General features: G+C 38.0%; 4 protein-coding genes across 4 annotated transcripts in view; 3 read left to right on the top strand and 1 right to left on the bottom strand.

Moving 5' to 3' along the window:
• LOC139687590 (glutamate-gated chloride channel-like) overlaps positions 1–7,173 on the top strand; it is a 22,726-nt gene extending 15,553 nt beyond the window's left edge. Inside the window, exons 8-9 of the mRNA XM_071584809.1 lie at positions 1–8; positions 5,673–7,173. The exon at positions 1–8 is cut by the window's left edge and continues 393 nt beyond it. Coding sequence (XP_071440910.1) covers positions 1–8; positions 5,673–5,894 — 230 coding nt within the window. The 3' untranslated portion in view covers positions 5,895–7,173. The remainder of the gene's footprint in view (positions 9–5,672) is intronic.
• Positions 7,174–12,148: 4,975 nt separating this feature from the next.
• Positions 12,149–25,326, bottom strand: LOC139688238 (beta-secretase 1-like). The gene is made up of 11 exons (XM_071585694.1): positions 25,164–25,326; positions 24,845–25,062; positions 24,527–24,615; positions 24,069–24,252; positions 23,550–23,745; positions 20,335–20,525; positions 19,158–19,439; positions 16,631–16,739; positions 16,360–16,479; positions 15,823–15,897; positions 12,149–12,861 (listed from the first exon to the last, which is right to left on the bottom strand). The coding sequence occupies exons 2-11, from the start codon at positions 25,007–25,009 to the stop codon at positions 12,704–12,706; spliced, it is 1,569 nt and encodes a 522-aa protein (XP_071441795.1). The 5' UTR covers positions 25,010–25,062; positions 25,164–25,326; the 3' UTR covers positions 12,149–12,703.
• Positions 25,327–32,020: 6,694 nt separating this feature from the next.
• LOC139688159 (cytochrome P450 6j1-like) lies at positions 32,021–53,808 on the top strand. Its single transcript, XM_071585586.1, has 7 exons — positions 32,021–32,237; positions 33,879–34,187; positions 34,519–34,715; positions 38,695–38,935; positions 46,351–46,572; positions 51,132–51,383; positions 53,624–53,808. The coding sequence occupies exons 1-7, from the start codon at positions 32,021–32,023 to the stop codon at positions 53,806–53,808; spliced, it is 1,623 nt and encodes a 540-aa protein (XP_071441687.1).
• A 9,035-nt stretch (positions 53,809–62,843) lies between these two features.
• On the top strand, positions 62,844–85,888 carry LOC139688239 (cytochrome P450 6k1-like). The gene is made up of 8 exons (XM_071585695.1): positions 62,844–63,000; positions 69,405–69,645; positions 71,483–71,791; positions 76,090–76,286; positions 76,777–76,990; positions 82,129–82,350; positions 83,565–83,816; positions 85,513–85,888. The coding sequence occupies exons 2-8, from the start codon at positions 69,426–69,428 to the stop codon at positions 85,698–85,700; spliced, it is 1,602 nt and encodes a 533-aa protein (XP_071441796.1). The 5' UTR covers positions 62,844–63,000; positions 69,405–69,425; the 3' UTR covers positions 85,701–85,888.
• Positions 85,889–103,105: the final 17,217 nt, after the last annotated feature.

The following is a 103,105-nucleotide window of genomic DNA, read 5'->3' on the forward strand; positions in this document are numbered from 1 at the left end:
CCAGTAAGGTAAGTCAATCATCATCAGATGTAAATGGATATAGAGTTGCAAGAAGAAAAAGTAGGAGTTGAATATCATCAACATATTTGCGAAGGAAGCCATTTTAACGAAGTTAGCTTGACATTTAAGAAATTCTAATTGCAAAATTTAATAAACAAATTGCTCCAATAAAGAATTTGAAATTAAAGCTTTCCATGCCACAGAGTTGTGCCCAAAGGATTAAAGATGTAAGGGATCACTTACAGATGAGCATTCAGAACATCTGCATTGAAATCAAGACTCTGAGGACACAGAAATTTCATAATACTCAGTTTCAATTCTCAATTTCATAATACATAGTAATAAGTATTGACATTGTTCCAGGGAACCTATTGCAAAATATTATCTCTGCAGACAATCTGATTCATACCAAAGGACTGCAATTATTACAACTCTGACTTCAGCGTGTCAAGCAATAGCAATGTCATAGCAATAGACTACTTCCGAATTAGTCCTTTTGCACCTATTTTAAGTCACGTCATAGCTAATTGTACCAGTATTTTTGAAGGAGCAATCAGTATAGCTTCTTGAGCTTTTCTAATTTAACTCATAATATCACAGTAATTATCAGTATGCCTGATGTGTTGTGCTTTGGAGAATGGTGAATGAAGCCCCACCAAGTTCAAATACTCAGAATTATGCAGGTCCAAAGTTCAAAAAGTCAGCTCCTAACATAGATATAGGCAATAGAATATTGATCACCAAAAGCATGTTTACTATTTGTTTACCTTAATCAGAAATCCCTCAGGGTTACTCTCCTTCCATCCATCAAACATACTTGAAGGATGGTCTTCTAAAATGGCACATCCAGTAACTACACTCTCATCTTGACAGTTTTCCATCATATGCTTACTTCCTTTGCATAGTCAAATGGCTTAAATGGTTAAAGCACTTAGCTGGAAATTAAAGGACATGGGTTGAAGTCCTGGTCAAAGCAAATGATTTTTGCACTGCAAAATTTCTGTACTTCGGTGTGACTAAGTTGATACCCCCATCAAAGTAACTGCCTTGGCATCTCCCACAGTTCTTAAATTCCTTGAGGTCTTTCAACTGCTTACCTTTTGGGACATAGTGTAATGAGGGGAATTGAGATGCTGCGGCTAAGATACTTGCATCCGACCCAGAGGGCCCCGGTTCAAATCCCAGGTGCAGCAGTTATTTTTTGGTGGTATTCCAATCCATACTTGGTGCTTTGTGGAGGGCACTTTGAGTGAGTAGGCCGTCTGTCAAATGGGATGTCAAACTGCTGACCCCTTGGCACCTTTCGTTTAGAGTAGGCTAATGCCAATGCAGGGTTTCTCTCCACCCTTCATCCTTTCTTGTCCATCCTAATGGCGCAAATGACTTCAGCAGTTGGACACCTCCCTTAAAACTACTACATATTGTAATGAGAGCTTGACTTTCTCAAAACAATAGCCCCATTTTCTAATTTTTTCCCCAAATTTTTGAAGAAATTGAGTGAGTGATTCTCAACAGAGTGGCCACCCTGTACTTTAACGCGAGGGTGTAGCATGTGAATTACATTTGTGAAACACTAATGGATTAATTAATTGATGGCATTTGATTGATTCAGGTTTGAAACCTCTCTAACCTGAATGAGGGGACATCGTAAATCAAACTTGACTTCTTGCAAGCTCTGTAATCAACAAGTCCAAGGAATGGCTCGATCAATGGATGAAAAGTGAGCAATGAAGGAAGAAGTCTTAACAGGAGTTCAAAAAGTCTGAAATAGGAATTTTATTCAATGAATTCCGTTTCCCAAATAAGATGAAAGATGGAGTCAGTAGTCACTCATCACAAATGCATTTCTGGATGTCCGATAACCTCCCAGATTCAACTTCAGTGACACCATGGTCCTGTCTCCTGACATTCTGCCAATGAACAAACTCTTCAAAGTAATGCGACCAACTTGGTAAGAAGGTGGAACTGCTCTTAATCCTTGGAATCTTTGGTGCCATCAGCCATTATGGCAAAGAAGTTACCCCTTCCAATTTGAAATGCAAGATCACAAAGCAAAAGGAGTGCAATATTAAACATCTCTTTAGGCAACCACTTGTCTCACTTTCCTTTAAACTCCATTGCAAAGCTGGCGCATCCATCTAATGTTCATCAAGAAGTTGCATTACATTTCCTCCACTATGTTCCTTCAGCCAGATTGGGCAAGATACCTGACAGCGCTCATCACAGTGCACTGCACTTTAAGCATCTTGATCTTATCGGAGTGCACATATCAGAAGAATAGGCAAGTCAGCCAAAAAGAAGCTAACTTTCATTACAGTTTCAAGAAAATGGAATGAAAAGGTAAAAGATAGATGTTACTCAGTTTAAGTTAGGCTCCATTAAGAATATGCAGCTAGTATGGCGAAAGGTACAGAACCCCAGAATTTCCATGTTACATCAAGGAAATTCTTGTGGTTCCAATTTACTCAGGTAGATTCAAACACTGGGATAAAATAAATAGCGATGACTGTGACAGCCATTGACAAATTAAAGTACTTGTCCATCCCTCGCACAATATACAATAATATAATAATCAAGTCCAAGTACCCAAATATTTTTATTTTTGCAAAAGTTAGCATTTTACTCAGACGCATAATTGTATGACATACATGGGGGGTTTCATTTTTAAGAAACTTTAACTATGAAAAAACAGAGATATCCGAGTAAAATTTAATCTGCATACTAATTGATCCTTATTCACATAATGTTGTAAATTAGAGCTATTAATATTGATTTGATTTGTTTCAGGTAGCTGTAGGTTGAATTAATTTGCAGTATGGAGAATATAGAGGCTCTCAGTGCGATAAAGTGCCTTCATTTGAAAGGTTACACAGCCCGGTAAATCTGTGATGAAATGATGGCTGTTCATGGAAATTATAGCCTATCATATGACAGAGATATGAGGTGGGAAAAGAATTTTCAAACTGGCTACATGTCCCTCACAGACAATCCAAGAAGTGGAAAACCATCACTCACAGACGATGCTGCCATGGTGAAGAAAGTGGAGATCTTCATCCTATTACATCGAAGAGCAATCATCCAAATGATTATGAATGAGACTGATCTTAGTCACAGCAGTGTGTGGTAAATTGTTCAGGAAGAACTGCATATGTCCAAGGTGTCAGCATGCTGGATCCTACAACTACCGACTCATTTTCAGCAAACACTGTATAACCTGCGATCAAAGCAATGTGGCCTCGAAGTTTTTCCACATCTGCTCTATTCTCCCAAACTCGCTCCAAGCAACTTTTTCTTAATCTGACAGCTCCAAAAACCCTTGCAGGGTCAAAGATTTGACAACACAAATTATGTCATTCAAGAGGTGGAACAATGGTTTTCGAAGCAATCTGCTGAGTTCTACAGTAATGGCTTTCAAAAGGTCAAGAACGGGGACAGACCTTGTACATACAATTTGAACAATTGAATCAAACACCCCTTCCATTTTTATTATTTGAGAAAGTATCATTCCCCTTCTTCTTGGCAGGTATTGATCAGTAACGTCCAAGTGAGACCTAATTCTGAAATGATCTTACCCTTAATAACATTAAACCCCATTTCTTTACGTGACTTGTTTTCCAGGGGTTCCTGTTGGGTGCATTATTTCCTCTCAAGAATGTCACTATAGATAATTCATTTATTCACTGCCATTGCTGTCAGATGCAGGGTCCTCCAAAGGCCTTATACCTTGAAGCTAGGACAGATAAATATCAAGCCAAGATCCATTCAAGGCTTTCCACCATTCTGCAGACGCTTCATGAGGGTGATCCCAGAAGTCCCCGGCCTGACCTAAAGATGGCAGTAGTTGTTTGAAAAATAACACTATTAGAAAGTACGCAATCTATAAAGCATATGTTTCAAGTTTGAAGATGCCACGCTGTTTAATATTTGTTTGGCGGCCATCAATAGACAACGCTTTCTGTGAATTTGTGAAATGGGAGAACATTGGTCATCGCTATATGATACTATACTTTTATTTGAAAGGTCTCAGCCCAACCAATATAAAAGCTGAACTTGATTCTACTCTGGGTGAGTCTTCTCCTTCGTTTAAAACAGTAAAATATTGGGTAGCAGAGTTTAAAATAGGCCGTATGAGCTGTCAAGACGAGCATCGCATTGGTCGACCAAATGAGGTGACAACTCCAGAAATGGCGAATAAAATCCACAAATTGATACTGGACAATCGTTGCCTTAAAGTGCACGAGCTAGCAGACATAGCAGGCATTTCAAAAAGTGCCATACATCACATATCAACTGAAAATTTGGACATGAGAAAGCTGTGGGCAAGATGGGTGCCGCTTTTGCTCACACTTGAGCAATACCAGTGTCGTGAAGATGTTTTGATTGAGTGTTTAGCAAAGCTTCACAATAGCATACACAATTTTTGCACCTTTCCATAACCATAGGTCCATTACTTCACACCTGAGGTAAAAGAACAATCAAAACAATGGATTCAAAAAGGAGAACCGGCTCCAACGAAGGCGAAGACCGTTTTATTTGCAGGCATCGGTTTTTTGAAAAGCGCGTGGAATAATTTTTATTAGCTATCTTGAAAAAGGAAAAACTATCAACAGCAAGTATTATGCGAACTTATTGCAATGTGTGAGCGAAGAAATCAAGCAAAAGCGGCTACATTTGGCTAAGGAGAAAGTGTTGTTTCATCAAGACAATGCACCAGCTCACAAACCCGTTATTGAAAGGGCCAAAATTCATTAATTTAAGTTTGAATTGGTACCTGATGCACCCAATTTGCCAGATTTAGCCCCCTCAGATCATTGCCTGTTCGCAAAATTGAAAAAATGGCTCGGTGGTCAAAGATTTTCAAACCGTGAAGAAGTGATGTCGGCAGTTAATGGCTATTTTGAGGAGCAAGACAGTTCTTATTATAAAAAGGGTATCAAACTTATTGAACATCGCTGGGAAAAGCGTATAGAGCTGAAAGGAGATTATGTTGAGAAATACATAATTTTTTTTCCAAAAGTTTTGTTTTCTTTGTTAGGTCGGGTACCTCTGGGATTACCCTCATATGTATCTTTTCTCATTGATCAACCTTAAGCTGCAGCATTACGAAGTTTCCAATTAATTGCCGAAAGCACCACATGCTCATTCATAGAAAATGAATGTGTGCCTGAATCTCTCAATCCCCTAATTCCCTGCACCAGGACATGAATATTTTTTTATTTAAAATAGATTCTTATGTCTCAGTCCATGCAAATAAAACATCATTCTAAGAAACTGATATTTCTCATCAACCTCAGACCAAAGAGTATCACAAATCACACTCAATTACCTTCAACTTCCACTCAAAAGAGCTCTTCACTAATGTCCAATTGAGGGAAATTCAATAAAAGCATTATGATGTATTTTTAAGCTTGGTGGTTATACTTGAAAAATACACTTCCCTATGATCCAGTGAATAGGTCAGGAAAAGAAGCACATGTTTTCAACATCTAATAAATACAGTTTACCATAAAATGTAAATAAAGTTAGCATGACACTATAACAATGAGAGAGTAACGAGCAATAGTACTTCTTTAACTTCTTGACAAAATAAAAATATGTAAATGTTTAAGTGGAACGCTGAAGTAAATATTTAGTTCAAATTGTGAAATTCATGCTGCATTCTCTGTTTTCAGAGCCATGATGGGGTGGAAGCAGGCAACTCCAAGTTTGAACCCAAAATGAATACTTTGAAGAAGTGGTTAATGGAATGGCCAACAGCAGGACAGCGAATTGATGTTTTCTGCCGCATCCTCTTTCCAGTGGTTTTCATAATATTCAATGTAGCTTACTGGTCAGCACATGCCAATAATTTGGATGCAGCCTCCCTTTTGTCAATGAAGAAAATTCCCATCTGAACACGTAGGTTTAAATTTTAAAAATGAGGGGATATGAAATGTATTTTTCTCAATTATGAGAACCAATAGAATTTGGAATTTTTGTGTAATTTTCCACTCGGTCAGTTACTGTCATTATTTCCAAAACAAATGAACAAAAATGATAAAGAAATATTTAAACCAAGTAAATACAAAGGTAATATATTCAAGACAGAGTATACCCATGCATTGAGTGTACATGCAATAAAATAAATCATAGGCTGTTGAACTTAGTGGAATGTTGTCATTGTGTAGTAAAAACTTAATGTACCTAATATTCTACAGTTTTTGTGCATATAAGTGTGGAAAATTACTGTTTTTTATTTGAACAAAATTAAGTGTACAATTTCCTTAAGTAACATTTACGATGGGTCTAAGCCACCAAAATGATCTCATTTCATAACCTTTTTTAGCATGTCCCAAGTGACACATTATTACATACATGTGTAAACGAAAAAAAGCATAATATTAAAATATCTATATTAAGTTCAATTTCCTTGTTAATGGAGATTTATGGAATAGCCTTCAGCAATACCAGATATATATGTCATTTCCTTAGCATTTTTTCCTTATTATTACTTTAAAAAAGATTTCTGGCACATTCCATAGTTCATCTCTCAAAACTATGAACGCCTTTCAAGTGATTCAAATTACTTCCATAGGCTAGAGCACCCCTGATTTACACATCAAAGGTCATCATAAATAAGGTTATAAGCCCAATTCACCCAAGGTCTTCAGGTACCATAAAACAGGATGGCTTCAGTTGTCTTTAGTAATTTTTTTCATTACCTCAAGGAAATCGTTTCTGCATACCGAGAAAAATTACATCAATTGGAGGTAAACCTTAGTTGTGTAAATAATACCCCAAATGTTTTCTTAAAGCAACAAGAGTAACTTAGACACAATAAATTACAGCAGCCAAGGTCACCATATACAGACATCTAGAGTCTTATCGTCTCCATTTTTTATCTCTCTTGCCCTCGATGTACAAGGTGACGTGAAATTTACTCCCACCATTGCATGCTGTATTCAACCCTACAACTTTACTCTCCTCATAAGCCTAGTATCTTGCAGAATTTGGATTGAACACAATCGCCCAAGATTTATCAGATTGTTGGTCCTCAGTACACTCTGCAGATTTTTGGAAATATGTCAGAGACTTTTTTTTTGATTGAATGGCACTATTTCTGCACCTCTAAACCCAGTGCAAATGTTACTCTTAAAGAAAGGCCCAATGACCTCTAGATTTCAGGATTCTTGAGAATACAAATTATATTAAAATGGCACCATTGTGTTTTTTTCCAGTTGTCTAGGGATTTCCTCCACACTGCCTTAAGGGATCCGAAAAATGCAATATCTAAAGGCAAAGATAAATATTGAAATCCTCACACAAATTTCAAACTTGCACAGACCAATGGCTCGCAATATTGTCTCAAAGAAACACTCTAGGGTCTGAAAGACATACATTAGAGGCAAACATTGACAAACCAATCTCCAAAATTGCCATGTTAAACTACCCAGATGCAAGCACCAGATATTTCTCTTACAATCCAAGTAGGGTGGAAAGAAACCGTCTTGTGAAGAGTAAATGGGGGCAAAAATGCTCTACTCGCAGAAACCTCAACTTCACATGGCTTCGGCCAGCTGCACACCCTATTTACAGAAAGCAGTGAAGCTAATAAAGCACATTTGCAGCCATGAAATATCAATTAACTCTGAAAAACAAAAGTAAGAGCACAAAAAAAACCATTGAGTACTTAGTTGTAAATCCAGTGCATGGTAAAAAATGTTAAATATTTTTACCCCTTTTCCTGTAAAATTAACCAATGTAGATATCCTGGGATGAGTTTGACTGATTGCTATTTCTACCAATAACAATTAATAGGTAATAACATAAAAAACAGGGATAAAACCCTGCTATTCTAGAGTTCCAGAGGGGGTTGTTAGAACTTAAAGCCTTTTAACTGAAAAAATATCAATCATTACTATGTTACTAAAGATATTAAGCCAGAATACTGAGAAATATAAAGAGAATATGAAGTAGATGGGAAGAGCTTAGGTTTAAGCTACTTGATTTCAAGATAGAAAGGGGATGGATAGAATTAAAATCATTATACGATAATGGGAAAGGATAACATTCCCAAAGAACTACTTTAAGAGTTTAGGAAAATCAAGGAACTTTTTATCGGCTATTTCATAACATATAAAAGTGAGGACTTTGGCCATAAGATTTTGTTAAATCAGAGATAGTTCCCATATCAAAAAGGGAAAGGAAGCCTTACTATATGAGGACTAGAGAACAATTAGTTTGATTTCGCACACAGCTAAGTGGTCCTCAGGGACTTCAATATGAAGATGGAGAGGAGAGTAAAAAATTACTTACGGACTGATCAGTTTGGGTTCAGAAAGGGGAAAGGCATGCGATATGCCGTAGCAGTAATGAGGTCACTAATAGTGGGGGTCAATAGAATAAAATTACAATGTTTTTTTGTTTTGTAGATTTTGTGAAGGTATTTGATAGAGTAAATTCAGTAGTATAATGAGCATATTGCATATTGCGGAGTTCATTGGAGAGGTGGACAACTTATCTGCAACATGCACCTCTCTCATTCAGCTCAGGTGCGAGCAGTGGATGTCAGGATATCAGTATGAGCAGTATTAGGGAGAGGGATAGGAGAGGATATCCATTATCACACATGTTTACCATTTCCTCCACAGATATATGTGAAGAGATTAGCTACGAGGCATGGGAAGTATGGGAGATAGGAATGAAAGTTGGTGGTAAATTCAAAACATTGGTTATGCTTATGAATTTCAAGCTTCAGTTAGCCAGTCATGGGTTAGAAGCACTACATTACTGCAAGATGGTCAAAGTGAAAGGCATAAATAAAGAACTGTATTAGGCAAAGAAGCTTTCACTAGGAGAGGGAGAGAGGGAGGGGATTGATTATAAGGATGTCAAGCAGAGATGGTAAGAAAAGACTCAATAAAACTTTGACATGTGGTTTTGTGCAGCACAGTCAAATATTCTAAGCAAGATGATGGGTGCAGATAAGAAGCTTTTGAAATTAGTGTAGAAGATGAAAAAGGTGAAATGGACAGAAAGTAAACCAACTGATTTAGTACTAGGCATAGTGGGGGAGGTAAGGGGATTGTTGTGAGAAATCCAAAGGAGGAATGAAAGATGGATAGAGTATTTTTATTGGCATTGGTATGTTGAAACCTATGATAAGGGGAGAACATTAGGCAAATGAGGAAGGGGTACAAATGGAATAAGCATGTTAGATGGAATGAAGAGAGGAAGGGAGTACAAGGAATCAAAGAGGGGCTTATTGTTAGTTCTTGTTAGGAGATGCAGGTAAAAATATCATTGTTCAGTCTTTGTCCATCTAAAATCTACCTTAAATGGTAGAACATCAACAATAATAATATCACCAGGTCAACTCACCCCCTGGTTGCTCCATTAACACCAGTATTAAGATTCTGTGAAATTTCTTTAGCATGGACTAAATGCAATTTGAAGTCAACTTCATTCCTATCACAGAAGAAAGTGAAGAAATGTGGGAGATGCCGCAACAGTAACTTTTAACGGAGTCATCCGCTAATGTGCATTTCAATGCAACAATTTCAGAACGTAAAAATCATTCACATGGACCAGGATTCAAACCCAGATCCCTCAATGGCCGGGCGAGTGATTTAGCCTGTTGAGGTATCAAGGCGTCCTCTTAACCCTCTTAGTGCGCTGGGGATTCCAGGGGTACTAGTGAGAAGTGCGAAGGGTAATTTAAGAAAATGTATCACCTTAGGAAAAAAAACATTTTGAAGTTATTTGTTTAGATATCCATACGCAGTTTTTTTATTTTAAAATAAAATATTGTAGTTAATAATGATGTTATACATTTACATCATCTGAAAAATAAATGTAATTATTACAGTGTTAAAAATTTGAAGAATATTTTTTTAACAATAATATTTCGATTTTTAGACAAAATACTAATATTTTTTTCAAAAATTTTTATAATGAACTATCATATTTATTTTTAAGAAAGAATCAAAAAGACATGTAGAAAAAATTATAAATAAATAAAGGAAAACCAGTTAATTGCAAATTTTTTTGTCAGCCTCTGCATAGTTCGATTTTGTTGAAAAGGCTGATCTCACTGAGTCAAATTGGCACTTTTCCCCTTTCCTAGAGACTGGGGCAATGTGCTTACAATCTAAAGGCAGAAAAAATTGAAGTCCTAACTCACAGAGGACTGCTGACAATGTAATCCAATACACAGGGCGCAAATGATTAGAAAGGATGGACAGCAAGAGAAACCAAAATGATTACAAAGCAGTGCTCTCATTTTCATCGTATCAACAAAGTCTGAATAAGCAGTTATATATCAACACCACCACACCATTACACATTTAAGAGATTACAGATGAAAACAGATTATTAGCCTTTCAGTGGCTTTTCATAGCCGAAAGACCACTCAGAAAAAAAAACGAGCACACAATTAGGCTGAGCTTCCCGACATGTACAAAACTGAACGTAAAATTATAGTAAGAATTATACTTTTTGAAAAGAATTCGAAATTGCTAATAAAAAATTTAAAAATGTGTTATATAATTGTATGGAATTCATCCTATCGATAGCACAAAAACCATAAATTATTAAAGAAAAAACCATAAGTTACAGCGATTTAAACAATAGCCTACGCAAAAGCCGATATATCGGCCCGCCGCACTTTTCGCCAGGGATACAAAAGCCGATATATTGGCCAGCCGCACTAAGTGGGTTAAACTCTGAACATTTGGGGGCTTTAAAGGAACAAGATGTTGTGATGAAATACTGTACATACCACGTCACAGGCATTCGTAGTCGTGGGCAACGTGCCACAGTCCACGAGGTTAAAACCAACTTTTAAAAACTTAGGCTGTTTATACCTTGACAAATTCCAAAGAGGCCCTGGTAAAGTTGTTCATCATTTTTGGAAGACACAAAAGCACCCCCTTTATTTATAGTTAATGGATTTTTGATGGAAGGGATTTCCCTCTCCCAATTAAAACAATCAAAAGTAGTACCCATATATAAAAAACCATGGCTGTTTTAATGGATTAAATAAGTACAGACCAATAGCCATCCAAAAAAACATTTGCTAAAATATAAGAAAAGCCATGGATATGCTTATAGTCTTACCTTGAAAATAACTTCCTGATTTCCAATTCTCAGCATGGATTTAGATCTGAAAGGCCTATCACAAATGCCAAATGTCAGGCAATCGACAGTATACTTAATTCATTAGATGCTAAACACAAAACTCAAGGAATGTTTTTTCACTTGTCAAAGGCTTTTGATAATGTACACCACAATGGACTACTAATTAAACTCAATAGAATATGAATTAGAGGAATTCCTCTAAATTGGATGGAGTCCTATATTCTCAATCATACTCAAAAAGTAATGTTGTCAGTAGATGGGTTAAAATATTCATCTGAAGTGCACCAGGTTGACAAAGGCATTCCACAAGGCTCAACCTTTGGGCCGCTCCTTTTTCTGATATATATCAATGACCGACTTAAATGATTAAAGAATTATGAAGGAATAATACCAGTGTTGTATGCAGATGACATTAATGTAGTAATTTCAACACAAACATACCCCAGCCTAGTGGAAATATCAAAGTCTGTCACACTTGCAATAAACAAGTAGTGGGTAGATAATCTTCTAGACTTAAATGTGAATAAAAGTAAAATAGTATACTTCACATGCAATAAGAATGAGACAAATAATCTGCAGATAAAAATTAATGACCTATCAATAGAGCATGTGACGGAATGTAAATTTCTAGGTATTTCTCTGTGCGTAAATATTTCTTGGGATATGCATGTAAAAGCCCTTCAACATAAGCTTAGTTCAACTCATTATTTATTAAGAAACCTAAGTGAGACTACAAACAAAACTGTACTGTACTGTACTACTCCATTTATACTAAGGGGAAATGCATGCAATGCATCTATGCTATGCCAAATTCATGAACAAAATTGAGATACTTGCCCAGTATGCACAACTCCATCATGAAGATATTATTTGGCATACATGAGAGGCATGACAACGCTGTCTAAACATATATAATTCCTTGGTATCTACCACCGACTAAAAAACAACACTACATCCATCATTTTATATTGGTTATGCAAAAAGAAACTGTTAACACAAAAATACTGCACTGCAATGAGAGACATAGATATTGGGGCAAGAGGACCCATCATTTTGTGATATGATTTATTGAGCTTGAATGAAATCAGTGTTACAAGTCTCAACAAAATTAGACTAATCACTACACATTGTTACACAAAGTTTAGTACCACAGGTCAAAAGTTTTAAACACCTACACAGTAGTTAATGTAAATGAGATCATAAAGAGCACAAACTCACCTGTTTTCAATTTGGAAAAATCTTATGGAATGGATTCATTTTACACTCCCAGCTAGTGAAAACAGTGAGCCATCAAAAGAGTATAAAATATCATTGGTTTTTCACCTTTGAAAGGTGAATAACTCAAAAAATTCTCCTTCATGAAAAACTATACATCAATCATTGTGATGAGTCATTAACCTAAGAATAGTGACAGATTTAAAAATAATACAACTCTTCACAGGTAGACAAGAATCACTATGGTTACAATATCAAATTGACATTCTCAGTCTCGGCCACACATAGAAATACTTAACATTTCCACAGAATGTTACCAAATGTCTCAGACGTGATCCAGTTTCCCAGCAGGCAAGCTCTTAAAGGATAGTCATATCTCCGGTGTGACTAAATTGACAACACTAGAACTCTTTTTCTTAGAGGGAAGCAGTAAGTACAAGTACCGCAGGCGAAATGTAATCCACATCCTTTGGCATGCAAGGTACAGCATTCTCAATCCAACAGTTGTCAGAAGTGCTGCTATCATTCCTGTAAAATTAAAAACACCACCACTTTAACATTCCATCCCATGTATGCTTTTAAAAAACATACCATAAAACCACAGTCTACGAATCTAAAGGTCGGTTTGAAAGGTGAGGGTATAGCTCACCCAGAACAGTGCCCAAAAGCTTGTGGCATTCACAAAGTCAGGGTAAAAATGGACCAATAGAGCTCCTTTCCCTGAACTTGAACCTGGGAACTTCCAGGCAGTGGCCCAACACGACCCGCTGAGCTATCCCACCACAGACTAAATATTGTGCGTCTGAATACAATGCTATACGAGGGGGGGACCCAAAAGTAATGGAAATTGGGCGAAGGTGGGGGAAGTGTTTGTTCGGCCGGTCATGCATCAGGCTCATGCCACTTGCATCAGTATGCGCACCATCGTTGCTGTGACCGGATCGACCCATCTGTGAGAGTTGTTTCAGTGAAACAACTTTTTTCATTTCGGTAAAAAACATGATGGCGGATTATCAAGAGCAACGCGCTGCAGTGAAATTTTGTTTCCTGTTGGGGAAATCGGCCGCGGAAACTATTGTAATGCTCAAGACTGTTTATGGGGAAGCTAACCTAAGCAAAACCAGAGTCTACAAGTGGTTTACACGTTTTAAAAATGGTGAAATGTCCATTGAAGACCAACCCCGTTCAGCATCAAGAACTGACGAAAACATCGACAAAATCTATTCCCTCATTCGTGAAGACTGTCGCAGAACCATTGACCAACTCCGTGAGATGTCTTGAGTGTCAAGGAGTTCAATTCAGAGGATTCTAGAGCAGATCTTTGGCACACAGGCGACTGGTTCTTCCATCATGACAATACGCCGGCTCATACCGCCCTCTCCGTGATGCGGTTTTTGACAAAAAACTCATGGCGGTGCGCTGTTCACTTAAATCCACCATAACATTTGGAAGTATTGCGACTGACATTGACCTTCTCAGATGATAACAATGCCTTATTCATAATGTGTTGTGCTATGCTCACTTAGTAGAAGAAATGAGAACTGCATAAGCTCTCCTAACCACAGCACTATTCTGGTTATTTTTGGGTACCGACTTGTACACTGGAAAAGAATCTTGAAACAATACTTCAAAACAGAACACTGCAGCAACATCACCTATGCATTATCTCACCAGAATTGCCTTTTAAATGTGTGTTGTTTTGGGGTCTTGGTAGCTCTTTCATCAGCCTTTTAGCGATTATAATTTGTGGACTATTACCAATTCTTAATTTAATGATTTATATAGGTTAGTATTAAACATGATGAGAATCAGTCTTATTCCAAATCCCAAGTTAACAAAGGATTCTGACAAAATTATGACATGAGTTTTAAAATACTACTAACTCAAGAGCAAAAAAAAAGAAAAAAAAACAATATTTAAGCTTGGCAGATGTATGGAGCTCCAGTGACTATATATTTACAGTGTTAGCCTTTGGATTCATTCATTTGAGGTAACTCAACCAGGAAAGCATTTGAAGGACCTTCAAAAGAAAGATTCAAAGACCTCATAAATCATTCCTATGCTTTAATGAAGGAAAAACTGACTGAAGGCTGTTAAGAAAATATAATGACTAAATCTTTGAAATTTTCGATGGAATTTATGATTCCCCACAGTGGATTTTATTCCAAGCATCAATTGAATTTGAAGGATGACACAAAGAAAAGGCCTTCCTATTTCCCTAGCCTAGCCCCTTCCCCATTATTATGGTAAGAAGTTAACCGCACAAGGGAGGCATGGTATAAACTCATGTTACAAGTACATAAGAAAGTGCAGGAAATGCCATGACAGTCATTTTCAACGAGTCATCCGCTGATGTGCATTAAAATGCAAAAATTTTGGAAATTTTAAAATTTCAGAATGCATTAGGTTGTTTTGGCAGTTTAATTGGCTAAAGCGCTTGATTGGATATGGAGGGATCCAGGTTCAAATCCAAGCCAATGCAAGTAATTTTTACCCTTGGAAAATATGCCTTCAAGTGTCAATTTAAACACTAAATATGCTAAATCAGATGTGATTAGCAAAGAACAGTGTTCATTGACTAAAAAAAAAATTAGGAGAAAAACACCTACTGGATATGTTCTTATATTCAGGCTTATAAATTTTGTCTTTAATTAAAGTGAAATTATACCAATAACTTCAACCATTATAATTGACTAGGTCAATTGCAAACACTCAAGCCCTAGGTGAAGCATGAAAACCCATCAAAGGGGAATTAGACACACTGTCTCGGAGTCAGAAAGCAAGGAAGTTACCCAGTGGCCAGAAATATGGGAAATAATCTTGTCTTACAAAAAATGCAGCTTATTGTAGGATTCAAACAATTTGAAATTATCCACATAGTTAAATAAGCAGTACATACTAGAGTTTCAGTCCAATACCCAATCTTTTGATTATCTCATATTAGCATAAAATCCCAGACCAATAAAATAAACTGTGGAGCATGTCAAAGTGTTTCAGTACTACCGTGAATCCAATATGTCACACCTAATACATTTTATGGTAACAGGATAGCAACTAATTTTAATTAATCATATTATGCAATAAAAAATTGCATATGTACCATTTGTTATATCAGGGCACAGATGAGAGAAATTGATAATGTCCATACACTTGAATAACATTTCAATGCATGACTACACCTATTCAACACTTTTCCTTCATTCACAATTATTCTACTAATTTCTATAAAAGTTTGGAATTAATTTGATTATTCACTTCATTTTGTGTTTACTCATTAATCATTCTTGGTTAGCAGATAAGAGGCCAACTAAACCTGACCTATCTCAACACAAAAAGTGTCAGCACCAGAAGGTAGAAAATGGACAAACAATCAAGGGGATGCAAATACATGTTATCCTAATTGTTAGTAATTTTAGAAATACCTGTGAGTTATCTAAACAAGTCTAATCATTAATTTTGTAAATAACTAAATCGACTTTAAAGCATTACCTCCAAATAAATAAACACCCATGGCCACAGGATTCACTGGCTCTGATTTCACAATAGGTGCGCATGGAGTAGAATCTGTGGGGATAAAAGACATTTACTAAAAGAACTTTCATTCACCAATACTTACTTGGGTACTAGTACATTTTGAATTGAACATAGGATGGAATTGAACATCCAAGTTGCATGCAGAAAACAAGAGATTTGCCTACTTTTTTCACGGTTCATCATGATGAATCGTGCAAAAAGTGGGAAACAATCCTATGACACTAATGTAAAACTGATTTATTTTTTACTTTCAAGAGAAAATTGCATCAACTTTCATCCTTTTTCTTCTACCTTAATTAGCTTCTAATGTTTGGTTAGTTTTTTAAATCCGGTAATTCCTTTCATATGAGATGTTTTCACAATATTCTGATTTCCATTCTTAATTCTTTCATTTATAAAATTAAAAAAAAACTGGGATCATTGACCCTAACTGTCTGCAAACATCAACAACAAATGTTAGAGATAAAATAATACATAAAGGAAAAATCTCACCAAATTCCAATGGAAACGGGCCGTAAATGCGCACTTCTGGGCCACATGGTGATTCAGCAAACCCAACAACTCTTCCAGTTTGGTTGAACATTACATTGAGACCCTCCATAACAACTATGCCTGTAATTTAAGTCAGACAACATATTACTCAACAGTAGGGACATACCTTGATCAAATTGTAATAGTGAGATTTTAACAGGAAAATTAAATATCTAGTAAGATGCTCTCATATTATAACATCACAGTAAGAAAAATACAAAATATTGCGTACCCAAAACAGTTCCTGTTTCTGATGCTTCAATGGCAAACTGATAACAATTTTCATTTTGCCTAGGCAAAGGAGATGGATAGATATTTTGATTGATTTTCCGGATGTATGACTGAAAGGGAGGAGAGGTAAAAAATTAGTAATCTCAAAAGAGAGTGGCAGTACTGAAATTCAGATTAATGAAAACTTTTCCTCGCACATCTAAGAAAAGAGGAGTTGCTCCATATATTCATGGATGATGCGAATGCAACTTGATTGACAGTGCTACAGAGAAATTTTTATAGCTAACTTTTGAATTAGTAAAAATAAACTGAATCTATTGGTAAATGAATCATGAAAACTGCTCAAGAGATGACTGAATTTTCCAATGGACATAATTTCCTTAAAAAATTCCTTACTTTTAAGCAACCGGAATTTTAGGGGCTAATCAAAAACTGCAGATGAATATTATGGTTGACATACCAAGCATTACATACTATGAAAGTATAACTGTAAAAAAAAGTATAAAATGAGATAAGTCAGGAAAATCCATTCTTAAAAGGACCTGCTTTAACTTGCCTAAAAATGTAAATCATTAGCACATTAATCAAATGAATTATTTCTCAGGGAGTAAAATACCATCTGCAGAGCAACCCATAGAACTAACTCTAAAACTCACACATTTTAAGGTATTTACTACATGACCCCATTATTTATTCCTTAATACATGAGAAAACAAGAAATATTTTACTTTCAAAAGACATGTTTTTAAGAATCACATTACTTTATCAACTGACCAACTTTACTGACCTTATTTAAGTCCTACAAAAGACTTAAGCCCCTCTAGATGCTTCACCCCTTAGAGTTGAGGAAATTGTTAGCAAATCATAGACATCATACAAATTGCAACAGGGTGGATAAAAAATTGAATGTGTACCATGGCCTATGTTAAGGAGTCCATAGCATTAAAGAAATGATGAATTGGAATCTTTAAAAGTCAATTGTCTTTTGTCTAACATTGAATGAAACCTTTTTTCAATTATTTTCTTCATCTTATAGTCTCACTTCTTTCAAAGAAGGCCAAGAGGACCGTTCTGCCTATTGGGTTGAAATTCTTTTTTGTTATGATTCATGGAAAGGGAGCCTTTGATGAGCGAGGATTCAGCAAGCACCATCATAATTCCTTAGACAGTAAAATACATGTGCTAACATTTTCAGCCATGCAGTTTCCATGAAAGCAAATACATTTTAGTGAACTATGTCACAATATTACTGGTGTTGAAACACAATAAGACTCTGGATGAAAAAAATGTAATTTATAATAATGCAAACAAAAAACAATGACTCTTGGTCAGTATGAAAATTTTAACATATAATAAGTTCATGCACAGCAAATTTCTCCATCAGTACCATATTAAATATTTAGTCACCACTTCCAGATTTACATGTATTCACTGAAAATTGTGGATCATGTGGAATCCTATCTTGGATATGGACTTCGGTTCAAATGATACAGATGTTTCAGGAATAAGGTTAGAATGTGATGATTTGCTTTAGTCTTCATGGCATCATAAAACTCCAAACACCATTACTACAAGTTAAGGGGCTTATTACCACGTAACTTTTTGATCCCACTATCAATACTTTTTGCAACAGACAATGTAGCTATTTTCCCTATGGATCTTCTGGGGAGGGATCTTTGTCAGACACTATGGAAAGACAGACTTTTGAGTTTTGGACAAAATTCATTATAGTGTTCTTCTCTCCCTCACCTCTGAACCTTTACGAGAGAGAAACAATGGAATCTTCACAAAAAATGTAACAATTAGGGTCTCTAAGTAAATACTTTGATGCACTTCAGTAATGGCCTTGTAAGGTTTTAAGATGTACATGGGAACTTAATATCGTGAACACCTTTAGTTTTTCACTCTCCTGCTCTGAGTGAACAAGGTCTAACGTCTACCACTCTCACCACTTGAGGCCACCAAATTTGCTTTTGGCATCCACACTTTCTCTGAAAGAACATGCATGATGGCAAAGTAGCATTGTCTTACTATGTGTCTCTCTAACCCACTCACTCACTGAGTGAAAAGCCATGGAAAGAATGAAATACTTGTACGCATTGTAAATTGTTCCCTGATCATATGGAAAATTATGTGACTGGCATAGGTCTGGTCTACAAGCTCTCTTTCTGCCCTGCATTCAGTTGGGCAGCTTGAGTCATGATACATTGAAATGGGTTAAACACATGGAATGCCTTAAGGAAATATTTTGAAATCAATGATATCTCCGGAAGTCAAAGGTCCAGATAATTTTGACTTTCACTGTAGACATACTTTGATTAAAATACACTGAGCGGATCTAAAAAGTCACAGATGTTCCAACATCAAATACTTTTGGTCGAGAACCATTCCTAATATTAAATGATATTTTTGATTAAGTACGATCAAATTAATGAATTTTTTGCTGCAGTCGCAATTATTTTAAGTTTTTTAAGATCTGGAGAAATCCTGTGACATAAATCACAAGTACTTAGGGTTTGGGCACGTACCTTGGATGTCAGTTCTAAGTTGAAGTATGACTTAATTGGGAATGGATACTCCATCTCACTCAGGTAAAACTGGTTGGTTTTAGGATTGAATCCATTACTGAAATATGGCGTGTGGGCCAAAGAAAGGGTGAGGTTGGGGAAGCTTTCCAGCCACTGTCTCTCCTCCCACTCAGATCCTTGCTTCCAACAGATTGTCTTCTGTTGCTCCCAGAACTCCACGGTCTCACCTCTGCCTTTCTCGGACAAAATTCTTTGGAACAAATCCATTAGTTCTTGAAACACCTGTAACATGCATACCAAAGGATTTATGCACTGCATACTTCCATGATAAATGAATTACTCAACCATGATTCTTAAACCTCGAGTGAGTCACAACTCACTTTCTTAGATCTAATCTTTAAGCTCATGAAACAGGAGGCATGATAAATCAATGCTCCCGCTACAGAGCATTCGAAAATCCCATGTTAGTGCTGGTGATTATTTAAAATGTTTTCCATGTGTCAGCAGGGTGATCTATTAGCCTTTGGGCATGAGCAAAAAATGCCTAGGGCTGATTTTCCAGCCACGTTTCTTTACCCTCTGGACCTCTCGTTTCTGTTTTTCTTAAATTTATTCAGAATGAAAACATCAGAAAGGAATTATATTATATATCCTATAAGTTTAATAAGCATATTTTTTTTAAATTGGCTTCATAATATTAATAATGGGGTTTATATAGATTTCTATCCACAAATGTACATATTCATAGAATAAGCCCTCGCATATTTAAAATTCACCTGGCAATCAAGACTGGCCCTAAAAGGTTTCACAGGAAAAGTCCGTTATTTAAGCATTTTTTTAAATTTTTTTTTAAATGTGAGACTTCTTTAGCAATGAAATTTTCACTTTTTTACCAGGTATTCATGCACTTGCCATTGATTTAAACTGAGACATCATCAATAAAATTAATCACAGAAATAATTATTCTAATAATGTTCAATAATTTAAGCAGAATACTAAGTTTAAACAAAGGATATGTTCCTGTAACTCGAATGTTAGGTCTTCACTAATAAAACTACAGTCAAATAATACCAAGAAAGTTGCTTTACTTAAGGTAAGGAACAAACATCTTATGAACAGTTCATGACTATATCTATCTACTCAAAAGTGCCATGCTATTCATCAAGACATGACAAACCTTGTTTGGTAGTTTTAACTTTGTTGTCCCACTATCCACAATTGTTTTTTCATTATTGAATTCCTCGCATGGCAAATTGATTGCATTTCCCCCTAACTCCATTCCAGTGAGCAAGAGCTCATAGAAGTCATCTTTCACAATTGGGGATAGGACCCACTGTGGTACATCCGGGCCAGGCATACTGAGGGCATCTGAGAAAAAAGGAACAATTTTAACATGCACATATTGGTAAGACTTTATTTGCAAATAAAAGAGGAATCATTTCTTGCTGCATAATTCTTTGCAATTATTTTGGGTTGATTATACCAAAGAGAGCAGATTCCATGAGATTAAGTATGATGGTTTTGCACCTATTTTATAGTTTAAAAATCAATGCCACTTTATTAATTACACTGTAGCCTATCCCATATAAAACAAACCATAAACATAGTAGTCAAACCGAAGGTCGGTTTGGTAGGTGATGGTAGAGTTCACCCAGTACTAAGCCCGATGGCATGTGAAATTCATACATCAGGTTAGGGGGGCCAATTCCTTTCCCTGTGACGGTTATGGTTTCCCAGGAATACCTGGTACCCAAAAAATCATGTAGGTTGGCTGAAGCTGCTGGTGCCCCGAGAGGTTTGCCTGAGAATCGAACCCGGGCCCTCCAGTCAGTAGTCCAATGCTCTACCCCTGGACTACCAAGACCCACCAAAATTAAATATCCTTTAGCCTCACAAGTTTCATAAAATACAGGTATTGTGTAATTCTGTAAATACATTGTTGATTTATTTTGCAGGTGTCCATGACATGATGTACTGTTGCATGGCATGATGAATTATGTTAATGAAGGATTTCCTATATTTTAACCTGATGGAACCAACCACCTGGAAAGTAGGCAAGCCAGCTCAAACCAACTGCCAGTCCCAAGCCCAGGTAAATAAATAGTGTGAAATGGCACCGGGAAGGGCATTTGCCTGTAAAAAAAATCCCATGCCAAAACCAAATGGAATAATAGAAAATGGAGAAATCAAAATGGTCATAAATAAGGCCATTTCGCTTAAAAACAGCAGTAAATAGACTATGGGTCCTGGAACAAAGACAGGTTTGGCTAAAGAAATTAGTCGATCAAAATATAAAGGAGATGCGCAATATTAGATTAAGATGGTTAGCATTAAAACAATAAATGAGTGTGTGCGCTGCTGTGGGTGTAATTTTCCGTGTTGTTTTTTTGCATGTGGTATTTTTCTTTTTTACGGTTGGTGACCTAACACCCCCCGCCACACGCCCTTGCGGCGGCTTGCGGGGTATTATGTAGATGTAGATGTAGAAATGAAAGATACAGAGAGATATTGGAGATTTGATGCACAGTGAGTCAAGGATGAAAAGGAAACAAGATAAAGACCTGGTGTGAGTGGTGTAAGATACTCAATACTGGAGCAGATATTAAAGGAAGAAATAGGAGTTGGCATTATATTGGATAAGGATCTAATAAAGGAATTATGCATGGCAAAAAGAAGAAATGGCAATAATAATGACTTAATGATTACACTTTCCTATTTGATATTAATTTATTACATGAATGGTTCTGATGCACTATATCACCTTCAGGTACTAATGTAGTCAAGTGCCGTCTTATATTCATTTTCACTGGGGAAGAAGGGCAAGAAAAGATGCAGTAGAAAGGAGGCAGGGTGGACTTGTCATGAGCAGAGGAAGGTGAAAAAAGGAAAGGATTGGCATAGGGCACTGAAATACAAAATTCATAACAACTCCGGTGATTGATTTTCTGTGCACCATATCAGCAGCAGGAAGAGCATCAGGGAGTGAGGGTAGTTGTTGGTCACCATGGCCATGGGGATTAAGGTACCATGGAGGAGTGAGAAGACGAAATAGTATGGGAGAGGAACAGATGAGTGTTGCATAATCAGCTTTCATGCACTAAAGGAACTTGTGTTATCTTTGGTCATTATTAGGTTCAAATGGCACCATATAAAACCTGAAACTACGCAGGAAATGAAAATATAATGATCTATAAGCTGGAGATTGGAGGAAGCTTGGTCAAAATAGTTTGTGTGTATGATCTTCAGAATGGGAATGAGGAAGATAAGGATAGTTTTTGGGGAGGCCTTGATCAGATTTTAAGGGATACATCAAACTGCAAAAGATTGATACTAGGATGTGATATAAATAGAGATGTTGCAAGAGAAATCCAGGTAAATGAAATAAGTGGGCACAGAAGGTGGAGTTTTAGCAAAAGAAACAAAAGAGGGTGAAAAAATTATTAAGCATGCAGTTACTCTCAACCTGGAAATTATTAAACTAAGCATCTAAAAGATATAGAGACGTGTAAGTTTATTAATAGTGTAGCAGTACAACATAGACCAGTACCAGCAAATTCAATTATGAGAGTTAGAAAAAAGAAGCACCTATGCCAAATGAAGCAAAGGATAAATTGGTAGAGGCTGAAATGAGGAGGCCCAAGAAAAGAAAGAGTTCAAAGAAAATGTTCTAAGGGAAATTAATTTAGAAGTGTGTGCAAGGTTGGATGTAGAGAGCTATACCACAATGAAAATTGGAGAGGGGAGCACCAAAAGATGAGATAATATGGTGGAATAAAGAGTTCCACAGGGAAATAAAAAATAACGACAGAGCTAAAGAAAAGATTGGATTTGATACAGTTGATGCATGACCCATGGTTACAGATGGGAGCCACAGTCAAAGAATTACAAGGCATTCAACTAAATATATAAAGGATGAATTGGGAGTGATAGTACCGGATCAAAACAGGTGAGGGAATGGTTGAAAGATTATTTTATGAGGATATTAAATGAAAAAAATCACAAAAAGACATGTGAAGATGGAGAGGCATATGACGGAATGGTTCGAGGTATAAGCAAGGAAGAAGTGGAATTGGAATTGGCACAAATGCTATGACAGTAGGATCAGACTAAATCCTGGTAAGTTTGGGTAGGGATGGGATTGATGCATGTACTATGGGGTTTAATTGAAAAATTAAGGGAGTAGAAAAGTACATCAGATGGAAGGAGAAAGACCATACTTGTAATGCATAAAAGAGTTATTATTATTAATTAGTTTGATTTTTTCAACACAGCATTGTAACTACCCATTTTGGCTTTCTGCATAGAGCAAATAAAAGTTAGCCTGAGCAAAAGGGTTAAGCCAAGAAACAGGCAAACTGAAAAGCTACAATAATCATACATTATTTCACTTACCTCCAACAAAGAAGTTGCCATAATGATCAAGGTCTTCATTGTATGGTCCACAGAGCTCAAGCGAAAAGGGAAGAGGCAAGGAGCGGAAGTGATATTGACTGACATTGTGACCAGACACGTACGATACAGCTTCAAGCCAAGACAGAATGTGAGATGAAGGTCTTGATATTGATGGATAAGCCAAGCCTAAAATACCCTGCATGTCCAAAACCATTGGAAATATTTTAATTAACTCAAAGGGGAAGAAAATGCACTGATGAGGGAGCCTTAGTCATGACATTTTCACAAAATATTATTATTATTATTAGACAGCACATAGGATACCACTGTAACACAAAACATTTGATAATGAAGAACTAATTAAAATTCGTCCACTGCTAATAGGAGAAACAGTTTTTCAGGGAATCCCGGAAAAATGGCATGAATTTTCTAACAATAATATTGCCATTCATTTATTTAATATCTAAATCATCAGTCTTCAAATCAACAATGAAATTGATTCTTTAGCTAGATCCATACCTGCCACTGAGATCCATTCACATAAAAATTCCTTGAGGTGAGAATACTAGCAATGTCACATCTGACTGGGACAAGATTACGTAAAGATGGTATAGAAACCATATCACTTCCAAGTTTTCCATCCCAACACCCTTGGGTATAGGGTACACCCACATTCTCATTTTTAGTAACATATGTCCTGGATCTGTTCAGACAAAACCAACAATCTAGTTATAGAAAACAATCGAATCATGATATGCTAATATGAAATTTGCTGACAAAGTCGAAATATTCAACCAATTAGCAGTTAATTAACATAGCACAATAGGTTCATTGAAATTTTACAAACTATTGTTGCATTATTAAATATAATTACACAATATTTCAGTGGCTTCTATTTTTTACCCAAATTGAAACAGAGAAGATAAATCTTACTGATACAAAAACAACTAACATAATAAATTACAACTTTCGCGTACCTTTCACTCCTGAAATATGCATCAACAAGTGGATGTGCGGTACCTGCAACGGCAAGATTTGAGCTTCCAGTGTCGACTAGGATATTCAGCTGCAAAGAAAAGATTCACATGTTAACCTCCCAGGTAAACGTGCGCCGGAAAGAAATATATAAAAATGTTTCCGCAAATTCTGATATTCATCTGTAGGAATGCCATTGAAATAATCCGCGCGTACTACTCTATTACATATCAGCGAATATTATCTAGCGGGGACTATAAAAATTCTACATAAAATTTGAAAAAGCAATGATTACTCAAGAGACAATTGCTTATGCGTACTTTCTGCGGGGGTGTTCCAACTTCTGCTTCCACATAATATCCTTCTCCACGACGGCCTTTCAGATTGTTCACATGAATAAAACATGTTGCTACATTCAAAGAAAGTGAAATAAATCCAAATACACAAATAAAATTAAAGCGTAATCCAGTATACGTTCTTGACATTCTCTCCGAAAGGGTTCAGCCGTTTACATATTCAAAACTAAATGCAAGCCAACCTAAAACGATAAAACGTAGTAGGAATTATATTGTCGCAAATAATATAGAGGTATTATTCTGCAATAGATAGCACAACTCAACTCTAGAGACTGAAACTTACAGGTTTGCACAATTCACCGTCGCTACAGCATTTTGACTATGGGAGATAAGTCCTGAGATAATTCTAGAACCAAATTTAAACTTATAAAAAATTAAATTTTTAACTCCCAAAATGTATACACCCACGACTGCTCCCACGCACTTTTTGTTCTTCCTTAGGTAAATAATCGAAACTGTGATCGAATCGCAAGAACATCATTATCGAAAAAACTGACTCTCAGTTATTTGCAGATTATATGAGAATTTCGACAATACAATTTTACTCATGATTCACAATAACGAGCATATGCAGTTTCATTCCGAGGTAGTACTGTAAACACATAAAAGTATTACTCCACTTTAAAATTGAATAACACACATTAGTAATTTATCAGATTAGGAACGTGTACACGAGCCAAAATATTATTACTTCGGCGATGCACCACAACCGGGAGATACAAAGTTATAACTTTCGTTTTTTTTATCGTCATTCAGTTTCAAATACCTTTCAGAGTGACTCAGAACATCAGCGTCATTTATTAAATATTCACTTTAGCGACACACACATTTTACTCTCCTTCTTAGCCGTCTTTTATCTGGTATATTGATATATACCAGATAAAAGAACAACACTATTTTCGATGGAAGTCAGAAGACTACAATGCTCTATAATCTTAAGGTCTACGACAAAAATTTGAAAATATCTGCCCTTGCATTTTGATAAAAATATTCTAAAATATAAATTATTGAGAAACAATCGAATTGTTAACGCTGTGTTTTAGCCTATTCCAATTCCAAGCGCTTTAAACCGACCTTTGATTAGGTATAAAGAAGTAAAATTTTATCTTGAACGGCATTCACCGGGAAAAAAGGCCTCAGCCATAAAAAGAAAGCCCAAACTGACTTCTGGCAAGACAAAGTATTTCCCTTTCCTTGCTAAGGTATGCCGAATATGTTTAGACGTCCCTAAAGCTTTTTACCTAATTGTTAATGTTCAAATGAAGTTAGTTTTTCTGCTCGTTGGAACGCCCTCATTTTAGTCATAAATACTGTCGGAAAAGCTCACTTAAGGGACCACAGTGAATAATCCCACTTGTTCTCCCAAATTTGTACGTTATAAAATATACACAGAATGTAGAAACTAGGACTATAAATTTATGTCACACTATTTATTACAATTCAAGTATATCATACTCAAGTATATCATTCATTATAATCAAGTATTTAAATATTTCCAACTTTCTGGCCAACCAAAAATACACGAAAAGTACTCTTCGTTGACATAAAGTGCCCCTCGTTAATGTGAAATAAATTTTTCGCAAACGAAAGATAGTAACTCCAGTGCATAATACCGTAAGGCGAATGATTGCCATTAAATATTTCTTATTATATGACTCAATTTCCCTTATAAAAGCAAGAGAAAGGGCAGATTCATTTTTCAGGCATATATCGTTAATAATAGCTTTGAACTTTGTAAAATGTGATAGGCTGTCATTGGCACCGAGCGGTGACCGTGGGTAAAGATATATATCTTTGGCCGGAAGTCTACTGAAGGAGGGACTGGCCTTCACCAATGCACGTACATTGGTTTCTATCGCCAGTACGCCTTGAGGAGTAAGCACTCCGCTGCAGTCCGCAGCATGCTCTCTTAGGCCGATCACCGACCAGGGTGTTCCTCCAGGTGATCATGAATACATGAGGAAAACATCCATGTTAGTTGTTGTTAAAGGTTGATTATTTAAGCCCGCATTCCACGGTTTATAAGTCGAGGTTTACTCTCTAAATTTTTGTGGCGAACAGTTTTGTGGTCCCTTAGTGAATGGTGAGCCTGTGAAAAATTACCATCGGGGATCGTCGAATTCATCACTCCACCTCGACCCATCCATCACTTCTGTGAGGTTCAACCACTTCGCGCGTAAGGACATTTCTACTTTGTGGAAAATTAACTTTAAACTATTCCACTCGCGATTTTTAATATTCTTGGCGATGCTATTGAAGATTACTTCAATTACACAAAACTTGAAATAAAATAGTTTGCAGAGTAACAACAATTAGGGATCAACGCGATGGGAAAATTCTTTTGTGTCCACACAACCTTCTCGAAGCTTAATACAAAAAATTGTGGCAACTAAATTATGCATAAAAAGTACAATTTCAAAAAGACCCCTCTCTGTCGTTAGTTTGAAATAACGTCAAAGAATCGTTGACGTGGTATTCCGGTAGTGAAACATTTCGGATTTTTTGCCTCCTACGATGTACATTTCCGAGTGATCACGATCCCATCCTTTGATTACAACCTTCTCACATTAAAAACTTGTAGGTGCATAAGGGTATAATGCTTTGAAATGATTATTAACACTTTTTACGTTTATTCACGCTTACGAATGGTAAAGAGGCATGCCAATACCAATGAGGAGGATGTAACAAAATTAAAACATATTTGCCGCGCCAAACAACTCACTACTATATAGTATATAACATTCCGTAATTCCGTACAATTCTCTTTTCAGAATTGTAATTTTGTCTGTTCACATTTGGTTATCATCCTGCCATATTATAGAGATATTTCTTATAAAACTTACCCTAATCACTTTGGATCATTATTTTAAGAGTGAAATATCTTCACGTTGCCAATATTCCGATAACTCGTGAGTGGAAATCATAAAATTGTGTTATGAAGGAATTCAGTGGGCTTACGGCGAAGCGTTTCACTTTTTGATCGGGAGTTGTTTATACTATTGTATACTTTATTTACTTAATTCAATGGATGTTAAATCTTGAGAAATTAAATTGTCCACTCTTTGTTAACGCGGGCATCTTCATTTGGCATGTTGAGAAATTAATCTCAGGATAGAATTAATGACTTTATCCCAGTATCTTCATTCATTCTTTGCTCAAAACTGGTCAGCATCCTTGGCGATTGTCGGTGGACGAAAATATTTGAGGTCCCTATACATCGTTATCTTGTTGCTCCCGATGTGATATGTCAACCTCTAGTCACATTCTCGATAGGTCGACCTATGGCTGCGTCGTATTGAGTAGCCTAAACGACACTGAAGGCAAAACATAATATAAAACAATTGAAATAAATTTTATTTAATCATGACTATTCTTAAAATTGAATTGATTCAATACTGCTTTCGATCCTATCTCGAGTGAAATACGCTTCACTTCAGTAATATCAATTAATTTCTAGGGACTGTTTTAATGGGTTAATACCTTTAAAAAGTAACAATCGGCGAATGTGATTTTGTAACGAAACATGACATAATGACGGGGGATTAGCGTTATTCAATACAAATTTTATGACACCCGCTGACATACACATGCAAACGTGTATTTTTGACATATGTATATCGATACTGAAAGATAGGTTGTTTTAGATATTTTAATACCCTACAAGCCACCGCTAGGGTGTGTGGCATGGGGTGAATATACACCAGACTAATTTTGACCCGAATATGAGCCCTACCGCAGTCAGACAATGTTATTCTGATCCCTAACCGCGAGTGCATGTCGTGACTGCATGCTGTGGTGCTTAATATTGTCAGGTCAGGGGTCAACGGATTAGGAAAGAAAACTTTGAAATGGAAATATAAAAAGTCTAGACGAGAAAGAGACTGGAGAACCCATCGCATTAAAATTCTCTTCCCTTCTGTAAATGTGAACATGTCTTGTTTTCAGCGAAAATTTCCTTAAGCACATGTGTGTGTAAAACAAATAGGAAAAATAGTAACTTGAGAATCATCCGCGACTTCTATATATATCTCTTTCGAAACGCTGGATAAGTGCTTCCTGAATGACCCAGTGACATGCCTCGATAGCCGCGAGACAAATACTCTTAACTTTTGATGAGATTCCACGAGGATTGTATATGAATGATATTATTTCTCTTCAGTTCCGATGTTTAAGTAACTATGTTCCTATAGGTAACTAAAAAGGGAGGATAGTCAGGGAGTTTCGAAACATATCATAAACTTAGCGTTAAAACCTGATAACACAAGTCATATCATGGCTTACGTGTGTTGAACATGAATTATATTCTAAAATTTTTCTCATAAATTGAACAAATCTTTGAAAATTATTAATCAGGAGGTTTTTTAGACAATAAATGCGTGATTAAGGAATCTCGCCACCCCCCCCATAACAGCAAGTAATCCACAAGGAAAATAGGTGATCAAACATCATCTTCATTCAATGGTAAGTTTCATAACCTAGGTTTCAGCCCTCTGGATAGAGTGTCTTATAAAAAATTACGCAATCATAAGTGCAAAAAACGGAAGCTAGTTTGTGTTGGTTAAAAAGGGGTTGTCCCCTATCAAGAATTTCAATGGCATAAGAGTATGGTCATTAATAGCATAAAAAGTATTCTAATGAGAAGGTAAATATCATTTGATAGTAATAATTTCTTCAGGCAGTCCTGAGACATTGTGACAATGCAGACATCTCAAATATAATTACTCGTCATGATTGTGGCGATACTAAGACATAAACCCAGCATAATTAGCCACTATTGTATTTATTCACTTGGTATTTTTGGGAACGATGAAAAAAGTTTCTCTGCTGGTTCATGATCTTAAATTTACCAACTTATGGCCATAAAGCTATGAAACTGTAGGCGTCGGAGGAAGGCGGAGGTAGAGAGGGGAAAAAAGAATGAAGGAGGGAAACTTGTTCGAAGAGTCGGAGGCTCACATCACACCCAAACTAGGCACTTCAACTCTTTGGGGGTACAGCATACTTCCCTGAAGGCGAGCGTAGAACTGTGGAGTAAGACTGATCTTTTCGGTAAAAATATTCACTTTCGGTGGCATGGTGCGGTGGTAACAACAGACTCGTTTTTAATTCAAACCAAAATACCCCGCTTATATTGGGTAACGTCTCTAACACATTTTTGTTTTCATTTGGTTAGCGGTGTCGTCATATTCTCATATTTCTGGCATCAGGAGCCTCCTGCGAAAAAATTAAAAGGTTTGTCAGAGGAAGTTATAGCTCTCCTATCAACTCTTGAAACCAGTGCTAAATTGGGAAAACATCCTAAATTTGATGGATTCATTCAAACTGAAATTTATCCTGACACCTCGGATTTGAGTGACTATTGAGGAAGGTTTTCGGCTTACACCAAATGATTAAGTTTTTAGGCTAATAGGCTTTTAAAAAAATTTCTCTAACACCCTCTTTACCTTCCTTATCTCTCATCTTACACTCACAGTGACGAGAATTGACTAATGACCGCGTACACTGAGGAACAAAATTGCTTGAGGAAATTAAAAATTATAATTCTCTGCACCCATCTCTCCTGCCTGATTTGGATTTCTCCCAACAATCCTCATTCCTCCCTCAACCATTCCAAGAACTACATCATTTGTTTTCCGTTCCATCCATTTTATTTTCTTTATTCTTCTCCTCATTCACTTCTCATTAGCCTCCGATTTACGCTTACCTCCTTTCCTCAACGACCAAGTTTCCGAGCCATACAATACTACTCACTGCATTACAGTTTTCCCTATTCTTTTCTTTACCTTTTTATTCAGTCGCCGGTCATCAATTCACACATTATGTAAGAGCTTCTTTAGCAAACGTAATTCTTCTTCTTACACCCCTACTACTTGGACCATTTTGGTCTAAAGCAAATCCGAGAGAGGTAAGCTGTTCCACGTACTCCAGTTCATGCACTGCTATTTTAATATTTAAATTAAGTTTTCTCTTTCTTGAAAACCTTTGATTTGTTTCCCTACGCTAAACTCAACTACTTTCTATCCGCGGTCATTCCTTGTTCTAGAATCGCAATCCCTACCTCATTTCTTCACCTACTGTCGCATTCCAATCCCCCATCACTATCAAATGTTTCCCTGGAGGAGCACACCCAATCACATCCCCCAACTGATCACATACCCTGTCGACGTCTTCCTCGCAATGCTTACTTGGTGGCATATATACATGAACAATGACCAAGTTGGTCAGTTCTGTTTCTACTTACTGGTAATATTCTATTCGTCGCGTGTTCTACTTTTCGTCTGGCTCCTACTCATAACGCACATTTTACACATCCATAACACCATCACCGCATGCCTCACTCAACTGACGACGCCATTTAAGTTTTGACCTGGCATGGATGCCCCTATCTAGAGAAAATACTACCATCGCTTCCGCCAGCATGGGGAGAGATCGTTAATGTATAAATTTAAAATTATGATTGACTGTAGCTTTCTTTAACTACGAAACGCACATTTTACACATCCATAACACCATCACCGCATGCCTCACTCACCTGACGACGCCATTTAAGTTTTGAAAACTTTGCTTCAGTTATACGAACCCTATTAACTGTACGGTGCAGCTCTCTACGTCTTGTATTAACAAATAGTGCTCACGTATTTTAAGTTCAACTAAATCTTTCTATCTAATCCCCGACCTGAGAAAAAAAAATGAATGACCTTAGAACTTAGAAGCACCTCGTGCATGGAGGAAACTCCTTTTCTACTGTTTTCAGTTTGCTTTAATCAACGAGGGAGGCCTGAAAATTTTCCGACCTAACAAAGACACAAGACATTTTTTCTGAAATTTCTGAGGCCGGAAACTTTTCAGACCACCCATGTTTAATGAAGTATACATTTAATTAAAATATACTTTTCATACATTACTCGTACTACCATACTATCTTAAGTATTATAAGTGTATGTGGTTATACAATAAACAGACAAATTTGTTAAGGGATATGGGACAAAATTTCATGAAAATTCCTCACTGTGCGCCGCTATTTGAGTACAATTATTGCAACCAATGAGATGGAATTATTACTCCGGGACTATTTTCTCATCGAAATCTTTTACTATTCTATCTACAGGCATCATCGTCATCCGAGCAGCGAAAGAGAACATGTCGCTGGTGTGGTATATGATGTCCTACGGAGCTATCGTCCTGTTAATTATATCCACCATCGCCGCCGCCTTCGTCAGGTGGAGATTTTGTCACTGGCGAAGGCTGGGCATACCTTACGCCGAGCCAACCTTTCCTTTTGGGAACTTCAGTGATGTTTTCATGGGACGAAAATCCTTCGCTCACTGCACGGAGGACCTATACAGGATGTTTGAAGGTGGAAAATGGTCCTTAACCTAAAAACAGTCTCGTCGTGAGCTCTGCCAAATCAATTTACATGAATATATTTCATTTCATTCCTCTTTTATATCCCTAGTAATAATAATTACACTTATCAAATAAATAGTTACAAATGTAAATGTAATACAGTTTGGAACATAGGTTTGGGAGGATCTAAGAGAAAAGACATCAGAGAACGTTTTACGACGACAGTTAATTCTTGATGAAGGAATAGTGACCGCTGATGACGTACTACATTGACGAGGAAGGATTCAATCACATAGCATAGATATTTTTTAGCTATAAAACGAGAGCTAATTATGTAAATAGAAAATTCCAATTATTATATCAGTAGTAATCTACTGGGCTTTATCTTGTAAAGCATTATCTTGTAGGGGTGTAAGTGAAGGTCAGAGTGTAAAATTCGCCTTACCGTTCTGGGCGATATTCCAAGAGCAGCAGCATGTTTCCGCGCAGAGCGCGATGGAGACTGTTCAATGGACGCTCTAACTGCCACGATGTTTTCAAGTGTCCGCACACTTTTAGGTCACCCAGCTAGTTTTCTAGGAAGTGCATATCCTGTCGCCCGTGCATTAGTAATCCATTTACTAATAATGGCGAATCAAACCAAACCGCCAACGAAAAGTCCTTTGCGTTGCCACCACATTATCATTGTTTGTAAATAACGTTTCTATGACAAAGCCTCGATGCACTGCATGGTAACTACTAAAAATAATATTGTTTACCCCAGCTAACGCCTCTACTCCCACTCCAAAAATTCACCTGCGCGCTCTTTATTGATTTTTGAAGCTAGGGAGTCCATTCTGTCTCAAGAGGGATAGAACTGAGTCCTATCCCTCTCTTCCTTGATGAAGGTGGCTACGGCCACCGAAAATTCGAAAAATAGTGAGTCTCTTTTTTATGTGTTTCTGTGTTTTTGTCTGTGTCCACTAGTGCTAAGTGTTATACATTATTATTCACGTCCGTGAGCATTCAAAAAGTGCTATATATATATATATATATATATATATATATATATATATATATATATATATATATATATATATATATATATATATATATATATATATGATTGACCGCGCGGTACGCTTTAACAGGCGGAAGTTTTGTTTTCAGCATTTCATTGAAGACAGTATTCTTCGATATTTAATTTATACAAAGGATCATATATCCTTATGAAAAATATTTCTCATAAATATGTCTGTTAAACTTCGTATTTCAAATTTAAAATGGCTATTTTTCTTCAATTTGTTCAGATTAAAAAGTCTGATTTTAATCAAATAAATTATCTTAAGAATAAATCGAATACATTTGAGTTGTACTTGACCCGAAAGTCATCTCCTTGTACGTAGATACAAATGAGTTGTTATGAAATCCTTAACCCGAAACCCATCATTTTCATCACGGATCCCACATTATCAAATTTAATTCGTCGTAAATATTATTCCACGCCAATAAACTACATCATCCTTCTTCCCGAAAAGTTGATAATTTAGTTTTAATAAATGAAGTGAGTGAAGAAAAAGGATGATCAACTCAGGATCTCAGGATAGATAAATCTGTCTTATGCTCTAAATCATACTTATTAATGTATTTTTCTCATTTTCTTATGATGAAGGGAAACCATATTTTGGAGTATTCCTGGCGCTCCAACCTACACTTATCATCACGGATGAAGAGTTGATCAAAGATGTGACCATCAGATTTGCCAATTCCCACTTCGTGGACCACATATCTCACGCCGACATACACAGGGATCCTTTTTTGGCTAAGAACCTGTTCATGCTCAAAGGGCAACATTGGAGACACGTGCGAGAGTTACTAAATCCGGCCTTCTCCTACGGCAAGATGAAAATTTTACACCCCCACGTTTTGGCAAAGGCCGAGCTGCTCTCAGACATCATTTACCAGTCAACGGGGACAGAAGGTGAGTCTGAATCTGCATTTTACTATGTAAGGTATCATATGGCTACGGGAAGGGGTATTTTGATAATTTAGTACAAGTTGAATATGCGGTTTTATTGTTCAGTAAAACTTGAAGAGCTATTAAGGGTTACAGTGGCTTAGGGATTTGAGGGGGGGTCATTTGCTCTCCCCGCAACCTCGAAGGTCCAAACTCGCCCAAACTGTTGAGAACGGCCGACTTTCCGCATTAACTTGAGAGAAGAAGGCTGTTTAATTATGATCGTACTTGTGGACAGTCCGAAAAATCCTGTTATAAGACTCTGAACTCAGCAACAGTTTTTCCTTTCCCGCAGGAAAAACGCTGGACGCAAAATCACTCCTGGCCCGATTCACCACGGACGCGATAGCGAGCTGCGGCTTCGGTCTCGAGGTGGACTCTCTCCGGAATCCAAAAAACGACTTCTTCAGGATGGGGCTCCGGTTATTCGATCAGAGCCTTCGTCACCAGATGAACATCGCCGTCATTTTCATGTTTCCAAAGCTCGTTAAGGTAAGAACATCCAGTTGAGGTAAAATAAGAGAGGTGTGATGTTACCGATGCCATTTGGATAGTATCCGTGTCTGGTATCTTATTGGAAACTGGAACCGCATTTGTCAAATCTGGCCTTGAAACTCTTTTTTTAATTGACTGATTAAGTCTCGAACCTACACTTGCGAGTAGGTAATACATACATCAAATATTTATACTTTCTACAGCAATGCATACTTATTAAATCCTCACTGTGAGTAGGGAGATGGAGATACCCCTACAATCAGCGGAGATGGTGGCCCTATCAGCCAACAATCGAGTATATTAGTGCCAATGGGAGACTTCAATGCTTATAAAACTCTCTGGTGGTGGGGTAAAGGATATATAAAAGGTCGAATAGGGAGAAAAATATGATGTTACTAAACAGTTCATAATACGTATTATTATTTTAAGGGAGACTATTTCCGCATTGATTTGGCCATACGCCCAAGAGGTATAAAGCACCTATTTCAGATGTTCGTTTATATTGATTCATGAATTTTGAGTGGCGTGGGTGTTTTAATCTGATGCTTAAGAAGTGAGGCCACTAAAATCTATTTGCCGAAGGTGAATTTCCAAACCTTCGGGAGAAAGCACCGATTACCATAAAAAATTCTGGTATTAGTTTTTCATCCAGTATCTGTAGAATCTTCCCAATACCAAGCACATACTGGGGCACTGAATAAACACCTATCGATATAGAGGATTTTAGTGAGCAATTACCGACAAAAAAATGTCACCCTAAAAGGAACACCCAGGCTATAGTCTTGTATTTGGACGCCTAGTTAGAGATTTGTTTAATAGGAGGTCTAGGGGAACGAAACCATTAGACAGTCGTTCCGAAAATGATTTAAAAAAAACAGGATATGAGTAAACTCCTCAAAATTACACCTCTGTTAAACGTGGTTATGGTAAACGTAATATTGTATCTAGGTTATTAAAAGAACTAGGTGGGAATTATTCATGGGAGAAAGCTTAACTCACAGACTAAATTTGTTCTAGGAATTGGAAGCAGGTCTCTTAAGAAATGATTTTGTCAATGTACAATTAGCCTCATTGCATACAGTAGAAGAGAAAATTAAATTATTATTTCAGCGGTCATATGTAGAACCAGCAGATTTAAGATATCATTTTTCCAACCAAGGAAAATGGATCATAATAATTACAACGACCGAAACAGGGAAAATACCATTATTATTCTCGTAAGCAACCTAGAATCCTGTAATTATTTTCTCTGGCCCTTATTTTATCGTTTTTCTTCTTATTAGCAGTTTGTCTCTTATGCGTAGACAAGTATTTTGCACTTATAAGTCTTAGTTAATGTGGCTGTATCTGACATTACCTCCATTTAAAAAAAATATTTTGCAAAATCATTGGTAACTAGCATATGAGCAAACTTTAATATTGACGTTGGATGCCTGGTGTGGAATTACCCCCTGCACATCATCCTAATGCGGGCTTGAAAGGTACCATGTTGCTATAGGAATATATAACTGGCTCAAGGCTAAATGGAGGTTATTCATTTACGTTAATATATACAATTGTTTTTTATGGCTGAGTCTGTAGTCTCTGCTGGAAGACAATCACACATGTACTCAGGGGTTGCAAGGGCGTATCAACTCATTCATTTTTGACCCGTCAATCGTCCTTAAATAATTTGAAAAAGGAGAAACAGGAGTATAAAAAAATAAGTGTCACCCTAACTATCCAACTCGGATTTATGGAACACAGTGGCCCTCGTGATTCGCATCCATACACCCAATCAGAGTTTACGAGGAAGAGCTCATAAGGCAGTGACCCGATAATCGTGCATAAATAAATGAAATGACGGAATTTATTTTATTTATTTAATCACGATTATCGGGTCACTGCCTCGGCGGTCCCTTCTCATAAACCCTGAGCGAGTGTGCGGGACAGTAATAACGACTGTCTCTGTGATTGTTTGTTCCACCCCCCAAAGAATACGGCCTGCAATATGTGCACCAATCGTTGTTTCGCAGGCCATAGTACCATATTATCAGCTAATATCTACGTAAATTTATTCTGAATACTTCTTCGCCGTCTAGTTAATGAAGTTTTGATCCTGCTTCCGTGAAATTCTGTCACATGGGGTACTTTGGTGACAATGCCTACATATCCAGGGCTGGGAGTCAATTTGTCATCACCAAAGCAATTTACGACACCGAAATTCCCGAAAGAAAACTATAAACTCGTCTTCTTATATTTATGGTCGTAGTTGGCATAGTATGTATGCACTAGTATGGCATGTACCCTGATTACATATACGGCTTTTAAGCCGGTGCTTACGCTGCGGCAACTTGAAAACTCGTCAAACCCACGGTTCTTTACGTGCATCTACATGAATACCCAGGAATACACCAAAAAGGTGCGAGGCAAAGGGTAAAAGCACTAGGTGGGAAGGGTAAGAGATAATGGAGAAGAAGAATTATGTTTAAAGGGTTATGAAAAGGATTGAGTTGTCTCCACGAGTTAGTTTCAAATTCGTAGAGATATTGATAATCAAAACAGAAATAGACTTCATAAAATCAAATGACATTTTTCAGTGACTACATGAGTGCGCAATATAACATTAATACTCTTGATTCCCGTCAACGCCTTACACAAAGAATTCTCTCCAGTCTTGCTCAATAGGTTGGAGGAGACAGCCACGCATCTTCTGCTCATCGCGTTTGAATAAAAGATAATTGAATGAGACATGTCGCAGGAGAAACCCTTAGGAAAGCGGAAATAGATTGCCCCTGTGTACTTAAACATAGCGATGAAAATATGGTCGGTGCAACTGCTATAAAGCGGAATCACGGCTGAAAATCCAAAACAATAAGTTGCGCGAGATAAAATCTATCCCAGCCCCATCTTTTAACGGAAACGGTTAAGATTGTGGATTATTTCCTCTGTGGTAGAATACATATGTAAGATTGCTTGGAAAGATCGCATTTTAGAGTTCCAAAACAGATAAATTGCCATTAAATACATTAAGTCAAAATAAAACCAATTCCTGTTGCCTGCGTTCGGAGTTATTTTGAGAAAAGATGCCGCATGATATGAAAGTTCAAATCAGGAAATTCCAAATATTGCAATATGCATGAGATTTATTCGAAGGAACAAATCCTGCTTAACCGTATTTTTATCTGATTCAGGGTAATATTTATTATTATGTCATCCATCTTTTAATATAGGCTTTGGATGGACACAAACTCTACGTTCCTATATTTCTTAGCTTCGAATAAGAAGGCACAGCCTGACACCCCACACTACAATAAACTGTTCCACAATTCTCCATATTTGCAACCTCTCTTCATTCCGTCTAACTTGTCCATCCTTTTTCTCGCCCTACCTCGCCGGCTTAACGTCCTCCTTTCTTTCACAGCCTTTTATACATTCCATCCCCAATCAAAATTCTCCACAACCACCTTACTTACCGCCTTTGGATTTCGCCCAACAACTCTCTCTCCTCCCCTACCATACCTAACACTTGATCGTTTGTTTTCCTTTATGTCTATTTCATCTGTTCCATCCCTTTTCACACACACATTTCAAAAGCATCCGATCTATGCCTATAGTCTTGCATCAATGACCACGAGGACCTAAAATGTGTAAGAAAATAAAAATCCTTGAATGCATGATTTACCTTGACATGTTAATTTAATGCTTGACATGTTTGAGGTGTAACAGTAATTGATTTTGCTAAAATGGTGTTGGTACTATATGCTTTCCTCTTGAGTCCAATAAATAGTTGCAAGTTCATTTGAATGCTGGAATTGTTTTTGTAGTTTTCTCTCATGCATGGTGCGTGACTGGGCTCGTGTGCTATGCATACCCGGCGTGGATACACCCGCTGCCACACGTCTTTCAGGGTTGGCTTGTATTGTGCTAGGGTAGATATAACACGCACACATAGTAGAGAGATGAGAGAGTATTGACATCTTTTTCGTCGCAACAGGTGCTGAGGGCGGCGATCGTCGTCCCGGAGGTGGCATCCTTCTTTCGACACCTGGTCTGGGCCGTGGTGGGCGAGCGAGTGGCGGCGGGGGGCCGGGCGAGGGGGGACTATATCGATTACCTCATTAGCGTAAGGCGGAAGTGTAAGGGGGAAGCGGCGTCTGAAGGCGAGCGAGGGGAGGGCAGTGATGTTCCCGTGCACGGGAGTGGACATAGTCACAACGACGCCAAATCAATAACGGGTGAGCACTGAGAAATTCTGAGGACACAAACTTAGTAGAACGCTCTGGAGGACGTTCTCCAGCGCGGCAATTTATTTCACAAAATGTCTCTGACACACTTTTCTGAGTTGCACAGAATTACGCATTTCCTTAGGCTTTGCTCTGCAAAAGGTAATGGGTTGTTATATTTATGGACACTACTAAATCGCTAAGGGAAGGAAGAGTTTCTGCCGTCCCATCAGTAGCTTCTTCGTGGGAGTAAATTGACCAGAAGGCTATTTAGATTAGTAGTCATGGGGTAGTTTCCTTCGCTAAAAAGGGTGACGTAGTAGTCTTTGAGTACTATAGGACAATGTTTTTGATTTTGCCCGTGTCATTGATAGGCGTAGGATAATAAACAAAAGAATGGAGTCATTCTCAGGCGTTATTTGGTGGAAGTCTTTCAGACTATGTGTAAATGAGGGAAGACTAACATTGCAGATTCCACTTGAATTTTCACTTTGCCCGACCATGGTTTCATCGCAAGGCAATATCATCACCTGATGACGATGCCTTGCAACGAAACCATGGGCAACATCATCACCTGATGACGATGCCTTGCCACGAAACCATGGTCGGGCAAAATTAAAATTCTGGTGGAATCGACAAAGTTAGTCTTCCCTAATTTCCGCCTCCAATCCAAAATTCACAGCCCATGGGCTCGGTAACAACTGCCTCCAGCCGATGGCTATTTACAGTTTTTGTCGGTTACTGGAGGTTTCTGTTAGGTATATTGTGGTTTTAAGGGCTCGAGTTAGGGAAATTTATATTGGGTTGGTATGTGGGAATTGTTGAAGATAGTCTTCGGTCTTCGATGAGTGGTAGTTGCAGTTGTGTCGTATCTCCAGGGGGGGCGGCAACATAAATTTCCTTTTTTATAAAGCAAAATCCCTTTAGAAAGGGAGCTATGTTGCCACACCCTGTAGAAGAGGATTGCGTGTCGCCAAGAATGATACTTCCGTTGCGGTAACTTGTTCTTTGGTGAATTTTAGCAGTGGAGTAATTTTTAGGTCTCTCTATATGTCGATGTTCCTGATGAACCACGGAGAACCCACAGATTGCCTCAGAAGCTTGTTTTCCGCCGATTGGGGTCTTTTCATGATTGAGGTAGCTATCTGCGTCCAGAATGGTGCGGCGTATGAGAGAAGCGGTCGTAGCATGGTGAGGTAGATCAGGCGTCTTGTACGGAGGGATAGAGGCGCCGAGGACCGCAAGATTGGCCAGAGTCTACTTGGACAAGGGGCTTTGTCTAATTTACACATTAAGGAATGGACGAAAGGAAGAATGAGTATTTTGGGGAATCGGAGGCAATTAGTGAACGTTTTGCAGAAGATAGTAGTCGAAGGAAGGCATAGACGACTTATCCGAAACCTCTACGTCTCAGGCTGCATAAGCGAGATTAGATGATGAATAATAAGGATTGGACTGCAAGGGGTTGAATGAGACTCTCCATTATCACCCGTGTTTTTCAACGCATACGCGGAGGAAATACTAAGAGAGGTATGGGAAAGACTGGAAATAGGAATAAATGTAAGTGAAGAACTCATCACAGTAGTTACATTTGCGGATAATCAAGCTTTAATTATACAGGCATCCAAGAGATATAATTTACAGCTGAGCGCATCACAGAACGTGAAATAGGTACGGTATAAGAATCAATACTCATAGAATAAAGGCTATTAGGATCTTAAGTAATATGAAGGTTATCTCAAACATTAAAGTTAGATGGCATAAACTAAAGCACCTATATTATGTGCTGCATACGAATATGAGCCAAGTAGTCAAGGAATTGAAGGAAGAATCGCATTAGGCGTAGAAGCTTCTCCAAAGAGAATGGAATTTATGCCAGGGGCTTTAAGTAAAGATGTAAAGAAAAGATTAGTGAACATTTTGTTTTAGAGTGTACTTTTGCAAATGGCTCTGAAACTTGTTTGCTTGCATTTTCGATGGAATGGGTTTACGGATTTAGGAAGTATGTAAAGTTTAAACAATAATTTATTTCAATAAAGGGTATTTAGTATTGTGCTAAGTGGAGCTTAGAGTAGAGGAAATGCTTGGATTCAAGGTTCATTGAAAACTACTCAACCGGCAGAACACTACCAATAACAATGATAAAGAGAGCCCCTTCATGGTTCTAAAGAATAAGATACAAGTGCAGATGGATCAGTTTTTGTGGTCCTTTGCCCGGTTCGTTATTAAAGTTACGTTCGAATTAAATCTCAGATATCCACCCGCACATTTTGACTAATCGTTTAAAGTTATCAAGTGAACTGCATGCACGAATCTAAATTACTTTAGCCGAGTAAAAAATATTCATTTTAATCAATATATGATAAATTGGTTGTTTTAGGCGTGACTTCATGGAATCGATTCATTTTAGAAAGAAAAACGATGATGAATAACTGATCGTATCACTATTTCACTTGATAAAATTTTATTTTACGACCGGGTTTCGATGTATTACATCATCATCAGATGATGATGTAATACAACGAAACCCGGTCGAAAAATGAAATTTTATCAAGTGGAAAAGTGATACCATCAGTTATTCATTATGGTCGACTTCCACCACATCACGCCTGAAGCTACTCAATTTGAAAAACGATGACTTTGTAATTACAGATTATTTTATTTAGACATGACGTTCGGCGTCATCTTCAGGTATTGGCATTTACAGATATCCATCGTTATATGTGTTACACTCAGGTAGAGGAGGGGAGGACCAGTTAGAGGGGCGGGAGAGGGTAGGTAGAGGCATTGTTCGGAGGTGGGTCAGTGAGGGATTGCATAGCGAAGGGAAAGATTGAAAAAGGGAGGAACATCCCCCATAAGGAGCACTCTGGTCAAATGGTGAAGAAAGGTTGGGTGGGGGTGGTAAGCTGTGAAATTACAATAATAACAAAATCCTATACACACATCCGATTATTTCTGGCTCAACTTTGTGGAAGTTCATGTTCATTAAATGAAGAACACAATGTATTTTTCCACTGCTCTTTATTTTGGTACTACCAGTTTTAACGCTTAGGCGCCATCATTAGGTACCTTTTTGGTACCATAGGTACCTAATGATGGCGCCTAAGCGTTAAAACTGGTAGTACCAAAATAAAGAAGTGGAATACAGGTATACATTGTGTTCTTCATTTAATGACTCCTATATATAATTCGGTGGGTCACGGTAGCCCAGTGGGTAGAGCGTTGGACTGCTGACCGGGTTCGATTCCCGGGCAAGGCACTCTGGGCACCTGCAGCTCCACCCAAGCCAAAGTGAATTTTCGGGTATCAGATCTTTCTGAGAAACCATAACCGGCACAGGGAAAGGAACTGGCCCCCCTACGCTGATGTGTGAATTTTCACACGCCATATAGGGCTTAGTACTGGGTGATCTTTACCATCACCTGCTAAACCGACCTTCGGGTTGATTACTGTGTTTATGGTTTTTTTATATATATTTCGTGGGCCAAGGGAGGGGATGAGGGAAGAGGTGTTTGTGTCACCAGGCGTACAGGTGTCGGGGAGTGGGAGGAATACTAAAATTCGTTAACAGTATTCTCCTTAGGGGTTAGGTGTTAGAAGAGACTCCTTAGTCTCAATCTCGCCCCAAAATAAAGGCGACTATCTTGCTTACATCTACATAAACACCCTTAGATCCACCAAAGAGGTGTGTGGAAGGGGGCGCAAGCACCAGTTGGAACGGGCAAGGGATTAGTGTACTCTGTTTGAAATTTATGGAGGAGGTCTGAAAAGTTTTTGACCTCGAAAATTTCAGAACAAATGTCTTGTATCTTTGTTAGGTCGGAAACTTTTCAGACCATCCATGTACAATTGCTCTAAAGCACCCAATATTCGCCCTTTATTTTCCACATGTAATATTTCAAATTTAAAGTCACTTTTATTGTCAATTAATAGCAAAGTTTTCACGAAATGTGACGCTGACTTTTGGTCTATCAAAGTCCATGTGCCCCCTCACAGGTTCTCAAGATGTTTCCGATTGTTTGGTCAGTTTACACCGCGTTATGCTCAAACCAAAATTTATACACTCCACATTTTTCTCCATTTGGAAATTTGCCTTTTGTGTTAAAAGTATGTTCCCGAGGCTCAAAATATTACAATAAGGTATTTTAAGAGAGAATAATATAACTGGATGACGTAACGCGTTATATTTCCAAGAAACTTACAAAAGATAGGATTAAGTTTACTAGAGGGGGTGCTCATCCCTCTTTCTACCCTTCACTTCGATAATACAGGTTTATAAGCATGACTGTCTGTATGAATCGGTACTTGATGAGGGCGTTCAGCGACAGAAATTGGGTCTTTGTCTGAAGAAAATACAAGAGAAGAAATTTTTATCATCGTGACGAAAAGTAAACATTTAGCAGAATCTAAAAAAATCCTTGTAGCTAGTCACGCCTCCGTTACTTAAAAAGGTCGCACCTCCTGTTTGATGATGGAGGGTGTGGCCGTCCGCAAAGGCGTTGTGTATTCGTAAATAATGAACTTTTCCTTGCCAATCTCTAAAAGGAGAACGAAGAAAAATGATCTCAAGGCAACTGCAACTTTCGCAGGACATTAAATGATTACTACTCAAGTTGCCCTGTGAGACGATTTATGGGCATGTGCTTTGCCAAGGATTCGATGACATCCTTGATGAAATAAATTTTTCTACAAAAATCGATTAGTTGACGATTGCGGTCACATATACTATCGGCTTTACGATCGGATTGTTTTTATTGGCGAGCATGAGCGCTACCGGTCAACCGGATGTCTCCGATGGAATACGACTATAATCTGGGATCGAGTAAATTTTTCTAATGATAATTATACTATTGAAGTTAGCGGTCAGAGGCACTATCAGTACTACGATTGTATTAGCATAAAGCACTCATAATTCCATATTCCCAAGAGATTCTTCCATTCCGCTCAATGGCCATATAATTTTTTGTCATTCTATATTACACCTTAATTTTCACATTTCTCATACGAGTTTTTGCGATTATGTCAAAGGCTTATTATCCCAACGTTTTATTAATTCCGTTGGTATTCAGTTAATCAGAGGCACTTTTTTCACCTTACGTTATTTCTTCCGTATCAGATACAACTCCGCGTTTGCAGTCTCCAACATTGGCTAAGCGAGTTAGACGGAGGGGAAAAACTAAGCATTATTGACGTCAAAAGAATGTGAAAATACATGTAAATGAAAAATAATTTACTGCGAAGAAAATTATTAGAAATTTAATGTAATGTTAACCAATACTTAGTAGTATCACACTCATAAGGAAAACCACGACATAACATAGTAATTTTGGTACGTTACTTTGCTATTATTTAGCAGACGAGTAGCAATCATATTCCCTTTTCATTATGAAGTTGTTTCAAATACTCTATCCGTTAAGTCCATCCTTTATCTTCATCCGCAGCCAGAATCTACCCTGTAATCTTCATCTGATATTTACCCTGTGATTACGCTGAAGTGGTGTCTCTCAGTTCGGTTTGGGAAGTTGGGAAGCAAGAAATCCGAGCACAAGGTTATTCCATTCCATTTTGGTGAGCTGCTACTCTTCAGGAATATGACATGAAAGTTTCCCAAATACACTCGAATTCTAAATTAATTTTAACCGAACTAAAACGACTGTTAAATTAACAAGATCCTGGAGCCCTCATTTCCCTAGACCCTTCCTCATTCCTCCTTGTGCTTTCACCCCCTCCCACACAGCTTTTTGGCGGATGGCGGGATATTTATGTAGTCGTACTATGTAAAGATTTAATCTTCTGCGTGCAAAATATGCGCAGATACCCATAAGGAGAAAGAGGAGTTGAAGGGATGGAGGGGTTTCCTCAAATTTGGACGACGCACAAGGAAAGTGGAAGGGGTGAGGTCGTCCAAGTATGAAGGTTGAAATTGAGTTGTTTATTATGAACGCATGGCGATAACAACACTTTCGCAATTCTCACGGGAAAGCGCGAGTGCTCGTGATAATCACAATATTACGGTTGAAGATTTCAACTTTTATAACTAATCTTGTTCTCTCAATCAATAATCATCGCAACTAAAAAATTCTCCGCCCATATTATCCTCAGACTCACCAATTCCCGCTGTCAAACATAAAGCAATTCCGTTTCTCTCATTCTATTTTCCGGTGGTCGAAATAATCCGGTATCTCAAAGTCTAGCTCGCAAGTGTTAGGATATCTCATATTATTTCTCATCCCTGACGAGGTACGTTCAAGTTCCGAAAACATCATAGTTTTTCTGACAAAATTATCACGCCAGAAAGTTGAAGCATTTAATATTTCTCAACACAATATCCCTCGAAATGAACACATTTTTTTATAGCGTCGACGCCATGATACCATTACCGCCAAAAACATTTCTGCAGGGGTTTCTTTTGCCCAATAGTAAAACCGATTGGTCAGTGGTCGAGGCTTCTTGAGCTAGTTTTCAAACGACGTTCTAGATTCTTTGAGCCGTCATAGTCACGAACGCACATCCCCGAATGTCTCACACAATCGGAGATGAATTAAGATGGCCGTGAAACCACGCAAAGGAAGAAAACTGATGAATACACCCTCTTCTTGCACACGAAACGATGCCATTTTAATCAGTGAAAACACTTATCCCTCTAGTGGCGACGGTACGAATGAATATGCGTTGCACGGTGCAGCCATCTATGTCTTATATTACGAAAGAGCGTCTGCATATTAAAGCTCAACCATATTTGATTCTACTCAGTTCTGCGAAAAATAATTTATAAACTTTAGAACCTGAACTTACCTCGTAAAGTTGAAAATCCGTAAAATCAACATTTCAATTTTCTCACTAAAATATTAAAGAATTGAGTTAGTAGTGCAGGACGCAGATCATTACACGGATAAAGAATTAAATTTTGTATTCCCTTCACTATAAACCGTACCTTGCAAACAACGTTTGAAAACTGTCTCGTGCGGATAATTGATTTTTCGACCCGTTTGATTGCGGTCACCATGGAAACCATATTTTCGCCGAATCCATGCCTCCCTGGATGAAAAGAACTTTATAATCAAACATTATATTTAAGAATAAACTGAGGGAGTAGATGATTTTTAGACCATTCCTTCATTTCGCCTTGCGGAGACACAAAGAAAAACTTTCAATAGGCAATAGTAAGCAAATGTTGACGTCAATCATTAAATGTGTTCCTAATGTTTTGTCATTAAAATACAAACCGTGTAGAGAAAGTAATATGCTTGCCAATCTGATTTTCTGTTTGAACTATAAAGATCAAGCTACAAGCGTTTTCTTGTCGAACGTCCACCTTTCTTTCACAAACTCTTCTTTCAGCCTGTGGTCGAAACAACATATACGCAATTTCGACCGCCGTATTACTCACAGATTCTCATTCGATTGCGTTTTATCGATTTCAGATTTTGACGGTGATGACTTCGTCGCTCAGGCGTTCAGCTTCTACTTGGCCGGATACGAAACCACGTCCACGGTCGCGGCCCTCGCGCTCTTTGAGCTGGCGAAGAACCCGATAGTCCAGGAAAAGCTCCTGGCTGATATCGACGCCGTCCTCGAGGAAAGCGGACGCGAAGTCACCTTCGAGGCGATCCAGAAGATGAAGTACCTCGACATGGTCGTCAGTGGTGAGCCCATCCCGTACACAGTTATATAGGTTTATAGCGAGATCCCAGCCACATCTTCCCTCAAGACACAGCCTCGAAATGGCACACAAGGTTTCGCTGTCTTGAAAGTCTGCTGCCGAAATGTTGAGTCCGCCTCGAGTAGTACGAGTATCTGTTTAATACGAGAGGCGACTGACAGCTGAGGTCATTTGCGCCATTAGGGATAGGTGGGTAATTTCGTGGTGGTGGGATTTTCTCGCAAAATGTTCATGCCGAACGCCTACTCGTTCAACGAAATACGGCGAGGAGTCACAAAGTTTAACGTCCCATCCGACGGACTTCACTCCACTTGAAGCGCTCTCCACAAGGACACCCAAGTAGGGATGGGTTCATCACTGAAACATTCTTCCACTACAACAGGTCACAACACTCGCTATGATTTCAGAGATAATTCAGAGGTTTTCAAACACAAAACGGAATTTTGACAGTAGGTTTGTGAACATACTAGTATGTTTTGAATATACGAATGCTCGGAAAGAATGCTTTCATGAACTTCAGAAATAAGAAAGAAATAAGAGCTTACTTTGATATTTTACGTATGGCCTTCTCCACTATAAATATGAATGCAGGAACGAATTATATATATATATATATATATATATATATATATATATATATATATATATATATATATATATTCCCATTCCCATATATACATCCCATATATGCATATGTATATATATATATATATATATATGTATATATTTATATATATTTGTACAGAAAACACCTTTCAGTCGTTCACTTATGTTTGATTCACACGCATTTCATTATAGTGAAAAGAAAAATTTTAAAAATAATTCAAAACAAAAAGCCGCTCACTTCTATATTTCGGTGGTCCCAGCCACCTTCATTAGGGTGTGAGGATTCCCATCCCATTCCCATTAGTTACTTCTCTCATACTGATGAAGGCGACTGGGGCCGACGAAATATCTCGAAGGTGAATCATTTTTTGTGGGTGCTCCATTTTTATGTCAATTTGATCCTCTTTTTAGGTCAAAGCAAACTTCAATCATGGATATATTTGTAAAAGGATCGAAACAAATGCCAATGAAATGTACTGCCTATATTACTCCTTGCTATAGCTTATATGGATAAAAATGCAAATGATAGGAGTGTGGAAGGGTGTTACAAAAGCAATCTGCTCTCACAATCTCGGCGACGCAGCTCCCTTAGTTTCATGAATTTAGTATAAACACAAAGGAAAAGCTTTGCATAAGGTTTTCCTTACGAAAATCAGTCCAAATGAACAACTTTTATACTTCACGACTTCGTACAAATATTTTATTGATTTTAAACTCAATGAAATAAACATAATACTACGTATGCGATAATTCTCAAATGTCCCTTAAGTACAACGATCCTAAAGCGACACGCAGGTAGAAGCTGCGAAACTCAAGTTCAAAATATTTATAACTTCCTTTAGCGCAACCTTAACTAGATCTTACTTCGGATACAATCCAAATTACGACCATTGGAAATTTCAGCTAAGAATAGGTTATATTTATCTCATACCTTTTTAAAACAATATGATCTGTAGGAGTAATTTAAGATGAGAACTAGGTCAATGGCCTAGATTCTGCCCAATGTCGTCGACTTTGAGAGCACTTGCATATGCGGGAATATATTGAAGGCGGTAGCTGGGTAAAGGGACGGTGGGAGAGGGGGTGAGCGTGATGTAGTGGTGGGGGGATGGAAAAAAGCTTTCACGGACTCAAGCGCACAGCTTCCGCAGGTCGTGACCCAGTTTGCAATCCCAGTGGGTCGCACCTGAGTTCACGATCGATCGCCCTCGGTGCTCTCAATCGTCCGTCTAGGCCTGACGACACTTGACGCCTGCCGAGCAACATGGGAAAATCACGGCCGGCTTCGGGTCTTCGATATCGTCCGGTGGAAAGAAGTCATCGTTTGAATGGTCGCCACCTGCATTCACACTTCACTCAAAGTAACAGAGAAGAGATTACAGGTTTCCAACATCGTGCCAACAGGATGGAACGAAATCGTCGTCCGCATTGCAAATAGTCATTGATCAGGCATAACATCGAAATGATTATTCATTCGAACAATTGGATAACAGCTGATACTTGTGCATCATCACCTATTACAACTGATGAACGTCATTAGTAGTCCTGCTAAGCCTATCGGCTTTTCAGCAGGACCAGCCATTTACTTCAGAGCTTAAACATTGTATTCTTTATAAAATAAACTGCCATCCGTTTAGAACCAAAATGCATGTTTATGATAAAAGTTGTTCGCCTGCCCAATGATGCACCTGCCTCATATCTACAACTATTTAAAACACAATATTTTCCTCCGATTAAACTGCTCAAAGGAAACTGCGTGAAAATCATTTCTTGGAGAAACTTGGGTAGTTTTAGGTGAATTTCCAAGAGCATTTATTTATGCTAACATGTTTCTGTCTTTGAGCCATAACAATTGTGTAATTTTCTAAAATTTTTGAAAAAAAAATCCATGAAACTAAGTTTATTACTTGGAATTGTTAATAGCTGAGCTTTCCCGTAATTCTCAGTGTTTATCACGGGCCCGCAAGGGCGATCTTTTGTAAAAAATATTTCAAATATGAAGGACTACCCATTTTTAAAGAAACTAATATTGTATGGATAAATATATTATTATCGTTTCTGTTAAAAAAAATTATGCCTTATTATATTATCACGGAAGATATCAGTGTTTTGCGTCCACAAATCTTTTTAAACTAGACTTTGCGAATGAGAAAAAGAGGGCGACAGCTGTTTACCTCTTCATCTGTTCCTTACGACGCATAGGGCATCGAAGGAAATGCGAGGGAGGCGAATGGAAAGGGGCTCCTTGGAAAATAAAAAAGTGAGTAAAGCGAGGGGGAAATCTTTCGCAGAAAGGTAACGAAAATATTGGTGAGGGAGTTCAAAATGAAGGGTTTTATGGTTCAATGACTTCGCCTTCGAGGCATTAAGGGGATTGAATGGATAGGATTTTTTGAAAGTTGCAAAAAAGGATAGAAAGGGAGGCGATTGAAGTTGTGACGGATAGGATGATGGAATGGAGGAATTTGGCAAAGGAATTCCGTGGAATTGAAAAAATGAATTAAGGAGGCACTGATATCAGGGGGGGAATTACTGATGAAGATGATCACATAAAATATAAGGTAAGAGTACAAAAGAAATGAAGACATTTACCATAGACTATTGTATTTGTATTGGTACGAAATTTCTTCAGGAAGTTGATTAATAGTTTTTGGTAACCACCCAACACATCCTTCAACATGAATGACACCCATGATGAAATAAAATTAGGAATGAAAATTGGTGCGAGCTACACTTTTGTGTGGGATATACATGAAGCAAATTTTAATCGGAAAATATTCCGACAGTTGTTTTTTTCATCTTAGCTATACATTCATACGAAAAAACGTTTTTACCGTGGATTAAATCGATATTAGAACTACAAAGTCAACTTCACGCACCCAAAAAGTGATCGGCGTGAAGAGGCGTATCTAAGTTGTAGAAGTAACTACTCAGAAGTAGTGAATAAAGTGCTACTATTCAATTTCAATAGAAATAATGAAAGATGAAATGCAGACTACCAATTTCGATTGTGTCCATACTGCCCTACCCATTTACACGTTTACTTTCGCAACTGTCACTAATGTGAATGCGCTAAGTTTCCTGAAACGTTTAATATTCCTTTCTAAGGCATTTGTGGCACCAAACCAACCTTCTGGTTGATTAATGTCGTACTCATTCCTCAACTTATCTCTCCCTTCCTGACAACGAACATTCCTAAAGGTATTCGAGCACCACCGAATACACGTAAGTCGACATGAATGTTTACCCTGGTACACCCAAGTTTCTTTCGTAATTCTGTTTCGCAGACAGTACTTTAGGAATGAGTAGGTACGATTAATTACGAGTAAGTACCTAAAAATTCTATTTCAATTTAGCGATTCATATTCTATCGACACTACAAAGATGATAAAACTCTTCGCCAGTTGGCGTACTGCTATCAAATTTAAGTGATAAAATCAAATCTAGACAAATGTTATTGTAGAAATTATGCTGCTTGTTGCGTAAAATAATTTATTTTGCCTTAGTATCAAATTTGGACATTTACCACAGAAGTGTCACATGCTACACAACAAGTTCCATGTGGTCCAAGTTAGCCTGATTCATGTTGGATCAAAGTCACTTTGAAATTACGCAATTCCCCACACTTGGCGTTGCGAACTTTTTACCTCGGGGCAATTTATTTCGTTTAATTCAAGGAGTACTAAAAATTACAAATATTTTCAACACATTAGTAATAATCATCTGGTTTGGTGCGCCAGAAGCAAAACAGTATTTCGTGATTCAGCTGATTCGCTTGATCTAATTCACTCTTTCCAGGAAGGGACTATTAAGTATCAATCTCGCCCCAATAAAGTTGTTAAATAAATACATAAATACCATATTTTTTCACGAGCCTCATTCTCGGAGGTAATGGAACCCAGGGGAGATCTATAAATTGACAACTTCTTTTCGCAGAGACTCTCCGAAAGTACCCATCGTTCCCGGCGATCAATCGACTGTGCGAGCGGGATTACCTCCGATCCGAGTTGGGCCTCAGCATCCCGAAGGGCACCCACGTTATGATTCCCGTTTACGGGCTCCAGAATGACCCAAGGTTCTTCACGGACCCGGAGGCATTCGACCCGGAGAGGTTCTCGCCGGAAGGGAAGAGGGATCGATCGAGCCACTGCTTCCTACCCTTCGGCAACGGCCCGCGGATCTGCATCGGTAAGGCCGGTCGCTTTTCCCTCAGATTTGGAGTGGATATAGAGAAGTTGAACATGAGAGCGACTGCAAAATCCTCCTACGTGATGTAAATAAAATGGCTGCTTTGGTAAAAAATAATGGGATGGATGTTGATGTCAGTAAATGTAAATCCATCACTCTTATTAGCAAGGCAAATGCAATCAATAGGGAGTCAAAATTTTCCGTAAATGTACTATCTAAATGTGGTAGCTGTAAATACTAAGGTGTTTATTTAACCGTGGATTTAGGGTGGGGGTCGATCGTGGAATTTATTGCTAAGAATGCTCTCAAAGCGTTGAATCGGGTGATAAGAAACCTCAAAGGGAGAAGTAGAGCAACTAAGGAAAAGGCGTGATAAGACTGGCGAAACCAATTTCAGAGTACCCAGTACTCATCACAATGATGGTGTCCACATCAATGACAGCTAATAGAAAAACAGGAGAAGGAACAAAGAAAGTATTTTTTTGGGAAGAACAAGAGGACAGTAAGTGTGAGAGAAATGTTAAAAATATTGGACTGGAAATCTTTTCAAATTGTGAGAAAAAGAATCACACTCTGTGAAATTTTCCACGTAATTAGAAGATAAAGCTTGGAGAGAATTAAGGTGATACGTGGGAAATCCAGACTTTATAGGGAGAAACGACCTTATGTATGCGTAAGGTGTAGTGCCGGCCGAAAGAACTAATATTTGTATTAAAAAAGTTTTATCTCTCAACAAAATAATCTTGGACTGGAGGTGTCTACCTGTAGAACAATTCGAGCCCTTTCCAAGCAATGTTGATATATCTAAGAAAAGTTGCAAAACATTTACACAATTATTTGAATGCATACAAGATATATGACACTTGTAAAAATACAACATTATTCTGATCTCTTATCGTTCGGGGGTCAAATGACATCTATATCTATCTGTTCTATTCCTAATATCTCTAATTTCATAGGCACGATCTGGCCTACCGTAGTACGACGTTGTTTATACTACATGTAAATTTTCAATATCATCCCTTAAGAGACATTCTTCCAATTTGTGCAAGAGATTTAATCTGTAATTTAACCTTCACTCCGTGAGTGATTCCCAGCCTAGCTCCTCTAATATTTTGGATACGCTGCTAAGTTTATCATAACAAAGTTTTACTAATCTGGCTCCTCTATACTCTACGTGATCCAATTCAGTAATTTAATCCAAATTCATTAGGATCCCATATACTAGCAGCATATTCTAAATGAGGCCTAACCAAGGTGGGGGCACACGGGTGGAATCTTACCTAAGGTTTATTATTGCATTATTTCAGCTACTATCTATAAAGAAAGACTTTTCATTATCCTTACTCGCCAAAGAACACTGCAAATGCTCACTGATGAAACTTTTACTTCAGCATTAGTCGAGCTCAGTCAATTTTGGAACTGTTTAAGTCATTTCACTGTGTGAACTGTGATATTCCTAAAATAAACAAGATGCGGTGATGCACTTTTCTTCCACTTACATCTGTAATTATTAGAGGATACGGCCGATAGCCGAGGTAATTTGCACCGCTAGAGATAAGTGGGTAATTGTTTAGAGATAGGATATTCATGGAATGTGGGGGAGGGAGGAGAAAACCCCTGTGCCTAAATTAGTCTATTCTTAACGATAGGTGTCAAGGGGTCACAAATTTTAACATCCCATCCGATGGACGGTACACTTCACTTTGAAGTGCTCTCTAAGTGGAGAGCTAGTAGGGGTTGGGTTACATCTAAAAATTATGCTACTGCTGGTATTCGAACTCGGACCCTCGGGGTAGGAAGCTTGAACACTAGTGCCAGCGTAATAACCCGATCTCCCTTTTTTAATGCAGATACGCACTGGAAATGATCAGCATCTAACCGTAGCCAAAAACGCTCTCGTCAAACTTAAATTCACTTTTTCTTTTTTAAAAAAAAGATTTAACACAGTCATGATAGGGTTGATAATGGCGGGGGATGAGGTGGGGGGGTCATATCTTGAGGATCCTCAAAATGGGGTAAAAAAGAAGAAAACGGCCGAAAATATTTTAAGGACGCCCCTCTACAAATTTTTTTATGTCTTATGCTACTTCTGCAAGGTTCTAAAAGGCATTGGGACGAAGGAATATTCACCACGTTCACCCGCAGAGACACTCCACCCAAAGGAGACGACGCGATCGGCCTTCGTCGCCGCAAATCCCTCCCCTCGCGGTACAACGATGTCATTTCCCCGTCCACAGGGAGGCGCTTCGGCCAGCTGCAGATCAACTTGGTACTCGTTTGTCTGCTCTGGAGGATGCGGGTTTCGCTCATTGACGGACTCCGAGGGCTCCGGAGCTTCCCGATCAGCAAGAGAGGATTCCTTATCCACGCGGAGGGTGGCCTGCCGCTGGTCTTCGAGAGGAGAAATGGTGCGCAGGAGTGATGGCCACGGTCCACTGAATCGGTGGTGGGGACCGAGAGGACTCGAGCTCAAGGAACGGACTCGGAAAATATCAACTCCGGGAAACTTATCTCAACTTCGCTCTTACTTACTGCTCTTTCGTTCTGACTTGAGGGTAACCTAAGCATGCCCCGCCAAAATGGTTCAAAGCGGCGAGAATTGATGCACGCGAGTTAAAATTTTACCTACCAAAAAAATAAATAAAATGTACTCGTATTAAGGTAAACTATCATTTAAGGTAGAGTTTTGAAAAACAGATTGAAAAACCGTTACGTTTCTCAGTCACTAGGCATAGTTGAAACACCCCACACTACGATAAACTCTTCTTCAATTCCGCATGCTTTCTACCTCCCTTCATTCCATCCATTGTGAATATTATTTTCTCCCCCCTACCTCCCCTGCTTAACATTTTCTCCTCAATCACAGTCTTTAACACTCCATTGTCAATCAAGATGTATCCTCCCCCCGCACCTGCATCAACCTTTCCGGCCTCCTTTGGATTACTCCCAAAAACCCTCTCTCCTCCCCCACCATGCCTACCACCTCTTCGTTTGTTTTGCTTTCTTTCTATTTCACCTTTTTCATCCTTCTTCACACACACCTTTCAAAAGTGTCCAATCTTTCTGAATTCTTCTTGCCTAAACGATGAGGTTTCCAGTACAAAACTACGCTCTACGACAAAGTTTTCAATTACATCTGTTAAGCGTGTTTACTCAACGTTCCCGCCATCAACTCCCTATGCCTTGCAAAAGCTTCTTTGCCGAACGAAATTTTTCTTCTTGATCAAAGTAATAGTGAAAAGATAATACTTGAATGAATTCTATCTTTAAAGGCGCAATTATGTTTATTAAAAAAAAGAACTTCGTTAAAAATAACGGTAATAAACGCGAAGGCTGGCTATGGTCAGTGAAGAACCCCGGCCGAACTCAGCCCAACGCGTTACTTAATGCACGGACCAGTGCGTCAATGAACTCAATAAAAGTGTTCTTCATATTATTTCAAGCGATAGCTGAGAATAAATACAGTAATTTAATTAAATCATGGGGGCATAAATCCAACTTAATGTATTTACGATGATTTTAAGTGTCAATCATTTAAGATATCTATTAAGGGACGTATTTTCCACGAGTCTCGGGTTATATTTTTCAAATTGTGTATAGGTATTGCAATACAACATAAGTATTGTAATATACGACTGCAACGAAAGTGAGTCCTTAGAAATAAATGCTATAAATGGGCGCGACAATGAGCACAAAATAAATATATTATTTTCAGATTGACCGAAGAGAATACATAGGATTTAATTCATGAGAATGGCAATGTACTGATTTATAATGACGACTTGAAGATACATTCTGGCAGTGCCAGAGTATGGCCCTTCCTGCCATGTTGCTTTCGATGTCTCTCTCCGATGGAGAGTTAGGTCTTCTGGCGATTTTATGCCTCGGCATGCCCACAAAAAATGATTAGGAGTGCTAAACATCAAAGCTAAAGCTGCTAAATTTGATTGGCGGAGTAAGAGATCTTATTGTATTTGATTTCTAAATTCATCGATTCTTCCTTATGGAATTGATTCCTTGAAGGGATCTTTTATTTGCTTCTACAAGGTTTTAGAGTGGAAGTGTATGATCCCCATTAAATATTCCACTAGTCATATCTTAATTATTTTATTGTAAACTGATAAATAGTTTAGTATTCTTAGTACCCTGCAAGCCACCGCCAGGGTGTGTAGCAGGGGATGATTTCACACAATACTACTTTTGAGGCAAAATACCTTTCCTCCCTAGCCCGATCGGACAACGTTATTCTGATCCCTGATCGTTCGTGGGAAAAATGACATCAGTCATACACTTAATCTCTCTAATTTTATTTATATGATCTCACCTATTGTAATACGATGGAGGTAATAGTACATTTTCAACACCATTGCTAAAGAGACATCCTCCCAATACATGCAGGATATTTATTAATCTGTAATTTAACCTTCGCTCCGTGAGTGATTCCCAGCCTAGTTCCTCTAATAGGCCCCATTTCTCATAGCATTGCATCTAATATTTAATTTATCGCGGTATAAAAGCGATACAATTGCAATTTATTGACATATTATTAGCATTTACAAACTGTACCTGTTAGTTCGTCAATATTCCTGTAATAATCTCAGATTAAAATGTTTTACCATTCGCAACATGAGAAGGGAAAACAATTTTTGTGACCTACATGCATGCGAATACTTAATTATAACCCATATACGAAATTATTTCATAAAATAAACTGAAATGCCAAGAAATGTGTTTGGCGTGTTACTCATCCATTTCCCTCCCTACTGAACTCAACCTTGGAATTGTGGAAGAGCTTGAACGTTCTGGTGACTCCTAGAGCTGTGCTGGTGGGAGAAACATTAATTGCTCCTGGAAGGGTGACCCATGCCAGATAGATCGAAGGTAGGAGGCCAACGAAAGGTAGTACGTCTTTTTCTTAATGATGCGACTGCAAAGACATTTCAATCCCAGATCGTTACCCATTTTAAGCGACACTGTCAAGTTAAAAATACCACTGAGGAAGGCAACGGGAGATCATATCAATTATTTATCCCAATAAATAATGACGGACGCAGATAAGAAAGTGAGTTCTGTCAATTGCGAGATTCGTTCGCAAAGGGGAAGGCAAGGCCTCAGAGGGAGTTATCAGATGAAAAACTTTTACATAAGCAAAAAACGAGACGCACAAGAGGGCTGCGACTGTTAGGTTAGAAACTTTGGAATAGAAGGACAATGTTGAGGACGGGAAATTTAGGTAACAAAAATCATGAGTGGGAGAAATGATAAATAGACTATGAAGGACTGTGCGGGTTAAGATGGGAAGAAATCATAGGAGTTATTGGTACATATTAATTTATAATGGAGAGAATTAGGGACAAGGAGGGTTAGTAGTATTATTAAACAAAATGGCAGGGAAACCACTGAGTTATATAATATTATTAATAGATATAAAAGGCGATACAGCATGAACATTCACGGAACATTCCCTATTTAGAGTTCGATATAGAGACTCCAGTGAGCCTTGACTTGTGCAGTGAACATATAAACTATCCAGTGATTATAAACCTAGTAATAGGCTTACATGTTTTTAAACTTATATATACACATATTTTATATATTGGACAGAAAGAAAAACAAACGAGAAAGTGCCGGGCATTGTGGGGAAGAGGGGAGATTGTTGGGAAAAATTCTAAGGAGTCAGGAAAGATGGATGCACAAAGCATATTGATTGGCAATGGGATGTTAAAGATTGTGATAGAGAGGAGAATTTTGGGGAAAAGAGGAAGGAGCAGGAATAGGAGAGGCATGTTGGACGGGATGAAGGGAGGAAGGAAGTACACAGAATTGAAGAGGGACTTGCTTACTGTAGTGCTAAATGTTGGGTTGGTTGGTAGACAAGGGGGTTGTCGCCGTATAGAGGAGAAATTAGATAGATTAGACAGATATGATATGGAAATTAGGAAGTACTTGCGAGTAATGTGGGATTAGAATTCGATGGTGGGCGAAGGACGAGATGAGAGTGAGTCAGAAGAATACGATTTAAAATCAAAGAAAGATCGAGTGATGAAAAAATGAAATGTTGCCTGGGGAATAGAATAATCATAACCAAATACGGATTTTAACTCAACAACAGACGTAGTTAGGAGTTGAGTACTTACACCCAAAATCAGGAAGAAGGTACAAAGAGCTGAATAATTTATTATCTCGTATATAATATATTATATACGAGAATCTAATAGTTCGAAGGAAACGTGGTCGTAAGTGCAATATAAGAGAGCATTGATTGAAACATTTAGGCGAAATAGAAAGGATACGTAGAAGAACTATATAGGTGTGTGTAAAAGATATTAAGCCAGTAAGTTAAGGCAGATAATACGAAATCGATGAGATCAGCTTACGAGTGTATCCTGCGGGGCTAAATAGCGAAATTGAAGAGTCAACGAAGGAAACGAAAATGAAAAAGCTGTGAGAACACGGGTATATGACATCCCTGCAGAAATGCTTCAAGGTAAATGCAAGCATGAAAGTTTTTAGCGGTCTCTTTTGTAGCATTCAGGGAAAAAATTGGCCAGGAGACTTCGTTGGGTCAGCATTCATTCCCATCCCAAAAAAGGGTAAGGCAGCAGCTTGTGAGGACTGTACAAGCCGCCTGAGTTCATTTCACACACAGCGGTAGTACTTGGAACTTAGAGTAATAAAGGGGAGAAAATAGAAAATGACTACTTGAGAGAAGATAAGATTGGGTTTAGAAGGGGATGGGTACTCGTGATACTATAGCAGTAACGAGGTAACTCATAGAAAGGCAAGAATATTACCTACATGTATTTATTTACTGTGTGAATTTCGAGAAGGCGTCTAATATGGATAGAGAAATGGATGTGACCACTTCGGCTTTAAGTCAGTAATGGTACACATCTATTATTACAAAATGTTTATCGACAAATCTCAATCAAATATTGACTTGGAATTGAAGTAAAAACGAATGCATGCTCGGATTGTCTTTTTTTAGAAGATTAAACATATGTTTTATGTATTACCAAATTTTCCACTATGCATATAAACTCTGGATTGGGAAAGTAGCTACTATTGCCACTTGTCGAATGTTTACCATTGTTTAAGTAGCCTATGTTAATGCCAAAGATTTGTTTTATTACATAATAGAGTAGTATTTTACGATTTAATGAATGTTTTCCTTTTCGTGTGGCACTATACGCGACAGTTTTAAGTTTAATCTATTTTGAATAAGTTTTAATCCCGAGTAAAAGAGAAGTGTTACCCCACACGGGTACCGAGCACGACCATTAGCGTTCTGTACGTCTAGTTTGACTAGGTGTACATCGCGAAGCAACACGATTTCATTTCACCATCGCCACAATTTGAATGATTGTGCCATCATCCCAATTGAAACTTCCTATCCTCTATGGTATTTGCTCCCTAGTCTCAACAACTTCGTGATTTATATGCAATTCATCTTCTCTGCTGAAAATGATAAAGTGCGCAGTTTGGGTATTTGGAGTCGTCCTTCGCTGTACCTATTTATTCATCTTATCCTATTTGCGCAACAAACTCTTCTCATAGACATTCCTCTAGCTTTCTTTATCTGCGGGTAAGAACCCTCATCTGAAGAGAGATCCTAGCCCACTGGAGTAATAAGTAAACCACAAAGAGATGTCGCCGCAGTGGAACGTTGAATTGGGAGGATCTGCGGGATGGAAAAACGATGTGTTACGACTGCGAATGCCCACACTTCATACCTTCACACGTTCTAAGAAAAGGGCATCTAAAAAATTACTGTCACAGCCTACACTACTGGTCCTAGCATGTAGGCACTGAAAGCTCGAATTATGCTGGGTCTCCTTAGGACCTTGAACCTTGGGTGACCATGAGAATGTTCAAATACAAGCCACAATATTGTACAGGAATTATCTCGGGTCAAAGCGGGAATATACTCAAACAAGTGTCCTCAACCTTGAGACTTTAACAGCAAATATAACGAACATATATAGTTGCTAGTTCGATATCTAACCTCGATAATCAAGAGTTGATTGATGAAAAATCAGCACGGTTTCCGAAATGGTAAATCCTGCGAGACAAAATATGCGTTTTTTTCATGATATTCTTAGTTCGGGAGTAATGTTCCAGTGGACCCGATTTTTCTGTATTTTAGAAAGGGTTTCGACAAAGTACCTCATAGTAAACTACTCTCACAAAGCTAGAAGCCTATGTCATAGATACAAAAAGTATTCCGACCTAGATTAAAGACTTTTTGAATGGTCGAGTACAAAGAGTAATCATAGATGGTGTTAGCTCTAATGCAGTAGAAGTCACTTCGGGTGTTCCCCAGTGAAGTGTTTTCGGACCCCTTTCATTCCTTTTTTACGCTAACGACCACAACTCCGTAATCACTAGTATACGTATGGGATTCTCATAAACTTAGATTGATTGCCAAATTGGACCGCTTACAGCGTAGAGGAGCTAAAGTCGTAAAACAGTGTTATGTCAAGCTGAGTAGCGTTTCAAAATTATTAGAGGATCTAGGTTGGCGATCGCTCACGGATCTAAGGTTATATTATAGATTTAATCTCTTGCATAAATTGGAAGGATGTCTTTTTAGTAATTATGTTGAAAATGTACTATTACCCCCATCGTACTACGGTAGGCGAAATCATGCCCATAAAATTGGCTAAATAAAGTGTAGAACGGATAGATGTCTTTATTGCCACGAGCGATAAACGATTGTTAAATTATTGTTATTGTATTGTTTAATCGACATCGATCTGGAAGTCTCCATTGAACCATTCAAGGCATTGAAGTTCTTTTATGCGATAAGGAATTGGCCGTTAATTTTCGGCGATTTATATAGCTCTAAGATGAGAAATGTTGCGCCATACAAACCGGAGCGTAATAAACTGCATATAGTATATCAGGGTTGTGACGCACTGTTCAGGAGCCACAACTGAATGTCGAGTGCCGCCCAATTAGACTTTTGATATCAGCCTGCAGCAAGCGTCTTAAAACGTTGCCATATTCCACAAGAAATGCGTTTCAAAGCTGTAAGAATGTAAATATACGCTCCTTTTGGTCAAGAGAGGTACGAGTACATCAATTTTACCGTGATCAGTAGGTCTCATAAAGCTCCCTTCATCGCGAGCATGATTATCTTCGCCATTGCCAGAAATTTCTTGGCCAACAAGGTCATCGGATTTATAACTGGCATAAAATTTATGATGGCTAATTACGTGTATAATTGATGGGAAAGAGATAAGTATACAAAGTGTGCTTTGTCAAATATGTTGAGGGAACTTTGAGAGTCATTTAAGCGCTAACGGTTACGGGTAAACCTTATTTCATAGAATATAATATGAAGATATTAAGAGAGGCAATCGATGGAGATAAATTATTGCAAATTTAAAAAAATAAATTAAATAAAAACCTATGAACTTTATCAAAATCAATTTTATTCACCCTATCATGGGTTTCGCATTTATTTTAACATAGTTCAAGATTTTAAAGTGCAAATGACCATTAGTGATGCAAGCTAGAAATTAATAAGATTTTCATGCGCAAAAAAACTATCGCGAGACTCATGGTGCGAACCTTTCTATGATAATGATATCTTATTATAAGGATAAATATAAAAACTAATCTTCAAAAGTGCTTGGATAGTTTTTGCATGGGTTCATTTGAAATTAGTGGTAAACGAATTTCAAGTTGGTAGGGATGAGTAACAGTGTCAAGTTTTCAGAACCTACAGCTTCTTTTAACTCAAATGAATTCAGCAGATAATGTCTATAATCCAATCAAATAAAGTCTAGATTTTTCAAACTTCTGGATCTTCCTCCTACCTATAATCCAGAGAAAAGCATACCTATCACTGCATTCGAATTGGGCATAATGACGATAACGTAAAATATATTTACTTCGTTGCATGCATCAAGACTTCACTTTCTAAGGAGAAGGCAATTCTTTCATTTGTTAATCTTCATAATGAAAAACCTTGTAAGACTAAGAGATAAATCTTCATTTTTATCATTTGTTCTAGTCACACTTACTGATCCAAAATTGGCAATGGTATCAAGTTGAAAAATTGCGAGTCTCTCCTCAGAGCCTTTGCTAAGGATTATAAGTAAGCGGCCTTAAAATACGTCCCCTTGGCTCCTTATAAAGCTTAATTATGCCTTTTTTGTATATCATTTCAATTTTCAAGCTGAAACGAGTCAAAGGCACTGTTTGAGCGTACTTTGATCTAAAGCTCTTCTCAATTAATATCGAAATTCGTCGATGAAAATTTCAATTATCGCCTGAGAAAGTTGATTACAATCAGCATAATTCGAGCTACCACCGGTGACCTCTACGAAAAGTCTTAGAGTAAACGGTCACCATTATATTTTTGTGATCAAATGACCTATTTAAAGCTTATTTTGGGATGAAGAAGCAGACGGAAATACGTGATTTAAAGCAAATGGAGTGCATATAGTAGGGGAGAAAGAGAGGAAGACATTAATGTGTTGTATAGGGCGGAGGAAGGGAGGATTTGGTTTAGAGTGAATAAAAATGAAAGAGAGAGTTTCGCATTGGCTCGATTGGACACATTAAAATCAGTTATGAAAAGGAGAATGGTGAGAAAGCGGGTGAGAGGAAGTTCAGAAGAATTAGTAATTGGTTTGGATAGCCAAAATTAGGGCAGAAACTGTAATTTTTCCAAAGAGGCAGTGCCCTTTGCCAAAATATTTTCAAAATTAGTTCAAAGTTTGCAAGGGTTTTTAATCCTCAGATTTCATTAAATAGATCGTTCATCTACCAATTTGGATCTCTTGCGGGACTGAATGAAACTAACTGACGACATTTGATTGTACGGCCTCGGTTGATCTCATTAACATATTTTCAATTTTCAAGGTGGAGATGACAATTCGAAAAGTAAAATTTTCGAGACATTGTCATTTTTTCTATCAATCAGAGACATGAGTGTTATGTAGGGAACGCTTAAACTAGAGTAGGCCGTCCGTCGTATGGGACATTAAACTGTGTCACACCTTGGCGCCTTTCGTTACGAGCAGGCTAAATGCCGACGCCGGGTTTCTTTCTACCCTTTTTCCCCCATTCGAACATACTACCTCAATCAAATCACCCACGTAACCCCAAAGGCTCCCAGCCCCCAGCTGCTGCCAGTCGCCTGCCATAATAATTACCAACTAGACTTTCCACGTATCCGAGCGGAGCGCTAAGGTCCCCATGCCCTGAAAATTCGTAATTGTCTGCTCTCCACTCACCTTAATTCAAATCGATCAACGTCTTTGACTGACATTAGCGATGGGAACGAAGTCTATTCCCCCACACTCTCTCTCCCCCGGAGTGACTATTCTATCTTTTTCCGCATCGTCATGCGCGTCACGTGTTTATGTTCGTGAATGTATCCCCATACCATTATTTATCTAGTCGTATTTACGCCCTTGGTCGGGGACGGATCTCGGTAGGCTCGCAGTAAACTGCACAGTCTAATAAGCCGGAGAGATCTTTGCGTAGTCGTGAGATCGAGGAGTCATAACCAATGCTCCCGTCGAGCACGGAAGAGGAGACAATAAGTCCCTGGACTTGAGACGGAGGAGACAACTCGAAGAGCTAGTGGTGCACCCGCGTAAGTTGAATTTCCCCCAGGATCTCTCTCTCTCTCACACACAGACATTGGACATATCCATCACAGTCATCCAATTGCGTGAAAATACATTTATTATTATTTCTCTAGTGTGAAGAGGATTTGAAACTTTGTACATTTCCGGGAAATTTTAAGTCGGTACGCAATCGCCGGTTTCATCTCTTACGGGAGACTTAAGATCTCACCGGTTGTCCCGAATGTTTTCGTTAAATTCAAAAAGCTTCGCACTCAATTCTCGATGGCGAAAGAATGAATTCTTCCACCGGTCCATTCTAAAAACCCCTTTTCGCGCGCTTTCTTGACAGCTGATCGCGGGTTTGCAATTAGGCGAACAAAGAAAATTAAAGTTGAAATGGTTAAATTATTTTTCATTTTAAATTAATTTAAATACGTATATAAATTTAATTTCCAACTAATTCAAGAAATCAAAGTACAGGAATCTAGTGAAATTCAATTTTTTTTGCCGTTTTTTTGTTTTTCATGCATAATTTACTAAGTTTAACCTCCCGAATCCATGGTGATTATTCTCTGGTTGTGCACAGTACTGATTTCATCGTTGCATGCAGTTTAAGTACAGGATTGTTAGCTTCATTTACCTTATGCATAAACGGTGATATTTCAGTAGGTGCGCGAAGAACTCGAAACCAATTGTGTTCATCCCTTCATCTCTTCCGCGCATGGCCGTTCGTTGACACTGGCCATAGATAGCATTTGCTGCCCGTTTTTCAAATCTGCATGTCAGTTTAGTACATCATATTCACATTTTTTTATATTTCAAGCCTAGCCTATGCAAATTTCAAACGGTTTTTCAATTCAATTGCATAATATCTCGAAATTTCGTGCTCTTACTTGTTTAAGCACCCTTTTTATTGCAACGCTTTTTCCAGACAAAAGGAAAACAAAGCTCTAAAAGAAATACTCTTATGAAATGCACGTAGATTTTAGGATGTATGATAAATGAATCGAATCGAAGTTAATCGAAGTTTCCATTACTTATATATCTTGAATTTTTTATCACTGTACTGTATTTTTGGGACACACATGCTTTTTACCAAAAATGATACCTAGCTCAATGAATTTACCATGTCCAACAAACTAAGGATACGAAGTTTTATACAAATATATTGATCCATTCCTGTTAAAATATTTACATACATAACAGCCTAAAGTTCATTTTGAGAATCACATACATATAATTTGCAGTTATAAGCTACAGGTCATTTCCCAAGCCTTTTTGTTAGAATAACTGGTTTTGAGTAGGCAATTACACCCTTTGGAAATAATTGAAATTTCATTTTAATATGGACTCCAAATTTAGCAATCAGCCCCCGTTCAACGAGCAAAGCTGGGTCTTTAAGCAACCAACCATTAAATTACTATCATCATTTTTTTACTACCACTTAGAGTTAGTTTTGGAATTTCCCTCATCATACATCGCCGTGAGCTTCTACGCAGTTTCTCTCACACTCTTGTTATATTTACATATTTTCTTTCCTCGTCTATCATACCTTGTTTCGACCTTCATACCTCTCAAAGATCCCATTCTCTCCCATCCTCACCCACTCACCATTCTCCCTCCTATGAAGACCTTCAACACCCCTCTATCTCCAAACTTCTCCATCCACTTCTCTTCGAATTTTCACCTATCACTTCCTCTCTTCCCCACAATATGCAATACTTTGTCTTTCTCCTAGCCTTACTAGTTTTATCAGCATTTAACTAATCCACCCTCCTACCTCAGGCCTCTGTTTTGGGAACAGCCAGAGCTAAGCCTAACAATACTGGTTGGTATTTATTTCCTTACGTCTTTACTCAACATACCTGTCATCCATTCCCTCCTAGAAAATGCCTCTATTTCTATCGCAATTCTCCTCATAATGTCACCACTATTTAACCCATTTTTCTGTTAAGTACTTCCCATGTAGTAATATATGAACTGATCTACTTGCTCTAGTTTATTCCCTCCTGCTTCAAAGTTTAACTTAGCCCTTCTGCTCATAATTATCTCATTAGTTTGCTCTTCATGAGATTATTTTCATATTATCAATCAAGATCAATGCGTGTGATACTAATCACACGCATTGATCCCTCAAGGCATCCAACAGTAGCTGTAATCCCTCGACTTACTGAATTATTATAGGGTGACTATCTGAAAACCCATACCAATCCTATTCTATGAAGGTAATTTTTTTCGTCTCCACACCCCTTATTTTTTCCCCGCAGTTCCCGCTATTCCATTTAAAATAGCCCCCATCGAGATGTCATGCAAACGTCATTTTAATAAAATGTAATCCATTTGTAGCCTTAAGTGCACACAATCAAATGAGGATGATAAAGCAGGGTCTTTTCGTGTTAGCTTTCGTAAGTTAATATCAAAAATCTAATATTTTATGCACGCTCTTTTGGCTGTGGAGGACTATCTCCACAAGAGTTATGGATTGGTGGTGCAGAAATACATGTCGTTCTCACAAAAACCTGTTTTCGGGTTTGTGATTGTTTGAGGTTTGTAATAGGGCTAACATAACAGCACCTACCCGCCTATGTTCAATTGATATAAAATATTTTTTTGTGAAGGAACAACCAAAATTGAATAGTTTCAAAAATTGGTGCCTCTGACCTAGCCCAAAATAAGTTGTAGAGCACTTTTCCAAAATTAATAGGATACATTGACTCGTGCAGTCACAATCCTACGTCAAGATTCTCATTTTTTTTAAAGAGTTCCCCGCCCTCCGATACATTCTCCTACCCATCCTAATCATCTCTCCTGCAATTCATTGCTTTCTTATTTCTTCCATGTTTACAGCTCTCCTTGCTTTCCATCGAGTTCCTTCTATATCCCTTCTAAGTTCCCTATTTCCTTTACCTTAATGGAGACATATGTTTCCTTCCCCTGTCTAAACTCAAATTTGTATTTGCCTGCGTAGATTTTCACACTATTACAGGTATAAAGGTAGGTAGACACATTTTTGATAATATTGACTTGGCTCAAGCGTGTCATTTTCGTCTATATTATTAATTCTACACTCAATGCAATTAGATTTGCTTTGAATTCTGCGTCTGAATTAAGTTTAGGAAAGTGAGGGCCAACCGACGATCACAGTGAGAATTTACACGCTGAGGAAAACAAGAAGAGCTACAAGCTTCAGTTGTGAAAAATGATATGAACAACGAGAGACTTGCATTCATGTGAAACCAAATGACAAAATCCACTAGGCCATTGCCATACCTACTTGGTAAACTGTTCTTAATTAATTACTCACAAAGATTTATCATATTAGCGTCTCATTACTACATTAATGTTAGAGCTAACTAAGCTATTGAAAGTATTGAGTCCTGACCAAGTTATTGTAACTACGTATTAAATTAGATGATAAACTGCATTTACAATTCACTTACAACCAAGTTTTTCTTCTTCTGTGATATATCTTTTTAAAATTTCTTCATGCGATATTTCCTGTTTCCACTCATTTTCATCACTTCCTTTATTTGTACACTTTTATTTTCTCCATTAACTTTCTACTTATTTGCAAACAAATAAAAATTAGGGTTGAGTGGATGAACCACATGTAGTGGCAAGGGACTCGACCGTGGATGAAACGACCTCTGTAGCGATAGTCAATTCAACGAATCATCTTAGTCAATGCAAACTACTGCTAAAACAGTATAGCAATAGATGTAGCGGATGAGAGAAACGTCCCAAGTTTGTCGTCTCCTAACCATAAAATGTAAATTTTGATTTTTAGAAATTCCTGAAGTTACGGTATCGGAAAAAAATGTTTATTGGACGGAAAGCGTATTTATGCGTTGACTAGAACTTGCTAAATATTTAACGTTTTGACTTCAACTCTTTCTACGCCAGCTCCCAAATCTGTTTGAAACCCAAGCGATTACGTAGTTACTTTCACAGGCACTTGGCTCACGGGGACAATTATGGAATCACAGTGGAGGTACTTGAAGTATTATGGAGCTAAGAAAAACGCAATCGCGGGGGCTATTATTGCATAGGTAATAAATTGTATCAGAATGATAGGAACGGAATAAATTACTAAAAGTCGCTTTGACTAAAACAGTCCCATATACTGCAAGCATAGTAAAGATGATAACAATAAAATCACTTTAACACTACTGATATTTAATTAAAAGTTTAGCGCAAAAAACTGCGATAAATCCACACCAAGTTTTCAAGGACATCATATGAATTGAAAAGTGTACAGCTTTCTAAGTTCACCATCCCATTAAATCGCGGGAAAATATGTCCTCGGTAACCATTACGTAGCTATATTTAGATACGCTCCATTTCTGCTACGCAATGCCCGTTCACGTGTTATAATGTGGGGTACCGTGTTTAGGAAACCGACCATCTTCTTTTGTCTAGTTAAATCTTTCACGCGGCTAAGCGCAATAGGTTTTTCAGATTTTTACTTGCTTACAGCTTAAACTAAAATGTACTCAAGTATCTCGGCACTATTGTATTATTTTTTAGCCATTTAATACAAATAATGGGTGAAATTTTAAACCAATTGTCTCAAACTTTTGTAAATTACGGAATTTGGTCTTTAAAACTAGGTTTTGCAATAAATATTCAATTTTACTTGCATTCAAGAGTTATTTCCATTTGATAAAGTTTGCATAAGCAAAATCGATAGGCTGCAATATTAATGTGAATTTGGCTTCCTACACCAGCGTTTCCGTCGATGGCAACAGTAATATGCCCACCTGACACTTTGATTCTGAAGCTCTAATAACATTCTATCCAGTCTAACATCATAAATGATAACAATAAATATTTGTTTTTGTTTCTTATTTGTTATGTTTTGTTCCTTCGCCGGTATTTGCCCCCACTGTTCGCCGGTTCAATTCCCGACTGACCTCCTAGAGACGACAACTGGATGACATGTTTATAATTTCATTAACGTAGGAAAGTGACGGTAACTTTAAAGAGACACCTATCACTCAACCATTATGGCTATTAATTTTTCGTAAATGGATAAGCATGAAAATTGAACAGAATCAATGGCAGCATAAAATCAACCAATAAAAAATTTATATTCCACATTCTGCAATTCATTCCGGTGTCAGCTTATACACGTAGAAAGTGACGGAAAACTTTTCAGCTAAAATCTCTGTTCTCTGTACAGGAAAAGCCTTGGAATAGTGCTACATCATTATTTACATGAATAATCATCACCAAGTCATTCTCCTCATTGCCGTTCCGTTGGCGTCAGGAGGAGATAAGAAAATTGCAAGTTACTATAGTTTCATGAGGATGGGACAGCAAGGACAAAACGAGGTCTAATACTACATCTAGAAATTCAGTCAGCAATGAGCATGATTCTCGCTGTGTTATTGACACTTCATTTTATGGTGATAATGAGACAAGTGTGTTGGAATTGAAGCTAGTTAAGACCGATGCATCGTAAGATTAAGCCACGACGGTTAACAGACGATCATTAGGTATGCTGGGCCGTAACAAGAATCCTTAAATAGAATACTTGATTGGACCAGATTGAATCGTTTCTGCAGTTCATTTGGAACCATATCGACGTTTTTCACTCTATTTTTTCACATAGGTTTTGCATTAGTTCTTAACAGTTTTTATGTTGCTTTTCTGTAAAAAAAATCTCCGTCCAAACTTTCTCGCACCATTTTTAATTTTAAAAATAATTAAATATATAAAATGATTAATAGATTTATAATCTCTGTTGACATTAATCTTCCTTCAGTTCATCGGGGTAATATTGAGGGGCAGGACAGTCAGACACCATGATTCCCTTGTTGCGTACCTTGAACATTTACCACGCCGCCGATAGAACGAGTAGTTCGACAAAGTGGCGTGCTTCATAGATTTTGCAACCATGCGTGAGAAATAATCACAAACATTGGACCAAGAGAGAGCATCGGTGACTCCGGACCAAGTGAGTCCGTCGGATGGGGCGTTAAGCTGCGCACCCCTTGGCGCCTTTCGTAAAGAGTAGGCTAATGCCGACGCCGGGTTTCTCTCCACCCTTCATCCTTTCCTGTCCATCCCCTATGGCGCAAATGACCTCAGCTGTCGGTCCCCTCCCCAACTACCACTAGTTATCACTATAATGCTCTATTTTACACTTACGGTCAACGCGAAGCTAATGCCGGTCTACAGATACTTGTCAAAAATTAGTGGTTTTCACTGACTTCACTCAGACTCATTAGTCCCACATCTTATTTTAAGCGATTGAAGTCAGTTTATTACCTTCCAGTTGAGAAAATGTTGAAAGTACAAAAACGATGACTTTTTTACTATGGCGTCGGACGCAATGATGACCGTTCTTTGTAACGTAGAACTTTTAGATCGTAAATACTACTGAACCCATTCTCTGTGTTTTCCGTTCTCCCCCCAAATACTCCAGGGACTCAAGGAAGCAACGACCATGCCGGGGACTTCTTGGAGCGTGCTGCAGATCGTCGTGGCCGTCGTGACGGTACTGACGACGAGTTTCCTCGCCTTCGCGTGGTGGCGCCTGACGTACTGGCGTCGCAAAGGAATCCACCACATCCCGCCCAAGTTACCGTTCGGCAATGCCAACGATTTGCTCCTGGGAAGGAAATCGTTCACGGATGTGATGCGCGACGTTTACCGCCAAGTGTCTGGTAAGGAGGGTAAATTGGAGAGATTCTCTCGCGCTCTGAGCGGCGTCCCCGTCCAATGGCATATCTCGAAAATCAGGTGAGGTAGGAGGGGAGGGGGGCAATGGTTTTTGTCTCGAACCCATCTTTTTCAAATGCGATGTAAATGGGTTGTTCAATAAGTCCTTAGGAAAAATATAGAAAAACAAATAATTTTGGGTAGATTTTTTTAATTGTCAACATCACGCGAATACCTCATCGTTTGACGTGAATCGTTTGCCGCCGAGACGTTTTTTTTTCAAGTTTGGAAATAAAAACAGCCACGGGGACAAATCTGCTGAATCTTTAATAATTGTTATTTCAATTCCATACTTTTCACCATCGAAGCAGCGTAGGTGTGCACCCGTGTATATTGTCTTGACTGAAGAGAACTTTTTTTCTTTGCCAAATAAGGACGGTTTTTCTTGATTTCTTCGCTCGGTCGGTGCAATAACGACGCATGGTACTTTCCATTTATCGCTTCTCCTTTTTGTAAGTAATCGATGTAGATGATTCTACGTGCATCCCAAAAACCCGTGGTCATCACTTTGTTGGCCGATTCCACCTTCTTCGTAGCCGGATCGCCTTTAGAAACCCGCTGTTTCGACTTTCCTTTGTCTCTGAATTTTAGTAGTGTATTTATGTTTCATCCACAGATATATACCGACGCAGAAACTCGTCAGGATTGCGACGGGAACGGGCGCCAAACCAGCCTCCGAATGGACTACACGATTGCGTTCATTCTCCACCGAGTGGAAACGCAGCACCCATCTTGTCGAGATTTTTTTCACATCCGATCTTTCGCATGAAGTTGAAAGCTTTGTACCATGTGATATGCCTGTGGCCTCAACTATTTCGCAAACTTTGATCCGTCGATCACTCAAAATCATTTCGTGGATTTTGTCATTATTTCGGATGAAGTCACTTCCGCTGGACGTCCAGAACGATGGTCATCATTTGTGGACGAGCAGCCACGTTTTAACTCATATACCCAATTGTAGGCAGTCGTCAGATGCGCCATGAGCTTCGACCAACTCGGCTTTGATCTCTTTCAGTGTTGATCGTTTTAAATAGAAGTGTTTAATCGCCGAACGAAACTTATTTTCCCATATTTCTAAATAAACAAAAGTTTGTTGCCTCAATGGACAATGTAAATATACCCACGTGATGGATACAATACCTAAACCGTAACAGCAGTCTAGTGAGAGCGAGGCTTACTGAAAGAAAGCTTTTACTGTCACTACGAGCGCCATCTCTTGAATTTTTTTAAGGAATTATTGAACCGCCCACATACTAGGAGATGTTATTCCTTTAGTCCAAAAGTTCACATTAATGACACAAAATGCGTCACGACACAGAATATACTATGATTCCGTAAGGTCTCTGTTTTGTGTCAATAATTTATGCTGGCCTATTTTTTGTAGATATAGCCATATTCCTCTTTTTTCTCATCCATATCTCCTCCATCTGAGACGATATGAATTGCAACTTGAATATTAGACTCAAAAATCCATAAAAAACGGTCGAGGGGAAACTTCAAAATAACATGATTAAATGTGTAAAATAAAAATGTTTGTTGTTTTTACAAAAACAACTGAATTTCCCTCTAAAAATGACATTACCAATAGTATTCAGCCATGCCAACTATTTTGTGGGAGTAATAATTTGATGGAGGCATGGCTTAATCAGGATCGCTCTCTCCCCATCCTGGCTACGCCTTTGTCCGTGTCTGCTAGATTGCAGAAAATTCACTCGACTCAGGCGAGAGGAACATTGGTAGTCTACCAACACTCTAATCTTCATAACCTTCCTCTTTGCGCAGATAAACCTTACTCCGGCATCTATATGGCCCTGCAGCCGTCCCTTGTTGTCATGGATCCCATTCTCATCAAGGACGTTCTGATCCGCAGTGCCCTCTCAAACTTCCAGCACCACATAGCAAACGCCGACCCGGACATCGACCCCGTCGTCGCGAATAACGTCTTCATGGCGAGGGGTGCCCGGTGGAAGACCCTGCGGGCGGGTCTGAGTCCATCCTTCTCCTCCGGCAAGATGAAGATGATATACCCGCTAATGGTGGCCAAAGCAAAGCAGTTGGTGGCCACGCTGGAGGAGACGGCCGAGGGACCAGGTGAGCGCGTCGTGAGAAGCGCGCCAAAATTCGAGACTCTTCTTCAAAATTTTTTTAAATTGATATTCGCATTATAATTTATGAGGAAGATAGCTCACGCAAGCCGGTCACTGTTTATCAGGCTCTTCGGGTTAGTAGTTCCAATTCTTTGTTTTAAAATTACAAGAATTATTTACAAAGATATTGGAATAGTTCTTGAGTGAGAGTATTGAAAAATGTGTATAAGTCACTAAGAGAGGATATCCAGGTCTGACTGGTTTGTATTCTATCCCTATCCGTATCAGAGAAGTTGGTACACCCACGGAACAACATCTGAATATAGTAGAATCAGTGGGTCTAATTCAGAAAGCGGATATTTGTTTTGTTGCAATTCTCCGTACTCGTATGTTAGCACTGAAAGACTTTAAACTACAGTGCAGAGGATTTGAACTACGTAACGCTGAGATTATTTGCTCAAAAAAGTCCTTCCCAGTGCATCGTTGGCGCCACACAAATTAACACAGATATTATTCTAGAAGGGCCCATTCACGTCTCAAATTCTACATTGTTTCTTCGCTTTTCAAGGACCCACAGAAATTCGACAGTAAGAGGTTAAGGCAACAAGTTCTCGGTCTGACAATGAATAACAGCGATTTTCAGTAACGAAAATATTTTATTTTTATACATAATCTTCCTTGACTAAAACACGCTTGGTCCAGCGTTTCTCTAACATCAGTATTCCTTCCTGGAAGTGAGAGTCTGGAAGGCTGTGAAAATATCCATTTACGCCCCTCTCAACTTCTTCGTTGGACGCGACGCGCTTCCCAGAAACAAAATTCCTTCAAGTTTGGGGACAGATGGAAGTCTGAGGGTGCTAAATCAGGAGAAGAGGGGGGATGGCCGAGCAATCTGTACCCCAAATCTCGTAGTTTTCCCATCGCCAATACACCTTTGTGAGCAGGTGCGTTGTCCTGGTGAAAGATCGTATTACCTGCTCCCCAGTAGCTGGTTCTTGAAAATTCCCTCTCTGTGGTTTCCAGACAAATGGATGAAATTGTAGCCTTGTAGATGAGATATGCCACTAAAACTTGTTTAACATTCGTATATCAAACACGTCCCTGGACGGATATATTATTTAATTACCTTCAACAACTTTGATGCTGTTCTTTTAGGCGCTGCGTGTATAAAACACTCTCCGGTTTATCAGCATAAACCGAAAGCCAGTTTTCCTGGATAAATTCTGCCTATATTTGATTTATTCAGTCGTAAAAGGACCCTTCCCTCATATTCTACTAGTAAACCATATTAGCCTATAAGTTTTAGATTCCACGGAATAGAGGTAAGGAATATGCATAAACTTCGCATACAAAATTTTTTTCCAGTCAGATTCTGCCACCCTGCTCATTCCGAACTCTCCGTTACAGAACTTAAATGTATTTTATTGCCTACTCCAACCAATAGGAAATGCAAGTACAAAAGAGTCTCCAAATTAATTTTGTTTAACTTCAACCATGCATCCTTTCTTATCGTAGGTATATGGAAGTGTGGCAGGGTCTTTCATGGCATCACCATCACTCCTCCTCACCATTAATTGTCAAATTCTGTTCGTGTCCTTGATTAAAAAGTCTTGAAGTGCGTCAAATACCTTTGCAGGAACCATGTTGTTTGGTTGGAGATTTTATGATCAATAGAATCAAACCCATGACACGCAATGTATATCCCGTCAAACATTGAGATGCGATGTAATCAAAGTAAAGTAAACAAATTTTCAATAAAAAACTTTCATAGAAACGATATGAGATTAAAAAAGAAAAGAGTAAATGTAAAACAGTACTCAAGGATACAAATGGCGTTCGCTTGCCGAACAAGACACAAGTCTCTTTCACCTCATCGAAAGTCTCTGGGATAAATTGGAAGGGTGTCTCTCAAGCAATGATGTCGAAAATGCTTTATAAGCCCCATCGTACTACAGTTAGAGGGATTATGTCATTAAAATTCGAAATATTGATTGCAGAACAGATAGATTTAATATGTCATTTTTCCAACGAACGATAAGAGATCAGAATAAAATAACGTATAGTATGTCCGACCGCGCTAGGAGGGAAAGGTGTTTTGGGTGAAGGGTAGTCTGGTATGTAATCACCCTCTGCCACACACCCTATTGGTGGCTAGCAGGGTACAAAATAATATGAAGATGAAAGAGATTCTAACTTATATTTGAGCGTATATTGACACCGTATCTCATAATCATACTTCTTAAGCCGGTGACCGGCAGCTACTTTCTAAGAAATTGTTACTTTTTAAACGGTTCGTTCCTTCACTGTTCCTTCAGCTAACGTCTTCCATCACTTGCTTCTGATAATTCACTTTTGACCGTCTTCGGTCATTCCTTTCTTCGCGATCCCTTCAGTCATGGTCTTCGGTAAACGTACGTGCCTCAGACCATGATCAATCAATTTCCTCTTTCTTCTTTTAAGTGACCTCCATTGTCTTTTGGCCACCATTCTCACAGTACTAACGTAAATGTTGGCCCCAATACAGGTCACAAATTGTTTCCTCCCAAAGTAAGCCTTCTTTGTCAACCCTATTCTTCTTATACGAGGGTGATCCCAAAAGTACCCGACCCAACAAAGAAAACACAAATATTTTGGAAAAAAATGATTCTATTTTTCAATGTAATCTCCTTTCAGCTGCATACATTTTCCCAGGGATGTTCAATACTCTTTTTATAATAAGAACTGTCTTGCTCCTCAAAATAACCATTAACTACCGACATCACTTCTTCACGGTTGGAAAATATTTGACCACCGGGCCATTTTTTCAAGTTAGTGCACAGAAAATAATCCGAGAGGGCTAAATCTGGCGAATAGAGTGCATGAGGTATCAATTCAAACTTTAATTCATGAATTTTGGCCCTTGTAATAACGGGTTTGTGAGCTGGTGCATTGTCTTGATGAAACAACACTTTCTCCTTAGCCAAATGTGGCCGCTTTTGCTTGATTTCTTCGCTCACACGTTGCAATAAGTTCGCATAATAGTTGCCGTTGATAGTTTTTCCTTTTTCAAGATAGCTAATTAAAATTATTCCACGCGCTTTCCAAAAAACCGACGCTTGCAAATAAAACGGTCTTCGCCTTCGTTGGAGCCGGCTTTCCTTTTTGAATCCATTGTTTTGATTGTTCTTTTGCCTCAGGTGTGAAGTAATGGACCTATGGTTATGGAAAGGTGCAAAAATTCTGCTTTGCTGTCGAGAAGCGTTACTAAACACTCAATGAAAACATCTTCACGACACTGGTATTGCTCAAGTGTGAGCACAAGTGGCACCCATCTTGCACACAGCTTTCTCATGTCCAAATTTTCGGTTGATATGTGATGTACGGCACTTTTTGAAATGCCTGCTATGTCTGCTAGCTCGTGCACTTTAAGTCAACGATTGTCCAGTATCAATTTGTGGATTTTATTCGCCATTTCTGGAGTTGTCACCTCATTTGGTCAACCAATGCGATGCTCGTCTTGACAGCTCATACGGCCTATTTTAAACTCTGCTACCCAATATTTTACTGTTTTAAACGAAGGAGCAGACTCACCCAGAGGGGAATCCAGTTCAGCTTTTATATTGGTTGGGCTGAGGCCTTTCAATAAAAGTATTGTATCACATAGTGATGACCAATGTTCTCCATTTTCATAAATTCACTGAAAACGTTGACTATTAATGGCTGCCTAACAAATACTAAACAACGTGGCGTCTTCAAACTTTAAACATATGCTTTACAGATTACGTACTTTCTAATACAATGATATTTTTCAAACAACTACCGCCATCTCTAGGTCAGACCGGGTACTTATGGGACCACTTGCTTGCTTCTATCATCGCTCTTGATGACGCAGCCTAAGCATCAAAATGCTTCCACTTGTTCCAGCGTGTCTTTCTCGTCATAACTGGAGATTAACTTTCCTACGTCGACTGCATTACCTTGGCTTAATTCTGATTAATCTTCAGCTCATTCCTGCGTCATATCCTAATCCATTCTGGCTTGTATACTTGTCAGATCCTCCGTATACCACAACCTTCCCTCTCCTACTCCCATACCATTCCTAGCACTATTTTTGCCTTCTTTTCCGCACAATTTATTCTCTCCGTTCTTCTCCACCTTTATTCTCAATATTCCACACTATTTGCTTTTGGTATTTCCTGAACGACTTATTTTTGGAGCCATATGCACTAAGTGGCATTTTAAATTAATGCTCAATAACTGCAGTAATGTTTTTAAGATATTTTCGGGATATTTTAACGCTCCTCTTATGTTCTCGGCCGCCAGATCCAAAAATTGACGCGCGGTTGTACGCTGCGCGGTACACAACGGACGTAATTGCCTCCTGTGCCTTCGGTATCGAAACCAATTCATTAAAAAATCCTGAAAACCAATTCTTCAAGATGGGCCTGAGAATATTTGAGAGGACCTTGAGCCACAGCTTAGCCACGACGATAATTTTTCAATTTTCGTCCCTAGTGAAGGTAAGTATGTACGTACTTAAAAATTATTTCCAACATGTAGATGTACTTCGAACTAGCAAGACTTGAAACGACAAAAAAATTGTTTCGTGGACTGCTTCAACTGTACTGTTCAACCATTAATTTAAAAGTCATCGAAATATTTAAGTAAAATGCACTTGAAGTGCTGTGTGTGCTAATATATCATCTTAATCATTTTCATTCAATTTCGAGGCAAAAACTTGGAGCACATTTGAAAAAATAAATCGAGACAAATCAATAATAGATATTGAAAATGTATATCAAAGATGATTAGCAATATTAATTTCCATATTCATTAATGAATTGAACACCGCTCAGATAATTAAAAATATCAGCTGTAGGGTTGTTGGTGTTATGCAGATTATATACAAAAGTGATTTGACCTACCTGTGTGTATATTGACACAGCTTTTAATTACAGCATAATAGTTTCGCACTTTGGATATTAACCGCAATCCGATCTTCTCCTCCAGATCACCCGTTCCGTGTTTGTGGTAAAGGAAGTGGCGGATTTCTTCCGCCAAGTAGTTTGGGGCGTGGTGAAGGAGAGGGAGGAAAAGGGCACTCAGAGGGGCGACTACTTGGATATGCTGATCCAGCTGAAGAACAACGGGAAAGTGTACGAGGAAGGGGATGACCAGACCATGAAACTGGATCAACACAAGGACAAAGACAAAATATCAAAGCGTAAGTAACAAGCGGGACCGCGAATTTTTCTGTTCTTCTAGCGTTTAAATCGCCATAGTAATTGCATTGGAGATCAAGGATTGTGCATCAACAAGAACAAAAACCTGTTTGAGAGAACTTTTCAAAGACTACTGATCGCCTGATTTCAAAAGTGAAAACACTTATTGATTATTAACTCTACATATATCATACACTCGTATGTACCAGCTTAACCGCTTTTACTACCTTAAGACTAGGTTTTATGAGGTCCCGTTAGATTGAAGGTTACCTTTAATCTCCGATTAAATCCAAAACTCAGTTTTATCTCCGCTGGTTATGCTCAATTCCAACCGATAAACAACTCAATAACTCTGAGACGATGGTTACTGTGTTTACAATATTTACATTTACAAATGAGCAATCTTACATGTTTTTATGATCGAATTTGTCGGTAATTTCCACGTTAAAACGTTTTCTATTTTCAGGAGGAAATTCGCGTAAATATAAAAATATCTGCGACTGCATTTCTTCATAAAATTTTCCAAATACCCAACTTATTAATTCTTGAACGTTATTGTATCGTACCCATTTGGCAGATTTGGGTATTAACGCTATTTAAATTAAATGTATTATCAAAACACTGATTTCGTTTTCTTTCATTTTAGCTCGGATTCAGCTTAATTATGCTAAAAGTCAATTTCGTTGAAGATTGGTAAATTTTCGAAATTTTCCCACAAATTTTCGATGAAAGTAAGCAGTTTTGAAGTTTTTTCTATCAACAAAAAGCTTATCACTGAACGGACAACATTTGGTGGGAATTTCCATTTTATTGTTCGTTTTGACTCACTATTGTAAAAAAACGACAAGCGGCGCGACCTTCCAACCACTGCAGCTCGAGGCGTACTGGCCCACTCTATGCATCAATACAGCGACTATTCGGCTGTCTTCACTAATTCTCACGCTACACGAAAACGGAGGTTACTTCCTGGCCAGGCCTCGTATTTTATGCACTCTCCACTTGAAATTAAAAATAGTTATCCTGAAAATGTAATTGAATTTACGGATGAATGCAAAAATAATCACTAGCAATAGTTAATTCTGAAGCTTCGTGATGCATTAGAGAATAATTCCCAGAGTGAATTTGGAAACTTCGCAGATGAGCGTAAATAATTTCAAAAACGACTGTATCTTCCGGAATACGTCAATGCAAATTACAGGTATTTTTTGAAACTACTTCCAATATTCCCTGAGTTTCTCCTAGAAATATGTTCAGCATTTCTTGGAATGAATTCAAAATAAACTTAGATTTTTATTTTGTGCCAACGTTCAAAAATAAATTTATAAGAAAGCAGCACAGATATTTACTCCATCCTGTTAATAAAACATAAATCGTTTACGATGAGCTACATTTCATTCTGAATTTTCCTAAGTCAGCTGTTACCTGAATTCAAGTGCAATGGCCAGTTACAATGTATTTTTGATCGCCTCGATATCTGGAGTTTCACTGCTATCAAAACATTCACAAAGCATAGGGAATTCATTTTTCAATGTGCAATAGCTTTTGCGATTTTTGCTATCAAAACGTCGGTATTTTCCTTGTTCGATCTCAATGCCTCCTATTAGCTCCACTTATTTGTCCTTCCTTTTATACCTATTCATACTCCTCGCTGTGAATGCATTCTCCAAGCAGTACGTTGCAAGCCATTTGTTGTCAGCTGAAAGCCAGTGACTGCACTCTCCAAGCAGAGCAGGGTGCATTTCCAACACTAATTATAATTGCAATATAGTATCGCGTCAGCAGAAAACTACGAGAAGGCGTGCACTGGGTTTTCTAATTCGATCGTGCTCTTTTACGTTTTTTTCTTAGAAGACCTTTCCTCGGGTATGGCACCAGGTGAATTTTTGGGGAATACAATTCTCCGCCGGGATACTCTTATTTCCAGTTGGCACAACGCCGGCCCCGGTGGTGGCGGGGTAACGTCCTTACCTACCAACCCAGAGGTCGCGGGTTCGATTCCCGCCTAGGTGAATTTTCCTCCATCTAGGGCTTGGTGGTATGTGATTGCCTTCAATGCAGTGTCTGTAATGCAAGGGTTAGGTGGAAGAAGGGACTATAAGTCTCGCCAAATTAAATCGATAAATAAATAAACGCCATAACCCCAATGCCCTTCCGTTCCAAAAAGCACGTTGAAAAAAACATGTAGAAATAAGTATAAATATCCCTTTAAAATTTAGTAAAACATTTGGCATTCAGGAAGCAATGTGCTGTTATTGCAACTAGACTTAACATAATGTTAAAAATGGCCTCGATTTACACATGCAGTGCATTAGTTGCGCACCCAATTTGAATGTTAAGACCCAGAAACTTCATTCACCCTGAAGAGGATGGCAGACTCACCCTCCGAAATGTCGATGCTGACCAATATTGCGACCCTGTGGGAGACCTGAGAACTCTCCCTCGTGTCCATTCGCTGGGAAAACTTGAGATCCTTCGCCGTTCAAATTCTTTGCACTTACAAATTATCAAAATTCCTGGCCAAGTAAGGCTGACTACTGGTAACCAAGCATTATTTTGATATCACTGATTTGAGAACGCATTAAATGACCATTGAATTAATCTGCTGATAGGCGAACGGTCAGCAACTTTTACAGTGAAACTAGGAACGCTTTAACTGTTTCTTCGAGCCGTCTTATCGCTGCTACGCACTAATAGATAGTGAATATTACCATACACAGAACGACATATTGAAACATGGGCTTAACACATGGCAAGCATAATAGACAGTCATGAAAGGTAAACAGTTCCAGAGTTGATGTAGCGGAAAGAATCCATAATAAAGCAAAGATATATCACTTTTCCACAAAATAATTTTGTGGAAATTATTGGGAGGAAAAGTTCTATATTGTTGCTTTATTTTTAGACAGTGATGTCTCCAAAAGGTACCTGATACTTCCGCGGTCTACAACTAAATATGCTAACGCAAATGTTGACTGGAATTTCAAGAATATTATGGGATTATTATTACCAGGATTATTTCTCATTATAAAGAGGATTGCTTCATGGTGTATTCAAATTTAAATCGTAACAAGGCTTCATTTTTTTCTTTGAAATTGTTATTACGCCTCTGTTGTATATAAATTCCTCACAAAATGCCAGTGATTGTTTTAACCTTTTGAGATTCTTCTCTGGAGAAGGGAGCTATTACGTAGATGTTGGACATAATATCATTGGTATTCTACCGGCTAAGATAGGTTTTTAGTGGATACAGCCTATACAACTGTTCAAAGGTAAGTTAACTAGCCCCTCCTAGCAAAACACAACCCGGCATCCGACACTACAGTAAGTCCCTCTTGAACTCCAAACACTTCCTTCCTCCTTTTATACGATGTCTGTCCAATAAATACGCGAACTGAAGCCATAAAAACTTTATTTTACAAAATTTAGTCTACATCGATTTTGTCCCCTTCAAAGTACTCTCCATTTGTTGCTATGCACTTATTCTATCTTATTTGGCACTGTTTAAAGCACCCTTGGAAGTCCTCGGCAGTTAGGCTTTTTAGTTTTCTGTTCGTTTCTTGCTTTAATGTGTCCACATCTTCCCAGTGATGTCCCCTCATCACATTTTTGCAATTTGGGAATAGGAAAACGTCGCAGGGGGCGAGGTCTGGCGAATAAGGAGGATGATCACGGATGGTGATTGATTTTTTTGCCGGAAACTGGCGAACAATTAATGCTGAATGTGAAGGTGTATTGTCATGGTGAAGGATCCATCCATCGCCTAGAGTCAAATTTGGTCGCACACGATCTCTCCAACGCTCGAGAACTGTAAGGTAGAACTCAGGATTTACTGTTTATCTTTCAGGAAGAAATTTATGATGAACAACACCTTCGACGTTAAAGAATATTAGGAGCATTACTTTGATTTTCGATCGACTTTTTCTTGATTTTTTGGTTCGAGGTTCATCTTTTGCTTTCCAGCCTTTGCTTTGCGATTTTAGTTCAATGTTATACTCGTAAAACCGCGATTAGTCACCAGTGATTACCCTAGTCAGAAATCCAGTATCGTTTTCAAGTGAATTTTTCCAGTCAGTAACACATTCAACTCTTTTCAACTTTTGAATTGGCGTCTGCAGCTTGGATACGTTTTTTGCGCACATTTTTTTAAACCCAAATGCTCGGTTAAAATAGGGTGAACTGTTGATTTTCCTGAATTCTGTTCATCAGCCATCATTCGGACAGTTTTTCGATGATCGATAAGGTTAAGGGACCGCACACGAACAATGTTATCGTCAGAACAGATGGTTAAAGATCGTCCCGGCCTTGCATCATCCGTGGCGTCTTGTCGGCCATCTATAAAACGCTTAATTCACTTGAAAACGGATGTTTTCTTCATAGCATTATCGCTGTAAACAGTTGTCAACATTTCAGTAATTTCTTGAAAACTTTTACCGCACGTCTCAAAAAAACGTGATGTTGATTCGTTGCTCCGTGATTTCGTCACTTTCCATTTTCGAAAAACAGTAAAAACAAGGACAAGAGAAAGTAACATAACTGGCACCATACGCACAGCTCGACGATCCGCCACGCAGTGACGGCTCATTGGATCTCGGGCAACTAGCACCGCTAGTGGGTGGGGCTATAGTCCGCGTCATGGCCGGCAGATTGCACCAGGTCACGCATTTATTGCACAGACCACGTACTTGTGCACATAGTTGGAAATACATGCTTCCAGCACAAAGATGTCGAAGTTTGTACCTCGTGAATTTAGAGGAGTAGACAGTTTTTTTTCGAAGTTTGAGAACATTAAACGCCATTTCACTCAATACCTTTAGCACAAAAAACTTTGTAATCGAGTTTCTCACTTGGCTCCCCGATATTCCGACGAAGAACGAATTCCAAAAGCCTCAAGTCCCTATTTTGGAAGGTAAATTGTGAACCTCCTAATCTTTGCGTTTCCAGTATTCATTCCAAAGGTATATTCGTCTAACTTCAAACAGTATTTTCTCTAATTTCACAGTAAAGCAAAACCTACTGTGTCCTCTTCCAACTTACTGTCTCCGTAGAAAGACATTACAATTTATATAATGATTGATTGATTGATTTATTTATATCTGTTTCTGAAAGATGACAAACCACTTACTAGCCAAACTGATTCCAGATTTCGACGGAGACTCCCTTGTGGCACACGCCGTGGTATTCTACGCCGCCGGTTACGAGACGTCGTCCACTGCGTTGAACTTTGCCCTGCTCGAGCTGGCGAGGAATCCTCATTGCCAGGAGAAGCTAATAAAGGAAATAGATGGCACTTTAGAAGAGCATAAGGGTGAAATCAGCTACGACACGCTCCGCAGCATGCCGTATTTGGACAAAGTGATCAACGGTAAGAAGGCACTATTGTCTGAGACGACTTAATAAACCAGTATCATGCGTCATAAGTTGTTAGGGGTGAGTGAAGTCAATTGAAAAGCGTCGTAAGGAGCACCATACGATTGTCCCAGACTAGTCGATGAAGGTATTTCTAATATAATTTTCAAATTTCTCTAGTGAATCAACGGAACCTCAAAATTGGGAAAATGTTAATACTTATTTTACGGTGGCGTTCAGTCGCTCAAATGTCCCCCAGTTTGTCAAAGCCACGTAAAATTATCGCAGCCCAAGTCCCGGCCAACCACTGAATGTCAGAAATAGGCGTTTTCACCTTTCCCTAATTCTCGGCACGCCATTGACTGCCTTCAGACTTTGGAATGTGATAGCAAATATTCCTCAAGACTTCTTCCAACGCAATTTTCGGACTGAAAACATGTATTCAGCAGCTATGTACCCCGTTGGTAGAACCAGCACCCAAGGTGGGACAGCGCTCGGACCGTGACGGGAAGGCACGGGACCAAATACGGGTGACACCTCTGGACACTTCCATTCTCACACAACCTGCCAGGTTACTCGTTGCTAGATCAAAAAAGCTTCCTGCGACATAGAGAAAGAAACTGCCCATCCTACCCCCATATGTCAATTCCGCACGTAGTAGGTCTATGTTCGGTGAACTCTACTCTCAACTATCAAACTCAGCTTTCGAGTCGATTAAGGTGGTTAGGCTAGTATTTGCTTGGCAACGTAATCGGTGAGTCTGGAGAACGATAGTTAGGAACACCCTTGTACAAAATCTGCAACTACCAGCCTTCAATCCAAAGGTTGGTTCGATATATGAGGATAAAGCTCAGATAAGGAGTATTTTTCTGGATGTTCATATGTTAACTCCATATTTGAGGTTTTATGGGAAACAGCGGGCTGCACGGTGAAAGGAATGAATTACACACACTGTTGGGCTAAGTGCCATACGAAATTTGCCCACATTTGACAAACTGGCCATTAAGTTGAAGACAGTGATTGCACATATCTGGGCACTGGACGGTCCCAGACACCCTTTTGGATTTAGGGCCGATATTATTCATCTTTCGCAATTTCATCACGATTTCCAGTCGAACACAATCTAAAAGCATGAAAAAGGTAATCTAATTTAGCTCATAGTATAATTTATGGTAGTTTATTCTGTAAGCGGAGAAACATTTTTCTTTTCAATGTTTTTCATGTTCACAGAGACGTTGAGAAAGTATCCGGCCCTTGCTGCCTTGGACAGGTACTGTACGCAGGAGTACCGCAATCCGGATTTCAACCTTGTCATTCCCAAGGGAATGAGCGTGCTGGTGCCTATCATAGGAATACACTACGATCCCAGATATTACCCTGACCCGGAGAAATTCGACCCCGAGCGCTTCAGCGAGGAAGCCAAAAACAGTCGCCCAAGTTACGCTTTCATGCCGTTCGGAGAAGGGCCACGGATTTGTATCGGTGAGTACCCTCAACGGATGGGTAACAATCTTTTTCATCGGTTCTTCTGAAGACCGAGTTAAGAGAAAGAATTTGGTTTTTTGTTATCACAGATATAATTTCGGATTCCGGCAGGACACCGCTAGTTTCAGAATTTTATAGGTTCATTTCAATGAATGGGGGTACTGTCCGGCATTAACAAGTCCACTAGTAAACAGCGTAAATAACTTTGTATTCCTTTTTTATTCGATAAATTAATAACTATTGACTAATTCAATTATCAGTAAATGTTTTAATGCCCGACGATTTTTTGAGATTGTTTCTGCGTTGCTACCATATTATCTCTGTATCTGATAGGTTTGAGCAACGAAAAGGCATACAGAGGGGAGGGGTACGGATTACACAGAATAATACCCCCCAAATGAAATGAAGGGCGAGAAATATTATTCAAAAATTATGACAAAAAATTTCTCCTGAACATTCCAGGACAAATTTATAAAAAGTATAACCTTTTTTACTCTTCTTTAATTTATTAGTAGTTTTTCATAATTGGGGGCAGTTCGCGAAACTCTCTTGAATGTTGCTACAATACACGAACACAAGTATCAAATGATGTGAATAAACGAAAGCTTTCAAATTGCAATAAAATAATACATTTTTTAACTGCAGAGTTTTAATGGTGTATTCACAACCATTATTGGTTTCTTCCTTACTTTAAGCATGCATTTTTGACATAGAATAATAATAAATGAAATCAACAAAATAAAATTGAGCTATAATATATGATGAAAACATTTTCTAAAAACATGTGGTACGCCGCAGGGTCGAGCCCTCCTTGCAAGAATACTTCATATATCACATGAGTCGGATTGTTCCTTCCAAGTTGGATATATTCGATTCGATTAAAGTCAATCATGAGTAGACTGTACTGGGCATTTCGGGCTTGATTTAAATATTGCATAACTGTTCATGCCTTGATAGTATAGTGAATTTATCACGTAATCGATGTAAAGAATATAAATTGTCAAACTTAAGCGTTAATATATGTACATATGTACATGCTACTTGTCGTTCCAACTGTATTCCAACCCCATTCAATCTTCTAATTTCAGCTACAAAATTCCACTCCATTTCAAATGAATTTAATAGTCATCAATTGCCTAACCTTAAATTATCTACTCTCTCTTTTGCCTTTCCCAGTATTTATTCCTTCCCATTTACCGGTAGGAATAGATGAAACGGCATATAACGGAAACTTGCATCTTTAACTCAAGGGTGATAGATGAAGGTTTTTGTTATATTCCGTTTCATCTATTCCTACAGGTCGACGTCCGATCCCAAGCAACTCTCCACGTTAACAAACCGGCATATGCTTCTGTATCTCCATCCCAAGGATCCTAATTTTCAATTTCTCACTTTTACTCCCACCTCCGTGGACAAGGTTTGTCATTTTAGCATTGTTCCGTAAATGTTCACATTTAATGTCGCACCCGCAAAGAAAAAAATCATAGTGATGGCTGTTCTTACACTGAAATCATCCTCTAATTTCTTTAGGATCTCAATCGCTTCTTCTCGTGTATAATTTCTTAATGTTGGTGCCTCACCATTTGATTCATTGAGTGCGCCGACGACTGGTGTAATTATGAATTTAATCCGTTCGATAACTAAATCAATTCCATGGGCTTCATGCGCTCAAAACAATTGCTTTACTTTTCAGGAATGAGATTTGCACAGATGCAAATCAAAACGGGTTTGATTCATATATTTGCCAAAGTACAATTCTCACTCCCGAAAGAGCTGCAAGGTATGAAGAGGATACCTCTGGATAAGAAATCTTTCCTGATTGCAGCGGAGGATGGCCTGATGTTGACTGTTAGCAAGAGGAAGAAGTCCTCTGCTTCTTAAGAGACGAAAAGAAGACTCAAAATAAATTCTACATAATTTCAACGTGCTAAACATTATTGTCACGCGTTCAAGTTCGGCGATACTCAACTAAGGGTAACAAATGACTTTATTGATAGGTTTCAAAGGTTGTGCAAGGAGATGATGCAGATCCTAAGATAATAAAAATATCCAATACGTGAGACCAACAAGTGCTTTTTTCGTACATAGTTGCATTGTTACTCTAGGGAGATCTGAATGAAAACCATAAAATTATAATATTTTTACCTCGTAATTTTTTTCAATACAAAATGTTCTCATGTATATCATTGTCATATGCAGTTACAGTGGTGTGCAATGCAAGTATTCCCATGCTTACAGTACATAAGTACATCTGGAAAACCATGGCTTCAAGTTTTGCACTGAGTTCTAGTGATATTACTCTATTTTCCTGACCTGGTCGAGGGGAGACTGTTAAATAAGTATGGCTTTTTAGGAACTTCTCAGTCCACAAATCACTACAGGAGTAATAAATGCGAATCGCCTTGCTGAACTTTTATTCAATTTATTTCTATAGGTTTCATCCCTTAACTACTCAAAAAACTAACGACACAACGCTGTTCCTCTGCGGTGCAAGTTCCAAGTGGAGACACGGCGTTTACATTATTTCAACGCCGTATTGTTGCATCCTAGCATCGCACTGACCACTGTGGACCATTCTCCAAACCATGAGTATCAGTATTTCGAGCTGGCAGAACAATGGCGTAGGGTATAAACTTTTTAGTGCACTTTTTAGTTTTTCACATGAATATCCCTCACATATTTTTCTGCTCTGTTGTAGCTCGGAGGGACGTGTTCGCCACTGCTATATTCTTCTTTTTGTAGAACTTATGCAGACTTTCTCTCATGGAACTTCGTTTCTCCAGCTCCAATGCTCTATTCAGCCTCCCTCTATAATCATTGCCTCCCAGCTTCTACGGCTACACTAATTTTACCCCGCTGAAGACATCTTCCAGTTGATCATATTCACGTACATTTATTTTATCTTCCTTGAGGGTGGACGTGGGTTTATAGACTCGCACTGAAACTGCAAGCATGGATTCTCCTTTTAACTTGATTATAGTGATCCTCTTGTTATACTGCCCTTGGAACTTCAACTCTTCTTCCCATTCTTCCTTAGGTTCGATGTTTAACTCCTGCTACGTACTTCGACACCCGAGTACGTTTATCAATAACCGTACAGCCGTCTCTCCAAGGGTCGTCCACTTCAGCCCATTTTATTTCCTTGCCTCCTAACAGTGTGTTTAACCCAAGCCTGGCCCATTCTCCCTTCTGACTGTCATGCTTTCTAGTTGTTTCTAATGATCTCATATTCTACGTCCCTAACTTAACATTTAGCCCCTTTGCTCATACACTTGGAATTGGCAATGTATACATTTGTCGATATCCTGCAAGTTATTCTTTTTATTTAATAGACCCATATTTGTAACAGCTCTTCAGCATGATTTGAATGGACTTACCCTTTTATTGAATGGTACTGCACGTAAGTGCTTTCTTTAGAGTTTTTCGAGTCCATGATCAGACTGGTATGTGTGTGGAGGTAGCATTATTGGGATTGTGCATGTTTGGCTGGTGACCTAGCACCCCTCGCCACAGACCCTTGCTATAGATGTAGACTTCCTTCTGAGAATTCCAAATATTGGTATCGTTTGGTGGAATTATTTTATATTTAACTTTTGAATATTTCAAGACATAAAGTTGATTGTCGAAGTCTAAACTTTGTGAAAGTCCATCTTTATGTAGACAAATAAACTTAATGAGTGGAATTTTACAATGTATTTTTGAAAGCTGTGTTTTAACATCATCTAAAAGAAACCATAAACACAGTAATCAACCCGAGGGTCGGTTTAGTAGGTGATGGTAGAGATCACCCAGTACTAAGCCCTATACGGCGTGTGAAAATTCACACATCAGGGTTGGGGGGCCAGTTTCTTTCCCTGTGCCGCTTATGGTTTCCCAGGAAGACCAGGTACCCGAAAAATCACTTTTAGCTTGGGTGGAGCTGCAGGTGCCCAGAGTGCCTTGCCCGGGTATCGAACCCGAGACCCTCCGGTCAGCAGTCCAGCGCTCTACCCACTGGACTACCGCGACCCACCCTCATCATCTATTGTTAAAAAATTAATTGTGAAATTTCCATCAGTAATTTTATTTCTGTCTGCATACATTTCCCTGAGAGGAATCCATCACGCTATATGTATTTGTGCATACATGGTTACATCATCTAGCGAGACTAATCCGATAGTTCTCTGTTGCCTTCTACTTTGCGCTACTCCGGTCGATTCCATATGCGCAGTTTGAGTTTTTATTATTTCTACCGTTTCCGAAAAAATTATGAAATAATTATTTTTTAGAATGTGGAAAACTTTTGGCATCATCGAGATTTAAAACTGGTTTGGTCGACAAGCAATCCAAATCTGAACCATCTCCGGTCTACCTAAGCACCCGTTATCCAATGCAGCCTCATAAAAGTTTTCGTCAATTATGTACATTGATCCCACCCAATCTTTTGCCTTCCATGTTTTTGTGAATATTCGTGAAAGAGTAAAGAACTTAACGACTTAACTGCTTTCGCTAAATAAATAAACGCATTAATTCCTGTTGTCTTTTCATTTTAGACTCCAATTCTTGGTGATACCTTTGGAAAAAACCATTTAGGTATGATTTTATTGCATGCCAAATTTCAAACTTCTGTCAGGGAAATGGGCTAGCACACAAGCCAATACTGAATGAGAAAATTTCAAACGCGCTGACTTACCAAAACCAAACAGCGGGTTGATTACTGTGGCGTATACATACCTGTACGTCAAACCAATCCTAAAGGACTGATGAAAACTTAAAACGTGCAAGTAATAAATTCGAAAGACAAGAGCAACCGAATGTATGAAAGGCAACCACCCGTTACCTGAAAACGAATCCCCAACTTTTTCCCAATTATCATGGCAATTCTCTCCCACAAATCCGTCGGTAATGGGAACAATGAATACAAAATTCGAGAGTTCGCAATGCGCTTTACTGCTGACGCGCAACAGTGTATAAATAACGCAGAATTTGACAAGTCAAACGCAGATTTCAGTCGGTGGAAACCACAAACCCCAACCGGAAACTACAGTATTGGAGGTAGGACACCAACAAACGATTTTCTTATTCGGGTATCCATCAGTTCCAGACATCTGCGATTATTTTGGTTGATTTAATTTGTTGAAAGCTGTTCGCGAGAGTTAGGTGGATGTAATTGAGGGTTGAGACCTTAAATCATTTGGCCATGAGGTTCTCCTCTTTCCGACACTTCTCTACCCACCCTGGTCCTCTACCTACCTTGGTCCATATGAAGAATCCCCACTCATATTATCCTTCTGAATGCTATACCCTCATCTTCAGTATCCAGTGACGTAGTCAGAGAGGGGCAGCAGCCCCCTCAACCTCAAACTCCAATAGTAGCACTGTATTTCACGAATTGTTTTCATTCTGAAAATATTCCGTAAAAACGATTTTTAAGGCTAATTGTAAATCATTTGAACTACGATTCTCTTCCTTTAACTACATTACAGTATACAGTAATCAACCCTAAGGTCAGTTAGGTAGGTGATGGTAGAGTTCACCCGGTACTAATCCGGACAGCACAAATTCAGACATCAGGGTCAGGGGGCCAGGTCCTTTCCTTGTGCTGGTAATAGTTTGCCTGTAAGATCTGGAACCCAAAAAATCACAAAGCTTGAGTGGAGCTGATAGTGCCCAGAGAGACTTGCTTGGAATCAAACCTGGACCTTCCGGTCAGTAACCCAATGCCACAACCCTTGACTACCGCGACCCCTTAACTACGTGTATAACTTGTCTATGCACTACAAATTATAAAGTGTCTTTTAATATATCAGTTTAACGAATGACGGTAAGATATCAGCAAAGCATTTTCAACAGGGTGCTGTGCACACTGTGTTAGAGCTTTTAACAGCTCTGGCACACTGTGCATGACAGAGTTCACTTGTTCTGTGGGTTAAACAGTATGTTTGCTCACTCCCCTTACAAATTTATCATCCTTACAGTGCTCCTACAGTCTTCACAAAGGAATATGGTTCTAGTTTAAAAAGATAGTATGCACGTAAACAGAAAAAGACTGCAAAGATTGAAATTCATTCATTAATGCATCACTTTCTAATGTGGTGGCTAATGAGTCTACAGGAAAGAAATTCGAATCCATTAATCTCTGTCTGTCCAACAGTGAGCTCTCTCTAATAAGCTTTTTGTGGTCTAATCTCCCAATGCTTATTGCCTATAGTCTTTTTCCAGTGCATAATTTATATTATGCCCTAAAATAGAAAAGAGTTCGGATAATTAGCATTAAGGGAGGGAGGAGTCGGTGAAAATGAAATACACGCAGGAAATCTTATTTTTTTGTGAAAACGTGACAGAAGCCAAAAGAAATACGAGTAGCTTCCTTACTCAGTCATGCAGAGGGCCCGACAGCAAATTATACAGGACTGAAATCAGTCAGATTACATTTTTGGTTTGTACAAGTTCCTACATACTACCTTGATCAAAAGGTTCCCGGAATAACCACCGTGTGGCGCTCCCATCGTTCCGATTTGAGTTCTGTTTTTTTTGTTAAATTGGTACATCTGTTGTTGATATTCCCTTTAAATCTTAGTGTCATAACTTGACATTTGCAAAAGTTACGTAGCCAAGAGTACATCTATCTCTGTGTGTGTTGGCGATTTTTTACAATTTCAGAAATGGATTTAAATTTGCAACAACGAACTTGTATTAAATTTTGCGTAAAAAACGGATTTAGTGGCGCACGGACGTTGGAAATGTCGGAAAAGTGTTTCGGCAACGATTCTCTAAAAAAACGGTCGTTTACCAGTGGCACGAGCGGTTCAGAAGTGGTCGTGAGTCAATCGAAGATGATGAACGCAGTGGCAGACCATCGACATCGAAAGTCGGTGAAAAAATTGATAAAGTAAAAGAAATGTTGGTCAATAACCGCAAATTAACCATCAGAGAAATAGCGGAGGACTTGAACATTGCCTATGGATCCGCCCAAGACATTGTGGTTAATGATTTGGGTTTCCGTCGTGTAGCAGCAAAAGACCTCAATTTCATGCAAAAAAGAGACCGTGTTGACGTCGCAAAAGACATGATTTGCGAGGCTGAATCCGATCCCACATTCATCAAAAGGATCATTACTGGAGACGAGACGTGGGTTTATGAGTACGACACGCAATCCAGACATCAGGCAAGTGAATGGCGTTCACCAAATGAGCCGAGACCAAAAAAACCACGTCGTTTTCAGTCAAAAAAGAAGGCAATGCTGACGGTTTTCATGGATTACAACGGTGTAGTGCATCATGAATTTTTGCCAGAAGGCCAGACAGTAAACAAAGAGTATTATTTGGGCGTTATGAGACGTTTGCGTGAAGCAATTCGCCGAAAGAGACCAGAAATGTGGGCAGAAAACTCGCGGATTTTGCACCATGATAACGCACCGTCGCACAGTGCTATCATTATTCGTAATTTTTTGACGAAAAATGACCTTCCTTCCTTCATTCCATCCATCATGCCATTTCTATTTCTACTCCTTCCTCGCTTGTCAAATGTTCTCCCCTCTATCACAGCCTTTTCAACAAGTTTTTCTAATAACAAGAATTCTCAATGACCGCATATTTCTCATTTGTATATAAAATTCCCAACTTACCCAATCATTACAAGTGAGTGGCCAAACTGATTTATGAATAAAAGGACTTTGGTTTATGAGAAATCAATGGTTCTTTCATCCATTTGGTCAAAATAGAAAGGACTTCTGAGCAAATAATAGTAGCCTGCCATACATCCATATGAAAATAAACTTTTGTTTTCATACAGTTATTTTTATGTTCCTAGGAAGCTACCCCTTAAATTTAAATTTGTATAATTGATTTTCAAAGCCAAAACAGATGCATGATTCCTTTAAGATGGGATTGGTAATTCTGAGAAACCATCAATTACCCAGAGAAAAGATTCCACTCCAGCATTCTTTGAAGTTCTCTCCTAGGAGTATCTACATATGTAAAATTATGCAGAAAAATAAAATGAAAGTTGCTTATGGACATTTGTTCTTGCACAGTAAGACTTTTTGACAGCAATGACTGAAATCATATTTCCAAATTACTCTAACAATCACTTTCCATCAGTGCTCTCATGGTGGCAGAATGCCAATGAGACCAAATTTGAGCCATGTGGAAAGGTTAATTGGCTTGCTAGATCCATCCAGATTTCAGTTTTTAGAGAAGTACAGGAATGCGTTGATATGCATAGCTTTGCAATCCATGAAGTTCTTTTATTGAAAAACTCAATTAATTTTCCTTAAGAAATTACCTGCTGAATTTTTGGTAGCCACACCTATGTGATTTGCTCACTCAAAACATTGATGCCGCCAATATTGGCAATATACTGCAAAATCTTCTTCCAAATAATTTAAATTTTAAATGGAATTTTGTTACTCCATTTGATATCATATCAACTGTTGAAAATTTTTACAAATCCAGCAGTAAGGATATTTATGGTCTGTCTAATTCCCTAATCAAGGTCATTATTGTGTTCATTGTGGACCCATTAGCTATGCTACTCAACTTCTGTTTTGAGACAGAGATTTTCCAATAGCTCTAAAATATTTCAAAACCGTACTTGTCCATAAGAAAGGTTTTTAAGATTATTTAACTAACTACGGCCCCATTTCCATAGCCCCCGTTTTTGGTAAAATTTTTGAAGCTATAATGAAAGGTCAAATATTTGATTTTTTTGAGTCCAAATATCTTTCTTCCATATCACAGTATGGCTTTTGATCTGGGAAATCAACAATTTTGGCCGTAGAGTCCATGTTAAGGGTGTTGCACTGAAATTAATGAAGTCATATTTGGATGATCGCCACCAATTGGTTGAACTTGAATGGCTGTCGATCTGCAGTTCTTAAAGTAAAATGTGGTGTCCCACAGGGCCCAGTGCTTGACCCAGTACTTTTCATCATCATGATTAATGATTTACCCTGTAATATGAAATCTACATCTGTTTTATATGCTGATGACACCACTTTTGTACAAAAATATCAACATCTAGAAGAGGTAAAGGTATGATCTAGTGCTACCCAAAGACAGGCTAAGGGATAGTTTGATATTAATCATTTACACTTAAATACTAAAAAAACTCAACATATTGTATGCTGTCTTAAATCGAAAATAACTGATATTGAAACTGCTAAAATACTAGGAATTTATATTGATAGAAAACTTAACTGGGTAGTAGTAGTAGTTTTTATGGGAGGCAACTGACAGCTAACCTAAGGTCATTTGCACCATTAGGGATGGTTGAGAAAGAAGGGTGGAGAGAAACCCAGTGTTGGCATTAGCCTACTCTTGGGAAAAGGAGTCCGAAGTTTAACGTCCCATCTGACATTGCACTCACTCAAAGTGCTCTCCACAAAGCATCTCAAGTAGGGATTGGGATACCACAGAAAAATATATGCTATCTCCAGGATTTGAACCAGAGTCCTCTCCGTAAGAAGGCTGTACATTAGCCACCGCACCCACCATCCTGACCCCCACCTAACTGGGAGACCCACATCAGTCAGATCTGTAATAAACTGAGTAAAGCTGTTTATATGGTAAGAAAGCTCAACTTTCTCATTTCAAATGAGTATCGTTTAACATTTTACCAAGCCTTCTTTCAATGTCATTTGAATTATGGTGCTGGGTTATGGGGTCATTCCCCACATGTTAAACAAATTTTGCTACTGCAAAAGAGAGTTATTCACTCTCTTGCTAATACACCACCATGTGATTCCTGCAAACATTTTTTTATTAGGCATAGAATTATGACAGTATTTAGTTTATGTATCTACGAGGCTCTGATTCATGTGAAAGTTAATCTAGAAACAGACCAATTAAGATCTCACATCCATAGCTACACGACAAGAAGCAGATCGAATCTAAATACTACTAATTGTAGATTGTCATCAACTTACAACACATTTCATAATGTGAACATACGATGGTATAAATATCTGCCTACCAGTTGAAATTGGACTGTATCCAGAGTTTCAAGAATAGGGTATATACCTGGTTACTTGCTCACCCACTCCACTCATTTGATGAATTCTTTTGTGACAATCTTCATAACATTTAAGAACTTATGTTTTTTTTAAGTAATATTTATATTGACAACATTTAATATGGTTGTACCATTTTTCCAATGAATAAAATATTATTATTATTACGGCAGTTGATTCTTAGAAGGCCACATTGTAAACTTCAACATACTCATAAAGTTATGGAAAAATGTTGGTTCATGGAGAAATGAAATTAATATTTCTCTGCCATTTTCATTCAGGGACAACAAAAGCTAAAAAGCACAGTGCTCAAGATACCTCTCTTTTAGCCACGGAATTATTACTTGGAATTTTACCCACCCACTATTTTAAAAATACCCAAGAGGAGGATGAAGAGAAACTGAAAATAAACTTCATAGAATAAGACCATTCATGAGTAAATGAAAAATATTCAATGTCTCCAGAAGTATGGAATTGGCACTGGTGATTTGAAGGGACCAATCCTTATTTCATTGATAGGTGTAGGGCAAATAAACACTAGAAGTATGCAATGAAATTTCAAATACAATCTGCAAAGACATCTGGCCTGGCAATGCTAATTAATGCCAACAGAGGAATAGAAAATAATGAATTAACAGTGTCGGGAATCTTCACCAGCCATTTGCAGTAATGTTGTTGGTATTAGTGGATGAATTTTTTCAGTAATGTTCATCACTGGTAATACATATTACCCCAGTTATAGAATATGACCACTGGAAAAGATACAATTCTGGCCTGATTTCTTAAACAAGGGGGCTTACAGATGGGAAAAAATTCTTTTAATATCTCTAATATGAAAAGAGGAGAAAATATCATTGAGATCAAATGAAAGAATTGTATGCCCCCACTACCTTCACTAGTCATTTCTTTACTCTATATTCAACTTCTACCTCTTCATAAATGCATCTTTGCCTAACACAAATACTCCACCCAACTTCCTCCAAAACATTTTCAAAGTAGCTAAAGTGCTGTACCTGTTCTAGTCTGTCCTGCTACTTTAAAATTCATCTTAGTTTTCCTATTTTTTGAGTCTCATTACCTTTTTTCTTTCCATTAATTCTCAACCCATACCCATCACAATGATTCTACAATGCACTAGTATTTGTTTGAAGCCCTTTGGCTGACTACATTCCTCCCTTACCATTTCCTCTGCATATACAGTATTTTCCCTGGAATCCAAATACCCTAGAACTCAAACAATTAGGAATCCAAACGAAAAATACAAGTAAATTTTGCCTCGGAATTTGAATGCTTTCTTGAAATTAAAATTCTGTGCATTAAATTTATTCGGATAAATGTAATAGCCACTTGAGATTTCCATACTTAGGTTTTGTTGTCCATCAACTCAATCAGGTGAACAAAAATACAGTAGGTGCAGTCAGGTATAGATGGTCATACAAAAGGGAAAAGGGAGAGACATTGTTAGCGGAGGATGGGGAAGGATGGCAAGACTTGGAAGGAAAAAAGTCATCACTGCAAATCTGTATCAGAATGAAATAGTTCCACAAAGTTATGTATAGTGAAATTCAGCCAAGCATGCCTTTCATGTGTTTTTGTCCATACATTCCCCCAGGCCACCCATGTGCTTTGTTGTAGAGTTTATTGCCAGAAGCTGTAGTGAAAAACTACTGTGATTTGTGCTGCTGACATGATATTTTTGTGGCTATTTAATGCTATTTTTACATAATCAGAAATTTGTGTATTCACCATCAGCATTCAAAAATATTGTAAGGAAAATACGAGTAAGAAGACAACATTTGGTGTCACAATTGAAGTTAAGAAAGATCTTATTGCAATGTATGAAAGCAGTACATTAAGAAGCTGATGTGGCAAAAGCGGTTACAACACTGACCTCTAGGAGATCGAAAAGTAGGGTAGAGATGGAAAACTCATCTTAGTTTGAATTAATGAAAAAAAAATAACTTGCTGGTAATGTAATTTCTGAGACAATACTTTGTGAAAAAGCCAAGGTACTCTATGATTCAGAGAAAGCCACCTAGTGCTCATAAGGAGGAGTTTAAAGCACGTAGAAGGTGGTTCAAGAGCTTTGAGAGAGAGCCTGAGATCCATACGTTGTGATTTACGAAGAAGCTGTCAGTTCTAATTTGGAAATAGCAGAGAAGTTTCTAAAGGAGTTTGCAAAAAATGAAGGGAATGATCAAAATCAAGTTTGGTAAAAGATACCAGGTAAACATACATCTCAAAGGAAGAAAAGTCTGAACTGGGCCATGAGGAGATGGAAGAACACCTTACTCTCTTGCTGTGTGATAAGAGTAGGGAGGACTACAAGATTAAACCTCTGCTTGTGTACCAGAAAGATTCAGATAATTCACATGCCTTTAAGAAGAACACCATTATTAAGAGAAATCTTAATGTTATGTGAAAATCAAATGTGAAAGCATGGGTTACAAGAGAGTTTTTCCCAAAATGGATACGCTAGGAGTTTGCTTATCAATGAGTAAAATTTTTATTCAAATGCTATTATTATTCTTTGTTAAAATATTACTCTAAAATCCCATTCATGTACTGTTAAAATCGTTTTAAAAATTCTTTCATAATAATTTTATTAAATGCTCTCCTCTGTGGCATTAAATTCTATTTCTTCCATCTTTTCAAATACATCCAATATTATATAAGTTGACCCAAAATAAGGTTTTAGGTACCATGTCTTCCTACTCTTATTGCAGCAACTACTAAATATTTTATGGTTCTACTAACCAAATTCCAGTAACTGCTTTCTGGCATAACTGCATCAACTTTTGTAACTCCATCTCCTTCTGTCGACGTGGTTTCAGGTTGTCCTTCTGGTAAAGTAAAGTGACTAATTAATCATCCTATTTGATAGTAAATAAGTATAACATGTATTACTGCTCTGTATGGCACCATAGTTAGAGCAGTTATCAAGTTCAAAATCTACCCACCTAACCATCTGGTTGATCTTTGCCTTGTATTCAATCCTCTTGCTGATTATATCTATAATTATTTTTACTCCACAAGTAATTACCAAGGTGTAAGCACAACCTAGTTTGTGATCTCAAGCAGGCTGTGCAGAGAATGGGCACTCTTACAAATAGGTAAGTGGAATTACTTCAGTCATACACATTTATGCTTGTATGAAATTCTTGCTCGTCCTTAAATTGTTCAAACGATTGATTCCCGGTACCTTTCCCTGCAATTTTGAGAAATTATATGAGGATTCACATAGCCTCCACTTCCAGCCCCTCTCATCATATGGCATTGGTGTGTCCACTATAACCACCAGAAAAACTAGAAAATGCCAAAGTTAATGTATTACTCTAATAACAGTTTTATTTCCCTATAAAGGTCACATTATCAGTTAAATATATTATACCAGGCCCCAGGAGGATTTCTTACAACTGAAGAGAACAACAAGCGTGGGAAGAAGAAGGTAAGGACCCTCCATTGAGAGTGAAGAAATTGGACGTTCAAGGAAAAAGGATGTCTTTACATTATTCATGCTAAATTCCATTGATATATTTATTTTCACAAATTTTGTGGATGAAAATGGAAAATAAAGGAAAAGGAACTAGTAACTACATTATTCAGACTATTTACCTAATTCCCTCAGATATATCAAATTTTGTGAGAGCTAAATTAACCCACTCTTTAAAACACAGCATAAAGAATGAATAATTCCCTAGGTTCTTCACATGCATGTGAAGGTGTAGTAAACTTTTGAATACAATGCAAGCTTGCTTTATGCCAGCGAAGATCTCTGCAATGGGTAGCAGTGTATACTTCTATTATGACAGTTAACCATTACCTTGTTACATTTGTAATCTAATCTTGATGATCATGGTGATGGGCTATATATAATTTCATTTATAAAAGCACCAACAAAGCACAGTAATGAATCCAAAAGTTGATTCCATAGGCAAAGGTTGAGTTCATCTCAAAGCTCACTGTTGTCAGCATTGACACTAATCTATTACAAACTGCTTTCATGAAGTATATGTGTACTGTGAATGACCAGTGCTAAGTTCCTACCGCAATGTGAAAGAACTACTTTATTTTACCTAAATATGATTTTCATCGCATTACAGGGCAACTGCTATCCAACTAACAAGAATTTTCCTGAGATTTTCAGGGAATATTTTCAGTTTACCAGGACATTCCACATCCTCATCCAAGCATATTTGTAAGATAACATTAGTCACGTGTGATAGCAATTGACTGTGTCAGAGATTTCAATGAATTTTTGCTGGTCTTATTGTGATTGGGTACATAACATAATAACTTGCTGTATACTCAAAGCATACATACATAAATATGTTAAAATTATTAAGCACATCATGAATCTCCTCGTAAATGCAATATATTCACAATGGATCCTCAAATGATTCCTCCTTGGTAGAGGCCTGCTCAACAGGTATAGCACCTGGTGTCAGGTATTTTTGGGCACTTGCCTTCCATTTGTGTGCGATCACAACGGATGAAATTATTAGCAAGTCACTTGTAAAGGAGTTGTCCCCATATTATTACTATCATTACTTTTTTTTTGTCCAGAGATCATAATACAAAAATACCAGGTGGGTGGTGTATGTACATGATATAAGGCACGTCAAGAAGGAGTACAGATACATGATCAATTAAAATACAAAAAAAATGGTGCTCACAGTTACATAATATTTGGCGCAAACCCATTAACATTGTCTGTATCATTCACATGAAATATCAATTAAGAAAAATCACTGATCATTATTATAAACTAGACTATGACCATTGCTATAAACTAAGAGTATTAACTTACTGGTCAGTATTGTTAAGATGTTCATCAACCGAGTAGAATATATTACATTGTAGATGTTTTTTTGATATATGCTTGATTGCAGTAGTTCCATTAGTATCTTTTATACTTTTGGATAGTTTGTTATATAATCTGATGCCCATTTCATTGGGTCCTAATTTCAATGCTTTAGTTCTAATGTTCCCATAAAAGATGTTGTACCTTCCTCTAGTGTAATGATGATGATAGAGTTAAGAGAATAGTTGCCAATGTTATTTTTTATATACAGAATTAAAAACATAATGTAGATGCATGGGAGTGGTAGCAAATTTAATTCAGGGAAAATAGGCCTTGGAGCATTGTGACATTTCCCGGTTATTATTCTAATAGCTTTCTTTTGCATTTTAAAGATGGTTTGAGAAATAGCAGCTGATCCCCATAATAGGTTATATATATACTATAGGTTATATTTGAATACATTTCCCCATAGTATAAATTGAGTGGTACAGTTTTGCTTGTGGTCTCACCCAGGTGTCTTAATAAATAGCAAGGTGAACGGAGCTTATGTTGAAGGGTTTTTACATGCATATCCCAAGAAATATTTTCGCGCACAGAAATACCTAGAAATTTACATTCCGTCAAATGCTCAATTGATTGGCCATTAATTTTTACTATGCATTTACACTGCCACCGTTTTAATATGGGCACTACTCTTGATTCTTTTAATTGGGATGGGAAAATCCCTTGCAGTAGAGATTCATCAATTAAAAATAAAAGTGGTGTTTTTATTGCTTCAAAACAATGATGAACAACTTTACCGGGAATTTCATTTCAAGGCCAGTACTGGATTTGTTTCTGAGTGTGGAGACAATAGAATTTAGATTGGTTTCAGAACAGAGCTTGGCAAATATTGATGAGATGTAGTGTTTGTTAAATTTATTAGTTAGAGATGAGTAGTTAATGGCAGTGTTACTTTCAGGGTTACAAAGTTTATGGATTTTTCTTACCTCTACAATCATTAGTTATTTCCCATGCAGTTTTGGAGTTATTATTGGAATTAAGTAACTCATTATCATTATTAGTTCTTTTAGTGTTATAAATCAGCTTATGGTATTGCTTTTGAAATTCCTTATAGAGTAGCCTTTGTTAATGATTATTAGAACTTTTACTGGAGATAGCATGTTTGTTTAGGACAGTTGAGTAGTAACACATTTCATCAGTTAGCCATGGCTTACATTTTGTTCTATGAAATATTTTCTGAAGTGTTCTTGGAAAAAACAATTAAAAATTGGGTCTGAAAATTGAACGAAAGTAATTGAAACCTTCGTCTGCTTACTTCCAGTCATAGACATTGTCCCAGTTTTGGGACTGTGGAAGGAGCAGAAGATGCTGCATATTTCCACGATTTAAAGACCGCCTAAGGTAAATTTTATCATTTAGGCTTTCCATTGGTAGGTTAATATCAATACTTATATTCATCATACTATGGTCTGATATGCCTAGGTCACACACAGTTGTTACTACTTTTCCTTGGCTGAGGTTAGTCACAGCATAATCAATTAGGGTGGCAGATGTGGGAGTGACTCTGGTAGGATTATTATTAAAGCATTCCATGCAGTAAATTTTGAACAAAGTCAGTAATTCGGATCTGATAGGGGAATCAACTAAGAGATTACAGTTGAGGTCACCATTCACCACAAGTATCTCGTTGTTTGCACATAAGGAGTAAATGAGTTGGTCTAATTTTTTAATAAATTGATGAAAATCCTCAGTCGGTGATTGATTGACGCAGATGACCATGAGCAACCCCGCTGGAGTTTCATGGAAACACAATGCATATTCTTAAGTTATTTTCTTCCTTCACAGGCACATCAATTGAGTTGGTGGGACCCTTTATTTTACTATGCACGAATATGGCCACACCTCCATTTTTATATGTAGTATGGCAGAGTGAAGACACTAGAGAGTAATTTGAGGGTGAGATAATCATTAGTTCCTCATATTTTAATCGATGCTCAGGGATACACAAAATGCCTTGTTCACACTCGTTTACAGCCACTTCCAGCAAAAACACTGTAAGGGTATGTGGCTGAGATTCACCAAGATCAAACAAAGTGTTTCACTAATCCATGGAGGAGTTTGTGTTCAATTTTGTCATTAATTTTAGTTCATTAGGAAGGTAATTGGCATAGGAGTTTCTTCTTGTAAGCCATTGGTATACGTGAGATTACAACTCACAAGTAGGAGAGTATGTGTGGTTGTCATTCATAATTATGGATTACACGGCTTTTTTGACATTCCTGTGCCCCCCTCAAAATATTATGACAGAGAGCAATCATTCTAATTATGGACCATTGAATATGGGTTTCATGAAATATAAGGCCTGAGATCTGAACAAAAACAGTGATGTTTTATTTCAATAAAATAGTTTATGTAACCTAGGTAAATATAATAGCCCAAAATATATTTTTAAGCCAAACTCTTTTCATAATGATTGTGTTTATGTTTGGCTGCTATTGATTTTCCCTGGGAAACCGTTGCTGCTGGCAGTTGTTTGGATTGTTAGAAGAAGGGAAAGCAGAATTTTTGTTGCGCTAGGATCTGTCATTGAGAATAAAAAACTTTTGAAGTAATAGAAAACTATCTAGAATGTCATTTATAATCACTATTCTGCATTGAACTAAAATTCCAAGAGTGGCAAGGTCAATACTATTTTAGGGGAATAACAAATTTATCACTCTCATCCTACAACAAGAAGCATTGAAATTACTCAAAAGCATAAGAAAATCACTTCTGAACTGGATTACCAAGGAATTAATGAAACATTACTTCTAAGTAACTGAAATCAGAAATATAGAGGTAACATAGCAACTATGAACATAAAAAACTTTTCAGAGAAAATATTTTTAGACCCTTATTTCCTCATAAATCATGAACTACTATCTCAATTTGAGCAATCATCATTCAGTTTCTCTCAATGGAGGGTAAGGTAAGACAACAGATGTTATTATGCAAATTAGTATTGTCTTTTGGCACATCTCAAATGGCAGGCATATGGGGAACTTTTCCTTATTAATTATGTGAAAAACCAACTAGTCCAGGTACACCAAAGGTACTACAGGTACAACTAGAAGGTACACCAAATTCCCCAAGTTTTTGAAAAGTTTTCAAAGTTTTCGTTCCCCAAGTTTTCCCAGTTTTCTAGATTAGCTGTCACTCTGGGTTTATCATGATATTTTTAAATATGCATGAATAGTGAGCTTTCTTTGTTATTTACTACTTTTTCCCTCTGATATTCAGCATAAACTAAACAAAATTGGCAATCTAAAGAAAGACACCATTGCAAAGCAATACTATCTGAAGAGATTAAAGGAGTTTGGCTAGGAATGCCCCATAATATTCCATGATGGGTCATTGCTCTTCAGAACACAACCAGAACATTTGAACTCAGTAACTATAACTTATGGTCAATCCTTCTTGTGTTCATCAAGTTGCCTACACTACTGATCCAAACTGTGCCAGAAAAAAGCAAAAGAAATTCTTCTAAATGGGATTGCTAGTACCTAATGGAAGAGTCAATAGTGCCTCTTAAGACTTATCAGGAAATAAAATGTAGAAAGAGAACTAGCTCATTATACATAATGCATGAAGGGAAGAGATCTTATGGGTTCAAGTATACCCCATGCAGGAATGAAATGCTGCTGAAGCGAATTCTCAAGATATGATTTGTGATAGTTAACTAATTAAAATACATGATTAACTGATTTTAGCCAATTTTACTTTAATTTCTAGATCGCCATGGATTAAATTAGGCCAGGTCAAGGTTAAGAGTTATATGGGGTTCAAATATGTTATTGTTAAATTTCCAGATATATTTTGAATATATTTTTAGTTTTGTGATTTCTCTGATTTCTGTTGATTTTAATGAACCAATCCTTCCAGTATCCAATAAATCAATCATATTATCAAATGGGATTTTCAATACATTCCTTATGAAATACAATAATTACAATTTCCAAAATTTCCATTCCTTGTGACTATCAAGATTGGGCATATAAATTACTAATGAATATTTTCAACAACAACTCTGTATACTATACCTACATTTTCATTTTAAATTGGATAAAATACGCTAAGTAAGCGTGAAAAATATTTTTTTGGAAGCTCTAGCTATCCTCATAATGAGGACAGCCTACAACTTAATTTTCATAACAATATTTCATGAACTTTCTGAAATAATAATTAAAGTATTGTATATGTAGCTAAACCAAGAGAAGAACGTACCTGATTTGGATTTTTAAGTGCTTCGAAGACTGAGGTTCTCTCGAGTCTTACCGACGTCTCAACAAACAATCGTTACGCTTTGTGGGCTATTAACCAATTATCTTATGACGTGCCAGCGATTCACCATTTAATCTCAACCATACGATGAGGCTATTCCCATTGATATAATAACGAAAGATATCTTACATGAAAAACCCAGAAGGCTTGAGATGGAATGAAATCTCA

Source organism: Hetaerina americana, unplaced genomic scaffold, assembly GCF_022747635.1.
Source record: "Hetaerina americana unplaced genomic scaffold, ioHetAmer1.1.p SCAF_2, whole genome shotgun sequence".
Classification (NCBI taxonomy): Eukaryota; Metazoa; Arthropoda; class Insecta; order Odonata; family Calopterygidae; genus Hetaerina; species Hetaerina americana.

Bases quoted from the DNA above. Each gene is read 5' to 3' on its own strand.
- LOC139688159 (XM_071585586.1), top strand. From the start codon at position 32,021: ATGTCGCTGGTGTGGTATATGATGTCCTACGGAGCTATCGTCCTGTTA. The intron at 34,716-38,694 runs GTAAGAACATCC...TCGTCGCAACAG, and splicing joins TGTTTCCAAAGCTCGTTAAG to GTGCTGAGGGCGGCGATCGT. The intron at 38,936-46,350 runs GTGAGCACTGAG...TATCGATTTCAG, and splicing joins CGACGCCAAATCAATAACGG to ATTTTGACGGTGATGACTTC.
- LOC139688238 (XM_071585694.1), bottom strand. From the start codon at position 25,009: ATGTCAAGAACGTATACTGGATTACGCTTTAATTTTATTTGTGTATTT. The intron at 20,526-23,549 runs GTAAGTGAAATA...CTTTTTTCTCAG, and splicing joins TGGCAACTTCTTTGTTGGAG to ATGCCCTCAGTATGCCTGGC. The intron at 15,898-16,359 runs GTGAGATTTTTC...TTATCCCCACAG, and splicing joins CCCGTTTCCATTGGAATTTG to ATTCTACTCCATGCGCACCT.
- LOC139688239 (XM_071585695.1), top strand. From the start codon at position 69,426: ATGCCGGGGACTTCTTGGAGCGTGCTGCAGATCGTCGTGGCCGTCGTG. The intron at 69,646-71,482 runs GTAAGGAGGGTA...CTCTTTGCGCAG, and splicing joins CGTTTACCGCCAAGTGTCTG to ATAAACCTTACTCCGGCATC. The intron at 76,991-82,128 runs GTAAGTAACAAG...AACTGATTCCAG, and splicing joins CAAAGACAAAATATCAAAGC to ATTTCGACGGAGACTCCCTT.